Source organism: Amblyomma americanum, chromosome 1, assembly GCF_052857255.1.
Source record: "Amblyomma americanum isolate KBUSLIRL-KWMA chromosome 1, ASM5285725v1, whole genome shotgun sequence".
Lineage (NCBI taxonomy): Eukaryota > Metazoa > Arthropoda > Arachnida > Ixodida > Ixodidae > Amblyomma > Amblyomma americanum.
Window position 1 is genome coordinate 278,279,257 of NC_135497.1, and position 144,179 is coordinate 278,423,435.

Consider the following 144,179-nt stretch of genomic DNA (forward strand, 5'->3'; position numbering starts at 1 on the left):
GGTTTCAGTTTTACGTGCCCAACTATGGCACCCAGAGCCAGAATGGGCAGGATTCCTGGTGCTGCAGCGCCGATTAGAATCGTATTTTCGAAGATATAAAATTGAGACGACTACCCATTACTAATGGTGACCTACAACTCAATAATTAAAATGAGGGATTTAACTATATACTAAGTAAAAATTAAGCTATTAGACGTTAGCCATGCAGCTTGCTTATGTTACTACTTATAGCTGGTTAACATGACGTCTCAGCTATTTTCCAATGTCCTGCAGCAGTGAAACTTCTATACCAAAGAAAACACCCTTTTAATGAAAAAAAAAACTTGTTTTCAAGCATTACAAACACTTTTCAGTGAAACAGCCTGCGTGTGCATCCATGTGCGTGCACGTGCACCCATGCATGCACGCACACACATAGCCCTATCTACAAGCTACCTGCAAGGAATTTCTGGTCTCCTATAATAGAAAAAATGCTTTTATGTGACTTGCTGGCTCAGCAGTATGTTCTTCAAAAACAATGACATTAAGCATTGAATTCGATATAAAGCCTAATCATTACTTTTAGGCAGCTGTGTGCAAAATCTTTCCCACAAGCACTATACTGCTTCCATAGCCCAGTGCTTTTCATATGAAGTAAAATGAAGTAAAGGGGGTCAGAAAAAAAAAAAAGATCAATGGCTCCTTCATTCAAGATGTCTGTCAAAGCTGCTAGTACAGCACTGTTCCAACACCGCTACCTTCGGTTCCTGCACAATGCTGGCTGTGCCAGACTGAGAGACTAGCTGATGAGGTGGCGGTGCCTCTAGCCTTGTTTTCTGCACGGGCTTGGGCCGGGCTGGGACATGAGCTGTTTCGCCGGGCCTGGGCTGTATAGAAACGGCCAGTGTCCGACTTTTCATTCACTATGGCACAGTGAAGTACACAACTACGGCGTTGCAGCAGCGATACGGATGAACTATGAGTCATGCGCTGAGAAAAAATTTAAGCTTTATTGATCAAATAATTGATTTGCTTATTTCTCCGCCGTGGTGGCTTAGTGGTGAAGATGCTTGATTACTGAGCCGGGGAACCCGGGCTTGATCCCAGCCTTGGTGGCTGCATTTCTATAGAGGCGGAAAGCATGGCAGCCATGTACTTTGTGGTGTCTGTGCTCGTTGAGGAAACCCAGGTTGTCGAAATGATCCGGAGTCGTCCTCTGCTTCGGCGTCCCTCACAGCCTGGCTCCCCTTGTGCCCTTAAGCCCCAAAAACATAGCCTTTATTTTATAGCTGTATTTTTCGCACGTGAGAAATTTTACAACCAAAAGTGCGTTTGGTTTTATTTTTGATCTGCTGACCAGAATGTCTCGTAAATGAATAGGCTACAAAATTTCGCGAGAGTTTAGAAACCTCATGAAGAAATCTCATGAAGTGAAGACCCGGGCTGGGCTTCATTCTGAGCTTTGTGGGCTGGGCCAGGCTCACTAGAGCGATAATTTAGCGGGCCCGGGCCGGGCTCGGGCCTCAGATTCAGGCCCGTGCAGTGCTCTACTTCTGTATGCTCTCAGACACCAGAGTAGCTGCAACTGAAATCTGAAATGCAGTTGACTGAACCAAACCTAACACTTGACCTCATCATTAGTGCTTATCCTAAGCCTGAGTGAGTCAATGCTGGGTAAATAAAGAGAAGGTTTACTTCTCCAGATTTATGATCCTTTCTGAAATATTTTGGCTGCAGCAATATATGTTCCATGGATAATTACACCAACAGGCATTCAACACACAATACTGAAAAGAGAGCTCAATTCTGGAATACAAGAAAATATGCTTTTGTTGTATTTACTTTATTTTTCTGAAATTACTTTAATAATATCTGCAGAAGCTCCTCTTTTTGGGAACAGAACACAGATATAAAAGAACAAATTGGCAGGGAAAGCTAATTCCTGATGATAATGCACACTTTGCCTCAATAATTTAACCCATACTTAAGCAGCTAAAATGCAGTGCTCATGCATAGTGGTGAGGTCTCCAGTAAGCACAGTGATTGACCAATGTTTGCGAGTTTGGGACCCTGTGAAAGGTGTGCCAGTTAAGTGTATAGAGAGGAAAGCAAAGGTAGTTATGCAGAGTGCACTACAGGTGATAGTGTACTTGTCACTGCAAAAGTCCTCTGTGACTGCATCTGCAAGTGATGCAGGGGCACTGCTTTGATTCGCTCTGTACTTTGCATGCATTCATGGTAGGTGCAGCAAGTAGTAACTGCTGGCAAATGCAGGTGCGAAAAAGAGTAAAAAACTCCATCAAATAAATGCTGGTCATGTGACAGGCATTTAAAATAAAGGAAGCACCAGAGAAAGGCATTAGAGGGCAAATGGGGAGTAGTAACCTGTGCTCACACTATCACCTCAGGTGCAGAAAAAGTCAGTTTCACAGAATTTTTCATCAGTTCCAATAATGACGATGGTGCAACAAAAATTAAAAGTAATTCAAATAATTTAACAAGCCACTTTGTTTTAACAGCATTATTTCTTCAAAAAGACAGTAAACATCTTTTTTATCAATGGCCGACATCAATTCAGCTGTTCTGGTGAGACACCAAGGTCAAAAACAACACTATCTACAGTCCATATCAAGCACAAAAATCCTGTTTTTCTCAGCTGTCACAGAAGTCGGCACAGATTCCAACAGAAAATGGTACCAATAAAAACATTCTCTGCACTTGCTTCAGTTTGGCAAGGCAAAGCAGAAAAATCCAGCATGCCAGGTCCTGCACAACTATGGCAAGTGTTCACCATAGTAAAACAGTTTTCTCATTATCACCTTATTCAAGGTTTTGTGCAATCTCAACCTTGATCGGTGCTTGGTTTGAAGCAGACTGTTTTAAGTGTTTTAGTGGCTGACTCAATGCGTAAACTTGCAAAGCACACATATACATAAAAAATGCATGGTTGGTCTGAGCTTTCCTTCCTTGTTCTCCTATGAAAATATCATAGTGATAATTTACACATGGCTTTAGTGCACTTTTTGCATTCCATGGGGTATCAGTGATCACGCTACTAAGTTTCATGCAACAGTGTCTCACTCTTGTGATAAAGTCTTGAAGTGGACAGCCCAAAGAGCAATCATGGGTGAAGCATACCAGCATTAATTCAATTAGTCTGCACTTACAAACAGATATATTCCTGCCACAGCCCCAATATGAATACTAGCCCTTGTAAACCACTCGTAAGATGAGCAGGGCAATGACAAAAGCCGAAAGATAATGACACAGGAGATGCAAAGGATCTTTGATCCAAATACAGCAGTAGTGACTATTGACTCATTCAGTGCTGAAAAGCTAGTAGATGCACTAATGATGAATGTGCGCAATGAAATAATGAAAGAAATTACCACAAATCAGATGATAGAATAATTATTGCATATTTTAGCTTTCATCATGTGAGAAAAAATGCTGCCAACCTGATCAGATATGTCAGCTTGCTTGAACGTCCATTTCAATTCATCAGTAATATTGCCATGTGCTTGTGAGGATGCTGCCATGGTTCAAGGCATTCAGTTTTACATTATATAATGACAGTTCACTGTATTTGGAAATAAAAGTAGTTATTGCTGGCTTGTTCACACTCATCTCACAATAATGGCACCTTATAGTTTGTGCTACATATTATCAGGCAACAGTGCTTGCCTATTCCAAAAAAAAAAAGGAAAAGTGATACTGGCTCCGATCAGTAGTCATCAGAATACATAAGTGCCCGCATGGCAACAGCAGCAGCATTTTGTAATGTGTTGCTTCAACCAGTATGCGATTATTAATCTCTAATGGTGAAACCAAGGAAGCAGCATAATTGTAGTCAAGGGTCAGACGGAATCCCGTCTGGTCGGGATGGTGAACAAGGCTCCCGTGTGGGAGCCGAAACGTCATTCCATCTTAATTTTTGGTCGGTGCGACTCACTAGTATCACGAAGCAGCATAATTGCGTACGGTATTCCAAAAAAATGAGTAAAATAATATTTATAATGCTTCTGTGAGAATGAGCCAAATGCACAAGAAAAAAACAAAACAAAAAATGTATGACTCTTCGTGAAGGGCTCTGCATGAGCACATTTGCAGCTAGACCACCACATAAAAGCACTCAAGACAGATTATCAGGAATACCTTGACAGTGAGGGGTGCAAGCTGCTAACCTTAGAACAATTATCACTGACCATATATGTTCAGTTAAGTACTCTGCTCATTTTATAAGCCAGTCGATAACACTGCCATGAATCTAAGAAAGAGGGCGAAAAAAAAGCTATTTTCTTTGTAAAATATTCTGCACAATAATTCACCCTGGCAATAGTGGATGGATGTAAACAATAACTGTGTTCTTCACCGATTACACAGAAAAAATTCACAACCGACTGTGAAGAAAGAGAATGCTGTGTATACCATAACATTTGCTTCTCCACCACCATATGACAAAAAGCATCGAAAAGATTTTTCAGATTGAAGTCAAAGAGCAAATGCAGTTTTCACAGCAACATCAAGTGAGCAAAGAGTGTCTACTTTGCCAGCACATGAGAGCCATGAATGCTGTTAGGACAAGAAGGTATCCTTCATTCCCTAGCCTGTCTTCTATGCAGAAAACACAGTTGGCAATCTCTAGTACCTAATCAGACACTGTTCTTAATGTAAATTATGACATACACACAGAAGAAACCAAGGAACTGTCCAACCAATTTTTACACATGCACTGGCAGTCTGTTTCAGTTCTTGAAGACTACAACCCTAGGCACATTGTACAAGAGAAAAAAGTCCATTTCAAAGACAAAGCAGCACCCAGCCCAGTCCCAAAGGTTCCACAGATTTCACTCCATGCATGGATGCATGCATGCACACACACTTCACACAAATGGCAAGAAAAGATTCCTTATGAATCATTTGCTGTGCGTTACAGTAAGATGGCTTTCTACGCAACAATAACTGTGCATCATAAATCCTTGAAGTACGCCACTTAGATCTGTCTCACAGTTGAGGCATACAAGAAAAGGAATGAAAAAAAAAAAAACGAGAGAGAGCAGCACAAAATAACAGTATTCAAAAGGAGATGAGTAGAGTCAGTGATGTAACTCCCAAGGCAAAAAATAAACTGAACCGAACTGAGGGAAGGCAGCTCAGATTGTAAGGCAATGATTTGACGGGCACACTTGTTTTTGCCTTGTCTACATGACAAGCCCATTCACAGCTGGTATAACTGCTCAGCATCCTCAGGTGCTTTCCTTCAGTTCTGTTCAATTTATTTGTTCATGTAATAAAGCACCATTGCCACAAATATACCACACCTTAGATATGTATGTCTGATGCTGCTTTCTTTGCTGTTATCCTAACTGTTTGCTACAGAGAACTCCAAACAGTACCTATATAACACAGTTTCAGTTGAAGATTGACTTAGTATTTCTTACACATAGCAACACTGCATGCCTTCTCAAAAGGGCAGTTAAACAGCTCATGCTGCATTTGACACAAAATTCCTGACTGAGAGTTTTTTTCCCTACACATAACTCTCAGAAGCAGGTCACCATCTGCACATGACACTGGCCCCAAGTAACCTTTTAATGTAATATAATCACAAGTGGCACATAAGATGGACACCCATTAAATTGGTCTTTCAAAATAATGCCAGATGTTTCTACAGTTTCTCAACTTTGGCAAGCTTTTTTTGAGCACCCACAATCCTTAAAAAAAGAAAAAACAAAACACAACAAAAAAACAAAAACGCCTTACTTGTCACTGTTCATACTCAAAAAAAAAAAAGTTCTGCTCTTCCTGAAACCCAATCAAGTTTTCCCGAGAGTTGCCAGCAAGGTAAGCGGAGCACCCACAGATCATTTCCGCAGTTAGCACAAGTGTTCGAAAATACCAGAAGCACAACTCTGGCGATGCACTGCTCCACTGTGAATAAGCAAATGTCCTCCTGTGTCAATGGTTGCGGCCCAGTGAGCTGGAGAGAAGCTAACTTCTCTAACATGATGGCACAGTGGTAAGCATGAACAAATCACCACAGTAATAGTCAACACTCCTAAACTTGCTCTGTGAGGCTGTTATGCACATGCGAAGATTTATTAAATACTTGCATAACCACTGACATTATAAGCTTGTATAGATAGGGTTTGTATTTTTCATGCCAGCAAGTTTTTATAGGTGGAAAAAAAAAACATCCCCATTAAGCTGCATATTCAGATTTTAAACTGCTAAATAAAGAAATAAAAAATTGTTCTCAAAACTCAAATCATGATTTAATGACCATGAAGGAGATGAACTGGAATCACACTACTCTACTTTTCACTGCTTGAGGTTACAGTTCGTAATGTTGAAAACTGAATTCCTGATAAAAAAGTAAAAATTATTGAGAAAGTTAAGGCAATTTACAACCTGCTGACCCTGTCAAGCTCATGGAACTAATTACGGGCTGTTCCTCACTAAAATATCTTGCTTGAGACATAGGCTTGAGCAAAACACTCAATACCAAAATAATAGCTTTCATCTGATGTTCTTTTAATAACTGTTAAAAACTTGGCCATGAAGAAATGTGAAGCTCAGCAGCGTAGTCTCTTCAACTTTAAAATAAGAGCTCTTTTGGTGGTTACGTTGTTAAGCACTACATCAACAGGTGCCTTTGTGCCTTTAGCGAATGCAGTCCAAGTGGCAGACTCCATTGCTGCAAAAGCAGACTTTCACTCCAGCTGTTTACTCTTCTGCCTTTGCTGACTAGGTCCCAGTAGCCGTCCAAGCATTTCCCATCCACTGCGCCATGCACACTGCTCCAGAATCTTCTGTACTCTTGCCGAAGGTAAAAGCATGTAAATATCAACCTTAACTAATGCTTTCGTCAAGCCACAGTTGTCGACAGCAAAGGCAATAGGACAGGCAATTTAGCTTATAGGTCAAAAAGAATATGGAGCAAAGTGCATGCAGCTCTGCTTCTCCCATGCTCACTGGGCCATAATCAAAGAACTTGGCCACAAAAAGTAGCCTCTACATTTATGAAACAGTCACCACTGCACTGCTGATTTCGGAGCCACCTCGGCGAAACGCACACTCCAGTTACCCACAAAGCAGCAGCAGCAGGCAGCAGCACTTGTATGGTGAAAACAAATGCACCTCCTGGCAGGATCGTCCAAATAAGACAGCTCCCATGGTCATCGAGATGCCTTTGTGGCGTATTCGCAGTGATGTCGCGTAATGAACGCAACAAAGGCCTCTGCGCTAGAAAGTGGGTTGACTGATGATGTCACAGGCACAAGTGGCGACGTGCACAGTGCATGACCCCTGGAACGCCTTGCCTTGGCCTCAACTGTGAGATCTTCCAGGCGCTCCAGAAGGCTACGAATATCCATCTCAAAGAGCTTGTGCTGGCTGAGTAGCTTTCCCAGCATGCGACGAACGGTGGCTTCTTTCTCCAGCAGTTCATTGGTCTCTCCGTGAAGTCGACCGAGTGCATCCAAGTGACGTAAGATTTGCATTTTGCGCAGTAGCTCGGCCTCTGCAGAGGACGGTCCCCGTTCTGTCTGCGTAGTTGTGGAAACTTTCTGGCTGCTGACCTCAGGTGAAGTTTGGTTGGCTGGCCCCTCAGCAGCTTCACTTCCAGTGTCGGAAGCAGCAGCTGTGTGGAGAAAAATATGTGTGGGCCAATGCTACCTCAATGTAGAACCAGCATGGTACTTTTCTCCTCTTTCATATAAAGGCTGCACCTATGCAGAGACCACTTCAAGCTAGGCGCACACTGCCTTGCTTGGCCCATAACCTGACACAGCATGAAGTTCAAGCTACACTGGCACACCAATTATCCAAGTGCAAAATACCTTAGCCAGTATAAGAGCATGTGTACTAACAACAACCAGTTCAAAAACGCTATGTCCAAAGATACACTTGAAGTTTGTTGGTTTCAAGTGGTCAGAAGATGCTTAAGCTTACTGTTGGGGTGCCACTCAGTAGTACAAATCGGACATTAACGTAGGTAAGTGTGTTGTGTTGGGTTTTATGGCACATAGGCAGCTAAGGCCATCATGCGGCAAACGCAATAACGTAGGTAAGCTGAACCTCTTCTAGCCAATGGTCACAATATGCAACATACTGAATGCACACCTCAAAAGCGAAGCCAAGACCTTGTAGGCACAATCGCCAAGCATAGACATCACCCTCTCAAAGCTGGCAGCCAAGAAAGAAGGCAAAGCCATCAGGGCTTTCACAAAACAAAGTACTACCAGCAGTCCAGAAAAGGTTAAGGGGCCACCGTAGTCCCAGAACAACACAAAACAGGTGAACCTACTTACATGAGATGACACTGAGGTCTGACAACGTGACTACCAGATCTGGATGCTCCCTGAACGCATTGAGAAGCAGTTGGCCATCCTCAGTGAACAGAAACACAAGTGGTATGTTGACGTCATCTGTGCCATCGCCAGACATAGCAAACACAGGTGACTGTTGAGCACTGGTGCCCACTTGGTTGTCTGCAAGGTGCAATATGCACAAGGTGACATCAGTGAAAGTGCAGACATTCATTGTTTTTTTTTTTAAAGCAAAGCAGTTTCGATGAATTTTCATGACAAGTGGATACAACGCAAAAGCTACAAAGGAAGAAAAGTACAGTAAGCACATTCGATCATAACTGCGCACCCCATATATACACAGTGCAGTAGATTTGAAAAATACAATGTGCAGGAATTGCTGCTCCTTGCAGCCACAACTATAATCAATGTGATGTACTATGTCCCACTTCTGAATATGACTGGTCACTCAGCCCCAGAAAGTATTAAGGAAACTGACTACATATAAGCTGCTTTGATTCTAAAATAAACCATTCTGGGTTTATCTGCTGACTAAATTTGACACACTATGCATCTTAATGAAATCAACAGCTCTCAAAATCTTAGAAAAAAATTTCAAAGCTAATGAATGCAGTGATGTGCCAAGACTCACCCAAAACTATTCCTCCAACAGCCCCAAATGCTTGAATTTTTCTTGCCTGGAAATGAAAAAACAAGAATGATTATGTAGAACCAGCACAAAAGTATAGTTATAAATGTTTATTATCAATGTAGACACTAAGGTAGCACCTGTTGAGCAGCTGCACTTGTCGACTGTGTGGGGTCACAAGTATCTCTCAGAAAAATAATGAGGGAGTCTTAAGATGAAGCCAGAAACTGTTGAGTTTTCGTAATGGGTAGCAGGTACAATGAACTGTGCGGCCTTGTGAGGTGTTTTTCCACTCCTGGTGGCAACCACATACCAGCACCACCTCTGATAGAACTTACACTTGTTACTGATGAAAACAGAATGCAGGGCAACTGGTGGCAAGTGTTCCTACCAGTACACTAGCTCTCCACTGCAGCAAAGAGCTTCCACAGGAACTTTTGCTAGCATTGAAGTGTACAGAGTCGATCACACTTGTCTAGAGTGCTCGAGAGGTGCCGTCCGGGGGAAAATAAGGCAACATTCTAAAGCAGGTATTAACTTTCTCTAATAATGCTTGTGCTGAGGAGCAGCCGAATAGACACGTGAACCGCACAGGCAACAGCGCCTTAACGCTAGCAAAGCACCTCACTTCACTTCACTTCATTTGCTCCGCAGCACACCGCCTGAGCGCTGTAGACAAGTGTGATCGACTCTGTACATGACTTTTTAACAACAACAACAACAAAAAAATAATCCAGTGTCATGGCTGCTAGCCTGATGTAAACAAAATGACATGCAACTTCACGCAGATTGTGTGGCATTAAGCTGTGCAATTTTAATAGCATAATTTTGCAGCCTGCAACGTGTTTCATAATACTACAGTGCTATGATGATGTACAGCTCTTAAAATTTTTTCAGCAGTATTTTGCAAACATAGAAAAAACAGTCATTAAGTGCTATATGATGCAGGAGAGTGGCAAAATAGGCTGCAAAAGGTGTGCACTTTGTGCACACATACGCATTATCATCAGTTTCACCATTTCACTGTGTCAAAAGACACTGTATGACTGTTCGTATGATGCTTTAATGATACTGCTAAAAAATAAGCTAGTACAAATAGAATAGAATGCGCCAAAAGGTAAGGAAAACATTGTGAGCAGCAGAAGCTAACTGTTGTGTAGGGTAAACAAGGTCAAGTTTGTACAGTGTGTTATACAAGTTCGTTACTCAAGGCTTTTGTCATGTGGCCACCATTATATCAGACAGACGAGCTGGTGCTTAAATGAACAATTAAGAGACAACCTATAGTACAGTAATCCCTAGTTATAACGAAGTCAGCGGGATGGCAAAAAAATTCGTTATAAGCGGTAATTCGATATAAACGACCACCCGAGAAAATCTAAAGCAGTCGAGCTTTAATTGCGCCGCAACAGCGAGGAAGTCAAAAATACAATGTATTCGGTGAAGCAAAACCTTATTCAGGTGCAAAAATGGCAGTGAGCTTTGGCTGTTTCAAGTTCTTACCGGGCACGTGCAACCCCTGCTCTAATCTCACAATCTGACCAAGCATTGCTAATCTCTAATCTGACCAAGCATTGCACGAGGCCGTCGTCGCCGCGCCCATGCATTCAACCTTCGGGGTATTTCGAATCGCGAAGGCAGTGCCCGCTTTTATGGGGGTATTTCGGGGCATTTCGAAGGCAGTGGCCGCTTTCATGCGGAGGGGGGGTCACGGAAACGCCGCGGCTTGAGTCTGAGGTTGTGTTTGTTGTGCTCAAAAAACAATTAGTCGATCATTGTAGGTACGCAGCGCGATCGTAAAAACTGAACGGTTCTGCAATAGGGGCTTCACATGATTGCTGGGCAGTTTTTGAAGCTGTGAAGTTTTCAATTGAGTTTTTCGGCGCACCGTTGTCGACAACACTGTGCTAATTCTACGGTTCGAGTGCCAGTGTTCGCGCAGCGTCGCATCCGCGCCATTGACAGATGTCTAGGAACAAAATTCAATGACCCTACCATGCATTTAGACCGTTTGTCTAGTCGGACAGCGCGAATCAAGCATGACCGGCTGGAGAAAATCGCCAAGGAAACACCGTGGTTGCGTTGACTCGCCATGTTGACAGCCTGACTCGCCGCTGGCGACGCTCGGATTTTTCGTGTTTTCAGCAAGTTATCGATCTATTTGCACCGTCAAAAGTGCAACGAAGCTAGGGGCGGTGTTTTATAGCGATGCAGGCCAATTATGACAAGCGGCAAGCAGATTTCCAGACCTGCTTCACCAAAGCCTTCTTCCCGATTTGTAAATGTAGCTCCTCGCGTCGAACACGGTAAAGGGCGTGCGACCAGCAGTCGCTTGCGACCAGGCAGCAGCTCGACAACACCGTTGTTCACACTTGCAAGCGCGACCTGCGGGTCGCCTTCTCATTTGAAGCAAAAACTCTCGGGAAAGGCGTTCTCGCGCACTTTCGAGAGTTTCGTCTACTTTGGCCGATGTGAAACGATCTGGCTGATGTGGCTTAGCGACGACTACGACAGCCAGGGAGCAGCTACGTTCGTTGCCGAAAGCTCACCTCGCTCGCTACTCGCAAGCATGAATGGGCTCATAATCGGAGGGACACTTCTTTTGCGCTTTTTGGCACGTTTCAGTGCCAGAAATTTCAGTGCCAGAAATGTTCTTTAGAGCGGTAAAATTTTGCTCACCGAGTGCACCCCATGGAATGCTACGTCGCAAGTCTGCCCGCGGTCTTTTGGCCACTTTTCGGCATCTAAGAGACCGTGGTTTTCTGGCATCGCAAAGCGTCACGAAAATTTAATTTTCATTTGGATTCTATCACGGGGTACACCAGCGATGCGATTGCGACCGGTTCGGGCGCGCTTCCGTTTGCATCCGTTGTAAACAGCTGGGGGCACTCGGCACTCGCTGATTCATTACTAGGCAGGTCATCAGTCGTAGGTTTGGTACTTTTGTGCCCTGTTTTGTGCCTGCCCTAGACTAATTCATCGACTGTATTAATTTGACACTGCATGCGCAAAAGGGTCGCCGCCGCGGCGGCGATGCCTCCGCTTGCCACTTTGCTCTAAGCGGGTCAAGCTCTTCGTGCGCTTCGCGTAATGTGACCTAAAATGCATGCGTTTGGGTCGGGACTGGAAGAAATTTCGAATAAAACGATATTTCGAGTAAAGAGATTTTGTTACAACAAGGGATTACTGTATGTGTGCACATCACAAGCCTGGGAAATCTAGTGGACCATTGCAAGGGGTGCACTTTTCAAAAAAAGTTTAAGCTGTCCAGTGTGACTGCTCGTGCATGCAACAAAGGAGAAAGAGGGATATGGGAGGAAATGCACATTCACCAGGGAGAAGACGAATGCATGAGCATCCTGTCAATCAGCATGACAAATGTGGAAGTAAGAGTTCATTTTCAAGAAAGGCATGTCATAAAAAAAAGGGGCAATTTTTGTGCAGTAACAGTTGTGATGGATGCCTTTGAGGGAACATATAAATAGATGGAAACCAGGAAAACTTAAACCAGTTAATACTTGGTAGTGTTTTTTTGGTGTTGTTGTTCATGTCATCCTTCTGTATGCAATGTAAAAACTAAGAGCTGAACCCAATTAAGCCATGAAACAAGACCATTTCGTTGCCGTTCTAGCCTTGACAAGTGCATAAAGATCATAATCGAGAGCAGAGTGTTTGTTCAAAGGTTTTTAGGAGAATGCAAAGTGCAAGCGTCACTCTTCTAAGGCTCTGCCTTTTAGCCTAATACAATATTTTCTGTCAGGTTGTTTGGCTGCACACTAAAGGTTGAAAAAGATTTACAGTCACAAGGGACCTCGGCATCAAGTTTTCATTTTTGCATGTCTGGTTGAAGGCCAGATGAGTCTTGAAAACAGCAATTATTGAGACCAGTGAAACATAATGCTGTATTTTCGTGACTAAATCTTGTCTGTAAACACTCCTGTAGAACATGTAGCCAAGAATTCGACAAAAATTCGTCTGGTCAGGCATAGACCAGACTGTCAGACATAGACCAGACCTTCCCTCTTAAAGTTAACATGCCATTTATTTCAGCTTGACTCCTTTGTTTTAGGTGAGCTGTCTCTTGGGATTTTACACTTATAAGCCAGCTGTGGGGGCTCAGTTGTCAACATGCGCCACTATCAACACCGAGGGCATTCAGTTTGTTCACAACAACAGTGAAGCAGCAAATGGTATTCTTTGGGAACACGGCACCACACTGTACTTAGCACTTTTGATGCAAGGAAGCTTAAGTGCTACAGCCCAGCACCAGTTATGAAGAGTTTTTGACCACTCACTTTCTCAACAAACATGCACTCGCCACGTTCCATGATGACAATTTTTCCCCTGAGCTCGTGACCATTGCGCAGCTCTCCGCAGCCACGGAGGGGGTCGAGCAGCACAAGTGAGGCGCTGACTTCATTGGCTGGTTTCCCGAGGTCCTTTCCAAACTGGGCAGGTCCCGCTTGCAAAACCATGTGCACCTTTGTCGATGGCAAAGTGAATGTCACGGACCGCACGTGCTGCTCTGCACATTGCCAAAGACATAAAGAGCCATGAATATTTACAGCCAACAGACATGTGCGCATTATATTCACTCATGGAATCAACAGCGCTGAACAACAGATGCTGCAGTTTAATTCTAATATCATGAAGCATGGTAAAAGGTACTGCATCTAGAATGGGATGCTGCGACAATAACAAAAACATGAGGGAAGGCAGAAATCACGGCAGGCAGTAGCTGAAACCCGGCATGTTCCAAAAGTTGACTAGGACTTGCCAAGATGCTCAATTTACAGCAGAGAACATTGTCATGACTCATGACTCATGACAGCCACTCGCTACAGCTAAATTCACCTTCCTTTACTCGCTGCGCGCCACGCCACCAACAAACACGTGGTGAATTAGGCTTTTGCTGTGTCTGCCCACACTACAAAGTTTTCACAACAAAGCAGGACAGCTTTATTAAACAGACCTCAATTTCATGTGCCATGAACCCTACCAAGGAGTCCATGCAAGGTCATCACAAAAATATGTCACAAGCGGGATATTCAGTTTGAACAATATGCCTGTAAAAGATCATACCAGAAAATGGACCCACTACTGGCGTGCATGGCAATGAGAACAGCAATGCAAACAGTGATTGCGAACATTCCCACTGCCACTAATAGCTCTTGGGATGGGTCCCTTAACTTTTTTGTAGCGATAGCTACATTACGGTAGCATTTGGAGCCTTCAGCGTGGCGGTGGCATGTGACGGTGGCGGTGCAGCCACCGCCACGTGGTTGGTCACATGACCAGCTACATGGTGCGGAGCAGCTGCTGCTGCCGGCGGCGCGGCGTGCCGGTGAAACCGAGCTGCAACAGCTGTGCACATGTGCCATGTCAAGTGGGAAGATGACGAAGAAGGAACGACCAGCGAAACGGAGCGGCGAAAGACTGACTTTGCAATTCAATTGAGCAAGTTCCACTCGGCCAGCTGTAGCTATCGTGTCACTCCAGGTTTAACCAGAGCTAAACCACCGCCAATTTTTTTCTTCCTCTGTCAAGTTAATTATGTTCCATTACAGTTATTGTAAACTATGACAATGGCAGTACCCGTGAGAAGAAGGTGCACAAAATGTGCACAAAATATGCACAAGATATAACAATCGCATCCTGTCGATAACCATTGTCATCCTTTCCATCACATTTAAACTGAAGGAGCAAATGAAGTCATGACTAGGGGTTGGACTTTTCAGTTTAAATAAAAAAACGCTGATAAACGTGTGCCGAATTAATTTTTTGAAATTTGGTTTTAACCGAAAAAGGTCAGTACTTTTGGCATACATGCCACAACTAACTGGCTATTCAGTATCAGTTAAAGTAGGTCACAGCAGAAAACTAAGGAAGTACTGGAAACAGGAATGTAGTAACACAAAGGTATCTTAGGAATTTAGTACAGTAACTGTGAGTTATGAGGCACTGATACACGAACTCAGACATGCCGTTGAAGTTAGGAAAGCTTGAGCTAAGTGTTGCTGACTAGCATAGAGCTGTCTGTTCAGACTTACCACTGACTTGGGGCTGTCGCTTTGTTAAATAGGTTATTACACTGCATGTAAAGACATTGAAAACTTTTGGAACCATAATAAGCAACAGTCAATGTGAGACGATGCATAAATGGCACGAAGGTGTCATCTTCTGGCTTCCGTGACGCTTAAGCAGCAGTCCCACCGCTGTCTCAGCAAGCAGATCATAGGGTGCATGGCCATCCCGTTTAGCCCAGAGTGCAAACAGAATGTGACAATCAAGTTTTTAGAACTAAACTTTCACTTAAGTTTTGCCTCAAGGCCCAATTATTTAACTACTTCAGAACTTTTACTTTTTGTTAGTACTGTAAAACTATTTTCAGCAAAGACAGCTTTTAAGACAGTCATTTATGTGGCCCATACTGCAACTTGAGTGTCGGTAAAAAAAAAAAAAAAGGTTAACATAAACTGTACGTCACTTTTGACCCCACAGGAAAATCATATATTTCATCGATAAAAACCGAAAATTCGTAAGTAGAAAATAATATTTGCTGAAAAAAATTGAAAGTGGCATTCTGAAATAAATACTGAAAAAAGTCCGCTGAAATTTTTTAAAAATAAAAACCGAAAGGTCCAACCCCTACTCATGACTTTAGCATCAAACGATCCCTTGATGTCTGAGTTTTCTGCTAACTGTTCAAATTGAATTTAGGCACTGTTGGTGCATGTTCAATGCAATGATGCAGTCTGGCACAACTGGTGCAGCATTCCCACCACTGTAATTTGTTTTCTTAAGGAGGTCCTGAACATTTGCAAGCACAGCCTTTGTCAAAAGTTTACAGCCCAGGGAGGTCTGCTTCTGGGCCATGCAGTGTGGCTCGTTATGCATCCCTAGCATTCCAAGCCTCTGGAAGGTTAGAGCAAACTCCGTCCTCACACCTACGAAAGGTTAGCACTTCCATGGATGCAGCAAAAGCCCTACTGCATGGCTTTGAAGCGCATCTCCCTGGGCTCTAAACTTTTGACAAAGGCTGTACACTAATGAAGTTACTGAGCTGTGCGGTTGCATTTGCAGCTACACCAGAACTTAGATGAAATGAAGCTCTAGCATTCCTGAAAAACATTCATAACTATGTACTGGCCAGATATAAAACAGTTTTTCCTCACCCATACACTTTTATTTTTAAGCATAATCAAAATGCAAGAAAATTATTTAAGACTGCACAACGCCAGGCATTGTGCAAAATGTGAGCACAATGCAATTCATCACCTCAAGTGGTCTCGAGCATTAAGTAAGGCCTGAAACCATTTTTGTCAAATTTCTACAAACCAGATTGTTTTAATAATCAGTTAACAGTGCTAAGGAAAAGAAGAAAAACTTTAATAACGAATATATGGTGTGTTCAGACAAAGGTAATCGAGGTCCCATGACCATTTTTTGTTTGCAAAGAAATTTTTATATGTGATGGGCAGATGACACAAGGGAATCATACTTAGTTTTAAAGGAAAACATGTAGCTTTCTTGGAAAAAAAGTGTATACCAAGCTAGGTGGAAAACATCAATTTTGTGATTTCGCAAAATCACTAGTTTGGATCCCTGCGGTAAGTAAAATAAAATTTTGAGGAACCTGATTATTTTTTCAGTAATTATATGCAAACTTTACTGTTGGAAGCAATAAAAAAATATTTTTTGCTCATCATTTTACAGCAAAAAAATCGCAGACAATGCTGAAAAAGTAAGGCATTCCAATAAGGGCAGTTTCTAGGACAATAAGGGGATTAGAAGAAGTAACAACCTGAGGTTGAAATCTTTCCTTAGTATTAATACACTGTTTTTACTATCACCGAACAAAATTTGTACTTCTATTCTAGAAGGGGCAGATGATTTTTAATTAGGCGCTGAAATCATCTAGAATTTGAAAAATTCGAGAAAAGGCAAACTTTGAGGAGATAAAAAAAAAAAAACCTTTCTTCGATTTTCTTTAAAATTTCCCTGGAATAACATCAGTACCTGGTAATTATAGATCTAGAAAACAGTGTCGCATTATAATGTTTTAAACTATAAAATCAAAGGCCTAATGCAGACCATATTTTGTTCAGTTACCATTATTGGATATTGTGTGCTAAAAGGAGCCACGGTAGGAGCACGGTCATGAATTCGACTTCAACTGAGCGCATGTGGTTGCGGTTTAGTGCACAATGGCAGAGTCTCAGAAGATATCCAGGAAGCATGTTTTTGCTTTTAAGCATTTTTTTAATGAATACATTTCATTTTACATAGCTCCTATACGTCTGGCTAATGAGATTCTGAATTTTGGCCTAATTCAAAAGTATTTTATGGCAACTTGGCTTAGAATCAGATTTATAAAAGACTTACCTCTAATTTTCATAGCATTTCGATCAATGATAGCTCGTTTCATAAAACTTAAACTAAAGGTGCGCGAAATAGTATATTTGTGCTTGTGCTCCTGGTACTCCAAAATGAGCAAGGAAAATCCCTTTGTTCCAGAAAAAAGAAGATCCTGTGCATATGTCAGCAAGCTAGTTCTGCCTGCACTTTCAGTAAGGACAAGCATTGGCGAAATGAGGTAACTTTCGCCACAACAAAATATTGAATTTTGTATTGAGCACGAAAACCAAACAGGGACTTCGGATTCAAATTAGTTGGTTACATAGTTGAGACTTCTTTATTGCTATTAAAATAACTTTTAAGGAAGACCACCGGATTGCTCCCCACTACACAAGATCTATTCCAACAAGATTTACGAATGAAGGAAGGCAAAGTAGAAAATGTAGTTCTGCATTTTCGCTTTGTCTAGCATTAAAAGAGCTGGCTTTCCAAATGCAGTCAGAGTGTACTGCTGGCCCCCCCCCAAAAAAAAAGCTACTGCTCTTCACATGTGTTTCCACATAAAAAAAAACTGGATGCGGAGATTTGTCATTATTTCCGACAAACTGTCTGACGAGCCGGCACATGAATGGCTGGCTCCGTCGAAACCAAGGCACAACATGCATCAACACTGCATGTCTATCTATATATGCTAAGGCAACTTTTGCCAATGAGCTGACCCCCAGTTGCTGTAAGTGCAAATATTGCTTTCATACTCACACACAAGGAATATCATATAACAAAACTCATGTTCCGGCCACAGGGCACAACAAAAGTGTGTGCAACGGTGATGATGGGCTGGTTAACAAAAGCTACAGACCTTGATCTTGATTGGAAACAAAAGAATAGAAAGAGCCAGTGGCTTCATACATGCACTCCGAGGAAAGCTAAATGATATTAGCATTCAGGACCTTCGGCATGGTCAGCTTACTGACTTTTAGAAAAGGGTGGAAGAGAACTGATTAAGTACACAATTACCGCTTGTATCGAATGTAAAGATGTTGGATCTAATTTAGGCAATCCTTAGGTGGCCTACACCACTGTTTCGAAGTGGGATCAGTTCGGTACTGATTCACCGTCTCGTGCAGGGCGCCTTCTTGCGGGGATAGTGACATGAACTGTTTCCTTTATTTAGTAACACAGTCTAAGAAAACAGAGTTATGCACCTGAAAAGCTTTTATTTGGAGAAGTTTGTGCTTCAGTTTATGATTCAGTGCAGGGTATATTTTGCCAACAGACTTTGGTATGTAGGGTCATCATAAACCTAAAACGCTATACAGTTGAGGCCACTTATAATGAACCTGACGGTTGCGTGGATTGCATTCATTATATCTGAAGTTCGTACTAAGTGGACTTCCCACGTTACAGCAAAAAGTACAGTCAGACCGTGTAAGTCCGTTATGCGCGTTTATTCAAACTAGACCTTATTACGGCACTTTCCAAGCTCTCCAGAGCAATTGCATAACCCTTGCCGATAGCGCTGCTACACACACGCTGCTTTAGGGAGGCGATATAACTAATCACAGCGGAAGCCTCCATGGCAGCAGGTGGTAGATCGGCCTCCTCGTCATCACCTTCTTCATTTTCCTGGCAATCAGACAGTGTTTGTAGTTATAACGTAGTATAATTTTTGTCAATGAATGGCTCTCCGATGCTGGCGTTATCACCGGCAACATCATGTCGGTCTAGCAGTGCATCGACGACGCGGTGCCACAAATATATACATGCGTCCGATAATGTGGGTGCTCGACAGCGTCCTCTATCATTAATGGGATTATAAACTCTGTCTGACGGAAGCAATTCTTGATCACTACGCAGTCATTTCCACCAACCCGAATTTATTCCATGGCGAAGAACAGAGTTACACGAACTGGGACATCGGCACCTGGCTATCATGGCTATAATAACATAGAAAATGCCTTTTAGCTCCCTTCAACTTACACATAACAGACACCAAAGTTAAGGGATGCTTCTGACTGGCAAGTGATCAGTGCATTGCTGCACAGCTTTGCTGCATCTAGTTTCAAAGAGTGTTCTTTCTTTACTCCTACCAGAGTCCACTACCAATGTATGGCCTTATCACTTCCTGTTCCTGACACACAGTGAACTATGCAGTGTACAGTCGTGATCAAAAGAAATGCCAACAGTGCAGCGCATGTGCGCTCTGCTGTTTGCATTTCGTTTCATTGTGCTTGTATGTGGGCAGTAACAAAAAGACGCCAGAGTCATCCAGATTGTCTTTAGCATCTTTCTGTTGCCATCATGAGCGACTCTAGCATCTTTTCGTTACCACCCAGTACAACCGCAGAGAAAATAAATGCAAACAGTGGAGTGTGTGGGAGCCACGCTGTTCACATTTCTTTTTATCACCCCTGTAAATTTGAGATTCATGAACCATTACAATCATGCATGCGTGACTGCATAATGTTCAAGATTGTGACAATGCCTACAGGTTATCTAGGAGATTCTACGAAATGCTTAAATAGAGCACAGCAGAGAGCCATGGACATTCATGACTGACAACAGCTAGTATTTGTGTGTACCATTATCGCCACTACATTTATTTTGTGAGTGCAAGTTCACCCAATAAGTCTGCTCTTGAGTTCTTTGTCTGCTTGTGTGCCTGCTTGCAGTTACCACGCACACTTGCAAGTGCACCTCACAGCACTGTGTTCACAGCCACTGCATTTACATTCTTGCCTTCTTGTGTTAATGATGACTGATATCAGCTGCTGCACATACATGGGCATAAGTAGGGGTGGGCAAAACTGAGCAGCTGTCTCACTCCTCTCTGTCTCGAATTACCGCCCTCCTACAAGTAATTTTTCTATCCTCTCTACTTTAGCTTTTCATCTTAAGCTGACCCCACGGTGAAGTCATGCCATAAATGTGGAAATTTTCTTCACTTCCTTGGACCATATTATCACTGTCCAATAAGAGGGGCCTGCCTAAGGAGATGGTCTGGCTCTGTGACATGGAATTTGCAGTGCTATTCACCTTGAGTAAAAGCTGGCGTGGTGGCTCAGTAGTTATGGTGTTCAGCTGCTGGTCTGAAAGATGTGGGTTCGAACACGGCCGTGGAGCTCACATTTCTATGTGAGGTGAAATGCTAGAGGTCCGTGTACTGTGCGATGTCAGTGCACGTTTTAAAGAACCCCAGGTGGTTAAATTATCCGAAGCCCCCCACTACGGTGTCGCTCGTAGCCTGAGTCGCTTTGGGACGCTAAACCCCACAAAACAAAAACCATCACCTTGAATAAGTTAGACTGTAAAAAATAAATAAATAAAGAATCAACATCAGTGCTTGTGATGCTCTGTGCAGTGCTAGCTATGGAATAGCACCAGTTTACCGATTACAAACTGGGCCTGATATCAAGCATTTAAAATAACCAGAAACAAAATGCATACAATAAAGGTGGGACCATGACAAACTTTGAAAAAAACAGGATTGCAACAGTGAGCATTTTCTGTAGCTCGTTATTCTAAGCAACCCTATTGAAAGCCATTAAGGACACTAATGGAAGAAAGACACACACATGAAAGAACAATGTTGTCAGTGCTTCAGCATAAAAACTAGTCCAAGAGCAAGTTTTTTGAGTGGTATGATTTGTATCCTTATTGTTATTGTGACCTTTATTGTATAACCCAGAAGAAATGTGCTTACCTAGTGTTTTCCTCTAAAGTGCTGCTAAAGAGCTTTCACAAATATTTCTGAGTGCCATTGGAAAAAAAAAAGCCACCAGTTTCTAAACATAAAGTGCATAGTGACATAAAAAGACCACAGCTCATGCCATCTACTAATTCTGATCATTCAAGCCATTAAAAAAAGTATGGTTATTAGAGTTAAACACAGATTTCAAGAAAGAAAAAAAAAGATGAGAAGAGAGGCACCAAGCAATGAGAAATTAGTCAATTAAAAACAGTGTAGAAAGAAATTACAGATACAGTAGAATCACAATAATATGAACCTCACGGGGTCGCAAAAAATATCAGCATAATCCAAAACGGGCAAAATCTGCACACAAAGGCATGAAAAATGCATTCATGCAGATCTGTTTACAGCCGACAGGATTTATTCACAGCTGTGCGGCCACTGCTTTCTACTTGCAAAGTGTACTGTGCGACTGGTGACTGCTAAATCCGCGATGTATGGACTGCGTGCCATCGCTCACCGCTTGAGGTGCGTACCATTGGACTGGTGGCCGCGGTGTTAGCGATGTGCGGGCAGCCCTAAGTGCTCAAGAGCGCAACTGCGGCTCGCGCATTTGTATCATCAGAAATTCTGCACAGTGTACACATTGCACTCTCGCCAGAGAATTTTAGAAATTCGTAACATCTCGAAATTCCTATCAACCATGATCGTATCATCGAAGTTCTACTGTACTGTATAGTTATGAAGAAATGACGTGATCTGCACTGGATTCCTACCTTGCTGGTTCTGCTGCTTTGCGAGCTCAATCATTTCTTGCATGAACAGCAGGCCCTCTTGGGCATCCTCTGGACTCTCAGCCTGTGATTGTAGAGCCAGAAAAACATCTATTATGTTGAGAGACTCTGTCAACTGGCTCTCCAGGATGCACAGAGGTAGTAGCTCTGACAAACACCTTGACAAAAGTAAAACTTGATAAAACAAATAGGTGGCTATGAAAACAATCTCAAAAGCATCAGTCATATTTTTAAAATTGTATACAATTACTACCCACCACAAGCAACACCATTCCTTCACAATCTCTTTGCTTTATGTCACAATACACATCACGCTAGTTTCATAATGCCTGTTCTGTAACTTTCCATAAAAGTCAACACGTGTCTATATGTTATGCTGAAGCTGAAGCAAGGAAATGAAGTAAGAATTAAGAAAAAATTACAAAAATTGACCTGTGTTTCTGGATAGACGTAGCCTACATTAATTTTAGAACAAAGCAATAAGCAATAATCATCTTCCTATGCAGTAAATCTGCACAGGATGTGCTTTGCATGAGCACTATAACTTACAATTATCTTTAAATATAGTAGAACTCAAGCAATTATGACTATGTCACTCCAAGTGTTTTCAGCCATCCCTGCTCACACAGCATCAGTAGGAGATTGATGTCACCTTGACAATCCCTGCCATTGGGCCTGCCTTAGCAAAGTTGCCGCAATTTTTCAACCAAAGTTGTACTGAAGTTGTTTTTTATAATACTACTGCAACAAAGAAGACAGTGACGAAGCGGGCTGTAACGTGGGACAGAAAGCTAGTGCTAGACCAGCAGCCATTAAACCACATTTTATCGTGTCATCATGACGTTCTGTTCTTTCCCTTGCCACCGCACATTTCGTGGCAGTGCGGATGGTCTCCTCATCCTGGCTCTGGAGCATTTTGACGCTTTTGGCCACCTTGCATCATTAGCTGAGGGCACCTGGATACAGCCACATGGCTCGTTTCCAGCCCAATCTGAGCTGAACAGACCAGCCGCCATCTTCCACCACATCCCTGGCCCAACCCACAACACACGACTCCGAGAAGGAGACCCGATTGGACCAGCCCCTTATGACCTCACTGAAGCCTGAAGCCGCCCAGCACATCTGTGAGCCTTGGCCTTCGGCTTTGGCGACCGCTGGACCTAAAGCTCTGGGGCATGCATTCATGAGGTCATCTCATTCATTGTAGTGGCATGCATTTAAATCTCTTCAATCCTTCCAGCCTGTCCGCACTGTCACAACACCCCTCAAATTCCAAGAAATCAATCGGGACGATTGCTCGGTAGCCCCGGGTAATGCTACAAAGAAGACAACAGCTAAGTGGGCTGTGGTGTAGGATGGAGCACTCATTCTAGTCCTGCAGCTATTAAAACATATTTCATTGTGTCATCTTGTTGTCCTGTTCTTTCCCTTGCTACCAACAACAATATTCTCTAACTTAACATTTTGTTCCAAAATACATACGACAGTAGAAAACAAGCACATTTCATCAAACCAGTGCAGCACTTCCATCAGCAAGCCAAATCTGTCTGCTCGCAGAGTCGCACAGTCTGTTTCAGTCTGTTTCCACAGTCAGTGTTCATGATCCCGCACCAAATTTCAGACCCAAAACAAACAGCCCTGGCTGTATTAAGGACAGCACAGCTGGCCAACCTGCCAAACTAGACCTCAGCTGTTATAGTTGGCAAGGGAGAAGGTTACAAGAAGGTTGTAATGCCTAGCAGCCTGGTAAGAAGAAGATTGATTTATACTTGTGTACCATGCTTGCAGCACCCTGCTTATGCAGTCTTTGTCATCATCACCCGGTTGCAACCAGGTGCCAGCACAGAGCAAAGCACAGCTATTATGTTGTAAACAACTCAACTGGCTAATACCAAGCTGATCTGCAACTCTTCAAATTATTCTAGAGCTCTAAGTGAGCAATTAAAGAATTTTATGCTTAATCTTGGTTACTTAAAGGGGGACAGTATAAAAATACTCAGACTAGTGCAACAAAGTTGCAAATGATATGTAGTTGGTTTCAACTGTGTGTGGTGTTCTGCCTTCTTTTTTCTTTTTTCCGCTCAGTTGAAGCAGCGCATAAAGATGACGACAAGAGAGCTGGAGAATTTTTGCACAGAAAGACTACATTGGCCTCCATTTTTTTCAACAAAGTTCGTTCTAGAAATACATTAGTGCAGACAGGACTGCCCCTCCTAGTTGCCTCCTCTCAAAGTTGCCTATAAACCCATCCCTGGTTCTTGTCTCACTACATCCTTTGACCAAGCTGTGGCGACTCACACTTTATATATAAGAGCCGTACCAAAAGTAATGTGCTGTGTTTTATTTTGTTAATTGGTTGGGCCAAGATGACACGGATGAACGTCAGCAGTACAGCAGTACAGTTTAAACCTCTCCTCTAATATATAGTAAATCTGCTGCTATGTGACACCTGTGTAGCAGTCTGACAAAATGGGATATATGAAGGTCACCCAAAAAGTAATGTCTTCTGTTTTAAAATGTTAATCCAAGATTCCACAAGTGAATGCTGGCAGCAGAGTTTGAACCTTTTTGTCAATACTCAGTACTTTTTGCTGCTGTATGACAGGTGGTACATTAGGTGCCTGACATTGATGTGTGTGTGAAGTGAAGATGTGCAATTCAGTTAGCGTATAACGAATACTGCACTCATTGATGATTACCAATGCTCATGGGACATTTATGGAGATCAGGTTGTTCATATAAGTACAGTGCACTGATCGGCAGTGCAGTTCAGGAACAGGATTTAGACGTGAAGGACAAGCCATATTAAGGACAGCCATGCTCAGCTACTACACTACAAAATGAAAGCCGTCTAGATTAGCTCATAGCACAACTCAGCAGAACATGATCAGGAAGCTCTGTACAAAGCTTTATATTGACTTTAATAGAATAGTGCTGGTCTACAAATACTAGAAAAGCCTACTTTAGTGATCCGGAGGTGCACTGAAAAAATGCAATAAGTTTTGCTACCTGTGCAGCATTGTGGATCAGCTGGATGCGGCCGTCAGACATAAGCGTCACAAACACACCCATCTTCTTCACCATGTTCAGGTGTTCTTTCTTGCTGGCTTCAAACTGTGATGCATGGAGCCTCCTGGTACTTGATAATGAAAAAGAAAACGAAAGAATGCACACATTTCAATGGTTACTCAATTACAAGGGCCAGTTCAATGGCCGTGAACTGTGAACATGTAGGCTCAAACTTATTATAAGCAATGACACCGATTTGCACCCAGCAAAAGACACACACAGCCTCCTTAATAGAAATGTGCACTTCAGAAAAAAGTAAATTTTCAACTCAGTTAATCATTAAACACTCAGACAGATTTTAAGAAAACAAAATGAACTGAAACTCTTACACAGCCTCAAAACTGTGCGCACAAAAAGCATTTCCTTGTAATGCTTTCAATTTTGTGTCCTTATAAGTAAGAGGACTTCAACGAATTTTGGTGTCCTCAGAAAGCACCGAGTATGAGTTTACTGATCATCAATTTGCTGCTTGAAAGAGGAATTCACTGTCCCTAGACCATGTTCATTGCATTTAATGTGCATTTACATGAATTTTTTCAAAGCATCATCAGTGAGGAGGTTTGCATTCCCTGCACTTTTATGTGAGTGATGATATTACCCATGACACTGTCATAAAAGCACCAATAGGAGAGTTTTTCCGGCAATATTTATTGTCACAGGAACAGTTGATTTGACCTGGCTTGGTCATATGGGCAGAGTAATTGACATGGGCTTGTAACAAAGCCAGCTCATTCAAGCCAAAATGATCAAAATCACATGAGCTTTATTATTACATCATGCTCAATAGATCATGCAAAAACCAACTGTAGCATTAGTGGTTTGCTCTATTCCTGTGTTTTATAAATGTGAAAGCCCAGGGACAAAGCCAAGTGGTCAAATAAAGCCTGGTATGACTTATTCTACAGCATACAGCTATAATAAAAATCCACTTGCGTGCCTCTTTCAGTGAAACAAATTATACTTTTTGTGACATCCTTATGCCTACATTTCGCAAAGGCCTTCTGAGCAAGTTAACATGTGTAGTGCAGTTACTGCCACAAGTTTATGAGTCAGCCTACAAGCTATCTTGTAAATACTTACTGGTCCACGGCATTGCACTATATTTCATAATAGTGAATGTGAGGGTGACGTAAAGCATGCTCTCAAATCAAAGAATGTTCACTGCAATGTGTTTTCAACCATCTTTTTCAATTATCCTACATCCATTTTTGTTCCTCAGCTCTTAGGTTATATCAAAACTAATGCATTCTGAGTGGCATTGTCAGCTGGCACTTTATCTGGGTGGTTTTATTAAAATTTAAAGACATAAATGCTTAATACCATACCACACATAATGGAATTCAACATGTTGTATCAATACAGACAACCACTGTAACTGCAATACTCACGCATGAGATGTTTTCAAGGTCACAATAAAATGTAAATTTAAAGGATGCTTATTCTTGATTGGTACAGGTATGAAAACATCACGAGCCAATGCAAATTATCCTTTTTAAAGTTCAATTTTACTGGGTTCAGTTTTACTACTGCGTTTTATTGGGTTTTACTGGGTTCAATTATTCTAGACACTTGCAAAAGCCAAATTGATAGTGAATTTTCATGCCAGTCTTGTCCCCTTGATTTCCCATGTCTTACTGTTTTTATGATGTTTGAATCAAAGAATATCATACAGTCCTGTGCTTTTCTGCATTAAAGACATGTGAAAAAGGCAAGGCTTTCAAGAAGCTATTACACAATTTAGACTTGTGCTACGGCATAGTTTAGGTTTATTAAAAAAATGGAGGGGACACTTAAGCTCCACCTTAAGGATACGACGCGATTGTGAATGGGTTAATGCCAATATATGTGGAATTGGTCATTCTCTAATTTACATTCATAGATTGTTGGTAGTACTCGTACCACTCCTGGCACAGCGGTTAAGCGATGCACCCCTGCCCTGCAATGGCAGGCACTGCCACCGGTGGTGCTTGTGAGAACCAAGTTGCTCTTCCTGAGCAACCTCTCGCGAATAAAAATTAATTCAACAGCCACCTGCCACGGTGGGCAGATTGCTCACAATCCTATGGTCAGGGTGTGATGACGTCACAAGGTCACATGACCCAGGTGGCCCACCTAGGTTGCTTCTCTAGGAATTTTTCACTCACGCCGCTGCTGAAGCCAGCTTTTCTGCGACATGGGGCCCTTAATGCTATGGCATTAAAATCAAATAACATGTGCAAGTTGAATTCTTCCGCAAGCTATGCTCACCCTATCAGGGGACTGAAAATTACACCACCTTTGCACATGTTTTACGGCAACATATATGTCTCAGCTAAACCACTCATGCTTGAATAAAAGCAAAACAAAAACAAACAAATAAAAACTAAAAATTAACTAGAAATTAAAACTGGAAATCACTAGGTGAACGGCATGAGCCGACCATTCAGTATATCAAGTGTAATAGCCATAATAATTTTTTCAGAGTTTGACAAATGGGTTTACAGCCAATGGATGTCATTTTCTGCACTTTGGCAGCAAACAAAGGATATAGCATATTAACTCGCGTAATGAACCCATTTTTTTTTTTCCCAGAAACATCATAAACTTAAGGGGAGGCTTCATCCCATGGGGAAAAAAAGCTTCGAAAGGTTTTTTTTGCGGCCCACCTGCTCGCCCGCCTACCCACTTGTTCGTTCGTTCGTTTGTTCATCCGTCCGTCCGTCCGTCCACCCATCCATCCACCAAAAAAAGCATGCATTCGTGTCGCCAGTGCTTAGCATCATTCACTTTAAAAGGTGTTTGCTGTACAACAGCACCGTCTGATGATCTTGCGACAGTTGACGGTGCCTGCCAATCGCGGCAGGATAAAGCAAACACACTGAACACCAGCCCCGAAGGCTTTTTACGCGAGGTTAAAATAACTCACAGGACAGTTATGAGTGTGTAATGGGAATGTTTAGCGTTAACTGTAGTGCGAGAGGGGCCAGGCATTTTTGCTCCCAATATTGAGCTTGCCCAATCACCTGGGGGTCTGAAGGTCCTGCTTCCTCCAAAGCATTTCAGTATACAGGATGTTTTATAGTGTTCTGGTTTAAACTGCTATTCTCCCATGCTCAAGTGCTCGCCAGCTTTCTAAGCATAAACTGGCATAGCCAGGTAAGGAATTTGCATGCCAAGCAAGCCACCAAGGCCGGTGCTCCTGTTAAGGGCGCAGGGTCTTGGCGCTATTCCTAGTTCGCCGAGCGTGCCATCCCTGCAAGAACTCTCGTCAAAAGATAAAACACGCCACGATGTTATCGGGCATCTTGGTGCGCTGCCAAGGTCTGCGCTGCAGACGGCGTGAAACTGAGAAACACGCTAAGCGCGTAAAAAAAAAAAAAAAAGAATTCTCAATGACAAAAGTGGGGGTGGGTTCATAAGTGGGTAAATATGGTATTCCACACAAAAAAAAAGATTGTGTTCAAGACAATCCCTCTTGCATTAACATGCTGAAAGGGAACCCCTGAATACCACATTTACCCGCGTAACTTGCACATCCCTAATGTATTGCCCAGATTTATAAAAAAAAAGTTTTAAAAACTTTTACTCGCATATTTTGCACTGCCAAGCACACCAGAATGCACGCGGGTGCATGCAGGGCAGGCTTTGGAAGATCGGCGTGGCCGTGTAGCCATGCGCGTCTGCGAAAGGTGAGTGAGTGGTGTTAAAAATAAAGTAATCTATTTGTAAATTTGTTCCTGTAAAGAAAAGTCAACTGCACGCCTCTTAACCGGCTCGCCAGCACTGGTACGCTCTGTATCGCACCAGAATCCTAAACTACCAAACCATTGGCTGCTCTGTTTGCTGCCACTCAGTGGGGCCGCATGCAAAGCGCCGTTTTATCGCCCTGTATCTCCATTTGCCTCTGACTGTTGGCTTTGCGATTGTACTGTTCTGTGCTTATTGCTTTGAGCTGCGCATGTGCTGTCATGCAATCACGCGGGGAACTATACATAACGTGGGCCTGGTGCAGGGCGGGAGTAGTGGGAGGGGAGGTGTTTTGTGTCGATTTATATTTGGAGTCAACTTTCCTTTGGCAAGCAAGGGGCGGGAGTTGCAGGGTCAATTTATACACGGAAATTTACCGTACACATCGCATGTTATGACCTTTTAGAGTTTTTTAGGACGTGTTGGTGAAATCTCCGAGTAATTTGTGAACCCCCATTTTGAAGCCTTAGTTTTTGGAAAAAAAAGTGCACAAATTACACGAGTAAATGCGGTATATACAACTGTTGCATGATCCTACATGTGTAGCCACAGAACAGCACCCAGGTTTTTCTGTGATGCAGCTCTCGGTTACAAAATAATTGGCCGCATGATACACTGCAATGGCCACAAGTTCTTTCACACAGCAGCACCTGTATCCCACTGGTTTAGACTAAAAGAGATGTCCAGGGAAAAGAAATGCAAAAAGAGTTGAAGCTTTAGCTATGCGTGCCATCATCGTCACTTCTGTTGCACATAGACATCATTAAAAATGTGTGTGCAAGTGCAAATTATTACGGAGTATGGTTACATGGTTTGCATGCATCAATGCGAAGAACCAGATCAAAGCGTGAGTGCAAGCAAGAAAACAGCAAAAACTATCATTCAGTGTGACCATGCACAAAGTTGGCAAGCACACTGCTGAGCAGTTTGTGCTAAGTACGCGTCTAAGTGCACACCAGCAGTACTGCCACCAGCTTGAAACACCGTATGCAAAACCACACAAGCGTACAGCTGCAAATTATGCAGACCAATGAGGGTGTGCCAGTCCAAACGCTTCCTTTGACTCAGAGTGAACTAACCCAGTAGCACTTCGAACCTTTCACATGCTTTGCTGTCAGCAAGAAACCCCCCTAAAGGACAGGTAGTTATGGCCATCCCAAATGGTACTGGTGTTACAGCTGCAGCTGCGGTGCCCAGATCACCACACAGGTGCAGTGAAAAAAAAAAAAAAAACACCAATGCACTGGATGTTCAGTGCATGTTGAACAATACTGGGTAATTACATGAATCAGAAGCCCTAGACTGCACTGCCTTCTTCTCTGTCTTTTTTTTTTTTTAATGCAGCTCCTTGGGTTCATGACAGATCTATTACTTTTATAACAATAAATAAGAGAACCATTGGCAAAAGAAGCAAGCAGGCAGCAGGGCTTTATTGGAGAGCTACTCATGCAGGTAGCAGCGCGTGTCGTTTTCGCGGCAGGGACCCACAGCAGCTGCCGGCTGGAAGTACCTGGAGGCCACTGTTGGGCAGGCACCCTCGACCAGGTTCTTGAGTGGCTGCCGCACACTGTGGGCGTAGTTGCTCTTGGGGAACAGGAAGTGTGTGTTGGGGCAGCTGTGTGAGAATTCCTCCTCTGGAGCGTAGAACATCATTCTTGGGGATTGCATCTGTAATCCCAGTTGCCAAGGGGAAATATGGAAAGAGGGAGAGATACTGCATTGTGTTGGAGAAAAACTTCCTGCAATGTGTTTAAGGCTCTCTCATACCAAAGCCAAACCTAGGGGCACATTTAATCGAACGTCTACCAACCAACTCATGAGCAGATTTGAAATCTGTGTGCTCATGCTAGCTTCAGTTGTTGTCTAAAAGAACCTAGAAGGGAAGATATAAGCTTTGAACATTACAACAGTGCAGAACAGGAAACAGCCACTGTTATAAGGGAGTTAAAAAAAGATCTGGAAGAGACACTTATGCTCTGCCTTAAGGGTATGACGCAATAGCATTAATGCCCATATATATGCAGAATTCTCTACATTCATAGACTGCAGGTGTAATGCAGCGGTTAAGCTGTGTGCCACTGCCCGAGCAAGTGGCTCTTTCAAACACAGCCACACGTGGAGCTTGTGAGACCCAGGTTGCTCTTCCCTAGCAACCTCTTGAGATCAATCATTCATTTAACTGCCATCAGCCACAGTGGGCAGTATGCTCACAATCCAGTGGGCATGTCGTTACCTGCTATGGTAGACAAGTTGTGATGATGTCACAAGGTCATATGACCTATAGGCCAGGCACCACTTTACATCTTTGTTCTCTGGCCGCTCCAGCTGCAAGACTCCAAACAGTCGCCAATGCCAACATTGGACAATTTTTTCCAACATGGGGGTACTAATGCATACCTGCCAACCTATCGGGATGTTCACCTTTTCTTGATGTCATAATCAAAAGTATATGATTGCAAAAATTTCGGCCAATGCCTTATTTACTCGTATAATTTGCACACTTTCTTTTTTAAATTGAGGCTTAATTTCCTGAACATGTGCTAAAAAATGATACAAAGGTGATAATGCACAATATATACTGTATATTGCCGCCTATACATAGACTGGGCTCCCCATCTCGCATCCCTCCCTGGCCAAAAAAAAAAAGTTGACTCTAAATATAATGTGCATACCCCCTCCCGCCTCACATTATGCAGCTTCCCGTGGGATGGCAAAGCGACGTGTGCGCAGCTGAAAGCAATAAACGTGCAACAATACAATCTAGAAGCCAGCAGTGGGAGGCAAAGAAAATGGGCGTGATAAAATGGAGCCTCGCATGCGGCCCGGCTCACTAGTGGCAAACTAAACAGCAAACGGTTCGGCAGTTTCAGATTCGGGTGCGCGTGCAACTGATTGTCTGAGAAAGCGACTGCCAGCACGAGCGAGCCGGGTAAACGGCGCATAATTCATGCCCTTCCTTGCCATTCGCACCTTCCGCAACCGCACACGGCGACGCGGCTGCGACAATCTTCCCAAACCTGCCTTGCGCGCACTCGCATACATGTTGGTGGTCTGTCACAGCACAGTGTGCAAAATATGAAAGTTTTTTTTTGATCCGGGTAAAAAGTTGGGGAGTGTGCAAATTATGCGAGTAAATACGGTATCTTTTCTTGGGCTTTGATAGCGCCCCGACATCAAGCACACGAGAATTTACTGTGCGCTGCACACAGATGGCCTAGCTAACCCTAAACATACATAAAAGCAGCAGCGACAGTAAGCATGAAATGCAACCAGTTACAGCTATTTTGGGTTGGTTTGATTTGGTTTTGATCGGCTGCTTAGCCGATGATGCTGATGGTGCTAGTGTGACCTCTGATGGTGATGCTGGCGATTAAGCTGTGGCTGCTGATACTGCGGCACCGGTTTCACAAAAACCATTCTTGTGTGGGCAGAAACAGCTTTTTGGAAAATATAGGGACGTGGTCGTACAATCGGAAAGTTCAGCAAAAAATCGGGAGTCTCCCAGGTGAATCGGGAAGGTTGGCAGGTATGCTAATGCTCTTGCATTAAAGAAAAACATAGAAAACACTCCAAAAAGAGGCAAAGTGCGTAAGAAAAATAAAAGAGAGGAAAATAAACTATCAATGAAAGACCTGTAAAAGACTCAAAGTAAATGAACGCAGATTTGGCACGGTCCCTTCTGTAATCAAAAAGCACTAGGCAAAGGCAAATGAGAGCAGGATATGTAAGTGTGCAATAATAAAGAAAGCATTTAGGCAATGGTCTGTGTCTACTCAGCAGCTGCAGTAATTGAGGGTATGCAATGCACATCTGAATACCACCTGTGTTTGCACCAGTAGCACTCAATGGATGGAGGGCTTAAAGGGTAGTTCTCAAATAACTTGTCAGATAGCATGTGCAACATGTTTGGCTGAGTGTGACCGCTGTTGAAGGCTACTGAGGTGTGACTCATAAATAGGTCACAAGAACAATCCGCTTCAGCATCCTTTTAAGCATGCGCAACCATGTTACGACAGCCTGTAAATATATAGTGTAAAACAGAATGTATTAAAAACTTCGCTACCTTAGCTCTTTAAAATTGCTAAAGTATGCAAGTAGCAATGCCCGACTCACCATGTCAAAGTGAGTACGGTTGATCCGTGCCAAACTGAGTGGAAGAAGGTGGGCCTCGGTGGTGAACACAAAGTGGTCAAGGTCAAGGGGCAGATCCTCCGGGAAGGCAAACAACAGGTACAGGTACTTGAGAGTCTCTGCTAGCACAAATGAGTCCATCCTGCATGAAGGCAAGCAGGCAAGCCAGTCAGGCTGGTGGCCTCCAGTAGCTTCCAGAAGCAAGCTGGCCCATGGTGCTTTCAAAGCTACCAAGGGGTAAAATGCATCGCAAAGTAGCATGTGTCACTCATCGCATGAAGGAGGATGATTTAACTAAAGAGCTAAACAAAGATATCTTTGTCTTTGACATTGAAAGGCCGAGGCTAGGAAGTCAAATTCACAATTGGCCATGGCCACTGAAGGCTGGCCGGTGCATAGATTTTGACTGTAGCGTATACAGTATGCCTCCATGATTTTCCTGCCTACCTGATCTCAGTGTCTAAAAAGAATGGCTGTCGCAAGAAACACAGGAGCGCCTGTCCATGTGTTCCTGTCCGTCCTTCATGTTTACTTTACGCTACTATTCATCATGAACATTAACCAACTCGCCAACTTCTGGTTCTGATTAACGCCAATGCTGTTTAGCTACAAAACAGTATTGCACCCACTGTTTTGATGTCGCAATGCTGTGTAAAATCAAAACATAGAGCCAAAGCAGCATGTGCATAATGAAATTCATTAAACATTCTGCACACCGTCTCTGGTACGCCAAGAAAACAATATGCCAGAGTGAGCTTGATTTTTTTAAAAACAAGAGGACCTACACCAGGTACTGACGCTAGCGTGCTAAGTTTTAAAAAGTGGAATCTACAACTGCACTCAAAGCTATGCAAAAGAAAAAAGGAAATCGTAAGTTTACAATTACAATTTATAATAAATAAGCCTGATAGCATGATAGGCAGACAACAGCATCAAAACCACTTGGCTGTTTCGTGCCATCAGCCAGAGTTGTACATATATCCTACTAGCAGTCATCCGGGCCAGCTACAAAACTATGCTGCTATGAATTACGTGGAACAGGTGTGACTGAACCCGCACAGTGAGAAGACTATGTGACGCTACACCATGAACCTTTCCCACACCTGTCTTCATGTGTTCCAGTGCGAACATCCTTGACAGCAGCGAATCCGCACGGCACCCTAGCATGCTTCTGCAGTGATTCCACCACCCTGCGGCCTGCCTCAAGGTAGTAGGGATCCCCTGTTGCCTGCAAAAATAAGGCGGGCGGGGAGGGACAGCATAAAAGTGAATGCAATACATAATGCGCTTGCGGTGCTGTTTTTTCCGCCACTCTTTGTCTGATGAGTTGTTCCGGAGGTTTACCCCCAGCTGTACACTACTGAGCTCAACATGACCAGCAACATATCCGGAGGGAACCAACGGCACTCCTACTTAATAGAAAATCAATAAGCCTTCATACAGAGCACCCAACTTGCACAAGCATTCAGTGTACTTTGTTATTTGCATCAACGGCAAAATTCGTAACTTCCGTGCACCATTGGACTCACATTGCATTTGAGAACCAAGTTCCTACCTCATACTGTGCGGTGCCGCTCATACTGGAAGTGATAGTATCTTGCCTACAATATAGAATTCTCCCAAGAGTAATAAACTCTATGTGCTATTAAAAAGGATAGCTTAGTTATGAACTGCAAGCTCATTAATGCAAAGGCAGAGTCTTTTAGCCGCAAATATATGGCATATGCGGTAAATATATTTTGTGACGAATTTAATGCAGGGTGCACTATATCACGTTTTATGCTGTTAGAGACCATCCTATATGAAGCCTGTAATTTCACTATGCTCATCTTGAAATAAAAAAGAATGAAGGTCAGCAGCAACACATGATATGTGAGAGGCATAAAATTGACTTTCAACCCCAAACTATCCTACTTTCAAGAACAGCAAGGTTTGGTAACTGCTAATGAACAGATCCAGGTGTGACTCATAACATATGATGGTGGCAGGTGAGATGACAATGCCAACTCAAGCAGCACTGAAAGAACAGTGAGGATATATTGGAGTTGTCCTTTATCAATAGACTAAACATTTTGACAGCAAAGAGACAACTCTCGCCAAAAAAAGAGCTTTACAAGTTAGACAATACCAAGAAACGGACCCCACAACAAAACTGTTATAGAAACCCCCCCCCCCAACCAAAAAAAAAAATTGTAAAGAAGTTGGAAGCATATGTTGTCTAAGCTGCTGTCTGAGCATATGTTGCAATCTACTGATCTTTATTTTTTGTTAATCCTCAGATCGTTTATTCTATTGCATCCCAGCCTGTATGCTGTGTACCTTGGGAATTTTTCCTTTGTGTTCCTGTTTCATTTATCCGATTCCGACCTTCTAACAGCCCGAGAGGGCTAACAGTATTTTAGATAAACAAATAAAAAGGTGCCGCAATGACTGGCTGATTTCCCAAATAAACTGCGTGCTCTGACATCGAATTTTTCTGTGCGGATCCTGAAGGCTATGCTACACGCTGCCATTGACTTTGAAACGGCGGCAACCAGTTTTTCTCGGTGTAGACGTCATGAGTTTGAATCGAGTGGCAGGAAAACTTTTAAACTCAATTTCCTAAGCCATATATGGGTCTTTTGCTGCTGGACAAATGGTAACATATCCAGAAAGAGCCAGAGCATCAATTTTCACAGAGGACAATAATTTGGTGGAGTTGTCCTCACTGCCCCTTTCATATGCACTCGCACTACCGTTAATACCCAAGTACAATTAGGTCATGTTAATTCAAACTCCATTAAAATCAAACAAGTTTTTAAAATTTGGTTGGCCCATTATGTTTACAGTGCATCTCAAAACAACTTATTTGAATGAATTTTTGGGCAGTTATAATTTTTGTTCATTCCTATGGCATTCTTATGGGGAAAACAATGGTATGGTATGGTACATAGGGTTTAACGTCCCAGAGTGACATGGGCTATGAGGTAGGCCAAAGTGGAGCGCTCTGGATTAATTTTGACCACCTGGGGTTCTTAAATGTGCACTGACATCGCACAGTACACGGGCGCCTTGTGATCTACCCATGAGCTGCTGAAAGTTAGAGGCAAGCAGGCTAGACATTTGGCACTGTTAATGATTGGCAATAAGTTTCAATTTTGCTCCACAAAACACTTTTGATAAGTACAGTCTGAGAGTGAACAGAAATGGGTGCCTTTTCTTGCTAATGTCCATCAGCAAGACCTAGCAAAGATGAGGAGCACCAGGACCTCTAGTGTTCTGTTCTGTAAAGCTTACTATATTGAGATTTTCATTGGACATAATCTAGACCAATGAAATCGGTGCAGCCACATCAGGTGAACAAAATGGATGAGAATGGTGATTCTCGATCGTTTAACACCACTTAAAAAAAACTGCCAATTCTGTCTCATGATAAATGTGACCTGCGGCATACACAATCAACCAATGCTGCTGGCTTATAATTCTTTCCCCATCCTATAAACATGATTCTACTCTAATTGGGCTCATGTATAAAAACATATCAGAAATGCACTTGCTATGCATAAGTGCCCAAAAGTAATGAATAACTTAGGCTCAAGCACAAACATAATAAAATTTTTGATGATTCAAACTTTCATGCTGTCCCTCCCGCATCTGAAATCTTAAAGAAGTATAAACACGAAATTTTTGCTTGTGTGTTTTCTTTCAAATAAAGCATTAGTATACGTGGATCACCCTGTGGTATTCCTGTACGACCACTAAACAATTTTGAATTGAATTTCTTCTTGGTGTTGTTTTGGTTTCAACAACCAAACAATGGATGAGACATGCAAGGTGTAAAAAAACTGCAATACAGTAGAACCCCGCTATAGTAAACTCGGTTATAGTAAAAAGTCGGATATAGTAAAGTGAAGCTGCTGTCCCATTTTGCCTTTCATAGACGACTGTACATTTTTTTTCGGTTATAGCAAAGATTTTTTTTCTCAAGAAACGGCTGTAGTAAAGAGCGTCTTGCCGTGACGATGTACTTCCCGCGGTATGATGACATCGCGGCACTCGCGAAGTCTACGATCGCGAAGCTTGTAGACACCGAATACGATAAAACGGCGCTCTGAGATGGCTTTACCACCATGCTCGAAAGCCGCAAGGTGAAGCCAGCTAGTCAAAGACCTTGAGGACGAGGCAAAGTGCGCAGCGCGCGCGGAAGAAGTAAATCTGGTTGTGAACATAGAAAGAAGGCGGCACGGGTCGCAGAGAAAGGAAAGCCAGTAAAAGTGCAGTAAGGAATAGAAAAGGGAAGAAAAGGGCGTGCGTTCATAGCACGGCAGCACAAAGCACGGGGAAGCAGCGGCAAGAAGTGGAGGTGCGGCGGTACTGCGTAGGCGATTTTGCCGCGCTCGACTATCACGCGCATATCTTAACTGCTGCCTCTTAAATGACACTGAGGCCATGGAAGACGACGCCGTGATCATGCAAAATTTTGTTTTCACATGTAATCGCACTGCCATTATATTCAAAGCCGCGTTGTATTCGTGAAAATGCAGTACTTTCACAAGACATAAACCAAGTCGAAAACGTGATGTGATTAATGAAAATAAATAATTATCGCATCAAGAGAATATAGGAGCAGGATTTAAGGTATTTCTGAGGGCTTCTGTTTTAAACTAACACTTCGTGCTTAGTAAACAGCCAGAGAGCATAGTCAGAGCCATGCCATCACCAACCACTGATATAGTAAAGACCCTGTTATAGTAAAGATTTTTGCTGGATGAGCTACTTTACTATAGAGGGGTTCTACTGTATAACCACTGGCACATCATTTGTCAAGTGTTGTAGTGAATTAAAACTACGTATCAGTGATTATATCACAGTGTTTTCATGCCTTACATGACCTAAAAGAAGAAATTAACTATACTACACATTATTTAGCGGTTCTACGCGAAAACCATGTAGTGACTCATGTATTCTAATGTCTTACAGAAAAGAAAAAATGAAACTAAAGTAAGGTGTCTATAGTCTCCTTTAAACCCCAAAGAGTTTGAATTAATGAGAGCTGGGTGTAACTGATATCTACTGCCTCTATCATTGAAACAATGATGTGTCTAGGGATCATAAAGTTGAATGGCACAATGGAACGAACACAGGAAGACACAGAGACAGAACACAGAGACAGAACACAGACACAGAGACAGACACAGAGACAGCTCTGTGTCTTCCTGTGTTCGTTCCCTTGCGCCATTCAACTTTATGATGAACCAACTAGTCCAACAGCAAGTACTTCTGTGTCTAGAGAGGCCTCTGACATGGTCAACACAGCTAGTGAATTATTTATTGGCTGCTGTGCTGGTTTAATATCAATTATGTAACTACACCACCAAAGGGATGCCTTGTTACTCTGCCAACTGATGAAGTAGTCACACGGACAAAGTGATACGTAAATCTTTGCACAGGACAGTTCCAACTGCACCAACGCAGTCACATCCTGTGCTAAGTGGTTGTAAGGGAGTTTGAACTGCATGACTTTTTTCCAATTTTCTTCACTACAGGTGCAATAAAAAGAACCTGAGCCCATAATACCATCTGTCTACTTTGCAGGGCAAGCTTCTCACCAATAATTATTATGAAACAGACAATGCAGGCTTTCTGATCTTCTGAGGATCCCATAGACAGGCTCCGAATTTGACTTTAGTGCTTACGGAACAATGAGTTCATTACCACAAAGCATAGATCATCTGGAACCTAAAAGGCCTCGGAACCTTACCTTGAACAAGAAATAAGTGCTTTCAACAAACTCCGGCCTCAGCGGGTGCTGGCCCCAGTGCACTTGGAAGTCTGTGGTGAATGCCTAAAATCATTGATGCAAGGCAAAGAAAAAGAGAGTAGGAAAGTCAAGCTAGTAAAACCTCTTACAACTAGACATTAAAATAATAATAGTAATCAGTTTAAAATAATGCAACAATAACAGCCATAAAAATAATGGCATATAAAAAAATCTTTCAAGGCATACTGAACAATCACTCAAAGCTGATGACAAATAATTTCCACAGTTCCAGGAGTGAGCACAATCACGGATGTTGTTTACACATTACACTGTGCACTTGATGCTCAGTGCTCCCCTTTCTCTGTGTGACCTACTTCCTCCCAATTTCTACTCATACCTGTACATTTGCATGAGTAGCTATAGCTGCACAACTTAAAAGGGAATGCATATGCACTTCACCTAAAGAAACTTTGGTCTAATAAAAGAACATGAGAGGCTGGCACTGCGTTTCTCATACTGTCAGAAATTTCATTCCTAGCATAATAATGCTACAAGCCCCTGCACACTAGTGCACAAGTCTACGAGCAGTACTGTATTTATAGTTAATCCTGGATATACCAAAACCGAAAAAAGTCCATGATTTTTCGTTACATCCACGTTTCGTTACATACAGTTTTCACGTGAAACTAAGACCCAAAAGGATAATGCAGAAAACCAAAATTAAAAATTTATGTACTTGAAATCACCCTGAGAATGTTTTTGCTGATAACGTGACAGCAGCAGCAGCCATTACTAAATCCGCTGTGGTTTGCATAACACAGATACGAATGGGGAGGGAAGAGTGGCAGAGGCGAGGGAGATGGAGGAAACCACAGCCAGGCTAGAGGAGAGTGTGTGCAGTCATGCCACCATTGCTAGACCAGCTAGGCACCTGCCTCTTCTCTCATGTTCCCAACCTTGGTCTGCTCGCCACCGCTGTCCTAGAAAACAGACTATGCCTCGTGTCCCTTACGTTCCCCGCTGTCGCGATTCCCGCCGCGTGACAGCTACCGGTGCCGGAATCATGCGAACAACCGAGTGGCCGCGATGGACGTGCACTGCTTGCTCCATGTCTTTTTTTGCTATGTCCTATTGTTTTTCACTGCTTCTGAGCAGGAAGTCCAGTAGTGCCACGTGTTATGATGCTACAAAAGCTAAAGTAATGGAGAGGCGCCAATGGTGCTGGAGCATGGCGCGTTGCGTCAACTGTGGTTACTCGTTGAGATCGTAGAGGTTCCTCTGATGTCAGCTTCTGCTTTATCCTATGAAACTTCACTGTGATTTGGCCACATTTTAAGTAAATCAGCTTCAGCTAATAAATAGTCAGCGTATCGAGTTTGTTATATCATGGTAAACCGCCGCAACACCTTAGTTACATGGAGCTCACCAATACAAGGGCTTCAATGGGGGTGGCATTAGGAAATTGAGAAACTTCGTAATATTGAGAAATTTGTTATATGGAGGGTCGTTACATCCAGGTTTAACTATATACAAGCCTAGCTTCACTCAAGTCTCAGTAGAAGCACCCTAGTCTCAGTGTAGAACAGTGCTACCTATTGAAATTCCATTCAACACTGCCAAGAGGCAAGAATATCCGACTACACACGAAACACAGGTTGACTACACCTGCAGCCCATAACACAGATTCTCCATTAATAATATAGCGACAAATGTGGGCCTGAATTGAAACTACTGAGACCTATAAAAAAATTAAAACGATCTTCAGCTTACAGGAAGGCCTCAAGAGGACAGTAAAGTCAGTATTGAATAAGCTTGTTATAAAAATGCCGAATAAGGCTCTTCTTCTTATGATGCTCCACTTATATAACGCAGAAATAGAGAAAATTCCCTAACAATTCCAATGATGCTTAAATGAACTACAGCACATCACACAATGATAAAAATGGATGTCACTGCAATCATGCTGCCTAATGCATGCTTACTTAACAAGCACTATTTGATAATGTGAATTTTGTCCACATAATCAAGCTATGTGAAACAGACACCTATGCTGCAATAAATACTCCCCACTCTTGCCAATTAATGGTTTTGTAATAATACATGGATGATGTCATCAGTCACTTCTGAGACCACAGAAATACAGAAAGCTCCTATGAAGGTACTTTTCTAGCAAAAGAATCCACTTAAATGTGCAATAAATATAGTGAATGCGACCCAGAACTAGTTTTCTGGAAGCACATTGGTAGTGCATTAGACTGTTTTAGTGTTTAGAGTCCTTTAAAAGGATGGAGACACTAAATTTTTCGTGCTGTGTTTTTGCTTTGGAAGGATGCACATAACATTAGTAAACACAAATCACCATGTTGAATTCGTGAATGCTAATAAATAATTTAAAATATAATTTCTTCCCTCATATAGTTTCGGTTCCATAGCCGAACGATGGATGCGATGTCACAAGTAACACGTGAGGCATACAAAAGCTGCAATACAATCGCCTGTTTTGTCATTTTAATTCCCTCCAACTCTTATGCTAGCTGCTCCAGAAGCCACAATGACAGCAAGTGAACAAAGATATATTATATTACAGTTTTTGTGAGCCTCACAAGTTGCATACATACTTGTGATGTTGCAAGGCTACTGAAACTGAAACTGTATGGGAACAGAATTATAAATTATTTACTGAGCATAGGTGAATTTTACAGTGATACATCTTTTATGCATCATTCAAAAGCAGAAATACAATAATAAAAATTTAGTGTTTCTACTCTTCACTCACTAGTATGCTCGAACATATTTTTTTTATTTGTAGCACATGCACTTCAATACTTACTTGTAAATACTTTGTTTTCAATACGTCTATAGAAGCAGTCAGGAAATCCTCTGTTAAAAACTTCCCCATTAGGCAGAACTCTAAATCACAATTGGCATTATACTCTACTCTGCTAAACTGTGACAAACTATGAACCTTTTAATGCTCGAACTGAACAATGACACACCATTATAATGAAATACTTTGGGTTTACTGCATATGTTCAAGACATGTAAAAGCTGTACTGCCCCTTTCATAAGTCTTTATACAGGGCACTCACCTCAGGAAGAAAATTGTGAAGCTTCATAACCTGATAGAGCATTTCATGTGTTTCAATGGCTGGCTTGATATCACCCTTGAGCACCTGGCAGCAGTCAGAGACAAATCATGAAAACAGCTGTGCACTACAGCCAACATTTGCGGCATGGTTTGGCACGCACTGAGGGGGGCCTCTCACTTTTGCTTACGACAGTACTATCAGCCTCAAATGAAATGCGAACAAGCATATTGAAAAATGAACTTCAAAATGATAACTTGTTAAGCAGAGAAAGCTTAGTACTAGTGCAAATTTATAAATGCGAGAGCGTTAGTACCACCATGTCGGAAAAAATTGTCCGGCGTGTGCAACCGATTGAAGCCTCGCAGCTGGAGTGGCTGGAGCAATCGGCAGCTCCGGCAACCTAGATGGGCCACCTAGGTCACGTGACCTTGTGGCGTCATCCCAACCTGCCCACCAGATTGTGAACAAACTGACCACCGTGACAGGTGACAGTTAAATTAATGACTGGTCGCGACTCAAGTGACCTGGGTCACACAAGCCCCACTGGTGGAAGCACCTGCCATCGCAGGGCAGTGGCACATGGCTTAACTGCTGCACCACTGCGCCAGGAGTGGTACAGGACTCCCAACGATCTAGAATGTAAAGTCGAGAATCACCAATTCTGCATATACGGGCATTAATCCATTAACGCTGTTGAATCATACCCTTAAGGCGTAAGTGTCCCCTACAATTTTTCACATCAAAAAGGTGAAGACTGTGCTTTAGAAGTGTTTATCAATCGCGTCTGTATTTTCTCTCAAGGATCTAATATATCTGTGTTTTTGTATTGGAATTTAAGTTCACTTGTTCACATTTCATTCGATGCTGATGGTGCATCACAAGGTGGAGTGTATTGATGGAAGAATCCCTAAAGAATATACTCCTTACATGGTGCTCAACAGCTAAGGCACTGGAAAACGTTTGTCTGAAATTAAAAGTGAATTTGGAGCTGCAGTCATAAAAATAAACCACCATTACAGGAATAATGAGACAGCCATGCACACCAAGATAAAGATGAAAAAGTAAAAAAGCATTGAACACAGCAGCACTCTCCTGCGTTTCTTTCCAGTATTGTGGACCATTCCACTGCATCATAAAAAACTTGTATCATTACTTCAGCTCACTCAGCTTGCTATAGAATTCCAGATTTCGTTGGCATCTTAACTCTTTCCTTTCCAGAGATATTGAAAACTTTTCAGGCATCTCAGTAAAAAAAATTTTTTTTTTCATTGCAAATAGCACCTTAGCATAAGCTGCAATACAGCAAAAAAAAAAAAGAATAATTAAATGCTATTTCCAATTATATGTTTCTAATAAGAGCTTTATTAAACAATACAGAAAGAAATCACGAAATTAAAAATTTTGCACTCTAACCAGAGAAACCAGAGAATGATGAAAGGGTATCTAAAAAACAAATAACAAAAAGAGCCCCAAAGACATGTTTTGGAGCTAAACATTCCCCCCCCCCCCCCCCCCCCCAGAAAAAAAAATGTAGAGGAGTTCTTAGTTTACAGAAAAAGAAACAGAGAGGCCCTCATGGTGTATACCCCATAACATGAAGCAGTTTTTGATTTTGGCAGGCAGAGGAAAGCTGTGCATTCAAGACAGATGTTTGCTTTTCCACATGACTCCTGCACTATGCAGTGCGGCACCTTCTCAATTTTCCAGAAAACAGTAGACTCCACACTGCCAGCAGAAAATGCTCCCAATCATGGGACTGTTCACTTGACTAACTGGTGCTTAATCCATGAGGTTTTTTGTTTTAGAATATCAAAACAGGGCACTGCAGTATTCACATGTTTATACAAACCACTTGTGCCTGTTGAGCCAATCACTAGGGCAACTAGCTCACCATGACTCCCACTGCCTGAAAGTGTAAGCAAGAAACATGGCGCATGCCCACCTGCAGTCCTGGCCAGAAGGCCAAAAGGGCGTCCATGAAGTTCCGTGAGTTGGTATTTGGCCGATGCATGTGCACGTCAACAAGCATTGGGCCCTGGCTGACATATTTCATCACAGCAGTGTAGTGCTGCATAAGAGAATAGAGAACAGGCAGTCCTAAAGCACAGCTCTGTGATACTACCACAGGGGGTCCCCTGTACACCGTTCTACAGCCTGCTCAATGCCCCGGTTTACTGAAAACAGGATGACAACCACATGGCTAGGTTCCCCACCTATTGGCATCCTGCAATCTATTTTTTACCTCAGTCGAACAGGCACGGAAATTTTTAAAATCGAAATTTGAATAAACAGAACTATTACAATAAAACCTCAATGCCAGAGGTACCAAGAAACTGCTCAACAAAATACAAAAATTAAGCAATAAAAAATTTTTGTCCACCCATTTCACTAACGTGAAGGACCATGTACAACCTTCGTCAAAGGTAAACAGCCCAAGGTGTTTGCTTCTAAGCTGTATATTGGGGCTCTTATAGCGTCCAGGAATGCTGGCCATGCATAGCGAGCCACACAGCATGGTCCAGAAGGAAACCACATGAGCTCATAACTTTTATGAAGGCTGTACTTCTTTTCCTTGACTTGAAGGTGATCTAGCTTCAATACTGTGTAGCTTTTCCAGATTGTGTCTACACAACAACAGTGTCTATAAGTAGCAAAAAGGAGAAGTAAGATAGATACAGGCTTTACCACTGATCCCTACGCATTTGCAGACAAAAGATAGAGGCCCACAAAAGCTGCCAAAAGCAGGGCTATGCACTGGCCTAGCCCCTCTTTGGTGATGTGATGAATGCAAACCATTTGCAGTCATAGCAAAAGAGCTTGTGAACATGTCAACAGAAAAAGATGTTAGTTTCAGCAGGTGACATTGACATTTGAACGTAGCTGTTACTAATGTAACAGCAGTAATGGTCCATTGACAGCACAATAAGAAACATGGGTTCGAGTATGTGAAAGCAGCATTGGGGCATAGAAGGTGCTTGCGATGGCCCCCAAGAACAACCGCTCTTTTCTGTGTCAAAAAGCAGCAGTGGCCCGGCTTTACCAACTTAACTTCATGTGCATGCACACTTTACTCGCCCACGCTCTTTCAATACACATGATGACAGCCAGAACCCTTTAGTCACAGAAAAATCACCAGAACTTACAGTGAAATACTGTTCATAGATGCCTGCTTTCAAGACATTAGTCAACAGCAGCATTACACACACATTTGATACTTTCTAGGCCTAGACACTAAAGTACAGACCTCATGCAACTTACACAAAACACACAGAATTACTTTTTCTCTCTTTTCCTCCGCGAATACAAAAACGATTTTCTCTGCTGAAATATAGAAACCTACACTCAACAAAATCGCAATATAGTGAAATCCTAAGTTAGACGTTTGAATTTACACTCAAAATCAGGTTCGAGTATGTACTTACTTGCGTAATTTGTGCACTCATGTAATCTGCGCACGTCTAACTTATCATATAAGTTTATCACATAAATTTGCGACATAAGTTGCACATTTTACGCTCCCTGATGCGTAAGAGCACCAGCATGCGTGTGTTGAAGGCAGGCTTGGGAAGATCGGTGTGGTCGTGTTGCCAAGTGCGCTGTGAAAAGGACGATGGCGAGGGGATGCTGCCACGCCACTCTAAGGAAGATGTCACTGCCAAGACCAAGCCAAACTGAAGTAATAACTGATGCATGCAAGGGGCGAGCATGACAAGCCAAAGAGTGCCTCGATCTCCTCGATAACCACCACCTCTTCCCAAGACACACCAACAGACAAGTGCAAATGAGTCAGCGCCAGCTAAATAGCTATGAAGAAGATAACAACAATATAATGAAAAGGAATAACGGCAGCAGCAGTCGCATTGAAGCGCATCCTTCACTTAGGAACTCAAAGATCATAATGTGCAATATACCGGTAATGCACATAAGTAGACCTTTTTTTACAAAAACGATTCTTCAAAACTGGGAGTCAAAGTACATGCAGCACCAAACTATATGCGGAGTCTAACATGGTTCCACCCGGAGCCATGGACAGTATGCATCCCGTGCCTGTGTCGATTCCCGACAGGCAACCCGTAGCTCCATGTGTAAAACAAAAGTCGTTAATTTGTCCATAAATTGTTGTATGCGTTGACTTATACTCTAAGCTGTACAAGGAGTATAAGCCATGTGAAGTCAACTTTTTTTGGCTAGTAAGGGGTGCGAGTTTGGGGGGGGGGGGGGGGGGGGGGGGCATAGGTGGCAATATACAATATATACTGCGCACAGTGAACTTTGCAGCTTTTTAGGATGTGTTAGCGAAATTTCCGCGTAAATTGCACACACCCTTTCTGAAATCATTATTTAAAGAAAAAAGTGTGCAAATTAGGAGAGTACATACAGTAAGTTGCGCCCACTAAAATAAATGAGAATCAGTGTTCCTTGGGTAGCATTACTACAGCGGACTCCCGTTGATTTGAAAACGCTTGCCTACATCAAACCACCAGTTTATTCAAACTGACACTTTGGTTCTGTCAACATCAGACGTACCAAAAAGGTTCCACTTAATTCAAACAAATTTTTGGCCCTCTATGAGTTTAACTCATTGAGAGTACACAGTATGTTACTATGTAAACCAAACAATAAAATGCAAGCTCAGTGTGAAATTCAAGCACAAACAGACCAACAGTACAGGAGGAAAAGAATTTTGATGCGCGGAAGCATAAATGTGCAGCTTACAGTGTGTTAACCAAATACAAATGTAATACACTTAATTAGGTAAGTTAGCTGCATTTTCAGTACATTTCCCTTTAAAAGCAGAAAATTATAAAAGTGGATTAACACCCCTGTAACACGGCCAGTTTCAATGGCCACTGAGTTGAGAGCCTTCGAGATTCTCAATCGCTATTGAACTCGAAGGAGTTGTATCGCTGTCACATAGCAAGTCTCAATGGTCATTGAAATGGTTCGTGTGTCTTATGCAAGTCTCAATGGTCATTGAAATGGTACTCGTGTCTTACGCCAAGCTTGTGTGGTGCCACGATCACTACTTTCAATTTTGCGCCACAATAAAATATTTTTATAAATCCAAACTAAATGTTTAAATACACTTTTTTGGAGTCAGAGGAGGCTTTTAGTTATTATTAAGAACCAGTTGCGTTGCCTTGAAAGCGACTGCCTTTTGTATGACTTGCTGTTGCAGTTTTGCAATGCCACTGCTACCACTGGTGTTTCCGTCTTCTGCGATTGGGAGCACAAAATTAATGCGCTTTAAACCAGATGAATACAATTTTTAAATTATTGTACCGACTAGTATTTTAGTGCTTGCATTAAAGATTAGGGAAATAACGTTCATGTTTTTATACCGTGAACGTATCGTGCACGAAAGTGCGTGCTGGCGCCACTTGAAGCAACGCTAGCAACCTTGGGTGACACTTGAAGGCCCTTGAAATCTCTATAGAGTTCTGCACTGCTCTGTTGACTCGATAGACTAGTGACTTGATGGCCATTGAAACTGTCCATGTAGCAGCACTCAATGGCTTTTGAGTTGACAGACTATCGGTTCGAGGGCCTTCGAAATGCTCTTGTGACAGGGGTATGGGATTGCCTTGTGGGCCATGAAGGCGAAAACTGTTCATTGGCATTGACAGCAGCAGTGGTGGCTGTGTGAAGCCTCTACCTGCCAACCTTGGCCAGTGGTGTTTTGTAGAATTCCCCTCTCTCCACCAGCCATGGTTGGCAGAAGCAGAAAACTTTCCAGAGTACTCTTAAGGCCAAGGTAATGATGTCCGATACTGAAATGGTCAACCAAAGCTTTTGTGTGTGAAAACTGCATTGCAGCAATGGGTTTCAGGCTGTGCATATAAGCTGTGAGGAAGTTCAGATTTTTGGTGGCACTATTGGCCTGAAAACATTTCCTGCCAAAGTGTGCTTGCTGTCCATGGGCACATGCTATCATGAGCAGCATTAAAACCCAGTATTTCGACCATTTAGAGCCCTTCAAAGGCCAAGTTTTCGTGTTGGTTACACATTGGGTACAATAGAAAACAAAAACAATGGTGAAGGTGTTTTACCTTGTTGAATCTTTCTAGATAGAGATCATCCCCAAGAAGAATGTATGCTTTGAGGCAGTACTCATAGTAGGAATCAATGCCAGCGCCAACGCCACTATCTGCAAAATAAAAAATGTTGCAGGAATAGATGTAGTGTACAAAAAATAAATAAATTATGAGATAAAATTCAACAATACAAGCAACCGACTTCTAAAGACTTAAGAAAAAACATAAGGGATAGCCCTAGGAGGCAATGCATCACTTCTGGCAACTGGCTTTCAATTCAGGATGACATTGCAAGCAAGGCATCTAGTATGCACTCTTCATATGTTATAAAGCATTATTACTGTAACAGACAAACTTTGCTACAATATCATTTTGTTAAGTATAAATCACATGCCCTCTGTGATTAGACAACATGCCGCACTCTCAAGGGTACCCTTGCTTGAGGAAGCACTGACCTCTCCGTATCCAATCCCCATTGTGAATGTTGAGGACTGTGCCCATGAGGTCACTAGATCGGTGGCGCTGCTGCCACAAGTAGTCCATGGCAGCACGAGCCTTCGCCTACACAGGTCAGAAAGACAATATGTTCAAAATGAAACACACAGAGGAACCCAATCTACAAGCAATGTTACATGACATAACACACAATGCCAACGTCGCTACGAAACAAAGCAACTCAGTAAGATGTGTCAACTCGTGACAAAAATTGAACAAGAACGAATATGCAGAATGTGACACTGGTGCAGTTTGTCGCCTCGTTCTGCCTCATAACAATGGTAAAATTTGCATGCAAAATGCACATGGCTCCACAGTGAAAAAGCTTGGAAAAATGTGCCACTTAAGATGAATACAGAACAGGGGCGCAAGGGTAAGGGGGGAGGTCTTAAGCACATATTGAAGGCTGTTGGGGTTCCTTGAGGTAAAAAAGTTTGAGAACCTCTGGTATCGAACAAGGTGCTAGCCTATGGAATAGATGTGGGGTTACCAGCCTTTTACAACTTTTTCGATGGAGAAGCGGCTCCTAGCCACACGCGAAACAGAGCCATAACAGGCCTGTGATGTGCTCAGATGTCTGGGGTCGCATCGACACTATAATGAAGGAAACGGGGGTCTTTAGACTGGACGACCTGTGGAACTTCTTTTGCGACCGGGGGTTCAAACCTGCAAAAACACGGGAGGCCAACTGGTCCAATTTGGCATCCAATAGGTCCAAATTGTATTACTAGAAATTTCATTAGGTGATTTTTGACAAGGAATGAACTGCAACTACTCCTTTTGAATGAGGGTTTCAGTGAGTGCGACCCATAGGCAAACATTCATAACATCCCTGCTTCCTGTACATGCCACCTATTGTTACTACCCAGTTGAATGATTGATTTAGTGAGCTTTAGTGGTACAAAGCCACAGGCATTTACTAGCCTGTCCTGTGCAGCTGCAGCCACACTATCCCCACAAACTTCCTATTGTTTAAAAAATCCCCAATTGAAAATTTCCTGAATGAACAGTCTGCCAGTGTATGTTTTTTTTCTGACAAGGAGAACGGCCTGCAAGAGCAGCGTGGCTTCCTTCATAGCGACAAACTGAGAAAGCAAGCAATATGTTTTTCATCCCGACATGCTTTCCTAAAAGCAAAGCAAAAAGAAAAAGAAAAGTAAAGAAAATGTAGCTATGCCCTGCCCTCACAGTATGAAGTGGCACCGTAATGTTTTGAGCACAAAGCTATGCAAGGCAATTTATGAGTAATAAGGAATGTATGTTTTACAGCATGAACGTGGCAGCACTGAGGCAAGACAGTTTTAACTTTTGCGGGAACACATAACTTAAAAATAAAAATGATAGAGGTGGGGATCCAATTGTTACACACTTTGTGGATGCCTCAAACTGCTGTCATCTGCATCATGGCTCACAAACATTGACTTTATGGGCTATCAGTCTAAAAACTTGCATATAGATTGCTTTTTCAAGATGAGCATTGCATCATACTAACCTCAAAAATGGGTTCCCCAGTCAGCCTGCTCAATGCAGCAAACTCGAGAATCATAGTGCCAGCACACGCTGTACAGGTCTCATGCACTTGTCCCAGCTTGGGAGACTTGAGGCCTAGCCTCAAGTTGATCTGTAAAGAGAACATCAACAACAAGATTAACATAAAACCACCACTGTGTTATGACGAAAAGCCCAATAAACTAGTTTCTGCATGTCCTAACTTAAAAATCTTAAAAATCAGTGAAAACCATCGCACAAGAGGAATGCAGGCCTCAAGAAAAAGCTGGACTAACAACTGCTTCAGGAAAGAGACGCCAACTCCTAGAAAACTGTAGCAGGTGAATAAGAATAGAAGAAAAACATAACTGCTGCTCAAAGAGGTGACAGAAATAATAAAAACCTCCAAAATCAAGGTCACTAACAATGTGATCAGAAACGTCGACAATTACGATGCAAGACACAGATGAGTTTTAATTAACACTTAGCTACTGAGGCTTTTTCATGAAGTCTCCCATCATCACTATATCAGTGTACATTTTGTCCTTCCAGAGAATACAGGCTTACAAATGCACACTAAAGTTATCAAGTCCGTCTTTGTTTGTTCCTATCACCAAATGCAGTACTTCTTTTTTTTACATGCAACCATTGCAGGTTTGCCAGTATTTATCATTTTCTCATGGAATAAGCTGCTAACTCAGCTAGTGCTTAAGAGCTTTTTCTTTTCTGTCTCATCTCTCTTGGTTTCCAAGGTCTATTTGCTCATCCATGTTTCCTACAGCTAACTATAAAAGCATCAAAATGTAAATTTTCTACAGTGAAAAATTTAAAACTCTAATTCATAACAAAATATCTGCAATATTCCATGGGAAGCATAACACACAAAAAATAAATATAGAAATTAACTTTCTGAAACATGCCTTTGTATACTCCAAATGTACAGGCGCACAAATCTTTAGCATTAAGCACAGGCTCAGTCAGCCTGTGCTTAGTCTTGACCTTTTAGCAAGTTCGCTCTGTCACAAAGTGCTGGAGCCCAGCCAAGTCAACGGTCGTGTGATATACCTAACGATTTGGGCACCTGTAGCTTCATTGAAATCAAAGGTGGCTTTGAAATTCAGTGTCAGGACATGAGTGGTGTTTCCTTCATTTGAAAATTGACGCTTATTTGACTGGACGCCACCATGGCACAGAATGACCTCTCTGATGACGCCTTAGTGTACAACCCTGCATCTGCTGGGGTGAGTGTGCCCGGAAACAGGATGCAACCCAACAAAAGTTTAACTCCGCCTGCTGTCACTTCTATTCCTGAATGGCCTGGTACTTCAACAAGAGGAAACCTCAAGAATTAAAGCTGAGCATTAACTGGAACTAAAAATGCTTTTTGCAACTGCTATTAATATTCCTTTTCAAAGGCGCCAGTATCATGACTTTTCTTAAAGAAGGTTGCGAATGCACTGTTGCCAGAGCCGCCACACTAGATGCGCTAACTTGCTCAAGCAGATGGGGAAGCAAGCATGTCAAAACAAAACTTCATTACCAAATTCTACCTTTCAAGAGAGTTAAGGTGATTAAATTAACCACATTTCCATCATTCTGCCATTCCTACCAATGTTCCCAATAATTACATAAATAAAAGAATGTGGCTGATGACACACAATTTCACGAAAAATGCTAAAAAATCTCGAAGAACTAGGGGCGTTATCTGTGATATTATTTGCTACAAACAAGTGAGATTTACTCATAAGTAGCCAAGCCGAGCTTGCACCCTTAATACATGCTAGTCAGTTTCAGCACCTGCACTCACTTATCCAATATATGAAATTTCTGACTTAGACAAAGATTTGTACCCTTGTTTCGAGTGTTCCTTGCCTTTCTTTTGTTTTTCAAAACAAATAAACGATCACCAGATGCACATGAAACTCTTTATTTCTTAATCAGTTTATGGGGGTTTAACGTTCCAAAGCGACTCAGGCTATGAGGGACACCGTGTGGAAAACATGGGTGTGGAAAACAATGCCACCGCTGTAGTTGCATGCATATCACATTACATCAAAAGGGACAAGTAGATATGTGGGGCCAAGCAGGTTTTTTAAACGCCGTCACTGCACGAAAACATTTCATCTCAAAGGTGATGGCAGTGCAATGAAGATGGAACTAATGCTGCCAAGAAGATACGACTTTGGCATCACACTCAAGGGCACTCATTCAGTTTTCAGCAGTATTCCCAATGCAGTCAGCACTACACCATATCTAAACGCATCCTACAATCGGCTTGACTGATAGCCTGCGGAGAATCCTGACAATTTTTTTATCGAACAGTGCCAATAACATACTCTGAAATTTCTGATAACAATCCTGCCAAGCATAGGAAGAAGTTTAGTGTGCCACTAGAGGGCAGTAACATTGATGCCACTGACACCAGAAACAACTAAGAGATGACCAGAGGATTGGTGCAGAAGGTCAAGAGAGCAGTTTAGAAAGGAGGAGAAAACTGGCAGTTAATCCAAAGATACTGAGTACACTAGGAATTAATGGCTAGGTGACACTTGTCACCACTCCCGAAACAAAACGGAGGGTAATAATTATCTGTTATCTACCTAGTCTCTGGCTACAAATTAACAAGACCCAAAGACCCAAAGATCAATACCCAAAGACCCAAAGATCAATACCCAAAGATCAAAAGAATCACTTTTTTCGTCAAGTATGTTGTCAAGTGCAGAAAGCCACTCAGAAAATAGTTTTCTTATCAGTATTGATTTAGCATAGTCTGTGCACTATTGTGACTGGAGCTAGTTTTTTTTTTATTCTGATGACAACAAGCAAGCTTGTGTTAATACAGTCGAACCCTCTTTTAACGATACCGGTTTTAACAATATATCGGTTACAACAATGAAAAGCTGCTGCACCGTCAACTTTTGTGTTTTCTATGGTAAAATAACCCACTTACTACAATTCCCCCATGCCGCATTATCGGTTATAACAATGAAGTCTGGCTCCTGAGCGCTCGTGCCAAATGGTAGTGGAATGTGAAATACTTGAAAAGAAAAAAAAAGGAATTCCAGCCGCTGTACCCTCCCCGCAGCGCGCTCATACAATAGAACCTGTTTTCCGGCCTTCTCCGCATTGCCAGCCTCCCGCGCCTCACTCCCGCTGCCCTTCCACCCCTCCAAACACAAATGGGTTGCGCCCATAGCTCTACGCCAAGCCACCCTCCAAAACACGAATGGACCTCGCCAACACGCCGACAGCACCAGCACTGATCTGCTTGCTCATCCCTCATTCTGCGCAGTTCTGCCAACGGATTCGGTTGTTTGTTTAGTTGACTGCGTCGCAGTCGTTCCTGGTTCCTGGTTTCTCCGTCTCGTTTGAATCGCCGCCGAAACAGAAGATGGCTGATCAGCCCGCTGATTATCAGACATTGCCGGTGAAAAGAAAGCGCACGGCTATTGATTTGGAGACTAAGTGCAGCATCGTGAAGGACTACAAAGACGGTAAGAAAGTGTGTGACTTTGTTAAGAAGTACGCACTATCGCAACCGACGGTGTCGATGATCATCCACTCTGCTGGGAAGTTTGACAAAGAAAAATGCTCTCTTGATAGTGGGTGCAAACGCGCTCGACAAGGTGCCTATGAAGAGGTGAAGGAGGCCCTCTATGAGTGGTTTCTTGGTGCTTGTGCCCAGAACTTGCCTATCACCGTGCCGATTCTGGCCACAAAGGAGAAGCAGTTTGCCCTGCTGATTAACAATGTGGACTTCCAGACAGGTGGTGGCTGGATTTAAAAGAGAGGCCATGGAGAAAGATGTCGGCAAGCTTCGCGCGAGGCAAGCAAGGCTGACGGACATGGGGTTTTCTCGTGCAAGCCAGTGAGAAGTATGTTGCAAGAAGCTTGTGGCGATTTCACCCCAGCGTTTCTTCGGGATTTCTCAAGCTGAGAGGCAGCTGAAGCAACCTTCTCGTATTTTTTTCAAGGCCCCCTTCGGGACCACCAAAACGATGCCTCAGCGGAGCTCGCATGTCACTTGCCGTCCGTGACCCCTCTTTGCAGTTGTTATGCTTTTTTTCGTGCAACCCGTTTATAACAATTATCGGTTATAACAATGGAATTTTCGTGGAACTTGAATATTGTTATAAGTAGGCTCGACTGTACTTCTACAATGTAATAAAGACGCACTGTAATCCACACCTCACAATGCTTCCCACTGGCATTCTCCACCTTTCAATTCATACATTTGAGAAGGCCTCGTATGATAACTAATTAAAGGTTCACTGATGTTACAAATGTCCTCCCCTTTTTAACATGGTTACACATTCCGACTGCATGCAAGCCACTGCATTCTTTTCCGCACAGATGCTCACTAAGCCTATTCTTAAAGTGTTGATGCTGTCTATTCACCCACAGCTGCCGTTACCTCCTTTTACTGTTTTGAAATGGTTGATATGAGAAAACTGGGTGATCTGTACAATCTACAGAGATTCCTTCTCCTCATGGGCGAGCAGCCAAAGAATTGTGGCTTAAGTGCTGATGCCAAAAGCTCTTCGTTTTTTTCAAAGTCAACATGAGCCCAAAGAGGCCAAACTAGGAGTGACTAACAATGGCAACGATCGATGAATTAGAAGTCCTTTTAGAGCAGCTACCACAACCACATTTAATACTGGGAGATTTTAACGTGCACTCCAGGTTTTTGGGTAGTGTCAAAACCTACACTAGAGGTCAAGTGATTGAGGATTTAATAACCTTTGCTTACTAAACACTGGAAGGCCAACCTATTGTTCTCCTAGTTCAGGAAAAATGAGCTGTATAGTTCACCCTCTATTTTTACAGATTTTAAATTGGACGTCCTAGAAAACCCATATGGAAGCGAGTATCTACCAGTAATAATCAGCTTAACATCTTCATCAGAGGTCATCCCAACAAAACCACAACGTTGGAAGCTGCACTAAGCCGACTGGGCACATTTCCGAGAAAAGGCTAGCCTAGAAAAAAGTTACTGACCTCCTCAGTGTAGACGAACTAAATGAACATTTCACAAACTGTATTATTACCATTGTGTGGCTAGCCATCCCTCAGTCCTCTAGAGTAGTAAACCAAAATCACAAAGTATGACATACACAAGAATATAGAGAAGCAAAAAAAAAAACAAAGCTTGGGGAATTTCCTGTAGGTATCCAACACAAAAGAATTTAGTAAACTTTAAAAAGGCAAGAGCAGAAACCTGATGTATCCGCCGCAGTGCCGAAAAAACTTCTTGGCAAAGCTACGTGTCATCAATTAACAGCTCAACCACATCAAAACAAATGTGGGCAATAGTTCGAAAGCTAAATGGCAACTACTCCCCATTCACAATTCCCCTTCTGACAGCTCCCAGTATACAGACAGGTCAAGAAGAACAGGCAGATATTTTCGGTGAATATTTTTCTGCAGTTTCCAGTTCATCCCACTACAGATTCATTTCTAAACTACAAAAACACAGCAAAGAAGCAAATACTGCTGATAGGTTGTGGTACAAATGAACCCTGCAATAATTTAATCACAGTTCAAGAAATACATACAGTAGTTTCCACCGGTAAGCAGATGGCACCCGGCCCAGACCAAATGCTGGCCCATCTCTCTGAACCTGCCATAGAGGCACTTTTAAGATTCTTTAACAAAGTCTGGGTATTGGGAAAAATACCTGAAGCCTAGAAAAAAGCTAATATTGTACCGTTTTTTAAGCCCGGGAAACCACCTACCTCTCCTAGCAGTTATAGATCCATAGCCCTTACCAGTTGCCTTGTCAAATACCTTGAAAGTGTCCTGAATATAAGATTAACTTTTGTCCTTCAATGCTGTGAACTTCTTGACAGCCATCAGTGTGGTTTTAAAAAGGGATACCCCACTACAGACCACCTAGATCGTCGTAAAAATACTGTCCGAGAAGCTTTTGTTCACAAACAACACTGTCTTGCTGTATTTTTCAATTTAGAGAAGGCACATAGCACAACCTGGAGGTTCAGGATTCTTCAGGACTGAGGCAGAATGTTGAACTGCCTAAAAGACTTCTTATCTAACCTTTCATTCCATGTATGCCTATATTCAACCCTTTAAAAATATTTCATCCAAGAACGTGGAGTACCCAGGGGTGTATTTTAAGCACAAGTCTCTTTGATGTAAAAATGAACTCTCTTAGTAAAATAACACCAAGGTCGGTTATATATTCAGTCTATGTAGACGATCTCCAGACAGCCTCCACATCCTCCAATATATCAACATATGAAAGACAAATACAATTAACAATAAATAAACTGGCAACATGGGCAGACAGAAATGGTTTCCAGTTTTCTCAACAGAAAATAGTGGTCATTCTTTTCTCACTCAAACAAGGCTTACAGGCAGATCCCACCCTACACCTGAACGAAACAGAGTTACCCGTAAAAAATGAACATAAATTTCTAGGCATAACATATGAAAGAAAGCTCACTTTCCTTCCTCACATAAACGTGTTGAAAAAGAAAGCCTCTTGATCCCTGAAGTGCTATCGTGAAAACACTCAGGGCCGATAGGACATGTCTCTTACAAATTTACCACTCTGTAGTATGCACTATCCTGGATTACGGATGTATAGTGTATGGGTCAGCGAGACCATCAAACCTTGAACGACTGAGCCCAGTACATAATTTATGTTTGGGTCTTTCCACTGCTGCATACAGGACATCGCCCATAAACAGTCTTTATGAAGAAACTAACGAACCATCACTTACAGACAGAACGATGCTCATGTGTTCGTATATTCTAAAAATCCGTTCACTACCTAAACACATCTGTCACCAAATAGTCACAAAGTGCCCATCTAGAACGCTGTCTAACAACAAACTGCAAACTACCAGACCGCTGCTCTTCCGTTTTGAAGAGATGTGCCAAAACTTCGGCATACTAGACACATTACCTGGCATTGCTCAAAGACGAGATCCACTGCCTCTATGGTACAATTTCCCTGCAATCTGTGATTTCACTTTTACACAGTTCCGTAAAAAACAAACTTCATAACAAATATAATACAAGAATTTCTTGCACTCGAGGAAAAATACAGCACTTTCACAGCTTTTTATACAGATGGTTCAAAAACAGATGTTTATGTTGGAAGTGCAGTGGTACAAGGGAATTAGAATGAAATAGTAAGGCTTCCACAGTGTGCATCCATTTTCACTGCCGAATGTTATGCCGTCTGTGTAGCCATTGAAAAAACAGTAAATGAGAACCTCACAAACAGTATTATTTACACAGACTCCCTAAGTTTACTTACAGCTCTCCACTCTAGAAATGCAATCACTCCTATACTTGGTGACATCATATACAACATAACAACAGCCACAGCTCAAGGACAAAACATAAAACTCTGCTGGGTACTGAGTCATATCGGAATTAAAGGAAATGAGAGAGCAGACTTCTGCGCTGCTCAAGCTCATGGCAAGCAAATAAAAAAAGTAAATATACCGTTTAAAGATTGCATTAACTTAGTTCATCGTAACATAAGACAAAAATGGCAGTCCGCATGGAACAACGAAGTAAATAACAAACTACAAATTGTAAAACCAGTTTTAGATGAATGGAAGTCCTGCACCCACCAGGAACATTGCAAGTAAGTGATTATCGGCCATTTTCATATAGGACACACACACACACCTAAGACATAATTTCCTACTCACAAAAAAGACAAGCCCGAATGTGAATTATGCGAAGATGAGCGAACAATAAACCATGTTTTATATTCATGCAGAAAACTCGAAACGCTGAGGAAAAAGTACTTTACAGTTTTTTATAAAGAACACATACCATTCCATCCAATTTTGCTCTCAGGTGAACACGCACCTGTTGACATTTCACTGGTTTGTAAGTTTTTAAAGAGAGCAGGTGCTTTAAAAAAATTAATAAAATATAGTCAATTTATTCCAACAAGCAGACTTTTTAAACTACACCTCAGCCACTCTCTCATTCCCGAGAAGAAGGCTGAGGTCTTTATTCGATTGGCTGGCAGCCTCGACATCCTTGCTTAGCCAAGGATGGTTGCAGAGGTTACCCGACTTTCTTTAGGCTTTTATTAGTGGTCATTTTTAAAATGTGTTTCCTTTGGCATCACTAGGCAGTGAAACTAACGTTTTAGGCCCTCTACACCACCAATCACTTTTCACATTTTTATAAAATTCTGCTGGAAACATTTCTATACCTTGTGCTTGGTGCATGATGGCCTTAGCTGCCTATGTGCCATTAAACCCAACACAACACAACAAACGATGGCAAGCAGTGATGCTACATTAAGCTGTTGGTAGCATATGAGGTACTACTCTGCAGTATTGCTCATTCTCATCACTCTAGAGAGTGATGAGAATGAGCCTAGAGGCCAGAGGGTGGGAGGGTCCCCACTGCACCCTTCTTAAGCGAAATTGCTAAATTGCAGCACAGTGATAATGTTTGTGGGTCCAAATGAATAAGGAAACAACAAGAGACCTAATAATGCATTAATAATAAACATCCAAAAATACCTGAAGAATTGACCACGAATGGCACAACAGGCTTCAAAACAAGGCACCTCTCTTGAAGTGTCTCGTGTCTCCAATGCTCACCAACTAATCCAAGCAGCTCATGCAGCTTAGATATTGTCCTTCTCCATACTACAACTTACAAATTAGGCGACTAGTGCAAATGGCTCGTGCTCGAGGTGAGCAATGCTTCAGGTAGCAGTACATGGCAAATGCTAACCACAAATGAACAAAATCAGTACAGATGTAAGCCAATGGAGCAAGAGCAAAGAAAACTAAACAGGAATCTAATGTCAGCCTATCAGCAGCTAAAAAAATGTATAAGCATCTGGTCAGCACTTGATACACACTGACCTCCACTTCCACTCCCGACATAAACTCTGGTGCCTACCTGCCTTATTTGGTTTGATGAACACATTTAAGAGGCCACTAGCTGACTTGATTATCAATTTGTTTGCTCTTGAAATATAATGAACATAAACAGAACGTGTTTAGCTGTCACAACTACACAAAAACCGGGCCATCTATGCCTCAACAGCCACAACCTTAGTGATTAAACTTACTCTAGGGTGTGGTACACCTGTGGAGGTGTTGAAGGCTGGCAACAGCCGATAACCAAGCTCTTTAGCCATAAGCAGTAGGTCTCCCCTATACCAGGTCATAAGGCCATGACGTTCCTGTAGATATGAAGCAAGGATGTGTCCACTTAGAAGACCCCTGAAAAAAAAAAAATGCACATCATGTTACAATGAGCTGTTTTCAGTAATAAAAGTGAGTTAAGGATTTCACAATCTTGTCACTTAAGAAGTTTCTTTTCAAGGCCTAGCTTCAGTTTTGCTCATTACTGTACTGAGATACACATCTACAGTAAATCTCTGCATTGATTTCAATTTATTTTCTTTTTTTTTTAAACTTCAGGATTATTGTAGGATTCACACTTCAGCGACAAGTAACGCCTGTCATGACAACCAGCTGAAGATTCACATTTCATAAAATGAGCTCGATGGGATGTACTGCAATTGGATACAAGCAACCAATGCTGACATCTTTATGAACTTGGTGGCAAGAAGCTTAAATCCCAAGACAACTTAAAAAAAGTAATTAGTTCAAAAAAGTTTGCTTAAATAGAGAGACTAGTGCTAATCCTTATGATGCGTCTTCTGACAATCAGCTGCCACTACCCTCTGTAGCAGCTGCTGAAGCCCAAGCTTAATTGCACAGATGACAGTTTTGTCTAGGCTTGCAGTATGAGCTGCTGTGGTAACTCTCCTAGGCACAGTGCAGTTAAAAGCAGCAGGTGGTGTTACCTAACATCAGTACTACAAAGGCTCCATTTTCTGGAGCTCCGTTACCTTGGTTTGTTATCAGCAACAACTAGTGGCCCCTAAAAAAATTGAGTGCATGTCTTATGTACAAATTAAATGGATACAGCTTCACTTAAGTGAGTTTGCTGAAAAATATGTACCATTTATCAAGCTTCCAGAAATATTCACAATAACTGCATATGACAAGTTCCCTGAAATATTTTATATCATACACGTAATGCTTCAATTTTACGTGTGCACAATATGTCAGTCCCTTTTAAAGATTTGGTTCATATTATGTGAAACACACTGCCTGTGTGTACGCATGTATGTACATACACCTGAACAAATTTATAGGCTTATGTACAAAATGGAAGGGGTGTATGGCACAGTCTGTAAAGCAATTTAGAACCACTCAGACCTCAAGACATTACTCCTGGAGTAGCTAAATGCCATTAACATGGCTTGCTGTGTTATACATAAGTCAATTTGTGCTTGAAAAATGCATGTGTGCATGTACACCCAAACAGAAAAGGAAATACAAAGAAAAACAAAACTAGACACTCTGCATGGATGAAATTAATGCTATGTACTATTTGTGATGGTTACTTTGTACCAGTAACATCTTCTGTTATTTACTAGCATCAGCAAATGATTTAATTTAAGTCAATTGAACACACATGCAAATTTTTTATTCAGAAAGTTGCATGTCACCAAAAAAGGCTGATGATCTTTTCAGAAACATATAGATTACCGCTAGAGTTTTCTGCGTGCAGCAAGACAATGTACTCACACAACTTGAGCACCAAGTGCGCACAAATAGATACAATTTGGTGCATCTCCCACATTCCGACTTAATTTAGAGTGTACAAAAACATACTGATACGATGTACTTTTGCAGCAATTACAACTTTCCATTTGCTGCATGTAAGCTACAGCAAACATAAAATTTTAATGCATCTGAAATGCTAACGCAAAGATATGTTTCAAATTGTAAAAACATCTCCTAGCAATAATTTATTTATGAGCACGCAAGGTACAAGTAAGCCTTTTGTTGACGAATGCAGATGTGGCCCTGTGAGAATTACACAGTGTAACACACATCTACTATATTCATTCCGAGCGAGGCAGGAGCTAGACATGATTACTGTGCAGAGTTTAGCTCTTCTAACAAAATGTTACAAGCCCAAAATTCAGTAACTGAGTAACAGCTTTCCCTCAGCGAACTGCAGATGAAGAGGGGCTCTCCTTTATACAAGGAGATTTTTTTTTTAAGGTTTACAGGTTTTTATTTTAAAACCCATGAAAAATATTTCAGTGCAGTCTGTGCCTGTGGATTATACAACCAAGTGGACATTATGTACATGATACACCTCAAGCAAAAGATGATTAATTAAATATAACTAATCAAAACTAAAATTAACTAATCAAGTTTCTAATTTTTGGTGTGATCACTCCACTGTTCCAACATCCATGTTGCACGTCACTGCATGCAGGAAGAAGAAAAAGTCGTCACGTCTGCCTTCAGTATCTGCATGTTACTTGCATGAGACATGGAATGTGCAGAAATAAAGGCACCATTATAATATGTCCTGTTACGAATATGTAAAGGTTTGCACAGAACAGCTTACCCAACCATTCTGATGTTGGTTTCAAACACAGACACAACAATGTCACTATCAAAACTGACATCCCGGATTACAAATTTGACAGCCCTCTCAAATTCTTCCATGTCACCTAAAAGCTGAAAAGAAAATGAAAATAAAATAATGCATGAACCCCCAGCAACCCCACAAATTTTCAAAAAGTTATAACTTTTTCTGGATTTTCCATTAAATGCCAAGCACTTCCAACCAAGAACTGCCCCATCAAGTCAGTAAGCTCCATCATTCTAGCACTCGCATCACTTAGCACAGAGGCAAAAAATGCAGGACCCTGTTGAATGTATATTCTAGTATAAGGCATAAAAGCTGCATTTACCCCACTTTAAGAATATGCCAAGTCCCCATGACAGAGAGAATTTTCTACCATGCTCAAAATATGGCACAGTTTAGTAAAGAGTTAATCGAAACCTTTCTCAGAGAAAGCTTGACACAAGATAATTTGACACGTGACTGCTTCCCTTCTACACGTGATGAACTAGTCTATTTCTAAAGTTCAGTCACTGCTTTTGCTCCTGTAGCATTTTTTTTTTATTGCTTACAGTACGGAGTCAATGTTTGAATGGAAGCAGTTTTAATATTAAAGCCAATAAATAGCACATCACAGCACATGTACAGATGACTAAGTTTAGGTAGGCATCAGAAAATAGCTTTTTGTTTTTGCAGAGTCTCACTTTTTACAATGTGCTAGAAGGACTTCATTAGACTGACTGGTATTGTGAATGATAAGCTGCTACTTACTGAGTGACGAAGATTCTCTTCAAACAATATGTTACAAGTCTTCACTGTCTGCCTTCACTGAATGAGAGCCAACTCATTCAGTGAAGGCAGATAGGGTACGGGAGAAATTTGTTGGCATATAACAGCCAGATAGAGAGAGAGAGAACAAAAACAAAAGTGCATCATATGAGACTTGGCCTCAGTTGACAGCACACATGTTCATTGGGAGGGGCAAGAGGCACATGGGTTATACAATTAATGGTAGCAAGCAATCAACTTCTCAAGGCAATGAATTCGACAAAAACTGCTAGGCATTAGTTTAGAGCCACACAATGGATATATTATACACTGCCAGGATAAACAGTTAAGCGAAACAAAAGATGCTTCTGGTTTCCTTCCTTTAGATTTGCTTTGAGCAGAGTCTACTGCACGATCAGCTGCAAAAACAAGGGTGCTTCAAAGAAGAAACACAGGAAAAGTAAAAAAAAAAAACCTCCTCGTGGCTTATTCCAAAGCATGCAGCCTTAAGTCAAGCGATAACTTCTACACCTCTTTGAGACACAAATGCAAAGCAGCGTTCAATTCCAGGCATTGTGCCAAGGTCAGGAGCAAATTTAAATTTTTATGGCTCTTGCAAATGCAAACTTGACAACTCATGTTACAAGTTTCCCCCTTTGATCTGCAGTGGAACATCACCTAAATTTAGTGCCCATGGTTAATGCAACTCTTAATGTTAAAAGAGCAGGAACGCCAAATTTTTGGCCGCATGTCATTTTATTGGAAATGGTTGTGCGATACTTTGCAATGCATAGATCACATCGTGGAATTCGCCTGAGCACACTAATAATTCATAATTCAATTTTTTGCCTTATGCTATTTCGGTTTCAACCACCTAAAACAGGTTAAAACTTCACAAATGAGTTGAGACAACATTGAGGTAATGTGACATATAAAAAACAACAATAAAATCACTGCTTCGTCATTTTAGTGCACACCAACTTTTACGCCATACTGCCCCGAGAGCTAGTAAGGCAACAAATAAACAAATAGCTATTACACTGCAATTTTTGTATGCTTCCCGTCACCTGAACATTTTCTCAACTAGTCTATTATGCCGCAGATACTGTTCACTTGCTCAAATGAAAACTGCAATGACATAAGAAAAAAAATTATTATAAATTATTTAGCAGGTTCAAGCAGATTGCACATGGTGGTCCATGTGTAGTTATGTCTTGCGCATCAATCCAAAGAAACAGCACACAACAAAAATTCGGTGTCCCTACTCCTTCAACATATCGGTCAATGTCTGGCCCTGATTAGAGCTACCAGTGGATCAAAACATAGCCTCCCATCAAGATCTCTTGTGTTCATAGTGTCCAGTATAAGAAAACTTATGGATATTCTCACTATTCTTTCCATGTTTGTCGCCACTTACCACTAATGTGTCCATGGTGTCCACTAATGTTAATGAAAAACTGGAAGAATACAGAAATTAACATTAGAATATGAAAGAACAGAGTGGTATCACACCTTTAAATACATGTGAGGAGGCTGACTTACTTTCCCAATGCATCATCAATGTCCCCTCGATTAGCCTCTGTTCCTCGGTATCGGCCCTTACAGCTCAAGGGCATAAGCTCATCGGCTGGGTATGCATTGTCCTGCAAGAAAAGAGGCAGTAAGCACTTGAGGAAAATAAGAAGATCACGATCATTAATGCGAGATGCTATAAGGAAAGGACCCATTAATGGCCAAAAACAATGTACACACACTATGAGGGATAAAAAATTTTGTACCAACGCAAAAGTTGCTCACAGAAACCAAGCTACAGTAGTGTTTCTATACTGGTGCATTTAAAATGACGTTGGCAGATAAATACTGCTTTAGCGAATAAAGTTTTTCACTACAAATGGACTCATAATAAATGAGTACTCTTATGCTATGACTTCTTCATGCACCAGCTCACTGAAATTATGTTTATAATTAAATTGCTATGAAGATCGCTTGATAATGTACCAGTTATGTCTCATGTGAACCGCAAAGAAGGGAAGACCAGCCAGCAAGGCAACCGTAATACTTTATTCCATACATGTAGAGGTTGGACTTTTCGGTTTTTATTTTTAATAAATTCGGCACTTTTTTTCGGTGTTTAGTTTGGTGCGCCAGTTTCAGTTTTTTCCAATTAATATTATTTATGACAAATGAATTTCTGAAATTTTTCCAGAGATTTAATGTGGCAATCATGCGTGGACAAAATTAGTCCAATATCAGAGTCTGTCTTAGCGTTTTTGTCAGCATGAGAAGTTTATTTCGCAGTAATTGATGTGCAAATGGTAGTACTTTAAGCTGTGCTGTCAGCCTAAGAACTAGGCTGACAGTTACTGGTGGGTTGCCGCGCTGGGATGAGCAAGAGGGCGGTGCATCACGTGGTCTGCATGTTGATAGCGAGAAATGGAACTGCCTCTCAATCATACCATTAGGAGAACCTGATACTTTTTTGTGTCACTCACGCATGGGTTCGTGTCAGTGTCCTACATGTAGCTGTAAGCCTACTTTATTGTCTAACTGCTCTAAGCGGGTGATGATAATAAACAAACAAAGCTTAGCTAGCAGACAGTGACGATGTGGTGCTTCCCAGTCTGCACAGGTGTATAGGCTTGAAAAACAATACCTCAAATGGCACAACTGCAGTGCTTATCCAGCAACACTACTGCCGCATCATGCCCCTGGCTTCCCTACATAGTTAATTTTCAACTATGACTAAGTGTAACTCATATTCAACCGCGAGCTAGCTATGCCTTGCCTGCCAAGAATGCTGACCTCTTTCAATTAAAACCGAATTTCGAACACCAACATATATGGCACGTGAAGATTGCATGCCTCAGAGCAAAGTTTAATTCTTGCACCACCGCAGCATGCAACTGTATAAGTGCATCAGCAGTGAGCATTGCCCGCTCACATGGAGGTGATTCACAAGGTTGTGCAGTGCATGCCCTACATCCCTCCTTCTTGGAAAACAGTGATAACAATCCTCCAGGCATTAAAAATAATGGAAAGTCTACAGTAATAAAAACAACAACTCAAAACTGAAAAGGCCTTTGTTGCATACAAGCACAGTGCAAGCAGGCAGCCCATAAGCTTTGAATCATTCACTTTTTTTTGTGCGTGCTTCTCTGATACATTTCCCGCAATTTAAATGTAAATGCTGTTCCATGAAACTTTTATGCTACTCCCACATATCAACAACACTCTGGTGCCATTTGACGGATGCATTTTGTACATAAACAAATAGAAATTAACACATGAGGCATGAAAGCTTAGTGTGTATACACAAACTAATAAACACAGTGGCATGTGTACTCCAGATGGGAAGGATGAAAAGCATGTGTGTCTTTTTGCTTCAATGCTGTTGCAAAAGATGTTGGCCCGCTAAGTATCCTCGAACTCAAGTACACCAGACTTGCTTTTTGGCTTTGGCTCATTGATCTGCCCATTTCCTGTACACTTTTCATGTTTGCCACTGAACTCCACACTGGCAGCTGCTTTTAACTACTGCCCCTATTTCTTAGGTGCAAGAAAACAGCTGCTATCACTGCTGAAAGAGGCTCCAGACATGCATGATAGCACCAGAACGACTTGCCACATGTGAATGAAGAATGCAAGTTAAATATGCATAATATCCACTTATAATGTCAGCGAATTAGTGAAACATGCCTGCAGATAATACATACACAAAACACACACAAGAGACAGTTAAGCTCCTGCCACCCTGTCACATAGACAAATGTGGTCACTCGTGATGTTCAGGTGCGCTTTTCTGCAATATGTTACAACTAACATATCAATGAGTTCTTTGAAGAAATTGTCACTTTCGACACACATAAGATTTGCATCAATGCAGTAATGTGGTCACTTGTGAAATAAACTGAAGAATTAAGTAATGAGACACATGGTACAGGCACCACAAGTGCAATAGATCAAAGGAGGAAGTTAATTGGACAAGCTGATGAGGATTCATACTATGATTTTAAAATGCAAAAATTACAGGGATTTAGGACGACAATGACACAGGTGCTTTTAGCATTCGCTTGCGTCACTGTCTTCCTTCGTACGTCCTTTTCATTATTGCAAACACGCAACACCAAATACAATACCAGTTTTCACTGTAAGTGTTCACAGTGTATGCAATTTTACACTTATGCACTGTTAAGCTGGACTCCACACAGGCACTTGCAGAAGCTTGGGCTTGTTGCTACACATCATCTTTAAAGTAACGTACAGCACACACAACTGATACAGCCAAGCAAGGCCATACGAACACAGTACATACTAACTGTAATAACGATGCACACTGTGTTTGTCTGGTTTTTGTTGTCCTTAGCTGTCTTCGTGAGCGCTGTTTACTTAACAGTTCAAATATACATACAGCACTAATTAAAAGTTTAGAAGCTACTATGCATTTCACAAGCATGACTTCTAGCTGTTATCTAGCTGTTAAAAGAACTATATTAGTTATGGTGCTTGAAAGTCCCACGCTAAAAGCTAGAGATATTTTCTTTTTCGTACATACCACGTAAGCCCGATAGGCGTGATAAAACATTTCTTTGACTTGGTCCCTGAAAAAAAAAGGAAGCGAAAATTAAACCAAATTAACACAGATTGGCGAGAGCGCGCGGTCCTTTGCGGGAAAGCGTTTCCTAAAGCTGACCGTTAATTAAAGCTGAGCAGATGCATACTTCAAAAACTGCCATCGTGTCACGGTCGTTCATTGAGCTACACGCAGCAAACACTCAACCCCCCCCCCCCCCCCCTTTTTTTTTTGTTTTCGTGTGAATGGTTTCAGTTCAGCCCCCACCAACTCTCCCATCGAAGATGTCAACAGACACTCACAGGCTCTTGCCAACAAATTGAAAGAGCCGTGGATAGTACAAGCGTGACTACATAAAGACATTAGGAACTGATCGTCGTGTTAAACGATGCTATTAATCAACAAGAAAACCTGACGAAGTGAGGACTCAACAACCCATTCAAACTGATCATATCGGCCGGCACGAAATAATATGCGCCAAATTTGTTCGCGCTGCTAGCCCTGGGCAGCAGTAATAATTAACGTTAATCGGAAGCAAGCGAAACTAGACATGTGTTCCAGGAACTTACCGCAGTTGGACTCTTTCTTCCGCGGTTACGGCTTCGGTGGTTCCGAAGACGCACATCAGCAAGCCTGCGATCGCCACTGTCCTGCGGCTAAGGGGTTCCATTTGAGGTCCAAAGAAATCTAGCAAAAGCTTCTGCTTTTCGACGGCGTCTTGACTAGAATTGTGCGTATTTGCGCAAAAATTTTAAGATGCAATCCATCGCCTCCGTACCCCGAATCGCCCACCTCAGTTTCCTACTGCATCAATGCAGGGAAGCAAGCAGCAGGCAGGCGATTTTCGCCATATAGACCAGTCGCGAAACTCGTCATCTACCTTTGTTTAAAAACAGAACAAACTAGTTTACAAAAAAGAAATCCAGTACAGATTGCAGCGTTACCTCGTTAAAAAAAGATGAACTTTTCCTGCATTACTGCAAAATCAGTCGCAAGCAGGCGTAACTGCTTTTTATCAAAAGAGGGCGCGTGCATCAGTTAGTGTTCTAAATTTGTTACAGCAGGCGGACGAATTTTGAGAGAAGACTTGCCAGTGGTGAACCAAAATGTCATCGCTGTAAATGCTTTAATCGCCGTAGCTCTGAGTCGCTACCTGTAGTAAAAACTGATTTACACGTTGCTCATATTTAAAAAGAGCAGGTGAAAATAATTCTTGGAGTAAAAGTAATTCGTGTGACTTAAGAGAGCAGAAATAAATATTCATGCTATACTTATGTACTTATAATTCGTCTGAATGTTGCGCATGTGTGCTTTTTTGGCTGTATCGCTCTACGGCATTGAGGAATTACGGCGTCGGCGCGCTGCATGAATTTGCACTTAGGTGGAGTGCCATACGTAGTTCAGGAACCTGTGTTTATTCCGTTAGCCCGCTGTTCCCACTTTGGTTAAATGTGTTCCTTAGAACGTCGTTCAATAATGACATCGTTACGGAGCTTCGCACATGGACGAGACATTTTATTGCTCCACAGCGCTCTTGGGCCAAGTTCATTAATTAGCTTGATTGGAATTTCGTCTATCCCTGTGGATGTGCATTTTGGAATATTTGCTTCCGCCTTTTTCCAGTTAAAATTGGTCAGGTCTAAGCTGTTTCCTATTGCGCTGTCCTGTATTGCTCCCTCATTTGGGGCGATTAATTACTTTATCGCCTTTCCTAAATGATTCAGCTATAACTGATACAATGTAGTTCACAGCGTCAGCTTAACATTTTCCATCGGTATCGTGAATCTGTTCCTACTTTCTGTGATTTGCTTTGCACAGCCAGTTTATATGGTTCCAGAATTTTCTTGGCCCCCCTTTAGTTGTATCACGGACTTCAGCCAGCCAGCGATCAGAGGACTGCTTTATTTTAGCCTGGACGAGGACCTGCACTTGCTGTTTCTTTTGTCGATTGATCAGATTCCCATTTTTTTTCCTCTTTCCTCTTCAGATAACTGCGCCCTCTTTGCTTCTCTGTGTTCCCGTGATGCCAGCCGTCGTTCGATGCCTCCCTAATTTCCTTATTCCACCAACTTCGTGGCTTCCTCTTTCCTCTCCAACAGTTTACTCCTTTTACTTCTCTTATTTTTGTACTAATGAGTAGTTCTAACTGATTATAATCCCACTTTTCCATGGGATGTTTCTCTATTGCTTCCTCAATGCCGGCCACTATTAGTGCGATTTGTTCGTCATTTAATTTTGCTGTTTTCAGAACAGCAAATGGATGGATGGATGGATGAATATGGCTGAACCCTTTAAATCGGGCGGTGGCTCAAGCCACCTAGCCATGACTTGTGAAATTTTACTGCTGTGTTGCTTTTAGCCACCAATCATATAACCTTCGCTTGGTTACTTCTACCTGCTTAAAATCTACTTTCCCTTAACTATCCTTAAACCCCAATGCCTTGGGTAAATCAGCCCCGCTGCTTTCCACTGTAGGCTGAAGCCCTTTACAGAAAAGTATCAAGTGCTCAGCCGTTTCCTCCTCTCCACACGCAATGCACAACGTGTCTATCTCGTGGTACCTGACTCTATACGTCTTAGTCCGCAAAACTTCAGTCCTGGCCTCAAACAACAAAGACCTTCCCCTACAATTATCATAGATATTTTCTTTGGCAATTTCCAGCTTAAAGGTCCAGTATGTTCCCAGTGCCGATTTCGTCAGCATCCCTGTTTTCCACAGAGCTTTCTCTGTTTCTTTAACCTTTTTCTTAACCGATAATTGCTGATTTGCCTCCTTACTGCTGTCCAGATATTTGCTTGTCAATTTTCTAGTTCGCTTTCTCCATTTCGTGTCAACATTCTTTATATACAGGTATCTGAAAACTTTCCTAGCCCACTGCTTTTCCTCCATCTTTCTCAGTCATTCCGCAAATGCTATCTTACTGCTAGCCTCTCTGCTCTCGAACGACGCCCATCCCATATCACCCTGTACCCCCTGGTTTGGTGTATTGCCATGTGCTCCCAAAGTAGCCTCGATCCATACGCCACGTTGTTTAATTTCTAACCTTGTTTGAACATCTGGTCTCATGCACAGGACCGCATTACCGAAAGTCAGACTAGGGACCATCACCCCTTTCCAGATCCCTCTTACCACTTCATACCTATTGTAATTCCACAGTGCCCTATTTTTCATGACAGCTGCATTCCTACTAGCTTTAATAGCTGTCTTCAAAAGTGCCATCTGGCCAAGGCTGAGACGCCTAATTTGCAGTGTGATGCAAAAATTCCAAGTGCCAATAGCGCAACGTGACTCATTTGGTTTTAATATAGCTTGGTAATGTCGCATTTCATTTGTGCACTCACCTGATCATGGTATATGACAATGCACTGCAGCAACACATTGAACCTGCCGAACTGTAGTGGTCAGTTGGTCTTTTTGTGGGCCCGCTCCATCTGGCCTTAACGAATCTTAGGAGGACCTTTTTAAGTGACTTGCCATTGATGGTTGCTGTAGTAATGCTTCTTGACTGCCACTGTTAATGGCTAGCGTTCGCATTGCAGAACTCATTTCTGGCAAGAAGGGTGGAGTTTTTACTTGAAATATTTTCTCAAAGAAAGGCTGCCCTAGTGAAGTAGTTTATTTGCTGTGCAACTGTCTACCACCCCAAGGCAGACTATCTTGTACAGTGTTCCTGCTTCGCCATCAAATTGTTCATGCAAATTATGATATTTGACTTATGTGACCTTGCAATATTTTCAGAAAGCATATGCTTTTTGGGATTTTTTTTTGCACTCAACAACTGCACATTTGAAACTGGTCACATGTCTCCAGTGGCTCAAAAATCTGTTGATCTTGACTGATTAATTTAGCTATTGTGAATTAGGAGATATTTCTGCTTGAACAAAAAGACACTAAAGACGGCCATCTTTGTATGTCTGCATATTTATTTTAATATCTTTGGCATATAGGGGTTTAACGTCCCAAAGCGACTCAGGCTATGAGGGACGCCGTAGTGAAGGGCTCCGGAAATTTCGACCACCTGGGGTTTTTTAAAGTGCACTGACATCGCACAGTACACGGGCCTCTAGAATTCCGCCTCCATCGAAATTCGACCGCCGCGGCCGGGATCGAACCCGCGTCTTTCGGACCAGCAGCCGAGCGCCATAACCACTCAACCACCACGGCGGCTTTATTTTAATATGGGGGCTATGTTATGTGAGGCACCCTGCATGGTTGTATACTTGAACCATTAGCCGCATACTGCTTTTACTGCTAATAGCCATTCTGTTTTATGCAAGTGTCACATTTGAATACAGCATTTGCCTATTTCAGGCTCAATCAAGAAGTTGGAAAAGTCAAAGCAGAACTGAAATATGATTCCCATTGGTATTTAAGTGCTAACAAATTGGTGCATTAGGTTTGAAAAAATGTCTGTGCACATGTGTAGCATACTGAATGTACTGGGAGTGAACAGCAGTGTGCCATCTTTGGGCACATCTAGGCATGGCTCACTAGATTTGGGCTGTCATGATATCACGTACTAGCTGACAGTAAAGCTGAAAGAGCATAAGTACCATGCTTCTGATGCTGCTGTTCAACTCAAGGTTCTGCTCATCTATGCCAGCAATTACCTTTGACAGTACAGCATGTGGCTGCCATAGGCATGCAGCTGAGGCATATGCAGATGCAATAACTTCAAGTTCTACTGTGTTGTTTGCTGCAGTAAAGGCAACTGTAATTTTGAATGCTGCTGTCTTACCCGGCACCACCTGATATTGGGTCCCTCCCAAACTCGCCTGAACTAGCTAAAGTAGTTTAGTGCCGATGCTGTCTTTGTGTAGAGAATGTGTAACGCCCCCAACAAGGAGCGTTCAGCTTTTGCCAAAGGGTAGGGAGTGCCATGCACCTGGCCTTTACAAGGCCTAGGGTCATTTGGTACAGGCAGTGCTATATCACTGAAAAATGCTTTGCAGTGAAATAGATGGCTCACTGGAGGACCTCAAGCACAGGTTAAGATAATGCGAGTGAACTGAATGATATCTTTGGTGGATGTACCCTATGCAGGTGTTCGCGAATATGAGAAAATTTTGGATAGTGAATTGAACATCTTTGTTTGATTTGTCGTACAAATTAAATAGTGCATGTTCAAAATCATTCCAAACAATCGAATATGTTCGTAAGTTTTCGAATATTTTTTGAGTAATTGGCATGAAGTTTGAGTAAGGTTCGCTGTGTTTTTCTGCCACAACTGTTTCAAAAGCTGGGACCACACATGCTGCATACCATGCTGCCCTGACTGGTATGCACGTGGTCGGTGATGCACGCGGTTCATTCGTATGGTGGCGTTCGTAATGGTCATGCATTCCCTCAGAGATTGTAGAGATTGTACTACATGGCAGGTCCCAAGCAGGTTCAGCAAATCTGGTCTTGGTGCCCTACCATAGAGGTCATAACTCATACATAGCTCTAGCCTGTCTCATGTACCGAGATGTTGTGCTAGTTTATTCTCTTCCGTAATCAATGGTAAAAGGTACTTTTCGTATGCATGTAACTTGACGAGGATAGAATTAATACACTATGTGTTGCTACCCTCTAATGGAGACCAGTATTGGGTCTTTTAACCAACGTTTGTAGATCTTTTAACAGTATAGCTGTAACTGCGTAAGTAATAGCACTGTACCCCAGTGGCACAGCTAGCACTTTGCTGTGTCGCACTATTTCCCGTTGCATATTCGTACCAGTAGCAAATATTTGTAAAAATGTTTATTCGTATTCAATTCAGTTTTAAGCTAAACTATTCGTATTCAGTTCAGCAGCGAAGCTACACTATTCGTGTTCAGTTCAGTTTGGAAAAAGTAATATTTGCACACCCATACCTCTATGTTAGGTTCTGCTTTGTTGTACTTTTGCAATGGTCTCTCCCAGTGAAAGGCTGCATGTCTATGGCAGTGCGTTGTGTGGTGCCATCTGACAAGGAAGGTGGTTACATAAATGATGATGGTAACTTTGCGAGCCTTGTTTGATTACTGGGCTCTCTAGTTTTTGCTTAGCAGTGCAATGCTGTCTGTGATAAATCTTAAAATTTTTGACTGGCATAAACGAGAAGTTTAAGCAGGACTGAGTAGGCTTAAAAAAGACTTGTAATTTTGCTGTAGGTGAAAAGTATTGCATTGGATATATTGAATATAAACGGTCTGCCTTCTTGGAGTTTGCCTATATCATTTTATATAGCCTTGATGGAGACATTTCTAACAACATTGCATCATGTCTATAGAAGGGAGAATGTCCTGGCTGCTGTTGCATAACACGAGTGCTGTGTACGATATCACATATCTGATGTCTGCTTGGAATAAAACATTCATTTGATTTATTATTGGTTTTATACTTATACTTCAAGGGTTGAAAGTCATGTTGAAAGTGTGAGGGGGCTTGCATCGATGCGGAAATTTAATTTAAGAAAAAATAGTAACTTGCACTGAAGAGAAGACACTTGCACGATTTTACTAAGGCTTCATATCTGCTTGCTCTTGTGGCTCCTGTGGAGTTATTGTGGAAAGAGTACAGCTGTCACTGTTTTTCTTCCGTTCAAATAGCTCTGAGACGTCTCTTCATGAATCGCAAAAAATGCCTTAAATGCCAAGGCACCTTACAAGCAATGTTGCCCCAAAAGAATTTTAGTCAAGCACAGGATGAGAGGCAAGAAATTAAAGGTGTACTATTAGCTCTAGCAGCTTTCCTCCACTCAAGTTCTCTCCCCTATTTTCCAACTTATGCCTCTGGTAGCAATGCCCTGCTTTTGAAGACTGTGTTCCAGTTGCTGTTGCCTATGGTAGCTCTGCTCCTGCCACTATCTTGATAGGCAGCACTGGCAGCTGCCGTAAAATCAAGTGATAAAGCCACTCTGAGAAAAAAAGGAGAGCTTACTTTGTACTTCGCTTGTTGTGAGGTCTATGTGCTCACAGGCATCAGTGTATGGAATTGTGTAGGTTGACTGAGATGCTACCCACCAGCTCGAAAATGAAAACCGAGGTAAAAAATATTTATGGTGACGTGCAGGTGCCTGCAAAAGTTTTCGAAACAGAAGAGCCACAAAAAAGTTGAATTTCCGTGCTGCTTGGAGGCACATTGAGGAGTGCACTGAGCAGGTAGCAGAGGGAAGTGTAGACTATACCTTTCAGTTTGTGGCTGCATGCTTACACTGCCAAGGAAATAATATTTTTCTGTGGTTTCCGTGTTGCGAAAAATTTTATGGGAACCTGTATACTCCCTGTCAAATGCAGTAACTTACCACTTTCATGTGGTGTTCAGGGCGCCTTTAGCACATGTTTGAGGATCCAGCCACTGTGAAATATTTCTTTGCATGAGTGAAACCTTTTTTTCTTTCATTGGTCAACTAAGTTCCTCTCTGACTGTGAGTTAGCTGCCAGCCAGAGTTTTGAGTATAATTTTGTGATTCTTGGTAGCATTGAAAACGCATGCATCATGGCTAAGAAATGATTACCTTTTGTTCTAGTACACAAACCTGAATTTGTTTTCACCTGACCAAGGGCACTGCAGAATTTCAGCACTGACTGTATCAAATAAAATACAAAATGCCTACACAGCTGAAATCGATTTGGACGTTGTCAGTGCAAGGCTGCATGCTGCAGTTTTTGCAAATGTACTGCTGCGAGTAGAATTGTCTTCATTTTCTGCATGCTGCTAGGTTTTCTCTTATGTATTTATTCTTGTTTACTGAAATTGGCATTTGCATGTAACTTTTTATATCTTGATGGATTCATGCTTCTGAAATGCTAGTGCTTTGAGAGCAACTGCATTGTCCTTGTGCTCACATGCTTGAACACAGAGGGATACATAGTCGACACAGATAATTTTTGTCTGGTTTGGAACAGAGAGATTAAATTTTATGTTTCTGGTTAGTGGGACGTCCCAAGTAATTTGGGCACCACAACAGCCAACTTTCGTCTTTTCCCCTTGGTGCTATGCCCCACAAATTTGCACATATTCACTGCTTGCAATTCTCAAGTTTACTGTTCTAACGCAGTGGATGCATTGGGTTTTTACTGCAAGTCATCACATTTGCACGGAAATCAATATGTTTGGAAAAGCATGCAATGCGCATTTTAACATTAATGTAAACACCGTTTCTGTGTACCTGAGCTACATTGAGCTAAACGCTTTAACAGGTTCTAAGAAAATGTTCGAGGAGTTGCTAGAAATGTTGTGAAGCAAATTTAATTGTGGCAGAGGTACTAGTTTTGCTACTTACGCTGGCAAATGCATTAAGCTCTGTGCTTCCACACTGTGGGGTTGTCATTGGCACAGTTCTGCAAAGAGTGCAACTTGCCTCATGAAATTATTTATTGATGTTTCAATCTTATAACAGAAAAAAAAAAAAAAATTTGCCCACAGGTCTTTCATTATTGTTGCAGACACTGAGCTAGAGTATCTTGAATCTGTGCTTGGTGACTTCCCACGCATTGGATGGCCATTTTTTACGGAGCTTGTGTCATCATGTGGTTGGAGAAAATACTTTCTGCAGGTAATGGAAATGGGCAAATTTTTCAGTGCTCTTTTTTTCTTTTTCACGTTTCAGTGATTGGTATTAGTTTTTATGGTGGCATTTCAGTAGCAAAAGAAAGCTATGGTAGTATTTCAATGCTTCTTGCAAGGCTTCCTGCAGCTTGCTATGCGACCTGTTTTGCGCTTATGTTATGTGAAACTTGTTATGCGCTCGGCTATCAACAGCCTTGCCTCGCTGACCAGTCGTACCGTTTGCAAACTCGATCTGACCGTTTGGTTTCTATGAAGAGGTACTGAAGGTAGTATCACACCTCCTGTATATATAAATTTTTTTATATTTCCGGGAGTTTACATTTGAATTTTCCCCCAAGCCACTTGCCCCGAGACAACTATTTATAACAATAAAGCACTTGCAGTGACGCCATTTTTATTTTGTGCACTTTCAGTATGACTGGTCATGTCATCTGTGACACCATTATAAAAAAGCCGCTGTGGTGGCTTAGTGGTCATGGTGCTCGGCTGCTGACTTGAAAGATGCAGGTTTGATCCCGGCTGCGGCGGTCGCATTTCAATGAAGGTGAAATGCTAGAGATCCATGGTGATATCAGTGCACATTAAAGAACCCCAGGTGGTCCAAATTATCCGGAGCCCTCCACTATGGCGTCCCTCATAGCCTAAGTTGGGACGTTAAACCTTATAAAACCAAAACCAACCATTATAGAAACAGGGATGGTTGGACCTAGGATGGAATTTATTTCATTAAAAGCCATTTGTTTGGCTTGACTGTTGTAGGCTTGATCATAGCTAATGGCATAGGCCACTTGTTAGCTTGAAGAAGTGACATGTGATTCATTGTAACATTGTGTGAGTAATTAATGTGAGTGCCAGTGCTGTTATCACTTTTTTTTATAGTTTTGCATTTTATGAACAAAGGAAAACTTTTGAAGCTTGACTGAATGGTCTGGTAATGTCTTCTGCAACTTTTTCTACTACATACAGCCATGATTAAAATTTACTCTAGGTTCCTTTTAAATTGTTGCAGGAATGCACTCTGACTCACTTTAGTGCAAGAGCACAGGCCTGTTTAAAGGTGCAGCACAAGCTAACCTGAGAAATGTGAATTAATGTTTTTCTCGCCCCTCATGTGTAATCTGCCCTGACTAAATTTAGAATGCATGCAAAACTCATCATTTCGCTGCCTAAATATGAATGTATATATGCTGTGTGGGTGTATGCAAGACTTTTAGTTTGAGGGACAGAAGCTTTACCACCACACTTCATTTCCATCTTGGCCCTTCTTAGATGAAGGCCAAACTTTGTTAGCAGCCCCACCCTGTCTTCTTGCATGTGGGCCTGTGAGCACCATCCCGTTATTTGTCACCTCAATAATGTGATAGCAACCACATTATGGCTGATACAGGCTAAATTGGACTAAATCTTTGTTTTCCTCAGGTGGCTCAGAATGATTGTGACCCTTGCTGGTAATCCCCTTGTGTGCATTGCTGTGCTGTCAACTTCTCTGTTTTTTCTTCTTTTATTAATTTTCACTTCCTGGGACAATTTCAGGGCCTGAAAGCATTGCCTTCAAGAATTAGGCTCGCAGTGCTTGAAGCAATTAGTGACATCTCTAAAACCATGCCCTACATTTGGAGCTGTGCAACATCTGCATTATTATGGTCATCCAGTGTTGAACCCATGAAAGGTACACATTATTATGTTTTTATCTTCAATTTAAATGGCTTACCGGTATTCGCTGGCATCAAGGGGTAAATATTGATGTTGAGAAGTGCCCGTACTGGGGCTGTATGTGTCGTGCTGACCTGTACCACCTAGTTTAGCATTGTTCAGAGTTCTGCGAGGGACGCGACTACCTTGCCGCCAAGCGTGGTTTTCCCACTGATGGCGAGGACTTTCGTGCATTGACCAGAGCCGGAGCGAACGGCATCTGGGAAGATGTTGGCAAATATGCTAAGATAAGTGGCCTCTACAAAGCAGTGTAAAGCGTGGCTAGACCACGCATGCCGTCGCTTCATGTATCAATACACCCCTACTTTTCCCTTCCTTAACAGCCCAATTCCACAACAAATGGCGTTGAGTCTCCCTTTCTAAATAAACAGATCATTCATTCATTCATCTTCAGTTTAGCAACTTTGAAGACTTAACCAGCCGTATTGTAAATGTTCGTTTTTTCAGTTTGTCTAAAAGAACAAATGAAGGTAGGATAGAGTATGTTCTTGGAGATGCTACTGAATATGGGAATTATAGTAATATAAGATTACTTTTCATACCATACATAACACTTGCAAATCAGGCATTAGAGGTATTAGTAGGTTTGAAAATGTGTATGCTTTATATTTACTTTATATTGACCATTGGTGTATTGGTATCTGAAGTGTACAGCATCCGCAGACATACCTCATCATTTACTATGGAAATAAATTTTAGCTCGTGGTTCTCTGTTAGTTCACTTAACTGTGCAGGTCAGCTACTACTGACAAGTACTGGGGCCGTGAACACTTGTGTAACTTCTTCCAACAGGGCTGCAATCTTGAATGCATGTTACATGGGTAGGTGCCCTCATCCCAAGGACAAAACCAAGCTGTATGTTTAGAGTTAACATTTAGTCTGCGATTGGGTGCTTCTTAAAACCGTGTAAGAATTTGGGATAAATGAGGTTCCGTTTTTTTATGGAGCTGTATAAGAAGATTCAGCGGCCTAGGACTACAAACTGTAACGTGGCAGCCTGAATGCTTCGTCGGAAGACCTGGCTCCTTTTATGCAAGGATATAAAAAGAAGTGTTTGGGAATGTAATAGTGGGGTAAAACTGTATGATGTCCTTAGTATTATTCAGTGTTTGGTGTTTACAAAGTTTGTCAAAAAAGTACCTAACCTTTTTGATTTTATAAAAGCTTAGCAGCCTAGTGCAGTGATTCCTTACTCCTCTTCAAAGTGCTGCCTTCAGGAGCTCACACATATAAACCAAGAGTTTTCTCACCGGAAGCATACTGCTAAGTTCTTTTTTGGAATGGTTATCTCTTCAATGGTCTAAAACCACTTGTCTTTCTAATAAGACTTCAGCTGTTGGACTGGCAAAAAGTGACACGAAGACATATGTAGATTGCTGGCAGGGTTGGCTGACCTGGATGAAGGGTTTTCTGACAGACCATGCTTTGCGAAAAACCGAGCATGAGAGATGATGAATGGACAGGCACAGTGTCATGGGGGAGCTATTAGTCACAGGATTTCCACAATTCTTGCAATTTTTTGCAGCTTCTGTGAAATGGAGGTGGTAGTCTATGTTAAACTCCAATGGTAATTTTCATTGATTGCAGCTATCATGTGTTATGAAATTTTTGATGTTCTGGCAGTAAAAAGCCATCCACAATGTTCGTCACTTATAACATTGCTGCAGCCAGCGTGGAATTGTCAGTACTGAACTTTTGTTGACGTTTTACCACAGAATCTTAAAGGACTCAGGACTGAGTGCAAGGTTGTGAACTATCAGTGTGTGGCCTGTGCACCCTGCAAGTAATGGCCGACGGACATGTGGAAAAGCGATCATTTCCCTTTGTTCTCTCCCCTTTTCTATCTCTCCCTCCGTTCCCCTTCCCACGTGTAGGGTAGCATACCAGTTAACCTCCCTAGTTAACCTAGTTAACCTAGCTGCCTAGTTAACCTCCCTGCCTTTCCATCTCTCTCTCTCTCTCTCTCTCTCTTACCGCAGAATTCTCTTTGAAATTGTTTATTATTTGAACTGCTCCAAAAGGTGTATAAGTCAGAAATGCAGCTTGGTTAAAGTGTGCTGATAAAATCGGTTAACTATTCTGATTGAAACATTGGCTGTTTGCACCACCTTGTTCAGTGGCACCTCATTGGTGATCAAGGTAGCTAAGTTGAGAATGGCAACTTTTGTTTGCTTAGTGATGGTTTCCTCTGCCAGACATTTCAAATGTGGTACAAGCTGAGTCACAGGTATTTAATGTGGTAACATACTTTTTGGATGTACCTTTATGCACCTAAAATGTGAAACTCTTGTAAGTGTTGTTTTAGTACTTCATTTAACTGCACACTTGAAAGCTTGCTGACAAGCACTTCTAAAGGCATTGCCATTGCAGGGATCCAGTCTTGAAATGTTTTTTGCTTTTTAATCTTTTAATTCGATAACATTAATTTGTTCTTATCAACACGTGAGAAATGTCGGTGCATCTGGCATCATTCTTCTATCAACTTAAACAATAATTGGCTGTGGCTAATTGGTTGTTTTGGGGCTTCATTATTGCAGGGTTTGTCTGTGTTTCTTCTCATGCTATTGTGTACTTAAATGTCATTTTTGAAATTTAATTGCTCTTGAGAATAGCTGGGTAATATCCTTAATTTTTAGTTTACTGCTGTACTTTGTTGAACAATGCCTGTTTGCTTATTTGTGCTGGTTTGAGAGAAAAAAAAAAACTTCTATTGTGCATATGTGCTGTGGTTGCTCTATTTGTCTTGTTTCAGCAGTTGACTGCAAGCTTTTAATTCTGAAAACATGACAGGTGACTAACCTTGAGTCCGTATGTAGGCTCCGATGCCTTCAAACATTGATCCGTGGCAGTGTGCACTGATTGTCTGGATTAGTGGAAGTGGTTGTGTTGGTTCAAATGTGACCAAAAGTTAGCGCATACCCCCTGCAGTTGTTTCCCCTTGGGGTAGTAAGCTGAAAAATGGTTCGCTTGTGCAAAATCACTTTTGCAATGGTGTCTATAGATGGGGCTTTCCTGCGGCAAATGGTGTCGCTGTCGTAAGTTGCAACTAAAGACTGCCTATGTTTATTCAGGGGGGCTTGTATCATAAGATCATGTGAGCCAAAAAGTGGGCAACCTCGAGGATGTGCCATCTGTAGTCACGTGATACAGTTGGGCTTGAGAGTATACGTTCTTGTGGAGGGTGGAGTACAACGATTACTGTCACTCCCTTGGCTCGTGCAAAAAAGAGAAGCCTGAAGATTTTGCTAAGCAAAGATCACACTGTCAAAATAGTTTATTGTTGTTTATTAGCTAGGAGAAGCAACTTTGTGGCGATCATTTACTTTCATGCAAGTATGATGATATCGTAATGCCAAACTGCTACTTTGTGGCATTCAAGTGATCCAGTAGTTCTTTCCATAATAGTGCAACTCCAAGATTGCAATTGACTTTAGTCTCTGCTTTAAACACTCACTGCACACTGCAGGGGATCATTCCTCTTTGGGTTCGAAATAAAAAATGGGCCCAGATTTAAAACAGAAAATTTTTTTTTCTTTTAGTCCTGTAACCTATTTTCTTTAATTGCATGCATCTCCTGACCAGATTAAAAAAAACATTTAGCATTTTTTTTTTCGTTTTAATCCTGTAACCTTGTTTTCTTGAATTGCCCCCTTCAGATTTAATGAAGAAAATAGTCCCTACTGACTTAATCTCACTTGCACTAGATGCTTACAATAAACATTTTTGCATTTCCACATGATTCCATGCATTTGCTCACATTAGAAGTCCTTTGCTGCTTCCTGGGCATGTATTTTTTGACTTTATAATTATTGTTTTTTCACAGAATTCACCACAAGTCATGATGAAACACTTTCTGCTCTCTCCAAAATACAAGGATTGCCTTTGTCAGACAGAATTTTGCCAACAGTGAAATGTCTTCTTGAATGTTGTGTTCAGAGCCTCATGTGTCTCTTGGAGAATTGCAGCCTGTCTGACTCGGAAGTTGCTGATTGGGCTTCATCACTACTGAATGTGGTTCTTGATTTTGTAAAGTATCGTTGAGCCAACAGAGTTTAGCCTTTTCAATCCTGATCTCTGGGTGGTTAACTATGGGGACTTAGGAAAAACAGCAGCGCAGGATTTCTATGTAGTGCCATTGTACTGCCGTGTAGTGAACAGTCTCTCATGGTCTGATATTTGCCAGTTGCTGAGCCATGCGCATAGCTTGCTTTTCAGCGAAGTGACAAAGGCTCCTATGTTCTGCTGTGGAGAAGGACTTATCCAAGAGCAGATGGTCAGGCATGCTCTTTGCAGTACCCATGGGTTCTGTGTGAGAATGAACTCATGTTAAAGAGGAGCATGCTGGAGGATTCGAGGCATTTGATAAAAAGGCTGCAGTATTTACTGAACTTCTTTGAAAGCATAAACCAAGAGTGGGAAACTCGGAGCCCTCTTTTAGCTTGTCTCAAAAATCTGATTGAGTGGTGGGTCACTGCAGAAGCTAACGTGCCTGCTGAACATGATGAAGAGGCAGTTATCAGCGATGTTGAAACATTTCTCAGGCAAGTTGCTTCAACTAGTTCAGGTAAGCAGTCATGCCATTTTCTCACTCTTGCAAATCATAAAAGTGATACAAACAGCAAATTTTTTTTACCTTTCTCATACTGCAGCATATACTCACATTGGTCACAAGAGAGAATGTGCCATTTGGAGTACTTTGCTGATAATGGGGGCTTTTTTAGTGTGGTTTCTGTTTACGAAACCTCCAAGCCTAGTGAATTGAACATCATCATGACATCTCTAAATGTGTGCAAAAATCTTTTGCAGAAAATTAAATCTATATCTGACACTGCAGATTTACTTTGCTTGATGCAGAAGTATCTGTAGATTTATAAGCATTCTTAAGTATCATGAGAATTAAATTTTTCATGGAGCTAAAATAAATGCTGCAATTCTTATCTGCACAGGCAAGAAACAGCCAATTTCTGTACTGCATGTTTGGTTACTAGTCGCTGTTTGAACATGGTAAATAGACAATGCCTTGTGCTCTGCAGTAAGGTGAAAGTGATTTGCGCAATATGTGTGTGAAGTTTGCATTCCTTTGTTGCTAATCGTAATGTTTATCATTAGTTTGGTTGCTGCTGTGGCTGCTAAGTGAACCTTAAACTTAAATGTGTAAAGACACCATATTTTTGTGTTTTTTTTCTTTGGAATGGTGCACAAGACAATAGTGTACATGAGCCATAACGTGGAATTCATCTATGCCAGCTAAATTATCATTTTTTTCTCGTGCCTTTTCAGTTTCGATTTCAACAGCCAAATATTGAGTATGCCGTCATAGATTATTTGAGGTTACTTGAGTCATGCAAAAACTGGGATATAACTTCTGCTTGTTCATTTTTTATGATTCAACTCTTGGGCTTGCGTGAGAGTAGGTGGGAATTAAAATGACAAAGCAGTGACTATACTGCAGCTTTTGTATGCCTCACATGACCTCAAATCTCGTCTGTGATGTCACAGTCATCGTTCGGCTCAGAAATCGAAACTGGAACAGCATGACAGAAAAAAATTCAGTTATAAATTATTTACCGCTTGTTCACGCAAGCCACATATGGCTGTCTGTTTTCTAATGTGCTGTGCATTATTTCAAAGACAGAACACACAACTAAAATTTGATGTCTCCACTTCTTTAACGGAAGTTTTGTCTTGTACTTGTGTTATTGTAGCTTCATCTTTACCAGGAGTTATTAGACAGCTGATTGCTTTGTCAGTTAGCCAGACAATTACAGCTTGGGCCAAAGTTTTGGCCCTTATTTTGTTTTGTTAATAAATCTCACACACTGCTTTGTCAACCAGTGTGTTAGCATTTGAATGAATGGATAATATGATATTCTATTTTAGTTGTTTTTTTTTTGGCAGTTCAAGAGTATTTTGTTCTTGGATTAACTGGCATCACTGTGAAATTTAATTCCTTGCCAAACCTTTGATCTAGCAGCATTCCTTCTTTTATTACTGAGAAGGGTTCTTTCATAGCCATATGCTGATTCCCAGTGCTTTATGTATGCAGTAGCCACTGTTGCTGGGAAAAGGAACAGTCCATATAGTGATGTGCACATGGGTGCCATCCAGCCATACTAACATTTCCACACAATAAAAACTGCTTACCATTTGAAATGTAAGAGTATATACTCTGCTGGGGAAGTTGAATTATTTAAAGATATTCTGATACAAGCTTCTTTATATTGGTGGTATGTTTCCTCCTGAATTTTAGAATTCATCATCTGGATTTTGAGCCATGACAACTGCCTGAAGCATCAATGGTAATTAGACTTAAATGTATTAAAAAATGTATTAAAGCTAGATGTAGATATTGAATGTAGCTTCTGTCATGTTGTACTTCTTGAATACAGTGATAAGTATTTTATGCTAATCTTCAAAAGAGAAAAAGATTGAAAGAATGCTGAAATGCATTTTGTGATTATGGTTGCATTGTGTAGAACGATCCATATTGAACACTATAATGAAACCATATGTTTGGACTCAAGGGCTTTCACTTGACAATTAAGTGTACAAATAGAGAAAACCCTTGGTGACATCATAGGCACCCACATGAGCTATTTGATATAGTAGATCACAAAGATCACATTTCATTTTCATCATGTAGGTTTATGTATTCTGGCCTAACCAGTGGGTCATGCCATTTGCTCAGTCAGAAAGATTAAGCCAGGCCATATGAATGGCTTCCAGTGCAATAAATTCCACCCAGAAATTTGCTTATCACTGTTTCTGCAATGATGAAGCTATTTGATATTCTAATTTTAATGGGGATGAGAATCTTATAATTTTTTTATTTATGACAGGATTCTTATTATTGTCACTCTTTAAGTGTTCTTTCTTATGTAGAGTCCAAATATGTAATTGGAGTGTAAAGAAGAAGATGACAAAGACAAAACAGATGACTTGTGACAACAAAGAAGATGGTCCTGCGTGTCAGGCCTACCTACCTACCTACCCACATGTGTCTGTGCCCGACCTGGTTGCCCTCGGACTGTTCTCGCCTCTGCTCCCGTCCTCCCAGCTTTTTTCAATAAACCCCCGCCTTACAGGAGTTTGAATAGTACAATTGCAGTTTGAGTTGTATGCAGTTCTGTGAATTTAATACGGCTCTTCGTTACTGGCCATTAGCCAAAAATTGTTTATAAATTATTTTAAATATTTACAGAACTGAATAACCCAAGATGTGTGGGGTGATGCTGTTTTTACACCAGCCTCAGTCATAATACACTGGTAAAAAAGATCTACGAATAGAACGTACAGAACTGGTTGGCTGGTGCTCGGCTGCCGGCCCGAAGGACGCGGGTTCGATCCCGGCCGCAGCGGTCGAATTTCGATGGAGGCGAAATTCTAGAGGCCCGTGTGCTGTGCGATGTCAGTGCACGTAAAAGAACCCCAAGTGGTCGAAATTTCCGGCGCCCTTCACTACGGCGTCCCTCATAGCCTGAGTCGCTTTGGGACGTTAAATCCCCCACAAACCCATAAACCGATAAAACTGGTTGGCTGGTGATTAAGGAAAGTAACTGAATAAATTTAATGCACAGTGTGAGAGCCAGTGAAAATAGCATCACAGCACAACTCTACTCTGCCTGAATAAATGATGCCAAGCTCATTTCAGTTGCCCCAGGCCAGCCAGAGAAAAAGCCTGTAAGGCAGAGAGAGTATTTGTTAAATTACAAACGGCGGTAAAGAGGCTTGAAGGCTGTGTGCATTTTCATGTGCGCATTTTCCTGTGCGCAGGAAACGCCTGTAGCTTTGGCTGTGCTGTTGGGATGACATCTTGAGAGGTTGGTCAAATGGCTGCGCTTATGTGGGTGCCAATGTTTAATTAGTACTCCTTTATTACAAAACTACTCCACCTTGGGGGATTCCCCTAAACATTTGACTAATAGTTCGAAGTATATTTATTATGAAAAAATTTTCTTCCAAAAACCGAGCTTCTTCACAATTCTTTTGCGATCTCAAGACCCACATCCCTTTTTAATGTGAGCACTGTGTATTTAATCATTTTATATTTTTGTGTCTTGCTTGCATGATGTCACAAGAAAGGGTAGACATGCATGTGTCTTAACTTTGCTAACAGCCACAAGTTTCTTGGGCTGTGAACTCAAGTGTATATGCAGAAAAATTGGTAGTAAAATTTTGTGTTAGGAATACTATGGTTTTAAAGCTTATATTTGCATTATAAAGTATATTTATATATTTGCATTTTAAAGTATGTTCATATTTCTTCCAGGAGCTGTGATAAACTGAACAACCATTTGAACTTGTTGAGCCACCCAGAGCTATTTCCTCATCTGTGCCAAGTTGCCCTGCGTGAAACTGCGAATGACTGTGTGAAGAAGGTACCACATGGAATTATTTCCTTGAGGCTTATTATCTCTGTGGGATTTTGTTGTGGCCTGTGGATCCTCAACTTGATGTACTGGATTTGTACAGCTCTTACATGATTGTAAATGGTTGTAACAAAATATTGGAGGATACGTAGTAGTTACAGAGCTTGGGAGGCTATCGATCTTGTAATACCCAGACCTTGAAAATGTTGGCTGAAAGTTCTAAACCTCTAGCATCCTGCCATCAGTGATTCTTAGATTATACAAATGCAGAAAACTGTTGAACATATTGACAAAGTAATGCCATGGTGTAACTAAATTTGGGGAAGTGTGTTTTCAAACAGCTTGTAGACACACTTTTTACATGTAGTGAATCAGCATCAGATACCAGAATCTCAGCACATTTTGCACTACAGCAGTAGGACTTCTAAAATTTAGAGTTGTTTCACTGTTTACTTTTTTAGGTTCCAGGTTTACTTTTTATAGCGAGTCTTTTTGCGGTGTACACTGTGTGCTTGTGGCAGCTAGTACTGTGTAAATGCCCTGAGCAGTATGCTGGTAATTTTGTATTGCGTGATACAAATATTTGATATTCTCAACTGTGGCAATAAGAAAATGAATGATTTTTCTGTCTTTTGTACAGTGTGCAAAAGTGATTACGGAGTTGAGATTGGTAGCATTACTTTAAAGCATTGGTAGCATTTTATTAAAGTAATTAGTGTAATAAAAACACAATTTGTGAATAGACAAAGCACTGCAAAATATGATGCATAGCCATGTCAAGTGTCCTGCTTCTATTCCTTTGAAGTAGAAGGGTGACTGGTTTTGATGCATGCTGTTTCCATTTCGGCATGCATGTGTGGGGGCATACATGTGTATATATGACAGAAAAGAAAAAAAGAACCATTATTAATTTGTGAACCATGTGGCTGCTTGCTTTCACCTGTGACAAGTAAGCCTCATTGTTCTTGACTGCAGTCTGAGTGGATGTCAGTAGGCAAGGTTGCTATGCACAGGGGTGTAACAAGCAATTATTTTCCCTAAGACAGTTGTGGATATTTTTGTGTTTGTTTTTGTGCATGCATGTTTATATGCATCCTTGCCATAATAATGGAGGAGCAGCTGCTGTGCTGAAGAACTGGGAGCTACATGCAAAGGCAAGCATCAAATAATGGTCATAAATGTATTGTTTTTATGTTACTATTTTCAGCTGGTGCTCAAGACCTGCTGTGCAGCGCCTCCAAAGTTGCAAGAAGCAATGTTGTTTTATACGATGCATTTAGATAGCTTCAGTCATCTCCCTACGCTGAAGTTGGCTGACTTTGAAAGCCGACTTACTGGAAAACTGAACCTCATCTGTGATACTGACTTTGGACACAGTTCATAGGTGATACTCCTTTTACTTTGTTGGGCAAACCTTGATAAAAGAGACATTTAATGGAAGTGATAAGAGAGGGAAGCTAGAGACCAGATGTGCTGCTATGGCAAAAAAAAAAAAAACGAAAAAAAGTATTGTCCTGATCAGACCATGATGATGCTACTATGAGATATAAAGATGCAGCTTGGATGTAATGCTACGGGCAGTGAAGTATGCTTGCAATGTTTTACGCTTTTACACAATTAAAAAATATGACGAAAGCATCTAATATCATAAAGCTGTATCTTGCATCTTAGGTGATGTCTGGAAAGTATAGCCATGCTGAATACTCTGTCATTATCTTTTTGGTCGTTCGTGTGGTGTTAAGTGTTTATTCGTGCTCATTTTTGTGTGCACGCGCACAGATGAATTAACCAACATGTCTGGTTATACAGAAGGTTTACATTTATGCATGTGCTTTTGTCACAGAAAAGAAGCCTTTGTGCTTAGTGTAATTTTGTCGAAGTTGCCAATTAAAGCTATGGCATTTTTCTTTTTATGTCATGAAAAATACTAAGAGCACTGAGCAGGTGTTGAGTGATTTTGCCAGCCTATGCATGGAGTCTCCCGTGGAAGTCATTGAAGGCCTTGTTGACTTGGCTGTTACTAATGGATTCACCACCGCAGTTGCAGAGGTGAGTCTTGCCCATAGCTAACCCTGGACATAAGCAGACTCTTAGTGAGCCGAGCTTTGGGCCAATTGTTGTAAATGTGCCTACCTATGGGGCAGGATTTGTTTGGTATTTTTGTGATGCAGTGTACAGAAAAAAGAAATTCTGCTTAAAATGATATATACTTTCTTCCTGCTTCTGGGCATGAAGCATTTAAAAAAAAAAGATCTTGAAGAACTATTAAAGTTGCTTGTGAAGGATGTTAGTTGATAGCAGTATGGACATGGTTTTAGAGGCAGCAACAGGGCTATGTGATGCCACTGGCACTGAGTTCATTATTTCAATCCTTGGAGGAGAATAAGGCTGCTGAAGGGTTTGCAGGAAACATCAAGCCAGTGTCATTTTACGGCATTGTACCTGTTTGTGAAGTAGGGCCAATCAAAGGCTACTGAATAAAGCACATAGAACTAACATGTGTGACACTTTATTTTTTGGTACACTAAAGATTAGTATGCCTTTTTTTTCTGCTGTTATCTTTTCCTTGTAATGCTAATATGTTATTGTTTCTGGCTACTGCTATTTAAATGCAGTTGGTGTGTGATGTTCGATATTTCTGTGAAGTAGACATTTGATAAGCTAGGAAAGTTTTCAGAGTTCTCCCAGAATTTGTCTTGAAGGTATTCAGCTACATTTCAGGCCTCGAGACTGTAGTGGAATCTTAGCCTTAGCTTTCGGCATGGGATGTACCTCATCTGAAGTTACATTGCCTTGATATATTATAAGAGCCCATGAAATAGATCCTGATGTGTAATACTTAATATCTACATTTAAAATGGCATGAACTTTGCAAGCTCACTTCATAGGTTGTGAACACATTGGGGATCTTAACATCGCTTGATGACATCTACCACCGTTTTTTGCAGCTGCTAGTGCACCTTGGAGTTGTTTGCAAATATAAAAAGTGTCCTGAAGCTGAACAAGATGTGCTGGGAAGCTTTCTTTTGGAAACATTTGAAAACCTTGTCGACACCATGACATCAAAACACCATAACAATTACGTGCACTTGATTGAAGAACTGGTGAAGTGCAGCAACATTGTGAATTGTGATTGGTTGCTAATTCGAATTATACGCTATATTGAACTGGCTGGTGCCAGTGATCCACACCCAGAAGACTTCTTTTCTGTTCGTGTGTTCATGGTAAGAACAAATCACTTCCTTTTTGAACCTTTTGTGACAAGATTTAAGTGCATTTGTGCTTCTTTGAGTGTTACAGCTGTGTTGTGCTTTTTAAAAAAATATTGTCTGCCATGTAAAACTTATTTCAAAGTAATAAAAATTGCACACATTTTGTAATGGTGTTTTGGTGATGTATTTTAACATGAAGTAATTAACTCTGCTCATTGTGTTGGGACTTCTGCTAGGTACGGGAAACAATGTCATTGTTACTTTCTTACCAGAGGAAAAAGAGCAGCTTCAGAGTGGTGTGCGCAAGAATTTATTGAGATGTAAATATATGCATTTCGGCTTATTGTAGGATACCAAAACGTAGGTGAAGGAACTACCTTTTCGAGGATTTACGAAAGAAAACGGGATAGTTGAAGCATATAAAAGAAACTCTTTGGTTGGCAGATTTATGGTAGCCCAAAAGTTTGAAACCAAGCATCAGTTTAAGGAGCCAAAAATTTATAGTAAAAAAAATGTACAGTATACATTTGGTAGCTTATACTGCAGTAAAACCCTTGGTTAAAAGTCTCCCAATTTTGAACCAAGAAAAGAAAAGTTAGCCCGTATAACCACGATGCGGTTCTGTAAAGAAGTCCCTGAAGGCTGTTGCTGGCTTCGTGTTCAGCTATGCACATTTCATAGCATAGCTTGAAAATTGGATGCTTCTCCATGACCTGAGACATGCTTAAGCTTGTCATGGGTCAACTGAGGCTCTCTGTCTCGGACATCGATGTCACGATATTACTTAATGGTTTTCATCTCCGCACCTATAACTTTCACTTTCATCAAAGAACTCTTCAAAGAACGATGCAGTAAAATTGCAAGATGAGAACCGTTTTCGAGCGCTGTTTGCATGAAACAAGGGTGTCTTGCTTGATATGATTGAATTGCGCTGAGAACTTTCATAGAGAGGCTTAAAAAATTTTAAGCTGTGTTGCGGAAGATAAGAAAACCAAACCTGAAACTGTAGTATATTTTTTCAGCCATGCACAAGACAGTGTTGCACGACCAGAAATGGCTGCAGGCGTGTTAATGGACTGTTTCTTGCCATTGATCAAAGTGATGGATTTGAATAGGTGAGGTAAGCTGGGTGGCTCTGAGCCGGAGTTCCCAGGTTCGAACCTGGCCCCAGCTGCTGCGTTTCAATGGAGGCAAAACGCAAAAGGCACCCTTGTGCTGTGCCATGTCAGTGCATGTTAAAGATCCTCACCCGGAGCCCTCCACTATGACACCTTTTTTCTTCCTTTGTTCTCTCACTCCCTCCTTTATCCCTTCCCTTACAGCACTGTTCAGGTGTCCACTGAGATGCGAGACCGATGCTGTGCCATTTCCTTTCCTCAAAAACCAAAACCAGTACATGGATCTTTAGTTTTGTGTGACAGTTGTGATGACTGTTTTGGAGCAATACATGCCATTTACTTTTCAGGCCATTGCACCAAAGATGTCCAAGCACTATATTGTTCCCATGGCTCAAATGCTGGTCCAGATGCTTGACAAGGCTTGTTTGGAACTCAATGGTGCTAGGAAAGAGAAAGTGCTTCGTTTCTTCCAAGCCTATGTAGATATAGGTAAATATAGGTTGAGGTTGCTTGGGCCTGCAAAGTTTTTTTTTTTGTTGTTGCTCTGACTGAATTTTTGCAAGGATTTTACCTTTCCACTTTTTGTCAGTGGCATGGAATTAGTGAAAAATTGGTCTTGTGAGCAGTATGCACTGTCACACAGATCAAACTGATATTCACGTGCTGCTGTATGTGCTGAAAATTGCATCCAGAGATTCTTGCATTATGGTAGTGTGGTTTTTATTAATATTTACGATCTAGCATAAACACCAGACTTTGTCTGAAGTGTTTTGTTGACACTTTTATACAGTCTCCAATGGTGTATTTATTGACTAACTCCAGTGAGCTTGCAAAATTTGGCGTCTGCAAATTGTTCTAAATTTTCAGTGATCAGTGAATTGCAAAAAATTGATGCAAAAAAAGTCATTTACAGTAGTTCATTATCAATAGCAGAAATGATTGTAATTAACCAGTTTGGCTGTTTTTCATGCATGCCTTCCAAAACCTTAATTTTTGGAAATGAAAATTTAATTTTGTGCAGATTTCAAACTCACCAGCATATTTACATGATATGTCATGGAGGTGCCTCACAATGTGTGGCAGTGTCTGTCCAGAATGCAAAAGCAGTCATCACAGCTGTTTCCTCATTTTGCTAGTATAGCAGTCTGATGGCATTTGCTTTCTGCATGCGAGCTATTAGTGGTTCATGTGCTGTTGAGCATGGAGCAAGAGAGTGAGTCTTTCAACTAAAGCTTCTTTTAGAACATGGAGCAAGAGAGTGAATTTTCCAACTAAAGCTTCTTTTATTCATGCTTTCTCTTGGCAAATGATAGCTGGACTACATAAGGGGTTAACCTGTTGTGTGGCATTGGCCTGAGCTGTGCAGCTATAAAATGCCTCTTTAAAAAGTATCCTGAACGTGAAGTCTTTTGGTGGGGCAGCATTTTTATTTTTATATTGTATTTTGGGGGACACTTGTGCAATATCTACAAGTACTTTTTCAGATTTTAAATTTCACTAAGTGCTGTCACACAGTCAAATTTTTAGGATTTTCATTCATTACTTTGGAAATGACAGTGAAAGATTGCATCCAAACTTATATTCCCATTTTGAATTGCCATCTCAAGTGGCATTGTACCAGTCTGTGCTAATATTTCTAAGAACTTGATTTATGTTGACTGATTGATGTACAGCTGTCTTATCACTTAAGGGCACACTGAAGGCAACTTCATACAAATATTGTTCTAGATGGTCGGTAGTGGACATACGTAGTAAGCTAGTAGGCCAGCCAGATTTTAAAAACTTGTTTGATTTTAATGGAGTCAAAAATTACCCATGTTTGAATTAACATGGCCCAACCGTACATGAGAAGTGGTGGCACTGAGGACAACTCCATCGAGTTGCTGCTGGCGCATTGCATTTTATGTTGAGCGTGGCTGTATAGTTTCGTCCACTATGCGTGCAACACTCCATATGAGGATCACTTTCCCTCATTAAACAGTGGCAGCCCATTGATGGTGAAAAATTGGGCATTTGGCTGCCATTCAGAAGGGTAGGGCTTCCTGTAGTGTGTGTCACAGTGCACTTCATTGTTATAAAGCACAGACCAGATGATATATGATCCATAGCGCAGCAACAAAACAGGGGACAAACACAAGCGCTAAACTTCCACTACGGCTTTATTTGGTGCACACAGAATTTATACATGAAGTAAAGAACGATACCAGTCAGATTAGACAAGATACTTTGTGAACAAAGCTTAAAAATCACATGCAATACATTTCACCGGTTGGCATACTGCTCCGAGGCTAAAAATGCCATATCTTTCTTTGTCAGCGACAATGACGGACTGCTGACGCAGCTTTCAGGTCCAGCTCTTTCGATTGCGGCAGCCTCGATAATTTCCCTTGTTAATCTATCGGCATTTCTGCCTATCACCTCGCATTCTTTAAAACCTCGCATTCTTTATATGTCTGCACCAGAAAAACTGTCCCGCATTTGCAAGGCCACCTGTCCTGACAGCAGGCTTCAGAATAGTTGCACGATTCGGCATAGAAACCCTTTCATGCAGTGTACTGAAGATATAGTCTACAGTATCCCGCTTTCATGCGGCAAGGCATACATTGGGCAGTCAGGCAGATGCCTTAATGAGTGGTTAAGCGAGCACCATAGGGAAGTTAGGGATGGCGGTTCCAGCAATTTGGCACGGCACTGTCGTGCTCATAAATGCAAGCCTGGTTTTAAAGAATGCGAGGTGATTGGCAGAAATGCGGATAGATTAACAAGGGAAATTATCGAGGCTGCCGCAATCGAAAGAGCTGGACCTGAAAGCTGCGTCAGCAGTCCGTCATTGTCGCTGACAAAGAAAGATATGGCATTTTTAGCCTCGGAGCAGTATGCCAACCGATGAAATGTATTGCATGTGATTTTTAAGCTTTGTTCACAAAGTATCTTGTCTAATCTGACTAGTATCGTTCTTTACTTCATGTATAAATTCTTTGTGCACCAAATAAAGCTGTAGTGGAAGTTTAGCACTTGTGTTTGTCCCCTGTTTTGTTGCTGCGCTATGGATCATAACGCATACCCACTAGCCCGAACCATCACCTTGTTAACCAGATGATAGTTGCTGCTGGCATGTTGCAGGCCATATTAGACACAGATGCATGTGTGGTTGTTTCAAGGGGCACTGAAAGGGGCTCTAATAAAGTTCCTAGTATGGCTGGGATGTTAAAGCACTCCTCTTAACGAATACTGTCCAGCAAGAAATTTTCTAATGCGCTTTGTAGAAGCTGAGTTATCTGCAGTCAAAATTTGAATTTTAGCGTCTTCTCGCTTTTCCCTCTCATCTCGACACTTTTTGCACGCTGGAAGGTCAGTGCTGCTCCGCCGGCCCCACCTTCGGGGGAGGGCTTCCTGGCCCGCCAGAGCTATGCGCCTGATTGGCCGCGGCCTTGGTAGCTGCCTGACGTCTGAAAGAATCTAACCAGTAGCCACCTCTCAAGATGTATGCGTAGATGCGAGAAACGAAGGAGGGTGCGAGCATGAAAAAGTCGCCGGGAAGGGCTCACCAACTTTCGCGCGTGATTGTGGGTCCTCTGCTGCGTGTAGAGGTGTATTATTTGGATGAGGTTATCTTGACAACACAATGCAGTGAATAAGCGAGTTGGTGTGCTTTCCTCGGAAGGTGTTTCAGAGCCCCTTTAAAGGGGCACTGAGGTTAACTTCATCAGGTTTTTGTTCTTAGTAAAACCCAGTAGCCAAACCTGTAATTGTTTTGTTTGTTTGTTTGCCAGCAGACAGATGCTTTCATTGCTGACAAATGCGGAATTACAAGTTGGAATATTTTTTTTGTTTGCATCTCTCCGTTTCAAACTTGTGACGGTGATGCAGGTGTCGCAGATCTGCCTCGCTTAACCTTCCGCATCTAGTTTTGCTCTTGTATTCTTTGTGTGATAAAAGTGCTCTAAAGGAGTGATGTATAAGTTATCACAGTAGTTGGGTGTGTAATCTTTAGTTTTCTGTTCACTTCAACAGATTTCCACCTTTTGTCACTGCTGTGTACTTGTGGAAATAGCCAGTGGTGGTAATGCTTCCTTTATTTTTTGTTTTTATTTAGCTTATAAGAGCTCTGTTTTCTGTGGAAGTAGCTTCTTTATAATTAGAACATGATAATCCACCAACCTAGGCCTATTTCAGTTTGTCCTCTATGTCCCTTTTAAGTGGCCTTTACCTTCTTGAGCAGGTATGCCTGCTCATATGCCTGCTGGTCTGCATATAGCCTCCTGTCTTTACAGCCAAATGAGCCATTGATAGAAGCTTTATTTTGAACCCTGGTGCGATAAATGTTACTATAACTGCATGTGATTCGTAATGTAATGGATGGACTTGCCCATATGTCAGAACAGTATCAACCAAAAAATAGCTGTAGATGGGAGGTTGGTCATTTATTGTCAAGTAAAAATGATGAACAGCTATTAAAAGCAAGTGTATACCAACCTGCATAATGTGTAGCTCGGTGGAAGAAAAGCTGAAGGCTTATGTTATTTAAAAACTGAATCTTATTAATTCAGGCTTAGGATCCACATTTCAGATTGTAACTTTTTCAGAGAAGTCTATAGTTTGGGATTCTAATCAATGTAATTGTGTAATGAGTGCTATGCATTGTCATTCTATGTAAGAGATGCTAATATATGTGGATATATGTGAGCTTGTGCTGCTATAGCACTGGCTGAAACATGACTAAGCCAGTATTGGACTCCTATTGGTCAGTATTGGGAAGCTATGACACTTTAGCCTTTGAATTGCAGCAGATAGTATGGCTTTGCATTCATTTATGTGAGTTGGCACGTTACAAACTTTGATCATTTTATGCAGTTTTTATGTGACTGCGGCTTTTAATATATATGCGCTTGAGTTACCACAAGTAATTAAGCATTAAATGCTTTTTTTTGATGAATGTTGTCATGAACATCGAGACATACGAAACACCAGCCATTTGCAATTGTAATAGCTTCGGTCATATGTCACCTTCCTGATTCACAGTGTACTACTTGGTGTGCATTATTTACTAGCATAAGACAATATGCACTAGATCTATATTAATAAACGCTGACAAATAAGAGCCCGACTACACTGGGTCAGGCATTACAAAAAGCCATGCAAGTCCCATTTGGGCATCTGGGAAGGAGTTCAAAGTTAAGAGAGGCACTCAGTGTCTGGTTTGCATCAGGTCTTTACAAGGCAGTCTTTTCGAGCGCTAGCTTTTAACCCTTTCCAGCCGAAATTAAGACTGTTCAGTATAAAATATTGGTATCCAGAGACTAGAACGTGTAGGAAGATAATTGTAAAAGATCAGGAAATCGAAGTTTCGTCGGTTCTTTATAAGTTTTTTTGCATGATTCCAAATGGAATCAGTTGGACTTAGTGGGTGTGAATGGTTAGTTTTGTGATTTCTTTAAAAATTTAATTAAATATCAACTGCTTTGAAACTACGCTTGTCTCTGCTGAAGAAGAGGATGCCACAGTTCTTACCAAGAATATGTGAGAATGACATGACCCACATCTTGTACCTCTGTTGTTTTTTCATTGTGTGCGGGCCAGTGGGCGGTCCTATGCAAGCAGAATTTTTGGGTTGGTTGAATACAAGCACTGGTACTTTTCAGAGATGCCACATAAGAGGCAGGGCAACTGCACTCCCAGTATCCAGATGTCCAGCCTCGAGTTCACAGCATCTACCTTACTGCACTGACTAAAAATCTGTAATGCGAAATTCTCAAATTGTATCAATGCAGAAGCATTTGAGGCATTCGTACTGTGAAGGTGCTCCTTGTAATGGGGGTTCCTATTCATGATGTCTGCCTTGTTCAGCAGTATCATACTGCATTCACCGCAATAGAGATTTTTCTGTGTTGTCTTTTTGGGTCGCTCAACATGAACTGTTGTTTGAGTTGGTCGGATTTTTGGTGGTTAAAATCTGTATGGCTTTCAACCTTCGACGTAGTTGCACTACTGTTTGGTTCTGCATCATCCTGCAGTTTTAGTTTTAATGCGACGGCGTTAAGGGCCCCGTGTCGCAGAAAAGCCGGTGTCGTCGGCGGCGTTGGCCGTGAGCGAAAAATCCCTCCTCTCCCTCCTCCTCGCAATGTACGCCACTGCCCTAACAGATAACGCGCGATGGCAGCGCCTCCCGCTCGTCTCGTTCGGGTGCAGTGTGGCCGTGCGGGCACTCAGGAATCACGCAGTGAGCGGCGAACAACGCAGCGCACATCCAAAGCGCGTTCACCACAAAGCTTGTGGCTTGCCGGCCATTCGTTCGACACGGAAGCTATGCTGGCGTTCGTGGTATCGGGTTTGTCTAGAACAATGGGCCGACGAACTACGACTGCAACTTGAGTCCTGCATGTTTCAGCAAGGCGCCTGGCAGCGCTTCTACGTGCTTTGCCACTCCGCACGTCTGTTTCACCGTACGTAGCAGAGCAATTTGTCTAACAGGCAAGGCGTTGCGCCGAACGGGCAGTGGTGTTCAGTGAACTCCCTGGCAGTGCTGCAACACGTTGTCGCGTTCCACTCTCAAAGGCAAAGCTTAAGCATCCTCCAATTTTTTATACCATGGGCGATATTCCATAAAGGTTCAATGCTTTGGTGTTATGCTTTGTGTTTCGGTTGCTGACCTGCGTGCGATGAATGCTAGATCTTCATCGGATGAATCATCACCTCAACATGTGTTGTGGGCTGCTCTTGAAACTTCTTCCTTTCCACATGAAAAGTGCTTGTGTTGAATGCAGACATCTTCTTAGGAGGAAAAAACGTTCATTGTTACACATAGACTGCGGGAGAGGTGATTATTACGTGACACAACCAGTCAGAGGTAAATCAAATACGACCGCGCTGCTTATTCTACAATAGGACCTCCAGGTCCCAATGATTCGATTTGGAATAATTATTATTTATGAAATACTTTAGCGCTGGTAAATGTGTTTTGCTGAAAGAATTTATTCCGAAGGAATAATATGAGGGTTACTCTAAAACAAAAATGGTTTTCTGTGACGTGGTACCAGGCGATGGTGACAGCAAAGTGTATGCTGTTTTTTACTTCCCTTTCTTACCTACGATTTTATGTCGATCAGGTGAAAGGCTGCAAACATATGTCGATGAATTGCTAAATGTCAGAACTACAGCGAAAACAGTAGGACTTTCCTGCTCAGTTCAAGACTGATGGCCTTTAGAGACGGTGAGCACTTCTTGACTTAGGTTAAGTGAACATGGCTTCGATACAGTCTCCTACATTGCGTTGCATATGGACGCTGCATGCCAAAATTTCTGTTAACTCTTAAGGTCTGCTTTAAAGGTATGATGCAAAAGGTAATGGGTTAATGCCCATATATGCAGAGTTTGTAATTTTTTACTTATCATTCTGCAGTTCTCTACTTAACATTCTGCAATTCTCTATTTAACATTCATAGATCCTTGGGAGTCATCATACCACTTCTGGCGTAGTGGTGCAGCAGTTAAGCTATGCGCCACTGCCCTGCGACGGCAGGTGCTGCCACTGGTGCTAGTTGTGTGATCCAGGTTGCTCTTCTTGAGCAACCTCTTTCTATCGCTCATTTTTTCACTGCCACCTGCCACAGTGCAGTTTGTTCACAATCCGGTGGGCAGGTTGTGATGATGCCGCAAGGTTACATGACCTAGGTGGCCCATCTGCCTCCTAGGTTTGAGGATTTGTCGTGGATTTTTCGCTCATGGTTAATGACGCCGACGCTGATGCCATCGCTGCCGGATTTTCTGCTGCATGAGCTCCTTAACGCTAGCGCATTAAAAACAGAGACAACACCACAATGCCAAAAAGAAATTTTGGCATGTAGTGTCTGTATGCGATGCAGTGCGTAAAGAAGATTTTGGGTTAAAGCCGTGTTCGCTTGACCTAGTTTGTGAGACGCTAATGCTGTGCCCACTTCTCCGGGCTGTCACTTCTTGAGTCTTGTGGCCTGAACTCATGGCATGGCATTGTAACCCGGGAAAGGTGTAATGACACGCCTCCCATGGCAGATGATAGGATCCTCAAGTTTCGACCTGTGAGACAGAAGCCATGCGTGAAAGGTGCATAAATCGAATTTGTGATTTATGCAAAGCTGCAAATTGCAAAACCATGAATAAGAGAAGCACAATGGGAAACTAGCTAGTGCTCATCATGCACATTTCTACAAATGTGTAATCGCCATATATACATTTTTTTCTTGCCATCAGTACATATTTTTCAAAAGTTTTTCCTTTGCCAGAGCATAGCTATAGACCCTATTCACTTTGAGATTTGGCAGGTGGCAGGAGGCTCCTGTATGGGAACGCTGTACCCTACCAGCCACCATCGGATTTTCCAGAAAGCAGGATTGTCTCGCTTATGTGGCTGTGACGTGATGCGACCACCATGTTATTGCGTGCCATGGTTGCTTGCATAGGCATGCCGGTCAATTGGCGTCACATGAATAAGCTCCATAGTTGCTGTAAACTAGTCTAATGCATTTCACAGTGGCATGCTGAAAATTCATTTTGCATGAACTTGTGCAGACTAAATTGCATAGCCTTTGTGGCCTTTTTGTGTGTGTGTGAGAGAGAGAGAGAGAGAGAGCATGCTTGAGCATTTTTGCAAGCACTTATTCTTCTGTGCTTTGCTGTATAGCAAATATTTTTATCATGGTGCCTGTTGTCTTCCAAACAGGTGCAGTGACTGTTCATAATTTCAGTGGAGAATTGGTGCTGCTTGATGCTGAGCAGTGGAGAAATGAGTGTGAGCATATTGCTGCTCAGTTTCCTCAGCCCTCCCTGCGTGACCTTCTGATGCCATATTTCTGCCTTGTAAGTGGCCTGATAAGAATGGCACTTCATTTCTGCTTTCATGTTTGTTGAGAAAAGTGTGTAACTGTGTGTAAGAGGTGCTTTTTTGCAAAGTCACTTTCTGATTAATGTGCAGTGGGTAAGATGAAAACTGTCTTTTATTGATAAGTATTTGGTTTGTGGGACAAATGAGCTGCAGAAGCTTCGTGTGGCATGTATTGGTAACAAGCATTTCTAGTGCTACAGTTCATGAGTTGCACTTTCATCTTTATTTCGCTGTTACAAACTTATTAAGGTTTAATTGCAATGAGTCATTATTCATAATAGCTCAATTCTTATACTGTTAAAATTATGAGATGCAGTCTCCATAATCATAGTACTGCCATTTTATTAAGTATTGGTTATATAAACTTTTCACCTTCCAGCTTATTTGGATATTATAAAGTGTAATGTATTGTTCGAGTTTGCCCTAAATGTTGACAGAAATGGTAGCTTGGTTGTTTGCCCTTTGAAATGTTTTTTATTTGACACCTCCTGTACCTATATCGACATGCTTGTACAAATCAATTACATTACATGTGATCCGCAACGTTTCCGACTATTGGGCACCAGCATACCACAACATGGTATCAAAAATCAAATTTTTGGGGTCGTCATTTTTGTTTCTATTGTTGTATTTGATAGTGTTCAGTACACAAGAGATAGTAGAGCTTACGAAGGAACGAACGAAGCCGTAACTGTCTCACTTGGGCTGGATGCCTGAACTAGATGTCATGAAAGAATCAGTAAAGGGGGTGAAAGATAGGAGGGATTGCGAATGCCAGGAAAGTGCCTTAACACTGTGTTTCCAAATATTTTCTCTCTCCTGTCTTTCATACCCTCCATCTGCAGCACATTTAGTAAAATTTGAACATCCACAAACTGTGCCCATAATTCTATTTTTCTGAAGGCTGGTGTAAGACCAACTTTTCAGCATCTCATTCACTCCAAAAAACAATCTTAATCATTTATGTGCGAGTAGCATTTTGCTCCCCTGCACATGCTGTCGGCCAGTTGCAGCTGTTGTCACTTGCTTTATCTGGACTTCTGTCCTGTGTTTTACTCTTTTGTGCATGCACACAGGCTCTTAACAGTAGTGTAATGCAGCGCATCATTGCCAGCAGGTTGTTCCTATGCTTCTATAATTAAGCAAGGGTGGAAAATGACAAGTGGCATTGATTGAAGAAAAGTTGAGAAACCATGCTTTGAACAACCTCAGTGTCATTGTCATCACACAATGACAGCTGAGTCTTTTTTTATTTGTTGGTGGCATTTTGTTGGAGATGTTAGGCCTGATTTGTTCACTGTGCTTTTCAGTTTTTTGTATGCATTTTGCATTTCCTGTTTTTGCAAGCATGAAAATCAATTGAGCATTACAAAAGTGGGCACATTAGTGTTGGGCAATTGTGGTACTTGATTCACATGATTAAAAATCAGTGCTGTGCACTTGTCAAGACAAAAAAATGTGATACTCATGTTGGGGTACATGGGTTAACTGAGATGACGCTGGCTTTTCACCTTATTGTGGCCTTTTCGATGGCAGACAGCACTCAAAGAGTCTGCATCAAAGTAGTGTCCTTGCTCCTCACCTAGACAGTTGCTTCGTCACCAGCATGTATAGGTTACCAAACCTTCAAGTATGTGAGGTTTTTGGGCAGAAAATGTGCTGTCATGTTAAGAATTCTTATTTTTCATGACATGGTGCTTAAGGGTTGTTTTGGATACACAAAGTTAGCTGCAACAGGTACTATAATTGTTGTTTAAAGGGCCCCTGAGCAGAATTGGAAGTTTCAAATAAACAAATTCTGTAGATAGTTCAGACCGTTATGATAGTTTCTGCAAAATATTAGAGCCATGTGTGCTCTGAAAGGCGGTAGAAATTCAAATCAAAACTTGTTTGTACTCTCTCTCTACAAAGCCAGTCTTCTTGTCCACCCTGCTGGCATCCAAGGGGTGCTTATGATTGCACAGCCACTAAACATTTCATTGGTCTTTTGTTCTGATTCACGGGTGAGTGGCGGACAACATCATGCCGTCTTCTAATTAATCCCGATCTTTATCATCATATCATTATTTGCATGCGAGAAAAACTATAGATTTTACTTTCTTACCATATGGTCCATTTGTGTCTCTGTGTGGTCTCGCTGCTGTGCTGTTTGTTTATTGTTTACATAGTTCATTTCTATTTTAGCACACTCATGGATGCACACACACAGTCTACTCATAAAGCTGCTTCCACATTGCTGTCACTCGGCCCTCCTGTGTTGATAATTGTGTTCCATGCATAGCGTGGCACTCCACATTCTGATGCCTCTAGGCAACAGGTGCATACCAGGAAGTGCATGGAAGCACTACCGTTATTATATGCCGCATAAAAAAAAAGCATACACAATGGCAAGGCAAGGCTGTGACATAGGCACCTGACATACTCTGTGGCTCCTCCTAAAGCAAGTGAGGAAGGGAAATTTTGCTTGGTAAGGCTAGTCACCAGGGTGGGTGAGAGGCAGAGCATCAGAGAAGGCTGGGCATAGAGAAGCATGGTTGAAATTGCTTGATTTGCAACAGCTGCGACCCTGCTGCTAATGCGACTTAAAAAAAAAAGTTCTAGGGGCAATGCCTGAGAGACACTGGTATATAGTGAATTTTCAGTCAGGCGTAGTCAGAGGCCTTTTAATTGCACAATACTTTGGTGCCTTTTAGCGAGTGTTGCATCAGCCACTAAAGGTGACATTCTGGCAGGAGTTTTTCTCTCTTTATAGGAAGCATATAATAAGCACGCTCCTTGCTTTCTCCAAGCAGATTTTGGGACTGTGTTTTCGAAAAACAGAGCACTAATGAATGAGAACCACCTTGAGTCAGTGGTCCGCCTTACATGACACTCTAGTGTAGGTGCAATAATAAAACTGAAATTCGAGCCGGCGCGGTGGCTCAGTGCTTACGGGGGTAGGCTGCTGACCTGCGAGATGTGGATTCGATCCAGGGTATGACAGCCGCACTTCAATACAGGCGAAATGCTAGAGGCCCATGTACTGTGCGACGTCAGTGCACATTAAAAAACCCCAGGTGGTCGAAATTATCTGGAGCTCTCCACTATGGCACCCCTCATAGTCTATTTGGGATGTTGGCCCCCATAAAAACCCAAAAATGAAATTCGAGTGTCCTTTCAATGCATCCTTGATGGTGTAAAATTTATGATTTCATTTTGGGAAGTAGTTGGTTAATGTTGTTTTAAAACCCAACAAGAAACCATCCTGAAGGGGATCGAAAATTGGTTTCAAATATGTGGAGTTTGAAGTAAGAGGTACCTTTCGAGGGCACCTGATGTTGACAGGACCAAAGCGTCAGTTCAAATACACCAGAAGTTTGAATTAAGCGAGTTTGAATTGATGAGGTTTTACTTTATATGGGCTTCTATTGGAGGAACATGTTCCTTGAAATTTTTATGGATGTGTCTAAAAGTAATATACACTACTTTTCTGTACCAAGAACTGTCCACAGTCTTGCCAAATTTTGCACCTTTCTGATGAAAATATTAAGTTCACAATGGTGCGGTTCAAACATTTTGGAATTCATGCTTGATCCTCATTTTTTGTGGGTGTGGTGGAAGCAGTGGAAAGAGGAAAAACATGCAAGTAGACAGCAAGAAGTCAGAAGTCAGGCGATGATGTACAGCAGCAGTTTTATTACAGTCTTTACACATGTTTCATTATGCTTACCAATGAGGAGAGGTTGGCTGCGAAGGAGTCAAAACACCATAGTTGCTCATGAAAAACAAGTGCAGTCCCATTGTGCTTGCCATGCAGCACATTACTACAACAAATATTCATTAGAATGCCACTTCTGTTTTCCTTCATTGCCTTCTGCGTTCACCTCGCTTTACCTCATTAAGAAGATTAGTTGTCATAGGTGTAGTCATGACCACAGTCATGGCAAATGTACAGTTGACAGTAAAAGTTTATGGGAGGAATGTTCTCGGAAACAGATTTGTTATAGCGCTGCCTCTTGGTCCACTGGCCTGGTATTAATACCAGCGGATGAAGCACACAAGTCCTATCATTTGTGCAGGCATTTTAGGTGATTGGCTTGCATGACGACCCCAGAATAATGATTTTTTTGCAAACCTGTGTCCCATAAACCTTTGCTGCTAACTATACCCCATGGCTTGGCAACAAGTGGCCGTGATATAGCGAACAGCTTTTATCAAGGTCTTCTTTACATGACTTCACTCATTCAAAGTCAGTCAATACCCTTCATACACTTGATCTTTCATTGCTGGAATTTTTTAAGAACTTTTTTTTAAAGATATAAATGAAACAACCTTCTTTTGTGCTTTTTAAATGTCTGAGTTGTTTGATTTAGTGGGAAAAACCACTATTCTATTTTCAGTGGCTTGCAGGGGCTACATCTGAGGAGTGAGTAATATCAGCTCATCTCAAGACAGCATTAAGTATAGATATGGGTCCAGATGTGTCTGTTGTTGCAGTTCTGCAACAACTTTTGATGTGCCTGCCTCATTGGGTGCAAGACCTACATTGCTGTTGGCAACTGGAGCTCCCTGTTGATTCGCTAACACTCTTCTGGTGAGCTTGTATATATATATATATATATATATATAAAGGAAGCCAACAGTCACCGAAATCAAGGTGCATAGGGGAATGTTTCTTTTTTTTTAATATCTAGTGCCAATCAATTAGTTTTTTTTAAAAGAAAATTACTTATAAAGCAGCAGAAAAAACAACCATGCCGCCGGTGGGATCCGAACCCACGACCTCCAAATATCGCGTCCGGTGCTCTTACCAACTGAGCTATGGCGACGGCTGTCCAATCTGCTGCTTTCGTGGGTATTTATGTTTTGCGTGTAAGTGAACCTTGTGAGTGTTCACCAGCGCCACCCTCGTCCATAGCGGTGGACGTAGCACGTCCTGTAATACCGCAAGTGTGACGTAGAGCGTCATCTAACGGCAAGGGCGGAAACTGTGCGAGAGCCCTCTTATGCTACCTATGGCATATACACACATGCATGCACGCACGCACGCACGCGCGCACACACACACACACACGCATGCACGCACGCACGCACGCGCGCGCACACACACACACGCACGCACACACACACACACCATGTTTTGCAGCATTGCTAGAGCTACTGCCATACTTCATGCAGTTCTTAATTCTGAAATAAAATCAAGAACTTGGCCCCGGGATGTGAGGAAACAAGGCTGGGAGAGAAGATTACTTTTATTGTTTTGGCTGTACAGTACTTTGTGCGTTGCTGTGCACTAAACACAGTGAGAAGGATTGGATGTGACTTGCTTATGTGAAGCAGAAACTGCAGAAATGCCAAACAGTTGCATCAAATTTCATTACTTGCTTTTAGGATTGTCTGAAGGCCACCGATGACCTCTCGGAGGAGGACCTTCAGGACATTCTCGTGGTGCTGATGTTTGGCCTGACCTCACTGCCTGGCCAGTGTTTTAGCCAACAGCTATTGCTCCTTGTTGATGTAACCCAGCGGATGAAAACATCTGAACTGAAAGAAGAGCTTGTCGTCCTACTTCAGGAAGCTCTTTTGATGAAATGCAGTGAAGATGGTGCTGTGCTAAACCTTGTACAGGCAGCACTGCGCAAGCTGGGTGCACACCGTGCCAGTCAGGCAGATGTGTAGCAATGCTACGGCAGTGTGTTATGCTCTGTATTGAGAATGCCGTATCCACAACTGTGTATTGGGGCACATGATCCGTAACATTACAAATAAAACTGTTATTTATTTATTTATTCATTATTTATTTGTGCTATTTACGATAAAAATAATCCGAACCATAAAAAATTTTGGCCAAATTGACCATTTTATTTGCCGCATCCCCCCTTAAACTGCACTGCATGTCCACTTGGCAACAACGCTTGCTAAAACCGGGGCAGTTACAGACATGCATTGATAAAAATTCAATGAGGAGGGGGTTCAGTGATGACGCACACAAATGAATATTCAGAATTGCATTAATATCTAGGAAAAATGGCACACATGTCAACATTGATTTGAAGGCTGTTGTCTCCATGTTCAACTTGGAGAATACACATGGGAGCTGCTGGGTAAGAACGTTGGTGCAATCTTTTGTTACTTGCTTGCATCTTTAGTAGATTTCTTGAGCCAGCTTGTCTGGATGCTTTAAATGCACTGACTATTTAAGAAGGTCTGTGGCCCTTTGGCCTCCGCTTTTGCAGCTGGTGAATGTACGTGTACTACAAATGCAGAAGATAAAGGTAACAGCTGTAGTGACAATTATCCTTTTTTAATTGTTGCAGCATAAAGTATTGCAGAGGTTTCATGTGATCAGCATTGTTTTTTAATGAGATAAACTTTTATATGTGAAGCTATGTTAGAACAGATCTGCCATGTTACTAGTGTTGCATCAATCTCCGCTCCATCAGTCAATTAAGTGCATTTCAAGAATTTTCTGCAAAATACTCGGGTATTTTATCAGAATATTAGGACTACAGAAGAAATTTTCATCTCTCCAGCTAAAATAAAATTGAAATCACTGAAACAGGCGCACTGCTTGTGTAGTGGGAGCACCAGCCTCGCATGCAGGATGTACTGGAGTGAATCTTGGTACCACCAGGAACCCGCCAGCTATTTAATGGATAGGGGTGCCCACCTGCTAGATGCTTAGCTTTCCAAGGGCCACAGTGCTTGGAAAGGGTGTCACATGGGCCTTTATCCCAACTGCTGTCCCATTCAAAGACTCCTCTTCTAGGCCAATCAGTGGTGTTTTCAAAAGGGACGCAAGTTTGGATACAGGCACTAGTCAAACCTATGAGCATCTCAAGGTCAAGGGGATGCCTGTACCCACTGGAAAGAAAGGCGTCAGTGGGTTGTCAGTGATACCGGGCTTCAAATTTGCAAGACGAGCACTGCAGTGGACCGATTTGTGCATTTAATTTAGTGATACCTACTATATGCAAGGCTTTCTCTGGATAAATGGCTTTAGCATCACGTTATGTCACAAATGACAAGGTGTTGAAGAGCAGGCACTCTCGAGAATGCTGTGTGTGGTCATGTGGTCCGTGTGGGCCTGGCAGTGGGTGCACTTATGACGGCAGACGTGGTGAGCTATCATTGCCGCTTCTTGATGTAAGGGAGAGGGTGAAAGGTCTAGGATTTTTTTGTGTGATTTATATTGACTTTGGAGGGTAGCTGTAACTTATGCTTCACTTTCTAATCATGTTAGGTGTTCACAGGGGTTACTGCAAACATGCAGACACTTCCCATTTTAGTGAACTACTGCATGAGCAACACTGACCAAAGTATTCGCAGAGATTACTGTGTATGTTTCATGTCAAAATGTAGACAGCATAGTTAGTTTCCTGCAGTGGACATCATATTTCAGCTTAACAAGTAGAAGTCGGGGTGTCGTGTCAGGAGAACATGGAGGGAACTGAACTGCGCCGCTTTTTCCTGTCCAGCATCCTGGTAAGGCATTGTAAAGACGACCTTGACTTCCTATTGCTACTGTGGTGATGTGTCCCATTGCAGAATGTAGAACTGTTGATTCATGCAAAATACATTAACAGCTGGTAAAATTGATGGGTGAAGCATATTGAGGTATGTTACTGACTACCTTTTCAGAAGAGAATGGTTAAGTTGAACCCGTCAGTGGAAATCTCATACTTGACATTGAGTCCCTGTAAAATCAAGTAAATAGTTATAATTCACTATCATTCGGCTTAAATTGTGCTTCATCAGGCCAAACAATCTCATCTGCAAACTTGTCTTTCTTTTGCTAGGTGTTGAAACCATTTGCAGTACTGCATTCTTTATCAGGGTTATCTTCATTCATGGAATGAAACTCTCTCCGGAATAAAACTGAAAAGTTCGCAGTGAGCTTATTAAAATGTGTGTTGTATGCTTGACCTGCTGAACCCCGTCTTTTGAGAATATTGCTTGATGGGCAGTTGCAGTAAATGTATAAACTGTTTCAATGCTCAGTCCTCCCTTCTACTCAGCACACATTATACAATCTGCTTCTAAGTTGTTGTTACAGTATAGCGCACTTGTAACACTTGTAATGGATGCATGTATAACAAACACTTATTAATGCCGCTGCTCCTACTAAAGCAATAGCTGGTCACTGCTCAACAAATGCGGCATCCGGAAAAAAAAAGGCAGGTGTCGTAAACCCAAAATTAACCAAAGCAGCGCGTTAAACTTCATGGTTAGCCTGCTTTTGTTCCGCAAATAAAAGTGACCTTCGAACGCTTGACTAACATGTTAGGCCTTAACAACTCGGTCGCAAAGCACCCCCAAATGACAGAGTGAAAAGAACGCACTCCTCATAGTGCCAATTGAGCTGTTGATTTCAACGTATGCACTCTTCGCGTTCTCTTTTCACTGGGAAGAAACGCGAAGAGGCTCCAGCTGTTACAAAAATTTCCCTGGATAGATGGTGACTTGCGTATATTGTGTAAAAAGCAGTCGGTATGCAATAAAGCCCTTTAGTCCACTTACTGTGAACTTCATGATTTAATGAATGGATACCATATGATGTTCATGTTTGTTGTAAGCAGGTTCGACTGTGAAGCTTTTCAGGCATGCTAAAAGTTTTGTTGTCATTGCCATTGGTTTGAACTGCCAGTAGCAAAATTTGCATGCATTCTGAAATCACCAGAACGTCATAACTGTGCTGCTCAAAAGTTAATTGCTATTCTGCCATTTAGTGGTACACAGCCTTTACGGCCATTTGATGGTTTCAGCAGTGGTGTCTATTGGCTTCTTCAAATGTCATTGTATTGCACTTTACTGCCAATATTTAGTCCAGATTTCAATAAAGCCTAGGCCATTATTAACAAATGTGTGCATTATTGTGTATACAAGGTGTACAATGCAACATTAGCCAGTGATTTATTGCGAACTGGTAAACATTACAAAAATATTCTATTATGGAGCATGCAGGTACATGTACCTACTTCACAATAGTATAATTATTTACTAATGAATAACTATTGGACTGCTGGAAATATGTGAAAAGGACGTTAAAAAAGTCTATACTGTGTCGGAAACCCCCACGAATATATGATATCTGTGAATATAGTTTGGTTTATGGGGGCTTAATGTCCCAAAGCAACTCGGGCTATAGAGGATGCCGTAGTGAAGGGCTCCGGAAATTTTGACCATGTGGGGTTCTTTAACATGCACTGGCATCACAGAGTGCACTGGCCTCTAGAATTTCGCCTCCATCGAAATTCGACCGCTGCGGCCGGGATAGAACCTGTGTCTTTAGGGTCAGCAGCCGAGCATCACAACCACTGAGCCATCGTTACAGCTGTGAATACGAGATTGTGCCATGTGCATACTTCGTGCAGCTCAGAAGACAATAAGACTGTTATGAGAGAACAATCACTTTGTGATGAGACAACCGGAAAGCTGAAAGACAAGGTTGTGGCCTATTGCATGTGCCGACGACGACTGTGGCTGTGCAAATTTAATGGGTACACCATTTTTTCAGCCTGAAGGGCAGAGCTACCAGGCACTGGATATCTGATACCAGTGCTCCTACAACAGATATTTCAGATTTTGCACATTTTGTTCAGAGAATTTCACGATGAAGCTGCAGTTATGAAAATCCTGGTTGTTTATGATGTTTCACAAATCTCTAGTAGTTTAAAAAGTGACTAATTAATATTCACTAGGCACTTAAATCCACACTATTCTAAGATACACTTCTTGCTCTTGTCAACCACCAACATTGCTGCATAATTTTCAGTTTCACACCAAGTCCTAGTTTTTTACCAAACTCTTGGCTCATGTTATCCTGGACACCCTGTGTGCATTCAAGATGTTTTACATTTATTCTCTAATTTCTCTAAGATGTTTTACATTTATTCTTTAACAAAGCTTTGAAAAAAGGTACAATGTCCAGCATGTGTTTGCTGACGCATAGCTGGAAAGGACCGAATGAGAGTATTTTTTTTTGTTCTGCCTCGCATTCGGGCAGGGTACCCACCGGTTTTTTAATGGGTACAAGATTTCCCCCGGTCTGGTGCTCAGCACTTCTAGGGTGAGATCCTTGGGAAGAGGGTCTTGACCACAATTGCCTCGTATATAACCGAAGCGGTGGCCTTGTGGTAGAGCATCTGCCTTGCATTCGGGAGGTGCTGGGTTCGATTCCCTGCCGCCAGGTACCCACCGGTTTTCTAATGGGTACAAGGTTTCCCTCGGCCTGGTGCTCGGCTCTTCTGGGGTGAGATGCTTGGGAAAAGGGTCTTGACCACAGTTGCCTTGATGAATCAGAGATAAGTTCCGCCGTCAAGCAACCTTAAATCTGCCTCGTGCGGTAGAAGCCCATTTTGTGGCCATTAATAAAGCCTGAGGACATCGCCGTCATCAACCCCCGCCGTTGTCACGGCCACACCTAGGGTTCCTTTTTCTGTAGGTGTAGTGCAGAACTCTCTTCAAAGACTGAGACTCACATGCTGTACTCCCACGGTGCGCAGCGAACACTCGACACTCCATTGAACCTGTCAACTCTCAACTGCATCACAAACCACCTTTGCAGGCTGATAGTGTTCGAAACTGGTATTGCCCACTGGTCGCAGCGGGGTTTGTGGACACAAATGTAATCTGAAAAGCTGTAAAGCACGTTCAGATATAGATAATTCAGTTGAGTTCAAAACAGCTTGAATCGGTCATGAAAAAATAATGTTATTTAGCACTTGTGCACCTGGACATTGAAGCACTGTTAAGCGTGCCTTGAATGAATGGTGCTGCTGATAAAATGACCAGCCATTGCACCCAAACATGGCCAAATGGCCCACAGTACTTGTGTTCCGAGAATGGAAGGCATGCTTGGCCATGCCTAATATGCATGTTGGCGGTGAAAGCCAAACCAAAGCCAAAATCCTATGCAGTCATAAAACGGACTGATGCAAGGGGGGCATAATCATTGTCATGAAAGTTGAAGTTTATTTCACTCCTCTGTAAGTAGGAACATCGAGAGCAAAAATGTGGGCGACACTTAAGCTCCACTTTTAAGGGTATATGCGTTAATGGGTCCTATCAATGGTTCCTCTTGCCTACGCAGACACGAACGCTGTTTCCTCATTCATAATCACAATCATTATGTGAAAGACCACATGACATATAAAGCCCCACTTCAACCAAGACGTACAAACATGCCTGTGTAGCGTTGTGGTAGCGTGTGACTTGCAACCCTTGAGTCAGGGACTTGGTTCCCAACTAATTACCCCAATTTCTTTTTCAGCACAACTCATTTACTTTATATACTTACATGTCCAAATGACGTTTGAGTCAAGTTGCGACCTTATAATCACCAGTTTTCAAACGTTTTAATCACTTTTCAAATGCACCGCTCTACGTGTGACATAGGCGCCTTTTCGACCAATCCGGATTTTTAGCTCACAATAGCGCCGACACTGGATTTTCTGCAGAATGGGAGCTTGACAAGCTCTGAAGTCCTAAAAAGAATGACAGCACTCCAACCAAATATAAAATATGAAAAGCAGTGAAGATACAGCGGAAGCAACATGGTAATGTACAAATCAGGGGAAAAATATCACCTTACCTAAACTGAAGATGAAAGGTAAGTTAAATGAGGACTAAGGAATACAGCTACAACATTAACAGATTACAACATAAACAGAATATTAAAATAAATACATGCAGGAATATTACAATGCCGAGAAACAACACACATCTAAAAGGCAAAAATGGAAGTGACAGACTAAACAATTAAAACACTTGGGGAGCATCTCATCTACAGTGCATAATTTTTGTCACAGTGCTGTGTGTCACTAATACAGGCCATCAAGATGACAAACGGTATGAGAGAGAAGGGGGGAGGAAATGCAGGGAGGTTAATTAACCAGGAGAAAGTACTGGTTTGCTACCACTATGCCTTGGGGGGGGATATAAAGGGGAAGGAGGAACAAGAGCCGAGTCAGAAAGGAAGAGTGTGAATGAAGTAAGGACTTTGAGTACAGCAAAGTCATAGCTTATTGCGCAGGCATGGCACTCTCAAACACTGCTGACAGGCCCTAATTTGAGATGAGGCTCGATGTTTGCTCACTGCCAGCAGCTGGGAGTTCACTCAAAACAGGCTCAATTGTGTCACAATCACAATTTTATTCACATTTTGCAAACTTCCCTTAAAGCCTGAGAAAAAAACTACAGGAGAAGAAACTTGCAACCAAAACTAAACTGGCTGTTTCTGAATGCACCTGACGATATCGAGACAGACTTTTTCCTCGAAATGGATATTGGGTAATGAGGTTCAGTATAAAGCATACTCTGTAATATGCAACTGCTAACATACTGGCCTTATTCATGCACAATGCACCACTTCACTTGGTTGGGATTTTGCTGCACAATTATGACAAAAAGCACTGCCTCCAATGGATACGGGAAGTGCTACCACATAAGCTCTATTTACAAGAATTGCAACTTTACCAATGTTATATTCGATTTAACGAGGTCATAGCAAACTCTGCCTTGCAATTACTTAACTGCCATTCTGCATCTGCAGTTAAGTGGCATTACACATGAACATGCTTTGTAAATAATCATGTTCACACACAGCCTAAAGGTGTTAAGGCCAAGGTAAAACATGCGCAAATTTTCCAAGCTGATGATTCCTCCCCATTTTAATACGAATGTGCACAGCAACCGGTACACACCATCACCAAATATTCTCCAAATGACAATGAATGGTGGCTTTTGGAATGCCATGAAGGTAGAGTTTCATGTGCACTAATCTGGCCTTTCAGATAAATTTTCATTACTATTTTTGTAAAGCTCCAAAACACTGCTTAGTACACACACAGTCAATTCTAAAAGCAAGCTTGGCAGCTCAAAGTCGAGCACCTTTTTCAGGCTTTCCTCCAAGTCTGCTACTGTGAGGAGGCCAAAGTACAACAAAACTTGCGCCAGTTCGCCAAACTTTAGCAATGTGCAGCGTGTGTCGGCACTCGTCACAGCAAGATGGAGGTTCCGAGCACAGTAGAGCATCTTGCAGGCCTTCTTGACAGCATGGCTACATTCCCACATCGGAACAGCAACATCAAACACATCTCGTGTGCAAGCTTGAGGACACCAAACTGCGAGGCAGAGCACGAAGTCAAATGTTGCTTGTTCCAAGGCTGTAGTGGCAAATGGAAACCACTCCTGACTTGAATGCAACGACTCAGCACAGAGTTCAAGGAGCTTAACAGCGTCCTCACATGTGCATCCTCTTCCAGACTGCAGTTGCCGCATGCAGTCTTGCAGCCTGTCCAAGATATTGAAGGCTGATGCAGCATGGTAGTGGGAACTGACGTCTTTGTCTTCAGAGGTGTTTTGGTCCGAGTTGGCTTGGTGAGGTGCAGCAGATATCCCTTGCCTGAACGCTTTTTCTGTGACATTTGTCTTCAGCCATTGTCTTACCTTAGAGACGGCACTCTTTGTGCTCAAGTAGCAGCACATTTTCACTGCCTGGCCTTGCATGTCAGGAGGTAAAAGTACAGGCAGCAGCTTTTCAATGAGTTCCTTGCATTGCTCAAGAGCCGTCTTTTCAGCTTTCTCACTTATCTGCTGGAAAAGCTTCATTATGGTTAGCTGCCGTTCTTCCTTCTCAATCTCTGCCCAATTCATATGAGAAATAATGTCCCTAGAATGAGCAATACCGGCCTGCACATCTTTTTTAAGACACTTTGCAACATTGGAGGAAACCCTGTCTGCTACAAATTCAACTGTTTTCTTCACAGACACAGGGTGAATATGGAAGAAATTTTCTTCAAGCTGATTCTTAAGTTGTGCCTTAAGATCACTTTCACTTGCAGATATTGGAGTGATTTTGCGGAATTCCCCATACTTTGTTTTCGTGCCTGTAAGATGCTCAAGTAGAATGCAACGGAGCTCACCGAGGTATGGACAACACATGTAGATGATGCAACCATCAACAAAGCTTCCTAGCGACTCAGCTTGTCCAAGAATGTCATTTGGGGCATATGCAAGAACATCAGACTGAATGGACTGCACTTCAAACAGCCAACCTAACAAGACCCTAGCAAAAAATGCAGCACTACTAGCCTGCAGCAATGCAGGTGATTTATAGATGGAAAAGAGCAACCAAAGCACATCTCTGTAAGCAATGAGGGTCTTTGCAATGGGATCCATCATGCTAAGAAAGTTGACAACCCATGTCAAAGTTGCAGCCAGCTGCTTACTCTTCACAGACTCCTTGATAAGCCCAGTAACATTGAGAGGCAAGGGCTTAAGATTTCTGACAGTTTGTTGCTGATCTATATACTGCTTAGGAAAACTTTCAATGGTGCTATACGGAAGAAACTCTACAACACCAAGAAACAAACCCAACAGCTTAGACTTGTACACTGCAGCGATAAGAGCTCTTTTCAACTCTTCACTAGGACTTTGTTGAGCATCTTGAAAAGGATTATCTTTTTCGAGCTCAACAATTTTGCTCACACACTGATCCTTGAAGTGTTGCAGAAAGATCGAATTTGTGGCGGCCTTAATAAATTCATAGAAGAAAATCTGGGAACCTGTAAATGATGGGCTTGGACAGGGCCCACCAACCTTAAAGGGCAGCAGGAATCGTTCCTCCAATTTCTCCATCTTTTCTGGGGATGTGCTTTTCAGATCATGAAGGAACTTCTCATCAAAATTTCCTTGGTCATCAAGCTCCAGAGTGCCACAGCAGCTAGTCATGAGTTGTCCAAGAACAAGACGGGCCAAGTGTGACAAGTTGCACGGATCACTGCAGGTATCAAGAATTTCAGCAACTCTGTGTGGAAACTGGGCGCTAAACTTTTCTCCTGAGCAAAACTGGTGCCGCTGCCAGTCACGAAACAGGTTGTAAAAGAGGTCCCTCTGTTTTCGGAATGCACGAAAGTTGTTTTCAGAAGCAAAATGCTTGCGGCTGTCTGTAGTACTGTCGAAAGCAACACCTTGAATTGAGGAAGACCAGAACCTCGAGAGTGGCTCCACACAATCAACAAGACTAACAATGCTGGAGTAGAGTTGGGGCGCAAACGTCGCAATGTGCTGCACATTTGAAAGCAACTTCAGTGTTGGCTTGTCCAAGAAGCAAAGCCACTGCAGAATGCCCTGCAGCACAGCAGCTGCAAAGTAAATGCAGTTGTGCACAGACTCCAAGAGTTTAGTAGAATGTGGTTCTTCACTCAGCCTTGGTTCTTCCTTCACTGTCAGTAGCTTCAGCAGGAAAAAGAGTTCAATTGTTAGGTTGACCACAAGGCCCTTGTTTAAAAGTGCAGCATAAACTGCAGCCACATCATCAAGCTTTTCCCGTTCGGTGATGCAATCTGGTGCTGGTACAATGTAACTGTCCGCTTGTACTTCTTCTGTAGAGTGAATATTAGTGTCGGCGGAAACAACTGCAGGTGCTGTGGTCCGGTGTTTCTTATCTCGACGCTGTGCTGAGCTGCAGCTTTGTGGCGCAGCGCTGAGCCGCAGTTGCAATGCATCCGTCCTCTTGAACTGGTTTCTCGTTGACTCTTTGGATTCTTTCTGCCCATGCCTAGGTCGACAGCCCTCCTTCCGTTGACATTCGTGAGAAACCTCGGGAGGCAAAAAGTCTTTCAGCGTCAGCTTCCTCCAGTTCGATTTGACAGGTGTTGGCGTTATTCTTCGGATTGGCCTAGTGCTTTCCACAGCCTCATTAACAGCCGGAAATGCTGCGCAGTCAGCAATGTCGGGTGCGCGCGCAGCCACACCAAGAGTGGCCGGTGTCGATCTGTCCTTGAATACCGTTCGCTTCTCATTCCGATGCGACGTCGTGGATTTGAACGCTGAAATGTCAACGCCGCTGGCGCGTGACGTGTCGCATTTGGCAGAAGCTGCCGGCAACGCCGACTTGTCGCAGTCGCCGACCCTGACGGTGCACTGACGACGGCCAACCACCGTTGGCGGCGATTTCACGCTGAGAGCGCTTTCGAGCTTGGCGGTACGAGCGGTGCCGCAGTTCGCGACTCTCGAGGGCGCCGCATTCGGCTGCTGTGGCCTTGCTTGCGACGACGCCTGCTGGATGAGCGGGCATTGGTCCCGTATAAAGTTAATGAAAGCTTCTACGAAGTCCTTCCTTTGAGAACGCAGCAATTTGAGATCGGGAAGAGAAGGCTCGTACTGCGGGTCTGTCAGCCATTGCAGTAGCTCTTCCGATGACAGCGTTTTCGAAAGCAATAAATCCAAAACAACCGCCATCAGAGGTTCCTTTTGACAAATACAGGCACTACGGTAACAGACAATACGCGTTACATAAACTGTCTTGAACAGACGTCACCGTTCCTCCACTTGAGAACTTCAAAATTGAAAACAGTTGTTGTTGCAGAGCCAGTGACACCAGACGGATTGGCAGCCACGCCGAAGAATAGGCACGAGATATACCGACTTTCTTATTATCGTTATTATGCCAAACTAGCATTATAATTTTAAGAAAAATATAATATAATGAAGTATTAAGAAGCAAGTTAACTTAGATTACTGTCTTCAACACGTTTCTAACCGGCGACGCAAGTTTCGGTATCAACCACTAATCTCCACTAGGTGATGTTGGTAGTGGTTTTATTAAAAATAATAGTAAAAAGGAAGGAAAAAAAAAAGGAAGGAAGGAAGCAAAAGAAGATGCATGATATAATCTAACTGAGTAGATGAAATGTAGTGCTGTAGTCACTGCAACCAGGCATCAGCAGACACTGCATTTCCACTTATTTTTATGTACAGTATTGTGCGTTTTTATCGTGAAAACTTTCAAAAGTTTCCCCGCCTCAACCGCTGGCTCATTTGCCGTGAAACTGCACACATAGCCTGCGTATTATGGTAACTTTTGTATCGTAGGAAGTTTTACAACGGTACTTACTTAGTTGAGCCGTGCATGATGCGAAAACATAATCGTCTACGTAGAGATCGGCAACCAAAACCCGCAGACGACGCTTTTTCGCTGACGGGCGGATGTGGTGCCATCTGTTTGCGGTAGCGCAAAGCGTCACGACAAGGCCGTCGAGGAGAGCGTTGCAAGGAGCGCGGGCCGTTTGAATATGCCGTTCCTGTCGTTTCGTCTGCTTCTACTGAAGCGCTTACAACATTTTCGACTAATTAAGCGGAAAAATATCAGAACAAATGATTTAACGAGGCTTTACCTTTTAAAGAATATTGTTTGCAATGCTCGCCTCGGCGGCCTTGTTGTGACGGTTTCCACTGCCCAAAACAGATGGCGCCACTGCCGCCCTTCAGCGAAAAAGCGTCGTCTGCGGGTTTTGGTTGCCGATCTCTACGTAGACGATTACGTTTTCGCATCATGCACGGCTCAACTAAGTAAGCACCGTTGTGAAACTTGCTACGACACAAAAGTTACCATAGTACGCATGCTCTGTGTGCAGTTTCACGGCAAATGAGCCAGCGGTTGAGGCGGGGAAATTTTTTAAAGTGTTCACGATAAAAACGCACAACACTGTACATTTGTCGCGTTCAGTTTAGGTTTTGTGCAGAAAAAAGCTCTGAGTAACTTTGCGATCGCCATGATGATCCCCTGCCCCAGTAATTCTTGCTACAAAATATTGTAAGTGAACATTGCAAGAATATAAGAACTGAGCATTGCCATATACTCTGCTGCAGTGAATAGCAGGCAGCTGATTAAAAAATTACGATTTGTAAAGAAATGAGGCCTTGTGATGTGACATTAGTGAATTTATTGAAAACCCAATTAAATTGCACTCAGATTTACTTGCATGAGGAAAAAAAAAATTTATTTCTGTTAATAATACTGACAACTGCTTTCAATTGCAATTGTATGACCTTTTCTTCAAGAATGCTTGCTTTAATTGACTGATTTACATTTCCTCCTAACGACTTTTTTCTAGCTGTGCATTGATGTGGAACTCCGATTTAAGCGGATCTTTGGAGATATAGAAGGAAAACTCAAAGCAGTAGCTCAAGTATTTTCTTCCAAAGAAGGACGCAGATGCACATTTCTTGCCATGGAAAGCATTTACAAGGCCATTCCAAGCACGCATTCATCAACGAGGTTTGTGAAATATTTCTTACTCATTCATCTAACAGTTTCTTTGGCATCCTGGCCTTTCATGATGAGAAACTTTTTTTTTATTTTGATCAAATCCTCTTGAAAAATCTCATGTTCTTTGTGTACCATGTTTCACTATGGTGAGAATACCAGCGATGATTTAAGTATGAATGGTTGCTCACTGGCTCTAATTTAACGTTCCACAGATCCCACTGCCTGAAGTTGCAAGTGACTGCACCTCATGTATGTACCTGTGCTGAACACACTTGCGTTTACGCTGGAAGTAGTAAAGAAGTGATCTCGATCAGCAGCGGCAACCTAGAGCGTGCCCTCATCTTCTGCCTGCTGACGTATTACATATAATCCTCGACTATCCGCCGGAATTTTCCGCCATACTCGTTCTGCCGCTGAAGATTGCCCTGCCAGACACTGGCGAACCGACTTAAGAGCCTTTCCATGCTCTTGAAAAAGTTTAATTTGTTCTAATTTTCTGGAAAGAAACTTCTTTCAATTGTTCACTTTCTAATATATGTTGAAGTATGTTTTCTAGATATAAATTCAGCAAGTTTTTTTTTAAAACTGCAGTACACAAGTTATACTTATGCGAGTGTTGCTGCAGGCTTATAGCACTGTAAAATGTTACGAGTTATTGGCCATGTCATTGTGCTTGAAAGAAAAAAACTGGTAATGGCGCAAGAAACCCGGGACACAGAAGGCACACAAAAGACAGGACTGACGCCAACTTACAACTGGGGTTTATTGCACCTAGCCTGCCTTTTATACCACAACCAAGCCATATCAACAAATGCGTAAACGTTGTACATATCAAACGGCAATTCATGCGAACACTGGCAACAAAGTAACGCTGATCACTACAGAATCTAATCTACACAGAGCTTGGGAAGCCAACTTCTTTTCTGGCCAGCAGAAATAATAACATCATCCAAGGGGCATGACAAGTCCACACTATCAATTTATGAAACGCGTGAATTAAGAAGGCGAAAAAGAGCACGAATTGAACGACAATGAGATAAAACCACGTGAAAAAAAAAAAAGATGACAATAATGAGGGATGAAGTCTGAAGATACAGCGCCTAGCGTCAAGTGATAAAAACTGAATATCATTCCTGTAAAAAAACAGTCGTCTTAGCGTCTAAAAAACTAAAAATTGTAAAACACCGAAAGAAAGGACGAAACAAGAGCACAAAACCAAGGGAAATCTGCGAACTACAAAAAACCTATAAAAGACGTCTCGGTACTACTAAGAATAATGGAAGGCCTGCTAACGCATTTGTTTCCAATGAAATATGCCTCAACAATCTCTCTCTCAGTTTTATCTTTTCCACTCTTCAAAAATCTAGTTTTGTCGAATTCGGGACGGCACTTAGAACAGCTATTGCAGTGGTCAACGAGGAAGCTCCTTTCGTACGTTGCGCAAGTTTCGGGAATGTTCACTTGCACGCTCATTAAAACAACGACCTGTTTGCCCGATGTAAACGAGGCCACAGCTAAGCGGTATCTCATAAACCACTTGTGTCCTGCATTGCGTGAACTTTTTTTGGTGTTTTATGGTGCAAGCCGGCCGTTTCTCTGTTGGTCATGGCACAAAGTCTTGAAAGCTTACAAGGCGCGGTGAATACAACCTGAACAATGTGTCTGCTCGCTATTTGCTTAATATTATGCGACACCTTGTGAATACACGGTATTACTGTTACTGATGAATGCGAAACCGGCTCCCTGATGCGAGTGAGTTGCTTAAGTTTCTGGAAAAGCATTTCGCAAACTGCCGAAATTAGACAAAGCGGATAACCTGCCTGTTTTTGCCTTTCAACTTGAGTGCGAAAGCTTGTTGACAACATGTGGGGGCAGGATTTGTTTAAGGCAGATTGCAGGGAGTTAGAAACAATCGCGCGTTTCACAAGCTTTGAATGAGCGCTGTCAAATGGTAGCAAGCCTTTCTTAGAACGCGGGTTGTACATCCAACAGAGACCTTTTTCCGGAAACAATAACTTGATATCTAAAAACTGGAGTTGGCCGTCCGTAGGGACCTCCTTGGTAAACGTGAGACCCTGGCCGTGGCTTGAGAAAACGGACACAATCCTCGTGACGGCAGCTTCTAAATCCTGTTCCGGATTGTCCTTCATAATGACCAAGAAATCGTCGACATACCTGTGTATGGAAACTACATGAGGGTCACTGATATGTCTGCTGATGTCCGCTCCTACCACTGAAAGGAAGATGTCGCAAAGGACGGGTGCAACAGAAGAACCGATGCAGATTCCTTTCTTCTGGACGTAGAACTTTCCCTCGTAGGAAATTGCGGTGGATTTCAAGTAGAATTCTAATAGCGTAATGAAATTATCAGTGCTTATTCCAGCGGCATTTTGGAAGCGAACTTCTCCTGTAGATAGGGTTTTATCCCTGACCGCTCTTAGGAGTCCTTGGTGAGGAACCGAGTAGTACAGTTACCTCTATGTCAATGGAGAACGCGGTGTACTTGTGGGCGGGCAAAGCCTCTAAATGCTTAATAACGTCCGATGAACTGCGCACAAGGAAAGGGTCATCGGTTACCAGTGTGCCAAGGTTTGTCTGGAGGTAGCGGCTAACGAGATGTTGCCAAGTTCCTTTTTCTGACACGATGGTGCGCAGCGGGAATCCAGGCTTGTGGGTCTTTACTGTGATGACCCCCATAATGCGCAGGTCCACACGGGACGGAGAGGCAAAGAGACACCGTATGGCTCAGTTTAAACAAACAGGTATATTCAATAATTACACATGAATAAGGTTATACATCAGAGGCTGGGGCGTCCGAGCTTACGTGCCGACGACTTCATGGAGGCGATGGAGTGGCTCCGGAGTTGGGCTCGAGCGGTTGCTGGCAGAAGCTGCACGCCGTCGGGCTTCGGCGCTGAAGGCCCTCTTGGCGAACGATGTCGTCCTGAGCGTGCTTGCAGTAGAATTTCAATAGTCGTCCGTTTCTTCGAGGATGGTTCACAAACCCTTCCTCTAGTGTCGTTCGGCTTGGAAGATGAACAGGAGGCGAGCTTGTAGATGATGACAGCAGAGCATAATTTTACAACAGAACAAACTTTGCACTACTTTACTCATCGACCGGGCAGGTTAGTGCCTAAGTAGCATCACATTACATGCTAAGCATGGAGCCCCAGCTCAGACTGGACTGCATCCGTTTACATGCGCTTTTAAGCACTTGATTAACAAAGGACTAAGGGCGGTCATTTCCAGTGGCCCGCCCAAAGCATCAATTCTCCAATCCAAAATAACATGCGAGATGGGGACCACCCCTTTGGGTTGGGCTTAGCCTCGAACCCAGAGTCTGTTAACAATACAAACTAAATAAACAACAAAAACGCCACCACTCTCTCTCAAGTGAGAGTATACACAGGCTCTCTCTTCGGAGCTAATTCACTAGCGCCTGTCTTTCCACATTCTTGGCGAGTACTGCCTGTCCGCCATGACAGGTGTCCGTCGCGGCCCTTCTGGGAAGCTGTGGGTGCCTTCCCGGCGATAGCCCACGACAAAGGGGGGGGGAGGGAAAGAATGTCGTCTTCGCGGTATCGCATAGCGTCGGCTGTGGTACGGCGCGCTCTGGCCCGCTGACAGCTCCCTTGTCCTGGAATGTAACCGGAAATTGGGGAGGATAAAGCCTGTTTCCCCGGGGCGGCGGCGGGTCCGGTTTTTCTGGTCGTCACTCAAAGAGCATGGCTGGGTAATTGATGATGCCGCTGTCACGGGTCTCCGTCTACGCCGCGCCGTCGAACGTGGATCCTCGTAGCACACACGGAATGTCACATTACAGTGAAGAACACTTCAAGAAATCCTCCCTTTTCACCCTTTGCCAATTTCTTAATGCCTTCTAGATGCAACTCTTCTAGGATTTGAAGAGCTTCTCCTTTTTGTTTTCGAACTTTAAACGGGACCTGTTTGAAGTTTTTGTGAATTGCAGCCAATGCCTTTTCACGGAATACACCAGCGGACAGGAGAGCAAAGCCACCCTCCTTATCAGCCTGTAGCGGTACGAGATCATTGTCCTTTAGTGCAGTTGAAAGCTTCTGCAATGGCGGCTTTTTCGAACGACAGCCATGTGCTGTGGCCTTCAGGCAAGCAACGCCGTCGATTATGATTTTTTGTAAATAGTCCCTGACTCATACGTGTTTTATGGAAAAGCATCTGATCTATACGGCAGTCTTGCAATAAAGGAAGTTGGCGCTGCTTGTGTGTTGTCTATAGTCTTCACTGAAGCATGTCTCTCTACGGTGACGAAGCTATAGCACGCGAAGATAAAAATCTAGCATGTGTTCTGGAACTCTTCAAGGACAATTAAGTGGTAATTCAGGAAGAGTTCTGTTGGGGTTCAAGCCACAGATTTAAAACTTGGACCTAAGTATTACTTGGTTGTCTGGACTAGTTTAGTGAACTCACAAAAAATTATTCGGTGATCCTAAACATCTTCCTGGAGATCAGCGTCGAAGGTGCAGCTATAGGGTGTCTGCATCGGTAGAAGGGAGGCAATTTTCTAATCTTTTTTTTCCATTCTAAGAAAATAAGAATGGTTGGCTGGGGCGCACGAACATGTGCATAGAACTATACTGAGAGAAGTGTTAACAACTTATAAAACCACGCTATCATGGCCGAGAGGTGAGACCCCATCTCTTTGTTTCCCTGCGCTGACTGCGTCCCCGAGCCGACTTCTCGTGGAGGCAGGAAGCGTTTGGGACGCGTGAACAACGTACCCTCGAGATTGCTGGAATTCTTGCTCTGTGAATTCCGCATAGCAAAAGAATAAAGGCTCCAATGCATAACGAGGTACCTTTTAATGGGAGAACAGAGGTGGTGGAGGAGTGTTTCCTAACCGGCTCCGTGGAGAAAGCACTTTTGCACATTCAGTTGCAATCCCTTGACGTCGCTTTGTTTTGACCGCTGGAAGGTCTTCCTGAAAGCACATATGCACTCGGAACCGCGCTGAGCAATGTTCGAACAAGGATACAGACGTGTTATCTTGTTAGGTTAGGATTTATGCAAGAAAATGCGGCGTTTTAAAAAAAATTAAAGGAAAGGATTTGACACGTACGTGTGTGTACACAGGTTGACTCATTCTCATGTGCAGGTGTGTAACAGAGTGGCTTCCTAGCTGGCTGACAAAATTGAAGTGTGTCGCCGTGCATGGAAGCGTGGCTTTCTTGAAGACAACCGATTCATCAAGCATAAAATGTCTCTTTTTTTATCAGGGCATGACCTAATGTCGGATCGAAATGGTCGTGTTTCCTCGAGGTGTCGGCGTCGGAGGAAAACCGCGTCCCTGGTGGTGTTTGCGGCTGGGCGGGCAACCCAATTTAGGCCGGCCTCGGTCAATCGAACACGCTAATTCTTTTAGATAACTATGCTCGCATCTATACAGTTAGTGCAGCGGCGCCGAAATCAACTTTTGCCACTTTACCAGAAGGACCACCGTCGCTGCTTTGGCAGGCCTTCTCGCTTAGCAGTCCTTGCCCCTCGTTGATGACATTTAGCTTTAGCATCGAGCGATACCGCACATCCCTTTTTTGCTTTATGTATCTCCAGCTGAGCGTCAACGCGTCGCGGCGCTCTCAGCTAGCCTCGCAAATTTTGTCGAAAAAAGCGTCCCAGTCTTACAACGTCCTGATCTTTTATTATGTTTTTTTTAACAATGACCGTAATGAGCTTCCGAATACAGTTTTAGCGCGGAAAATCATCTAGCTCCCACATTCAGCAGACTGAAGCGAAACCTTCCGAAATTCATTTGACAGTACTAAAAAAAAAAGTAAACTTTGCAACCAAGAACGCAGAGAGGGATTGTGACCGACGCTGCCAAAAATGGGCATTCTTTGTTTCCATACGCTTCATACCACTGAGCCACAGCCGTGGCATCCCGCGCTATGATAAGTGCTTGTTGGTAGGAGTTACCTATATCGTCGTCATCGTCATCTTTCATCGCTTCGTTCTCTAGTTCGCAGGGGTCGTACAGTGAAAGCGTACGAGTGATTAACGATAAATTAAGACTCATTTTTGTCACCCACAGTAGCTTTTCTGTAGCCGTAAAGAAAAAGGCGAGAAGCTCACCATTTCTTGTGTGACGTGCATACTTGCAGTAGATTCAAGAGCGTTAGCTTCTACTCATCGCGTTTCTCAATTTCTTGGGAAGTCCGAAGAATTCAAGATGTCAGCTTCCTTAGTAAATCGATTTTGCAACCCATTTTGTGATTGACTGGCAACATCATGAATATATCGAATTGGTGATTGATTGTTTTTATCAATTATAAATGCAAGATGTCAAATTTGTATTTCCATTGGTGTCCCCCTCACTTTAATCTCATTCATCTCAATTCTAGTAAACCACTCAGCTAAAACGCCAACTCCAAGCGCCCTTCCTTGGGGTACGCACTCAGCGTCGGCGCTCTTGGCGTACGCCCAAACCGGTCTGCGCATGCGCACTGCAGGAGACGCCAGCGAGCCTCGGCGAGGCGCCGATATCTGTCCCTGCTAGATATCGGCATCAGCGCACGGGCGCTCGCAAGAGAGGTCAGGTTTATAACAATGGGAGGATCGCGGGGACCTCGGTGACTCTTTTCTTCATGGCTTGAAGCTCTTCCACGTTCACCGAAGTTTTATTCGCGTTTTAAGTTGTCCTTTCATCGCCCCACAACCCCTTCTCTTCACGGCTTGAAATTCTCTCCCTGGGCTCGAAAGGGGAAGCGAGCCAGCGCCAGGAACATGGAGATGCATGCCCTTCGACGCGCGTTCCCGCGTACACCAAGAGCGCCTACGCTGGACGCGTACGCCCAGGAAGGGCCCTTGGAGTTGCCACTTAACGCTCGTTACCTCGACGTCTTCCAGACAGTGACGGGCCGGCATCTTTTTTGACAGATGACAGCTCAACGTCCGACAAAGACGGCGCGGGTACGCCGCGTTAGCCGCGACCAGACTTTTTTCCTTTTCTTGCAACCCAGCCAAGGAAATGAGTAGGGGAGCCACACAGTCTGTCTCCCTTGAACACGCTGGGTGAGAAAAGAAAAAAGAAACAGAAATGCAAAGCCCCCCCCTCCCCGAGACGCTGGGCTTGAGGGGAGGACACACGTAGTGGGCAGTGCGCGAAGCTTATCGGCGTCTCTCTCCCAAACCAAGGAGGGAGAATGTAAGAGATGGAGGAGGCGCTCAACTTCATGCGGCGCGTGGTGGCGGCTTTGTGAACTAGCGGAGCATGAACCAGAATCCTGGCCATAAGGGCTAAGAAATTTGAGTAAGGCAAAGGAGGAAACCCATAAGATCCTGGAGACAGATGCGGCAAAACCAAGAGCATATGGCGGTTGATCTAAGGCGCCAGTAAGGTGTTTTCTCTGCGGCAAGGTGGGACACCTTGCAGCTGACTGTCGGACTAGTAGCGCTGCCCAAAAAACACAGGTTGGGTGTCAAGGGTGGAAGAGGAGGGGTCATACTCTGGATGAGTGCCGATACAGAACGCAGGACCGAGCTGCATGCGTTGTCGACTCTAGGGTAGAACTTTTCACGCCACCCGAAGGTCCACAGCTGAAAGGAGAGCAAACGCCGCTGGAAAATGAGGCAGTGAGTGGAACACCCAAGTCGGAAGCAGCAATGCCGGTGGTGGTTGGGCAAATAGGGGACCATTCTATATTGGTGCTTAGAGACAGCGGAGCCAACACAGTCTTGGTTCGGAGAAGCCTGGTGAAAGGCAAGGATCTTACAGGGGAAGCGTCGGTCGTCACTTTTGTAGATAGCATCGTAAGGTACCTTCCTGAAGCCAGGATTCTAGTCTCCACGCCATATTATACTGGGCAGGTAGTGGTAAAATGCGTAGACCAACCCGTCCACCATCTCATCTTGGGAAACATTGCGAGTGCAAGAAGTGTCGAAGACCCCGATCCCGAGTGGAGGATGCTCGACGTTGAAGAACATCCAAAGGAGGAAAGGCCCGCGACAGTTCAGACGGGGACAGTCAGTTTCTCATCGGCAGTGGAGACAAGAGCTCAAGCGACAGCCCGAGCAACGCAGCGTCCGCTCTCTACTCCCGTTACGATGTGCCTTAGCGTAACACAGGGCGAAATTGCAATTAGGCAAAAAGGAGAACCGAGCCTGAAGGCCTGCTTCGAAAGAGTCGGGGGAAAAGTGAAAAGAAAGAAGAGTCGTACGTCATTCGAATATCAATTGGTAAATGGTATTCTGCACAGGGAGTGCATATTTAGTTCAGGAAGGCGGGTCCAACAGCTGGTGTTACCGAGATATATGCGAGAGACCGTGCTACGCTTAGGACATGACGCCATTAAGGCCGGACACCAGGGTGTCCAAAAAAACGGTATCTATGATCACCGAGGAGTTCTTTTGGCCGGGTGTTCAGAGTGACGCTAAGCGCTTTGTTCGCTCATGTGACGTATGCCAGCGCACAGTTCCGAAGGGAAGAGTTGGTCCCGTACCTCTGTGCAAGATGCCAGCCATCGACCTACCGTTTCAGCGAGTGGCTGTTGACATTGTGGGGCCAATCTCTCCAGTATCCGCCAAAGGCAATAGATATGTGCTTACTCTGGTTGACGTGGCCACTCGTTATCCTGACGCTATTCCAGTGAGAACTATTGACAGTATCCAAGTGGCGGAGGGTCTTGTGGAAATGTTTTCGCGTTATGGGTTCCCGAGGGAAGTTTTGAGTGACTGGGGCTCGAACTTCACATCGGAACTAATGAAGGAGGTTAACCGCCTTTTGTCAGTAAGGCAGTTACTGACGACACTTTACCAACCCATGTGCAATGGGCTTGTAGAGCAGTTCAACGGCACCCTCAAAAATATAATCAAGAAAATGTGCCAGGAGAGACCCACTGATTGGGATAGATATCTTCCAGCTCTTTTGTTCGCTTACCGCGAAGTACCGCAAACGAGTCTTGGTTTCTCGTCCTTCGAGATGTTGTATGGGAGAACCGTTAAAGGTCCACTTATAATACTCAAGGAGCTGTGGGCTAATAAGGAGGTTGCATCAGATATCAAGACAACATACGCATACGTGCTTGAGTTGCGGGACAAGTTGGAAGAAACATGCAGGCTTCCACATCATGGCCTGGAAAGGGCGCGCGAACGCTATAAGGGCTACTATGACAAGAAAGCATGCACTCACATGAATCTGAATCCGGACGACAAGGTTCTCATCTTGCTACCCAGGATCATAATGAGTTACTGATGCAGTGGAAGGGCCCGTACCTTGTGACGCGGAAGAAAAACGACATGGATTGTGAATTATTGATAGATGACACTAAGAACGTTTTCCAAGCAAATATGTTGAAGAAATACGAAGAAAGAGGTACCGTACGGTACGCCCCCAAGGTAGCATGTGTGGTAGTGGCCGAGGAGACAGGTGATGCTGCCGAGGTTCCCACGTGCAGTGGGAAGAAAAATGCAGGAGGGGATGAGGTACTAATGAAGCCCAATGTGAATGAAGACATACGATCACAGCTCTACTTCAAATCAAGGGGGAGACGTTTTCGGAAGGGCCAGGCAAAACGGAGGTCAGGTGTTACAAATTAGACTTGTATACAGATAGTGCTAACTGAACAGCTTTATTTACATCTGGGATGCATCTTGTTATTGTTGGTGTGCTAATGTATCTCTGGGATTTATCTTGTTGTTGTTGCGGTTGTTGGTGTTATGTGATTATACGAGGGAGTGTGTTGTGGACATCAGCATGTTTATTAAGTACTCTGTACGGACAACGGCAGTGGTGTGTTAGTGTTCTGAAAATGCAGTTTGGTGTGCTATGTTAGTGGCGTGCTCATGGTGTGTGCTGCACATCTGCGGTGTGGTGTGTGCTGGACATCTGCGGTGTGTTGTGTGCTGTGTCCAGAATCGCCACAGAAGATAGTCGGTTGGCTGGATGGCTTGAAGATGAGGATGACGTGATCAGTTTTTCATGGAAAAATTCTTGAGAGAGGTGGCCTTTGTCACATATATTAGGGAGCCTAAATTAAATTTTAAAGGAAAGAGGTGTGAAGAAGACGACCTGGGTTAACCGAAGAATAAAGAAGAGGAAGAAGAAGCATCGGTGAGGTGGAGAAAGATGATTGGTGGAGAAGAGAAGAAGACGACGACAAGGCTTAAGTGGACTAACGCCAAGGCTATAAAAGGGCGAGGGAGAGCGAGGCACGGGGAGGAACGGCAGAGAAGTGGAGGCTCCGGCGGGTCAGGGACGCATCGGCTGGAATTGAGCGACGCCGGCTACTGCTCCGGTGAGCTCGCGTTCTACGGCTTCGCATCGTGGACATCCTGCCGTGCCTGAGCCCGTTCCGGGGAGTCAACGGAGGACGCTATCACCTGCTACGGCCAGGAGTGTCTCCAGAGCTGTTGCCATCCATCCGGGTGGTGCCCCCAACGCCAACAACACCGGCATCACCTCCACGGGCGCTTGGACCTGGAGCTTGTACGACGCAGCCAGCGACGCCGCCACCGACGCCAGCCCAAGCACATCGAACGCCGCCTCGACGCCGGCTACTGGATCCATACAACGCCGCAGCCGCACCGAACCAACCTCGAGCACGAACGCCGACCACTAACAGTAGAACGCTAGTAGTAGACGCTGGTGGCAGTGTTACCGGGTCGTGTGTATTTATAGTCTTTGTGTTTTGTGTTAGTGTTAGTTTTGTGTTCTAGTGTGTGTGTCACGTAGGGTGTATTAAATGTGCGTTTGTGTGGGTACACCTGTCGCCTAGTCCATTCTTTCGGTCCGAGTGTTCTCCGGGGAGATCCGTGACACACCATTTCATCCTCATGTGCCCAGTTGCCTTGGCGTAACCTGTCAGCATAGCTCATAACACAGTTGTCTGCTGTGTGCCCAAAGCGTCGGCACTGGGTGCATCGAGGCGTACGTACTGCACTGACGCCATAGTTGGTCCACATGGTTACAACGAAGACACAGCGGAGGCCTGCCTGGGATAACAACTAAAGCTAGTACCCCGAAAACGTTGAGCGTGTGAGGAACGGCACTTGCTGACTCTCCGTGAGCGAGATTTCACGGTTCGCTGTTTCCATGTGCTCCATTCCGGGGCACCGCCACTTCTCACGCTCGATAGTTTGTACAGTTCCAAAAGGCTCCAAAGCTTCCACAATTCTCCGGTGCTGCATATAGCACGGGATCCAAAGAAGCCTATAAGCTTCACATTTTTGGTGTACGGGTCAAACACGATACATTTTAGACCTTTGACGTGAAACTCTGCTTTGTCAATAAGTTTCTGTTTTGAGGAACTGCTCTCGCACGTAACCATCCAAACGCGACTTATTTGGTACTAGCCAATACACAGAATCTCACGGAGGTCCACAATCTGCGCAGGCGCATCTCGGAAGTCGGGAACACGGTATGGGCGACCCTCGAGGTGAGCATGCAGAAAGACGGTGTTGAGGACAACATTACCGGTAGGTAGTTTAGGGAGGACAACGTTATACGAGACCGTGGCAACTTCAGATGTCGGGAGACCTCGGCCAACGGCCGATGCGCTGTTTCCAGCTAGAAGGAAGGAAGGCCTCAGCTAGAAGCTAGAAGTTAGTCCTCAGACGTTGCTGGCACATACCCGCTGCGGGGGAGTGGCCAAGACACAGGCGGTTAATTGCTGGAGACAGGAAAGTTTTGACGGGAAAAGGAGTGGTAATAGTATGTAGGCTGATAGATTGGAAGATGCAAGGGCAGGGGTCCTGTTAACTTGGAGCTTGAAGACGGGACAATGGCTTAATGTGCATAACATTATGCAATGCCTGTAATGTTTCAATGTCGTACTGACTGAGAGGGGGAAAAGGAATTAGAATGGGAGTCGCTGCGTTTCTTGAAGGAAATTTTGCTCAGCAGAGCGCGCACTCCTGTCGCTTCTTCCAAGCAAAGAAGCGCCAATGGAAACAACAACCACGGAAGACACAGGCTAACCCAGTTGATGAAATGGAATTTGCAAAAGACGCTTCCTCAAATGAGATAAGCGGCGGCAGAACAGCTGGAAGTCATCTATTGTCTCAGGTTCAGCACAAAAAAGGGCACAATGGGGAAGCCGTCAGGCCAGATTTGTGAAGGTAGAAATTTAGAAGGGGAACCCGGCAACGCAAACGCGTCAAAGAGACCTCTAGTCTGCGCGAGCGCCAGTCTTTGCTACTCCAAGGATGCAGAAGATGCTGATATTCGGGAGATGATGTAAGAGCCGAGGCAGCAAATTCCTGAAATATTGCGTAGCTGCGAAACCTCACCGAAGCAGTATATGCACAGGTTGACAGGACAGCAACAATTGGCCCGCAAAGAGGCTCCTGCTAAGGAATCTGAAACCTCATCTAAATGAAAGCCCATGTGAACTGGTACACAAAGCAACCTTACCGAATTTAGATGGAGCGGAATCAGGAACTTAAAGAGGCGTAATGCCCGAGACTCAGTTGGTGAGGATAATGAAGAGCAAATGGACAGAGTCCGTCATAACCACGACCTGGGAAACGGTAGTTTATAATTTTCGTGAGGCTAAGATTATTGCTAATAATTCAACCAGATAAATTGGAGTGAAGTCAGGAAGACGGAGAGAAAAAGACCAACCCAGTGAAGGCGAAAAAATACCCACACTTGCCTTTTCGCGATCCTGCGAGGTATCGGTATCAATAAGAACATGAGAGGGGAAGGACCTTAGGTGGTCCTGCAACAGACCCTGAAGAAGCGGGAAGGGCTGCAGCTTTGCATTCGATGAAAAAATGTCATCGAATTCAATCTGGAGAGAAGATGAGTTGTTATACATTTGGCGGACATCTGTGAAATGAATGTTTATATGATCAAGGAGGGACTGCACGTAATATTTCTGCGGGGAATGAAAACGAGACCAGGCGGCACTAAAAAAAAGGGGGGGGGGGGAAGGTTTACTAAGAAATATACTGGAGGCGTGAAGAGGCGAGTCGCAGAATTTTAAAAATGTTTGAACTGTTAAAAGGCGAAACCTAGCTGATAACGATGGGATTCGCGCCTCAATATGCAGGACAGCATTGGCGAGATATTTTGGAAGCCCCAGACAGAGGCGCAACGCCTCACGCTCCAAGAGCACATGAGGGCGAAGTTTATCGGCGGGAGCTCCTGAGAATAAAACACAACATAACTCCAAAACTGGGCGGACGTACATTTTATAAATCATCAGAAGTGTATGCCTTCTCATGCCTGACCAAGCACTACAAAGCCTGCGTAGGATGCCAATGGCCCGAACTCCTTTTGCAGAAACTTCCTCAGTGTGTGGCCGCCAGGATAGAGTCGTATATTACTCCGAGATACTTCATCGTCTGAACTTTATGAATTATGTTATTTATATAGACCAGGCAGATATTTACAGGAAGAGAAACCGGAAATACTACCAATATAATTTCTTCACATTGAGGGACAGATGAATTCTTCCTAACCAGTTGTCAAGAACATTATGAGGTAATTTTGCAGGAAGCGATAAAGAGTGTGAATGCCACCTGCTGATGCAAAAAATGCAATATCATCGGCGTACACATAAGTTTTCACGTTTTGAATGCATGAAAGTGAGCTTAGAAGAATGTTAAAAAGAAGAGGTGAGAGAACTGATCCTTGCGGTACACCTCTTGTCTTTGAAATCTCCTTGAGGAAACACCATTCTGGCAGCAATAAAATTCTCTATTTTCAAAAAGAAAACACAAATCCAGGCTACAAAATAGCTTGGGAAGTTCAGTTCCAGTAATCTGAGTAACAGAGTCGAGTGCTCAACGCTGTCGTATGATTTACTGACATCCAAGGTGACAAGCGCAGCAAACTGTTTTCTATTGCGAGCTAATTTAATACGACTCTTTAGGTCAGTATGAGCACACCAAATTGAAAAAACCGGCCTGAAACCAATTTGACACGGATCAAGAGAGAATTTTTTGAAATGAATGACATGGCACGGCTGCAAAGGACCCTTTCCACCAATTTCACTAGGTTCGATGTTACTGAAATAGGGCGTATGTTGTCTGAAGTTAAGCCCTCCCCTTGCTTTTTAATCAATGGAACTATTTCCGCAAGACGCCACTCATGAGGAATACAAGTACATTTAATAGAATTTTTAACTAGAGCCAACAGGTCTTCAGGAGATTCATTGAACAAAATTTTGATCATAGATGAAGTGATTTTATCGGGGCCACGAGCCGCTGGGGATAAGCGCAGAACAATTTGCGACAGCTCAGGCCTAGAGACCTCAGTGAAATCCCTTGAGGTGAATGTGAATATAGCAGGAGAAGGTAGAGCAGATGTAAAGCGAAGCTCTAGGCCACATGCAATATCCTCTAAGGCCTTTGCGACGTCAGCAGGGGACTGAACGAGGGGTTCAGTGTTGACAGCCGGTGAAATCACCTTGTTGCGCCTCATGAAATTAAACAAAGCTCGTTTATTTCCTGATTGCGAAAGGAAATCATAATGGTTTGTATTATACTCCTCCTTTGCACGGGCGACAGTGCGCTTAAATGTTGCTGCAACATACTTATAATCCAACCAATTTTGGGGGATTTATTGAGAGAAGTTTCTTGCAATCTGCTTTCTGTCGTCTATATGCACGCGTGCACTTAGCATTCCACCAATTGTAAGCGATTGCACCCTTCGTTCTTTTAACCAAAAATTCAGACTTTTGCCTTGCATGATCCAGTACTGAACATAGATGTTTAGCCTTGCTTTCGGCATTTGTCTCAGCGCAAGGATCTGCAGTGATTTGGAGAGCTAACTTTAGCGTGTCTTTAAAGCAACTGTAATTTATTAACGTGCGCTGATGTCGCTCAGGAAGAGTTAATTTACACGCAATCTTGAAACTAATCGGAAGATGATCACTGTTTGTTGCACAGTCAACAGGCGCCCAAGACATAACAGAGATTTCTGTGGAGGAAAAAGTTAAATCCAAGGTAGAGCGGCATTGACTCCGAACAAACGTAGGCAATCCGGAATTGTTGCAGATCAAGTAATTGTCAGAAGCCCAATCAAATAGTCTAGAACCAAAGCTGTCTATTTTAAACACCCATGTCACATGGTGCGTATTGAAGTCTCCAAGTAATAAAACCTGAGAACGGCTACTAGACATGAGTGAGTCAAAGGGCCGATTTTCATGCACACCAGACGGCAAATAAGCATTAGCTACCGTAAAGGGCTGTTGACCTGGGACACCGAGGTCAACCGCAAGGATTTCACATTACTTGTCCGCATACTGGGAAGAAATGCAAGCCCTGTGGCAAAAGTTCGTAGAGATGAGCACTAACAACCCTCCCCCTCGTGGTGACCGGTCAAGCCGGAACGGACGGTTATTATTGAGATGATAATTGAAATTTGTAGTTAGCCGTGTTTCCTGTAATGAAACTAAATCTGGTAGAAGCTGATTGCATAGGCACTTTAAATCTGTTGAAGCTGAGAATATAGATCGGCAATTTCACTGGAGTACACTTAAGAACCAATCTTGGCGGGAGTGCCGCAGCCGCGACTACCTTTTCTAGAATCCTGGTCTTAGGATTTTGACCTGCGTTTCATTTCTTTGTCTTTGACTGTGGGCAAGATGGACCTGCAATATTCAAAGGAGACCCACTTCGTTTCTGGGCGCGGAGATCAGACTCCATATCCACACAGTCCATAGAGGATGCGTCCATAACGCTGTTCGGAGGAGAGGCCTGAGAGGTATTTTGTTGCTCATATTGTTTTTGACCATGCGGAGCGGAATTGATTACCACAGAAGGAGGAGCAGCTTCCGAAGCCAAAGAAGGCAAGAGCGGAGCGGTGGGCATCTGCAGCATATTGGTCATCTGCATAACTATTACCTGCGAAATGCACGTGGAAACGGTTTTCATAATGCGATCCATTGCATTTGCCACAGCTTTCTCAACTTCCGCTGTAATAGCCTGGGACAAACTGGCATCCATTATTGGTGGGCATTTGGCGGCCACACTAGAGTAGCCTGAAACTCTCTCCTTGACTGTGGCAAAAGCCTCTCTCCGCGTGCATCTGCGCTTGTCTATAAGCTCGAACACCTGAACTTCTTTTGCTCGTGCAGGACAGTCAGGCGAATCAACAGGGTTACCACCATTACACAAAAACATTTCTGTTGCTGGTCGGGACATTCCTCTCCGCAATGACGTTCCCCACAAGCACAGCAGCATAAGGCCAATTTGCAGGCTTTGCCGCTGTGGCCAAATCGCCAGCAGTTTTGACACTGAAGGGGTCGAGAGTTGAAGGCATCTATTCGAAAAACCAATGGCCACACCTTAATCTCTGACGGCCAGAATGTTCCTGCAAATGTGGCAATGACGGACTCCGTAGGAATTTTTACTCCGTCAATCATCCTGCTGCATCGATGGACAGCAATCACTCCTGCAGGCGAGAGGTTCTCAAGTGTTTCCAGAGGTCTCAACCGAGAGTGGACCCCTCGGACCATGCCCTTGGAACACGCTAGATGAGGCGGAATGAATGCGCTCACCGGGTGGTTGGCGAAGGACGTACACTTCAGCAGGTCTTCAATGCAGTCCTTATCCGGTGACCTGCACAAAATACCACCTCTTCCGAACTGCCGGACATCGGTAATGCGCATGAAGTGCTTCGATGTGGACTGAAGAGCCGCCTGTACTGCCTCCGGGTTGTTCAGTCGGATCGCGCCTTCATCAGAAGGCACTGAAGCGACCAGAATGCTCTAAACTCCACTGCGGAAAAACAGATCAATTGGGAGCTGGTCTTGAGGAAGAGATGCCGATCAAGGGGAAAACCCCTGGCCTGGAGAAGTAGACATTAAGCTCTCGTCCCGCGCCCAATCACCCTAGAACAGGAGCAAGTAGGCACAGACATAAAGGAGAAATTGAGCAAGCCAGCGCAACACCGCCAGGTACTTAGCCGCTACCCCGCAGCCTGGCCTGCTTCCAGAGATGTTGTTGTTGTTAGCCTATCAAAAGATGGCACATACCCACACTGTGGGATCGGCCAAGAATCGGGTGGCTATTCACCTGAACGCAGTTAATAAAAAGGGAAAGCACGTGGGAGCGCAACACCGTTGAATTCTTCCTCATGAACAGTAAAGGGATGAGAGTTTTGATTTCAAAATTATATGAATGATAATAAAGAGAGGGATTAAATAATAATGATTAAGTCAAAATGTAATAATTGATAGAAAAGAAAAATTTTGGAACACTTAGCAAGGCAGTCGGTGAGATTCTATCAGTAAATTTAGAACAGCGGTACAAACAGATCTGTGGCTGAACCCAAATGTGGTGGCGCCAAATGATAGCAAGAGCGGGCTGCTCAAACTAAGGCCAAGATGCTGCAAGGGCTCCTCCAGCAACCTTTTTCTCAGAGAGTTGAATCGGCGACAATACAGCCAAAAATGTTCTATAGATTCAGGCTCACGGCAAAATGCACAAAGGGGAGAGAGCGCCAAGCCCGACTTGTGTAAATAGAAATTTAGAGGGGGGATGCGGCAGCGCAGCCTTGTTCTTCTTCTTAGTAAGCATGACGCCTTTCTGTGCCTTCTTCTTCTCCTTAGTAAGCATGGCACGTACATATCCTGAAAGGCAGTCTGCAAGAATAAGAACCCGTGCTACATGCCTGGGAAGTTTTAGAAAAGCCAAACCAATGGCCAGAAACTCTGCGAACAATATAGGAGTATAATCTGGGGTACGCACAGAATAGCTCCAAGCCAGCTCCTGCGAATATATCCCAACCGCAGCCTTGTCACAGCTGCCGGAACCATCAGTGCAGATAACAGTATGAAGAGGAAAATTCTGTAGGTGTTCAGAAAGGAGACCATTTAGGATATTTGCGAGCATTTGTTTCGCATGGGACGGGAAAATACGGTCGTAATAGAAGACGGGGTCAGCCTGCGTATCTGCAACTTGTTGGAAAAAGGAGATCAGATCAACCTGAAGCGGGGCTAACGGATTCTGCGTGAACCTAACTTGCGGAAGCTGATAGCGTGGCCAATGATTAATGAGAAACAGGTGTGGTTGGGATAGAAAAATGGGACTAATAATGCCGGGGACCGGGTCAAAGTACCTGAGAAAAGTACGCACTGTTAGAAGTTGGAAGCGGGAAAAGAGATCGGGGATACGGGCTTCCAGATAAAGGACAGCGTTTGAAGCTGAATTTGGGAGGCCGAGGCATAGCCGTAGGGCACGCCTTCCCAGAAAAGCTAATGGCTGCAGCTTCTAGTTGGCGCTACCAGAGAACAAGACGCAACCAAATTCCAGAATCGGTCTCATATAAGCCTTATACAGCAACAGTAACGTGTCACGACGCATGCCAAACTTTTTATTGCCAACTCGTGTCAACCGGCTTAGATCACGTTTCCCTTTAATAACATTGTTCTTAATATGGTGTCGCCAGTCCAAACTTTCATCATAAGTAACGCCTAGGTATTTAACCGACTCCACCAGCGGAATTGGAGTGGAGCGGTGGACTAGCGAGATGTACAAAGGAGTGGCGAGCGGAAATACCAGCGCGCCACATTTGCTGACATTAAGTGATAAATTAATTTGGTTCAACCAGAATTCAATAGCATTCAGGTATGCCTGCAAACACTCGTAGAGTGCATGAATATCCTTTGCTGATGCGAAAAAACTATATCATCTGCGCATACATAAACTGTAATGTTTGGATGTATGGGTATGTCCCGAACAAATATGTTGAAAAACAGTGGAGACAAAATAGATCTTTGCGGCACACCTCTTGATTGAACATAGGTATTAGAACAGAAAGATCCGTCTGTACAGAAGAAATATTTCTTTCTTTTAAAAATTCACAAATCCAAGCATAGATGTAGTGCGGCGGATGTAGCCGAGCAAGGTTGTTAATAAGGACCGTGTGCTCAACGCTGTCATAGGCCTTAGCAACATCGTGTCACCAAGGCCGAAACTTCTCTCTTGCGCATTGAGAGTCGCATTCGGCTCTCGAGATCCGCATGCGCGGACCTTATGGAACAACCGCGACGAAAGCCAATCTGTGCGGAGCTCAGGCCGTTAACGTTATTAACAAGCTCTGTGAGTCGACTGTGTACTACTCTTTCTATTAGCTTTACTAAATTTGAGTTTAAAGCAATCGGCCGAATATTGTCTAAAGGAAATCCATTCTCTGCAGTTTTCAAAAGTAAAATTATTCTCGAAATTTTCCAACTGTAAGGAATCCAAGAGTTTTCCAATGACGCATTTACAATATCCACAAGGTGAGTTGGAAAGTCTTGCGCTAAAATGTTTAACATGCCCACAGTAACCACATCAGATCCCGGAGCAGCAGACTGCATCGAGGAAACAATTGGGAGGAGTTCCGACACGTCCACCTCAGGATAGTCCGAGCTGGGGGCGAGAGTGTGCAAAGGTTCCGTTTTCTGCATTGAGAGAACCTAGCTTTTCTACGTCGTCTGCTGTCGCAGGAGTTTCGCGCGCTGCAGTTACGACAGGTTAGTCAGATTTTCAAGCTGGTTTTTCGTGTGATGGTGCTGTTAGTGTTGTGAAAACATGTTTGTGGTGAAATATTTGCGCTTTGTGACTTCAAGCGAGAGGTAAACATGCCATCCTGCTTTGCGCCCGGCTGCACAAGTGGCAACAGAAACGATGCCATCGGTCATCATTTTTTCAAACCGCCTCGCGGTGAAAGCAAATTTAAAAGGTGGAAGGAGGTGTTGCATCGCAAGGGCAGACGGCTCTCTCACACGTCTAAGATATGTGACCGTCATTTTGAGCATGACGATGTCATCAAGGAGTACAAACACATTGTGAACGGGCGAGAGGTCCGAATTCCTCGTGGGAACTGGGCGCTAGTGCCCGGTGCCGTCCCTCGTCTCTTTCCCGGCCTTCCAGACCGATTCTCAAAGCCAAAAATTGTGAAACACAGGCGAAAGTCACCAAAAACGCGTGCTGTCATGCAGACTGATAAGTGCTAAGATCCTTGCAGCGACAGTATGTCCTCCTCAGGCGAGCCTTGCGTGGAGGCAGTCATCTCGAATGAACTGATATGCCTCTTTCCCGCTCGGCGGAAACCAGTACTACGTCGACTGCACTGGCGATTGGTGACCTGGCGACTGCGACTCTACCATCTACGGACTGGCAACATGAAATTATACAGGACGAAATATGGGAAGGTGTGCGCAGGTTAGCGGAAGCCGCTTAGTGATTCCCAAGGCTGTTGTCGTCAAAGAAGATGGTAGCTGCTTTGTGAAAGGCTAAAACAAGCGGGTTGAAAACTATAGGTTCTGTCATAGACCTTGAAAACATTCTGATGGAAACAGGTGGCTTAAATATGTGTGCAGGGGTAAGTGCAAACCTTTACGAAGAGCCGACGAAGTCGGAAGCTGTTCATCACAAACACCGTTATATTTTTTCGAAGCAGCTTATCTGTGCGCGTTGCTTGCGTTTGCGAAGACAGGTGCGCGCGAGGAAGAAAACGGCAGCACCTATAAAAAGCCAGAAGCTGCAGAACTTCAAGAGGAAAGCTTATCGAGCAACTGCCGCGCGGGAGAAAAAACAGAACGAGGTCGCGGCACTGAAAGCAGCGCTCTCAAAGGTTACAGATCATGGAATTGAAAGAGCACTGGTTGATCTGCCACTTTTGCAGCGCCTGGCGTTCATGACATCATTAAAGCAGCTAAAAATCAAAGTCAGCATGTGGCATGCGCTACAGTGCTGTGTGGTTGTTAAAGTGTTTAATGCTGAGGGTAGCCAGCCCACAAGCTTGTACAGGCTCATTTATGACATGACGACGATGCCTCTGCCCTCTATGAGTCGTCTAACTCAAGTCCTTAAAGACATACCTTGCAAGTTTGGGTTCAACTCCATTTGCCTGGAAGCAATACAAAAGCAGTTGGGTGGAGAATGGGTGGCCAAGGATTTGGCACTCTGATATTAGATGAAATAAAACTGCGCCAGGCGTACAACTTCAGTAAGTCGACATATAAGATTGACGGCATTGTCGATTACTGTGACATTTCAGAAGGAAGCACTGAGCTTGCGGACTATATGCTCTTTTTATGTTTGTGCCTGTGCTTGAAAACTGGGTGCAACCTATAGCCACCTTTGCCACGAAAGGAGCTTCACCTGGAAACATATTGGCGCAACTTGTGTCGGAGGCAGTTATCCCACTGCACAAGTATGGAGCGACTGTGATATCGGTGGTCAGCGATATGGTGCTGAAAATAATCGTTCAATGTGGAAGCACATGGGAATCAGTGGAAACATTGCATCGCCTGGACGAGGGGCCCAACCCTGCTTTGAAGGTCAAGATTCTGCAGCGATGCAGACGAAGACCGAACGCTAAACACTTAATAGACCAAATAAAGTTTTTCTTTCTCTCCGGGGGGGGGGGGGGGGGCTGGCTCAATATTGCAGCGCGTCCTCATGATAGAATTTGTGGAAGGATCAAACGCAACAATAATAACTGCATTGCCATTGACAATGCCATTGAGTATTAGATAACGCTACGCACTGTCGAGACAAGTGAAATATGTATTTTTATAAATAAAATAATGTATTCGTATGTCTTAAAAATCGTGACAGACATGAATACAAAACATAAAACTGAGCAGGGGACAAGACACAGCATAGAAGGAAACAGGAGGAGCTCTTCCTATTTCTTCTCTTCTGTGTCTTGTCCCCAGCTCAGTTTTATATCCTGTAATCATGTCTTACCAACTATCCCCTTTTCGTTCACTCGTGGCAGACATAATTGATACCAATGCTTCCATGTTTTTGCATATTTATTAAGTAAAGAAAATATCACACGAAGTCTAGAACTATATCGGTCCGGAACCAGCAAAGTAGTGCATGCCGCTGATATGAAAAACGTGAAGGCCATGAAATTATCAAGTAGAGGACAAAGATTTTAATGAATGTTTGTCGTTCAAGAACCTTTACATTTTTATACATATGCAACGACCAGGGAAAAATCTCGATGACGCTGTCCTTCATTCCAGTGTACTGAGCAGCAGCAGCTGTGACTGGTCGTGTATTGCGAGTATAGTTGCACCGAAATTTTAGTCGCAACAGCGAGCCATCGATAGGCCCTTGAAAGTTTGCGCTAGGATGCGGCCCATTGCGTTACATGACTCCAGGTGGATGGGAACCCGAGTCAGCAACGTTCGCGCCAAATTGTCTTTTCTAGTCTGAAAAAGGCACTGTAAGTGGCAAAATCCAGAATGACTTCCGGCGCCGGTGGTTGAGTTGTTTTGGTCCGCGGTGCGTGATAGTTCAAAAAAATTTCAGGGGGAGGGGGGCTGAAGCCCCATAAGCCACCCCCCCCCTCCCCCGGCTACGCCCCTGATTCCCTTGTCACAAGATTCAACATCCTCTTCTACCTGAGGGGAAGTACCTTCATTTTATGTGCGACTTTCCTCACGTCGTCAAATGTGTGCGGAACCATCTGCTCAAGCACAGATATGGCCAGGTATGCATGAAGTAACATGGTTTCATTGATAATACGTCAGCTGAAGTAGATAAACCAATTTTTTTGGTTGAATGTTTTTTTTTATTCGGAATGGTGCGCAAGACACTAGTATACATGAGCCATGAGATGGCATTCACTTACGCCCAGGGGCGTTGCCAGGGGGGGGGGGGGGGCTAATGAGGCTTCAGCCTACACCCCCCCCCCCCCGAAATTTTTTCGAACTGTCACGCACCGCTGACCAAAACAACTCAACCACAGGCGCCGGAAGTCATTCTGGATTTTGCCACCTAGAGTGTCTTTTACAGACTAGAAAAGACATTTTGGCGCGTACGTTGCTAACTCGGGCTGGATTTCGTGGGAACTCCCATCAACCTGGAGTCATGTAACGCAAGGGGCCGCATCCTAGCGCAAACTTTCAAGGGCCTATCGATGGCTCGCTGTTGCGACTAAAATTTCGGTGCAACTACTCGCAATACATGACCGGTGACAGCTGCTGCTGCTCAGTACACTGGAATGAAGGACAGCGTCATCGGGATTTTTCCCTGGTCGTTGCATATGTACAAAAATGCAAAGGTTCTCGAACGACAAACATTCATTAAAATCTTTGTCCTCTACTTGCTACTTTCATGGCCTTTACGTTTTTCATATCAGCGGCATGCACTGCTTTGCTGGTCCCGGACCGATATAGTTCTAGACTTCGTGTGATATTTTCTTTACTTAATAAATACGCAAAAACATGTAAGCATTGGTATCAATTATGGCTGCCACGAATGAACGACAAGGGGATAGTTGGTATGACATGATTACAAGAAATAAAACTGAGCATGGAACCAGACACAGAAGATAAGCAAACAGAGCTCGTCCTGTTTCCTTCTATGCTGTGTCTTGTCCCCTGCCCAGTTCTATGTTTTCTAATCATGTCTGCCACGATTTTTAAGACATACGAATACATTCTTTAATTTAAAAAATACACATTTCACTTGTCTAGACGGTGCGTAGCGTTATCTAATACACATTGGCATTGTCAATGGCAATGCAGTTATTATTGTTGCGTTTTATCCTTCCACAAATTCTATGAGGAGGCCGGGCTGCGACATGAGCCCTCCCCCGCACAAAATTTCTGGCTATGCCACTGCTTACGCCAACTCGATAATGTGATTGTTTCTTTTTTCTCTCAAGTTGTTTCGGTTTCGTTTCAACAGCCGAACAAGCAGACGATTTGAGATCACGTGAGTCATGCAAAAACTGCGATATAATCGCTGCTTATTCATTTTGTGGGATTACAACTCTTGAGCAGGCTTGCGTAAAAGTTTATGTGAATTAATAGACGAAGGTAACAACCAAGCTGCAGTTTTTTCTTTGTCTGGACCTCAACGCGTCGGTGTCGTCACAGCCGCCATTCGGCTGTTGAAAACGAAAGCCCAAACAGCATCTTGTTGGCGCTATTCACGCGGCTATCCATGTTTTATCATGTGCAGCATATGCAGCGCATCATACGAAACAAGTAACTCACGAATAAAATTTCGTGTCACTGCTCTTTTAAATTAATGAGATGAAAATCTGTATTTGCGACTTATTTCTTCAGCTATACTTCCAGGCTGGAGGCTATAACATTGACTTCAGTCACTATCAACTGCTCTTCGAGACGGAGAGGAAGAAACAGCTAAAGGTCTTCTCAAAACTGGCGGCAGCTCATGTGCAACGGACGAACCTGCAGAGAATGAGCATGTGGCTTGCTGTGTAGGTACACTATTTCTTCTCAAGGGTTTGACTCAGTAATCATTGTATTCTTCGGGCAGGTCATCAAGGACTTCCTCCATCTACTTGATGAAACAGAGCACAACCACCAACATCGAAACATGCTCCTATTTGCTTCAGAGCAAACGACAGAATCTGTACGAGTCCTTTTGCTGTCGGCTTTAGACATAACTGATGAGCTGCACAAAGCAGGCGTGCCTTATTGCTGATGGCCAAGCTGAACCAAGATCCGTTGGAGGTAACACGTGTGCATAATGATGGTGAACATAGCTCAATTTTCTTGAAGTAACAGAGTATAACCCAATGGGCACTGGAACTCCCTTCGACATTCTGCGGACGATCTGAACGTCCGTAAGACGTCCATAGGAGTGTTAATGTTCACTGGGTAAGCGTCAGCCTGTTGTAAAGAGCGCAATTTCGTTGAAGTAGCGGCGTATAAGCGGCAGCCTGTTTTAAAGAAATAAATTTGGTTATAAACGGGTGCTATTACTAAGAAATTTTTCGCCTGCTTTCTTCTTTTTTTTTCATAGATTCTTCGGAATTGTCCGCTCTTTTCACGTCGATGATGACCATCCCACGATTATACAGTTGAGCCAGATTTATAGGCTTTTGTCCCTGTTCCCCCCTGTGAATAATGCAGTTGAAGGGAACTGTTCTGGAGCCGCTGAAAGTGTCCTCGTGTCGCTGCATGACAGCCTCGAAGAAAAAGCAATGGCTGCTGCGAAGCTCAGGAATGCTCTGTAAGAAAAGCTGTGCAAGAAGCTGCTTAGCATCAGCTATCTTTCGGGTGAAAGTAATGACCTGGGCGACCATGGATATGAAAGAGCCGGACCAAAAGAAATGGTTGCCTATTACTTAGCAGGGTATGTGCATAAGAAGATAACTAAGGCAGTGCATTGTAGGATTGCCAGGTCACGCTGACGGCTGCTCCTGAACACGCCAGCCAAAGTGTTGTTGTCCAGGATCACTTGACTGACCTGAAGTCGTTCAAGCCAGGATGCCTTCGCGAGCCGCCGCTATGCTGTACACAGTCATAAAGAAGATGGACAGCATTGTTCACAAAGCCCTTGAGAAACGCGTTGTATTTGGTGACCTGCTCAGGGAGGTACTAGATAGGCTTGAAGAGTCCTCTGTGCCTGCAGTCGGTTGTGATGTTCACTGCAGAGAAGTCACTGCTAAAGTGATCAAATTTTGCGTTATCATGAGGACACACTTTTTTTTCCAGGAAAATGAACTCTGAAATGTTGGTAACTGCTCAAGCTCAGTAAGCGAGAAAGAGAGCAAAACTGCTTTAAGCACCCATATATGGAACGCTTTTTGCAGCAAGGTGCTTTTTTCCCTCTTTCAATGGAAGCGTTTGACATTAAAAATAAATTAGTTTTTTTTTAAATGGCGCAGTTCAGCCCTGAAAGCGCCGTAAAGAACTTTGTAATAAAATAGTTGAACAAGTTTATCCTTCCTTGTTCATATAAAGTTCAGTTATTCGAACCTAATGAACACAAGAAACAGAGGATTGTTTCGCTGTACAGATTTGGCCGCACGGTGTATAATAGGGCGTTCAGTACACAGCTCAATACTTGCGGACTGATACAGTTTTGTCATAGATTCTGATTGGTGTGCAGTGCTATAAGCGCAAAAAACAAAACAAACATATATATTGTGACACACCCGAGAAGGTTGGGATGATAGATACCTAAAAGGCTAAGCGCGCCTCGTTCAAATATCGTTCGCCCCAACCCCAGTGGTTGCACCCTTGTGCCCTCCAAGCAGAACCGCTTTTCGCCACGTATCAACAGCAGTTATGCCATATTCTTGACTGCTCACGTCGGGGGAAAAAAAAAACGCACAGGTATGGGCGTGGCGCCGCCCGCCTTGACGAGAGTGTAGCGGGCGAGATGTGTAGAAAAACGCGACTGCAGCGCCAGTAGTTCCAGCGACGTCCGCGATAGGCGCGCCCAACGTTACTAGAGAATTACGTTTAGGCACGCCAACATTAGTGTTCTAGAATGTATTGTAGTGGCAAAAGCGCCGTTCTCCCCGTGAGGCTTCAGAAGCGGTTGCCATGACGCGTCGCTGGCGTAGACTCCTGGAGCAGAAACAGCGCGTCGTCGTCACGCGCGCTGCGCGCGCCTACGAGGGGCCTACAGGACATTCGCGCTGTTTTTTATGGCGTTATCGCATAAGTATCCCATCTTTATAATGCATCACCGCTTGGCTGCCAATGAAGATGCAAAAACGAATGGATAATTATTTTACATTTCAAAGGGAAATCAGTGGTGTGTTTCACTGACGGCGCCAGCGGGAGGCAAGGGATGGCGGCGGCTTCCACGAAAATTTGCCCGGCGCTCCTTTCTGTCACTGGAGGAATTGATTTTGTTCGCTCACAAGCACCTAAGCAGCTTAATCTTTGCGTTGCGTTATGTGAAACCAATATATCGCGGTCTCAATGCCGCGATTTGTTCTTTTTATTTTTTCTTGATGAGGAACAATGCGCAAAAATTATCTCCCCCTTCGACGTAAGTACGTAAGCCACCCCCGTAGGATGTCCTGGGTAGCCCTTGGAATGGTAAAACCATAACCTACAACTTTTGGCTGCAAGTTTGCTCTATTTGAAAGAAAGGCAACTGCCAATCTTGGTTTTTCTGGGTTTTGTCTCATTATTTTGTTTTTCAAAATGTCAGGTGGAATATCTTCCAGACGAAATAGGATAGCGCTTGAACGATGAGTCCGCAAGTGCCTTTTACTGTTTCGCTCACTCGTTGAGGTTCACAACACAGGACACCGGATCCTTGATTTTTTTTCCTATGCAATAATTCACCACCGTTCTGACTGTAGTTTTATTCGTGAACAATTTATAATGCTATTAAAATATCATGCGCTCAAGGCGTTCTTATAACGCTCCTAGGAGAATTTACAGCTACTCCTCCATTGTTGGACATTTCATGGCTGATGAAACGGGCGGGTGTAGCATCAGCTGCATGGAAGTACGAGGCCCACTATTTAATGAAGGCCGTTCATACATTAATGCAAATCACCTTATTGTGCGCGATTTTCTACCCATCGTGTGAGTGCTTATTATTTCTTCAAGTTCACTTAAATAGGTTGCGCCATTATTTATGATGGCCAAACCATACTTTTACTGGTTCTTCTAATACTCGCTTCTCAATGCTCTGTTTTTCACTATTAATTAATTAATGCAAACCTTACAATTGAGTTCCATGTCGCTCCTCCCTAATGTTTGAAATGACTGTTTTTCAAATTTAAGTTTAACGTTAACGTAACCACAAGCCAAATAAATGCAGTTTTAGAATTATAAATTGCTAATTTTGATGCAGTTAACAACGCAACAAACTTCTGAAATGAATGCTCTATTAAGAGCATCCATTTCGGGCTTGGACGTACATTATTATATGGGACATATTCACCAATAAAACAACAGCTGTTATGTTCACATGATACATATATGCAGAAAACTTCCCCGTTCCCACTTTGTACTGGTTCTCAAGAGATGGAAAGAGTGACTCAAAGGTACCGTGGCGGACTCCTTAATGGTGTCACTGCAGGGACTGCGGCTGCCTGCCAGTCTTTGAGAGCTGTTTAATGATCACGAATAGTGGCCGCCTTACCAAAGAAATTACTGAAACCGTTCAAATTACTTCTGCCGCATCAGCGAGCCCTCTCTCATTCCCACAGAAAGGGAAATGTTTCTGTCAGCGTCGGCGGACGTAGGTCTCTTCTGTTTGTCTCTTCGCATAGTTTTATTTTTTGCCTTCTTTTTCCTGCTTAATGAGCACTTGCTTTATTGTATTTTTTTTCGCGC

The 144,179-nt window shown here is 42.9% G+C and overlaps 3 protein-coding genes and 1 long non-coding RNA gene across 8 annotated transcripts; 2 read left to right on the top strand and 2 right to left on the bottom strand.

The window, feature by feature from the left end:
- Window positions 1–1,804: 1,804 nt before the first annotated feature.
- Edem2 (ER degradation enhancer, mannosidase alpha-like 2) lies at window positions 1,805–67,187 on the bottom strand. The gene is made up of 21 exons (XM_077649330.1): window positions 66,915–67,187; window positions 66,328–66,373; window positions 63,318–63,418; window positions 63,193–63,232; window positions 61,008–61,120; window positions 58,636–58,789; window positions 49,558–49,686; window positions 48,026–48,131; window positions 47,586–47,683; window positions 43,478–43,603; window positions 41,536–41,619; window positions 38,447–38,530; window positions 33,810–33,934; window positions 32,689–32,848; window positions 30,086–30,243; window positions 24,790–24,919; window positions 21,763–21,844; window positions 13,233–13,462; window positions 8,941–8,986; window positions 8,292–8,471; window positions 1,805–7,621 (listed from the first exon to the last, which is right to left on the bottom strand). Exons 1-21 carry the CDS (start codon window positions 67,013–67,015, stop codon window positions 7,158–7,160), a joined length of 2,757 nt encoding a protein of 918 aa, XP_077505456.1. The 5' UTR covers window positions 67,016–67,187; the 3' UTR covers window positions 1,805–7,157.
- Window positions 67,188–71,662: 4,475 nt separating this feature from the next.
- On the top strand, window positions 71,663–80,888 carry LOC144115156 (uncharacterized). The gene is made up of 3 exons (XR_013311276.1): window positions 71,663–74,867; window positions 76,415–76,550; window positions 80,418–80,888. It is a non-coding gene; the product is annotated as an uncharacterized LOC144115156 (long non-coding RNA).
- Window positions 80,889–80,911: 23 nt separating this feature from the next.
- Window positions 80,912–103,922, top strand: LOC144115157 (uncharacterized). Of its 5 annotated transcripts, XM_077649334.1 has the most exons (11): window positions 80,912–81,158; window positions 82,845–82,893; window positions 84,864–84,972; window positions 86,171–86,347; window positions 86,896–87,012; window positions 87,912–88,187; window positions 89,641–89,782; window positions 97,989–98,125; window positions 102,530–102,555; window positions 102,627–102,723; window positions 103,521–103,648. In XM_077649334.1, the coding sequence occupies exons 5-10, from the start codon at window positions 86,935–86,937 to the stop codon at window positions 102,703–102,705; spliced, it is 738 nt and encodes a 245-aa protein (XP_077505460.1). In that variant the 5' UTR covers window positions 80,912–81,158; window positions 82,845–82,893; window positions 84,864–84,972; window positions 86,171–86,347; window positions 86,896–86,934; the 3' UTR covers window positions 102,706–102,723; window positions 103,521–103,648. The 5 variants fall into 5 exon arrangements, with proteins under 5 accessions (XP_077505460.1, XP_077505458.1, XP_077505461.1 ...); XM_077649332.1 differs by lacking the exons at window positions 102,530–102,555; window positions 102,627–102,723 and adding an exon at window positions 84,368–84,414 and having other exon boundaries at window positions 103,521–103,922; XM_077649335.1 differs by lacking the exon at window positions 102,627–102,723 and having other exon boundaries at window positions 103,521–103,661.
- Window positions 103,923–110,262: 6,340 nt separating this feature from the next.
- Window positions 110,263–114,631, bottom strand: dlt (codanin-1 like protein dlt). Its single transcript, XM_077649336.1, has one exon. It carries the CDS (start codon window positions 114,372–114,374, stop codon window positions 110,907–110,909), a length of 3,468 nt encoding a protein of 1,155 aa, XP_077505462.1. The 5' UTR covers window positions 114,375–114,631; the 3' UTR covers window positions 110,263–110,906.
- Window positions 114,632–144,179: the final 29,548 nt, after the last annotated feature.

What these genes read in the sequence shown, in the direction of transcription:
- Edem2 (XM_077649330.1), bottom strand. Translation starts at nt 67,015, where the DNA reads ATGGAACCCCTTAGCCGCAGGACAGTGGCGATCGCAGGCTTGCTGATG. An exon ending in ACGCCTATCGGGCTTACGTG is followed by an intron (nt 63,419 to 66,327) that starts GTATGTACGAAA and finishes CTTTTCTTGCAG; the next exon opens with GACAATGCATACCCAGCCGA. An exon ending in ACCGTACTCACTTTGACATG is followed by an intron (nt 30,244 to 32,688) that starts GTGAGTCGGGCA and finishes CTGGGATTACAG; the next exon opens with ATGCAATCCCCAAGAATGAT.
- dlt (XM_077649336.1), bottom strand. Translation starts at nt 114,374, where the DNA reads ATGGCGGTTGTTTTGGATTTATTGCTTTCGAAAACGCTGTCATCGGAA.
- LOC144115157 (XM_077649332.1), top strand. Translation starts at nt 86,935, where the DNA reads ATGGAGTCTCCCGTGGAAGTCATTGAAGGCCTTGTTGACTTGGCTGTT. An exon ending in CCAAGCCTATGTAGATATAG is followed by an intron (nt 89,783 to 97,988) that starts GTAAATATAGGT and finishes TCTTCCAAACAG; the next exon opens with GTGCAGTGACTGTTCATAAT. An exon ending in TGATGCCATATTTCTGCCTT is followed by an intron (nt 98,126 to 103,520) that starts GTAAGTGGCCTG and finishes ACTTGCTTTTAG; the next exon opens with GATTGTCTGAAGGCCACCGA.